This window comes from Beta vulgaris, chromosome 8, assembly GCF_026745355.1.
Source record: "Beta vulgaris subsp. vulgaris cultivar EL10 chromosome 8, EL10.2, whole genome shotgun sequence".
Classification (NCBI taxonomy): domain Eukaryota; kingdom Viridiplantae; phylum Streptophyta; class Magnoliopsida; order Caryophyllales; family Amaranthaceae; genus Beta; species Beta vulgaris.
In genome coordinates, this window is record NC_079209.1 from 7,696,403 (window position 1) to 7,816,936 (window position 120,534).

The following is a 120,534-nucleotide window of genomic DNA, read 5'->3' on the forward strand; positions in this document are numbered from 1 at the left end:
TTTTTGATTTTGGAATGATAATTGAAGAATTGGGTTGGTTTGCATGCCTTCTCTCTTTCCTAAGTCATCAAAGGTGAAGAATTCAAGTTTATGAAGGTTCAAGTCTTGTTTGCGTGATTAAAGATTTAGGTGAAAATTAAGTTTATTTTACTAAATTGGGGTAATTTTTTTCATTTTGAAAGATGTAATTCATAAAAGAGATCTGAATTGAGCCTATGAAGATGGCTTATTCTCTGTTTTTAGGCGTGTATGTGTATGATTCATTAACAAAGTTTAATTGCCATTTACTTTTTGCTTAATTGTTGTGAAGTACACTAGGTCCCACAATTTTCTTAGTATGTGTGAAAAAGCAAATTTAGCAACAATTTTAAGCCAGAGAGAGTAAATTTTAACTTCCTATATTAAACAACTAGCTTTTGGACCCGTGCAAAAATGCACGGGAATTTTTTTGTTTAATAAACATGTTTATATACCAACTACATTAAAAGCATATAAAATATTTTTTACGTCCACTCGACTTAATATACGTTTATGTACTACTCGAAACTCAAATGAGTTTAACCTCTAGACCATATTAAATTAATAAACTTTGAACGATGTATTGAAATACAGAATAATCCTATACATATTTAACTAAAAACAAAGCATCACTGATGTGCTTTACACAGAAAGACAAAACATGCTCCTTTATGTTAATTATGAAGTTTGTTTGCAAATACATGAGACTCTTAGGTTGTAGAAGACTTATTTATATATGTCATTAGCTATAATATTAGACATATATGTTATTTCTCACAAATCAGTATTATTATACACTTCTACCCGTGACTTTAGAAATGACCACATAAAATTGGTTATGGCTGAAAATCGAAATTGGAGATACAAACCCATATGTGATAGGGATATATTTGACTTTTATTTATAATCATTGCAAAACACAATTCAAGGGAATTTTGTTCTATTTGACAGAATGAGTGTCATATACGGGGTATAAATACCATACTACTCCCCTTTCCTTGACATACCCAGGCCCTCTTTAAATGATTCTCTAGAAAATACCAAATATATGTTTTCTACTATATATAGTTGATATAGGATCATTTCCCTTTCCTCGGCTAAAAAATTAACGTGATTGATTTTCTTGTTGCTGGCTCCTCCACCCCGTGTCCTTGCCATCACCTGATTGGTTGTTTTTCCATCTTTTTTTATTCTCATTTTAGTAGTGTAGTCTCCTTTTATTTGGAGCCCCTTAGCTTGAACATGTCTATGACCTCGAAGATGAATGTTTGATTGTCCATGTACCACAATTAACCAAATTTAGTAGAAGAAAATACGCTACCCATTGGTAGAAAATATGACTTCTTTTGTAGAAAATTAAATAATTCATAATTTATGTTTAATAAAAATGCACGGGATGAGATAGCCCGTAAAAAAAAAACCCTCAAACGGCATGGGATAAGTACATCACGTTGATGTCATTATTTGTATAATCCATGTTATTTTAAAGTCATTAATTTTACTCAAACAAAATTATGGTTTATTCCCATAGTCACCCCACTAATCATACAATTAACTTCAAAGTGAACAAAAATATTGACTTCAATTTATACTTGACATTCACATATCGCCTATCTCTAGAACAAAGGGGATTAAAGACATTTATTTAGTTCCACTATAAAAATCATGATCTGAATATATAGGTGTTAAATACATTTAACACGCCAAGTTTGAATTTGTCAATATTTAAACTTATAGTATGATTAATACGATTCGATAAGTGTTTCAATAAAATAACCAAGCCATAGCCTTATATGCACGCTATGCGTGCGAAATTCATTACTTCCTCCAGTTTTGTTTTTACTTGCAACACTTTTTTTTTCATCAACTCCAATGCAAAATTTGGGTAAGAGAGAGTTGGAGAGTAAAAAAAGTGAGGCCCCGTGTGATTAGAGGAAGATAGAGAGAAAGGAAAAGCAAAGGTATAAAGTGTCGCAAGTAATTAATTATTTCCCTTTTAGAAAAGTGTTGCAAGGAAAAAAATGGAAGAAGTATTAAAATTTAAATCAATTGCATTATATCTATTAAATTATTTACAAATTTTTGTTAAATAAAAGTATTTTCATAGTGCAAGAATGCTGTAATAATAAAACATAAATGATTACCCATATTTTTAAGACATTCAGTTTTATATTGACAAGTTTTTCAATTAAATTACCCATATTGTTGATTTTTCTAAATGATTATCAAGGTAGTGTCTAGCATATAAGGCTAGTGTGTTAATGTATTGGGCTTAGCTTTTAAAAAAATTCCAAATTTTTTCTGGCTTTCTGCCAGTCGAATTCATTACTTAAATTTTGAATTGAAGTTTTGCTTTAGCTAAAAGTTTTCAAGTTTTCTCTAGGTAGTAAGCTTGATCAAAATTACCATCGATTTCTCTATTATTGATGCTTATAAATGGAAAATGCTTATACATATCACAATTATCTCTAAAATCATGGCCTTTCTTCGTTCCACCACCACCATCTACGCTCCCTCTCTCTTCTCCAAACTCTCATCATCCGAAAAACAATCAACGATGTTGCATCATCCACTGCTAAAACCACCACTTAACCGGCACAAAGTTAGTCCCTAGCACTGCTGACCATCGCAAAACCTCATTTTCCCTTTCTCTCTCCTCTGTTTCGCACTCCTTTCATCACTCTTCCTCACTTCCACCACCATAACAACAACTTTCCACTGCCTATGTGCATCAACTCCACCAGTTTTTCTCTGCTTGCTGCCCTCAAGATGTCCAAAATTATTTTCCCGTTGAATCCCTATCAATGGCGTTAGCCTACTCTTTCGTTTCTCTCTCCTCCCTTCAAATACCACAACCACCACAAATCTCCCTCGTCACCATATTTCTCAATAAATTTTGCAAACTAATTTCATTTTGGTAGTTGATTTGCAAATTCGATCTCTAAGATAATAATATACAATAGTAATATAAATTTAGTTCTACCAATCATTTGTAGATACTAACTGAATAGATAATTGCTTATATGCATTTTTCAAGTACGATTAATCCATTTATGCAATGATAATTTTTCTATATGATCAACCTATCTAATTATGAATATAATTTATAAATTTTAATTAGTAACTTTACTCCTCGGCGTCTTGACAGTGATTAACATTGTTATCTTTTGCAGATACTAATATTTAAACTAAATTAATATCATTGTTATGGCGAATTTCAAAGTGCATATGAGTGTAAAAGAAAATATACACGCTCGTGACTGTTGGAACTGCGAGGGATGAAATCCCATTGCTATTGTCTATTGCCTGCAAGTTGTGTGCTTCTTCTTCCTATTCAAAGTACCTGAGCAAACCAAGCAATTGATTAATATATTGTACACCCTAACAAAAGATCAAGTCTCACGATTTAATATTCCAAAGCACACGTACAGAACTATTTCGTAAGTGAATAGGACTATAAGTAAGTTTGAAAATTTTAAATTACAAAGTTCAACATCTGATATTACACATAGAAAAACAATAAGCCATCAATGCAACATGATTTTTTCTTTCTCCTACCAAAATCAACTATGGCTGAAGATGTAGTCCTTTCTAAACCTAATTTTTCAAACTACTTTCCCTCTCATGATATATTATTTACAAAAGAAATGTTAAAATAAAAGTAATCTAGAAAAATCTTGAAATGTATAGAATAATGTAGAACAAATAGTTCTTGAGAAAAAAGAAAGAACAAAAAGGATAGTTAATGGAACTTGAAAGTATAGCCTAGGAGCTTCTAGAGAAATCAAAGAAAATATCATAACAATGTCGGTTCAAGTAAACCACCGACATTACTACTACTATATATATGGGTGATGAATACTTGTGGGAGATAGATGTAAGCAAAAACTTCACAAAGCAAATATAAGTCAACCCAATTCTACTTCCACATTAATTACAAAAACAAAACAAAACATAATACTATTCCCACTAACTTCCTTCCCAAATTACTAACATTTGGTATCAAGAGCCACTATAATCCAAAGCCTTCAACAATTACACAAAAAAATAATCCAACTCCCTTAACAAAAAAAAAATATACCAAACACCACATAAATTAAAATGACTTCCCCAAACACTTCAACCTCAAACACATTTAACTACCCCGAAGTTAATTGGGTACCCACATTTAGGGGAGAAAAATATCAACAATGGTCTATCCAAATGAAATCCATATTTATCTCACAAGATTTGTGGGAGTTAGTACAAAATGGTTATGAACAACCAAATGACTTTACCCAAGAAGCTACTTGGGATGAAGCACGCCGCAAGCAATATAAACAAAATCGGATAAGGAATAATTATGCCCTATCCTTGATCTATTGGGGAGTAGATGAAACTATTCTCCCTACCATCATGGCTGCTACAACGGCCAAGGAGGCTTGGAGTATCCTGGAGACAAAATATAGGGGCTCCGAGAAGGTAATACTCTTTAAACTCCAATCTTTATGGAGAGACTTTGATAATCTATTAATGACGGAAAATGAAACAATTCAAGAGTTTTTTAGTCGAGTAACAAATATTATAAATCAAATCCGAACTAATGGAGATAAAATAGAAGATGTTCAAGTTGTTCGGAAAATATTAAGAAGTCTCCCCAAAAATTATGATCACATAGTGGCTGCTATAGAGGAGTCTAATAAAGATTTATCTAAATTAAGTTTAACTGAATTAATGGGCTCCCTTCTAGCACATGAAGATAGAATGCGTAGATTTATAGAGCAGCCACTAGAACAAGCTTTTCAAGCAAAATTAAAATTCTCTAATAATGGAGAAAATAAAAGTAAAAATGGCTACGGTAAAGGAGGTACTTCATATAACCGTAACAGGGGGAGAGGAAATTATAAAAATCAAGGAACTCGAGAAAATAACCAATCTGGCTCCTATTGCAATTTATGTAAGAAAAATGGCCATAATACACAAGATTCGCGGTATAAGTGTAAAAGATGCAAAAAGCACACTTATTTTGAAAAAGATTGTTGGTTCCGGCAAAAGGAGGAGGCCAATTTTACGGAAAATAAGGAGCCTAGAGATCAATTATTTTATACATGTTTAAATGCTCACCAAGAGTCAAACGATATATTGGTATATTGATAGTGGTTGTTCAAACCAAATGACTGGCAACAAAAATTCATTTGTCAGTCTAGACGAAAACATAAAAACACAAATTACTCTTGGTGATGGAAGCAACCAAGAGGTTGCAGGAAGGGACAATAGCCGTTAGAACAAAAAACGGCTCGTCTAAATTTATTTCTGATGTTTTCTATGTCCCCGGACTTGCACAAAATTATTAAGTGTAGGCCAACTAATTCAAAGAGGCTATATGGTGAAATTTGATGCTAATAAATGCCTCATATTTGATAAGAAAAAAAGGCAATTAATTACCATTACTCAAATGGCTTCTAATAAAATATTTCCATTAAGAATGCAATTGGAGCATAATGTTGCCCTAAGTTCTATGGTGGATGAGTCCACATTGTGGCATTTGAGATTCGGGCATCTAAATTTTAACAGTTTAAAACTGTTAAAACAAAAAGAAATGGTGATTGGGCTTCCACCTATAACTAATGAAAGAAAAATATGTGAGGGTTGTATATATGACAAAATGCATAGATTGCCATTCCCTACTTCATCCTGGAGGGCCAGAGCTCTATTAGAGCTTGTTCATGCAGATATATGGCCCTACCAGAAATCCGTCTCTTGGCGGAAAAAGATATTTTCTATTATTTGTCGATGATTTCACTCGCATGATGTGGGTTTATATCTTGGAGAAAAAGTCGGAAGCATTTTCCCACTTCATGCAATTTAAAGCCCTCACAGAAAAACAAAGTGGGCATTCAATAAAAATTCTAAGAACGGATCGTGGGGGAGAATTTACAAGTAAAGAATTCAACAGCTTTTGTAAGGAGCATGGAATCAAAAGAGAATTAACTGTCAGACGCACACCTCAACAAAATGGTGTTGCGGAAAGGAAAAATCGGACCATTGCTGAGATGGCCCGAAGCATGATGCAAGGCAAAAACTTGCCGAAATGTTTTTGGGCCGAAGCCGTACATACGGCTATCTACATTCTCAATCGATCTCCCACGAAGGTCGTCAGGGTATGACACCCTATGAAGCTTGGCATAAAAGAAAGCCAAGAGTGGAGCACCTCAAAGTATTCGGGTGCATCGCATATGCCCACATCCCGAAAGAAAATCGGGAAAAACTCGATGGAAAAGGAAAAAATGTATCTTCATTGGATACAGTGACGAATCTAAAGGATATCGTCTCTATCAACCCGAATCTAAGAGCCTAATAATCTCAAGAGATGTCATATTCGATGAAGGAGCTCAATGGACGTGGATGGAGAATGAATCTCAGCCACGTGAAGGAGATTTTCTTCCACCAAGCCCAAGAGAGGATGAAGGCCCAAATCATCCAGAAACACAATCATCCTCCAGTCCATCATCACCGAGATCTCCAACTTCATCCTCGAGATCGGTGAGTCCAACATCAGGATCAAGCTCTCAAAGCTCAGCTCCAGTAGTGCGACGTTTGCAAAGAGATCGGCGACCACCAAGCTACTTGGAGGAGTTCCAATGCAATCAAGCTATCATGGCTCTCTTTACTAGCGAACCACAAAGCTTTCAAGAAGCAGCACGAGAAGAGAAATGGATCGAGGCCATGAATGAAGAAATCAAGATGATCGAGAAAAACAACACATGGGAGCTTGTTGAGAAACCTGGAGACAAAGAAGTCATCGGTCTCAAATGGGTCTACAAGGTCAAGTATAACGAAGATGGGTCCATTCAGAAATACAAGGCTCGTCTCGTCGCAAAAGGTTACTCCCAACAACCAGGGATTGACTTTAGCGAGACATATGCTCCGTTGTCCGCATGGAGACTATCAGGTCAGTCCTTGCTCTTGCTGCTCAACTTAAATTACCAGTCTTTCAATTAGATGTCAAGTCCGCATTTCTAAACGGTGAGCTCGAAGAAGAAGTATATGTTGAGCAACCGCAAGGATATCTCATCGAAGGCAAAGAAGACAAAGTATACCGCCTTCGTAAAGCTCTTTATGGACTTAAGCAAGCACCAGGGCCTGGAATAGCAAAATAGATGGCTACCTACTTCAAAATGGGTTTATAAAAAGCCCAAGTGAGCCATCACTATATATCAAGGCCCAAGGATCACAAGATTTTCTCATATTGTGTCTCTATGTAGATGATCTAATCTACAACGGACTAATCCAAAAAGATTAAAGAATTTAAGAAGAAATGATGTCGGAATATGAAATGACCGACCTTGGAGCCATGAAGTACTTCCTTGGCATGCAAGTCAAGCAAAGCCCAGGAAGAATATTCTCTCACAAGAGAAATATGCAGACGACCTACTTAAGAAATTCAACATGAGTGAATGCAAGCCATTGGCTACACCAATGGCACTTAATGAAAGGCTATCTAAGAACGATGGCAAAGAGAAGGCGATGCATCAATATATCGAAGTTTGGTCGGCTCTCTCATCTACCTCACACATACTAGGCCCGACATAGTACATGCTGTCAGCATCGTATCCAGGTTCATGAGTGAGCCAAGTAAATCTCACTTGGCAGCAGCAAAAAGGATTCTCAGGTATGTCAAGGGAACAAAAGGCTATGGAATTATGTACGAGACAGAGGAGAATCACAAGCTTACAGGATACACAGACAGCGATTGGGCCGGAAGCATTGATGATCGGAAGAGTACAAGTGGCTACGTCTTCCAGCTGGGAACCAAGACTATTTCTTGGTCATCAAAGAAACAAGCTACAGTAGCTCTGTCATCAGCAGAAGCAGAGTATGTAGCAGCAACAAGTGCAGCATGTGAGGCGATATGGCTTAAAAGAATTCTCGAAGATCTACAACATACATCAAAAGAACCAACAACAACTATATATTACGACAACATGTCAGCAATAGCCATGACAAAGAATCCAGTCTTTCACAACCGCACGAAACACATCGAAATACGACATCATTTCATCCGAGAGTTGGTCGACAAACAAGAGATCGAGCTACAATTCTGCAAGACGAGGGAGCAACTTGCCGACATATTCACAAAAGCAATTCCAACAGAGAAATTCATCTAGTTTCGAAGACAACTCAGAGTACAAGATTTTTCAGATTAAGGGGGAGTGTTAAAATAAAAGTAATCTAGAAAAATCTTGAAATGTATAGAATAATGTAGAACAAATAGTTCTTGAGAAAAAAGAAAGAACAAAAAGGATAGTTAATGGAACTTGAAAGTATAGCCTAGGAGCTTCTAGAGAAATCAAAGAAAATATCATAACAATGTCGGTTCAAGTAAACCACCGACATTACTACTACTATATATATGGGTGATGAATACTTGTGGGAGATAGATGTAAGCAAAAACATCACAAAGCAAATATAAGTCAACCCGTTTCTACTTCCACATTAATTACAAAAACAAAACAAAACATAATACTATTCCCACTAACTTCCTTCCCAAATTACTAACAAGAAATTGTAAGTTTCTAAATGACAACTAATTATACATCATATCAACTCATTCGAAGCATAAATTCATTCATAATCACGAAAATGGAAAAAAGTAAAATCATGTATATTTCTTCCACTTGCTTGTTCACTGCCACTGTTGGTCGTTGTCATGGCTTGTTGCAGCCATTGGTGTGCTGTTGTTATGGTTGGTGGTATAGTATGTAGTCGTTGTTGTTGATGGGTTTTGTAATCGCTCGAATATTGTTATTCTTCTGTTAATGTTGCTCTGTTGTAGCTATTGTTGTTGCTCAATGTGGGACTTTTTACCGCTATTTTATCGCAACGGTTATTGATGTTCCATATTGGTGTTGAAACAATGGTCGTGGACAGGGAGTGGATGAAGAATTACGAAGGAGAGAGAAAGAATGTTTGGGTATGCTGTGAGTAGTGGTAAGCTATGATATCATGTCTATTTATACTTGTAATTTTGTATATAACATAATTTTTATTAAACTCCCAAAAATAAGGTTGATTGACAATTCAAAATTCAAAAATAAAGGTTGATTGAGATTTTAAAATTCTTTCCATAAGTGACGTTTTTGGTATCAATCAAATGAATCTAATTTGGCAATGATTTAGTATTGATGATGTATATAAAGATTTGATGATAATGATGCCAAAATTATAGGCGTGATTAGGCAATTTAAGTGTATCAATTACATAGATTACGTGATTGACATAACTGTTTTCTTAATTATATAGATTACGTATCAATTAAAATCCGTAATTGACGTCAATTATATAGATTACTGAATCAATTATATGCGTGATTAAGGGAAGGGATATCCGTGATTATGGGAATTTCACACTCTTTGATTGCTTTGACACGTGGACACCCTCATTGAGTTTCGAGGAATATTGATCAAAGGAGCATGCCACGTCATGCCACGTGGGATTGAAATCGCTAACTGAACGACACGTGGCCTCAAGGATTTTACTTTAGATATATATATAGATGTCAACCAAACAAGCACTTGTAGTGGAGTGGAGAACATAAAAGGTGCGAGACCAATTTAGAAACATCTGAATATAGTAGATAGAGGATACGAATACCACAAAATCATATTTCTGCTATAAGTGCTGATATGCATGATTAATTTTAAAATAAAAGTGGAGCCACATCTAGTTATATCCTTAAAAATTAAGCTATCAACTTGGTTACAAACCGAAACATAGTCATGGCCAATAATGCTTGATCCTCGTCCATCGATCTTAGATTCTCACTGGCAATTGAGCACGCATCTACTCAAGTCGCTATGATGTATGATTTTGAAACTTAAAAAGATTTGCTTGGCTTACTTAATGGGTCATCTAACGTTATGGTGCCGGAAAAGTGGGTCATGGCTGTCGCAACTCACAAGTTTGTCATAATCACTAATTAGCCATCGATGTCTTAGCACTAATAGTCATTTTTGATGCGAGATTAAGAGCAAGATCGGTTCTTGGCCCATCAATTAGAGTGATGTAATAGGAGTATAGGACCCTTAGAATATAGGAGCCTCGAAATATAATTGTTTTTGTAGGAAAGTTAAAGGAAAAACATTTAGATTAATGATAACATTGTAATGGAACAACAGAGAACATGGATTCAACTTTTGGTAACCACAAAATGCATTAAAAGTTTATTGTTTTAACTGTTAGAAAGTATTCTCCATTTCCCTATCACAAATACGCGTTCCAAAATTCAGCATTTAATGAGATGTTATATCTTCATACTCCTCTTTTATTTACAATTAAATATTAATAAGATTATAATTATTTGAGATATAGAAATCATCCCTCTGGACATGAAAAAGGAAAAAAAAAAAGCAAAACCATTTATTTAATCTCAAATAAAGGGACCAATTTTAAGAAAATGTATAGGACCCCGATTACATTTGCCCCCATCCCCTGATTAGGAGGTTTGTGATTTGTGAGTTATCGTCTGAGCTACTTGAGATAGTCTTCATCAACTATTGAAAAATGAAGAAAGTTTACGTTAGGAACGATGAACAGGTTTAATCTGAATTCGAATGAACTAAGAATTTTTTAAAGTGGAAATGCACAGCTGGCACATAGAGACAAAAACCAATAGAGAACCTATTACTTCGTTTGGGAAACAACATAGAAGGATAATGAAGGGGAGGTGAAAGGTGGAGGTGCGCATGGAACTTCATTTTCCTCTAAATCTCTCCAATTTTGGTGAGATGAGTTTATTGAAGACGAGGGAGGGGGAAATTGATCCTTCCCTCCTTCCCCCTCCTTCCCCCAATCTCTTATCCAAATAAGGGAACTAGTTCTCACCCTTTTTCTTTCCTCAATTTCTCTTTGTTTTCTAATATTCAAATAAAATGTATATATGTACGCAATTAAAACATGATTATGGTGGAGAAAATGATGAAATAAGGATTTTTAGAGAGAAAACGGTAGGCATTAACAATGCATGAAGAAGAAAAACTAATTCCAAATTAAATATGAAACTTGGTTAGGAGCATATGAAAAAATATTGAGACAAAGGATACAAAAGCAATAAATTTGATGTTCCATTACAATGATATTTTATAAATCATCAACTAAAAATTGTAGTTTTTGTTTATCATCAATTTTGCAAGGTTCTATTCTTGTATGTGGTCAATTCAAATTCCAAATTTCTAAATAATAACATTCGTCTTTTTTAATGCCACTTCAACATCCATTCCATTGGGCATGTCTTTCATGAAGCTAACAAGGTAGCATATTATCTCTCAAAAAAAAGGTCCTTTCAAATTTGCTACCTTGTTAGATGTAACTATTGTTACTGGGCTTCATTGGACCACTCTATTCTTCTTAATTGGTTATATTTCTCCCTTGAGAGAAGGACGACCTAACTTTTCGATGTACCTCTTAATTTATTTATTTTTGGGTTCAAGTCATAGTTTTGATCTAACTTTTACGGCATATTTTCTAACTTTTGGGAGACATATGTGTTATACCTTGCTACCCCTTTTTTTACCAGTTCAACCATGATTTTATGTTATATAGTGTTAACCGATGTACTTTCTTTGTTGATCACCTAGTAAATGCCATCAAATTGTTTGTATTGGTTGTTTAATTTTTGCTAGCATAATTAGTTGTTAATTACAAAAGATATTGGCAAAAAAACGTAAACTTTTATTTCAAATTTGGACCAATATATAGGTTAATCTATATAAGCCAATCGATTCGTTTCTATATCAATTTTGATCATATATATCATTTAGGTTGAAAGATAACTTTTAAAAATTGTCACGCACCATGATTTCATCAAATTTTTTAATGATTTAGAACCAACACTATCTTAATAATTATTATATATAATACTTATACGTATTTCGTAGGAGTACACAACGCATGCTATCTCATAAAAGGCAACAACAAAAACTAATTCGTCAGAGTGAGAGTTCGAGAGATGCTTATGGCTTACGGTGTTACAAAAACTTATTTTTTTGTCGAAAATTTTCCATCCCGACTCTTTTTGGTTGGACAAAAAATCATTCTCTAAGAGCCCAAAGGTAGATTTTCAGTGTAAGGCAGAAAAATATTTCCTCTTATACAAAACTTATTTTTAGTCATTCGAAAAACTATATTCCAACCTTTATAAATCAAAACAAAGAAAAACGGATTAGTATTATGGAAAAACCTTTTCATTCCAATTACCAAACGAAGCTTAACTACTTCGCAAAATCGAAACATGAAAATCAAACACCCTAAACCCCAGACCCCAAATCCCAAAATTCACTCTCACTCAATGAGCCAACTTTCCTCCATAATTAGTACATGTATTACAAAATTCTAAATTACAAAAAATTCCAACAACTATGTCAGTACATGTATTACAAAATTCTAAATTACAAAAAATTCCAACAACTATATCAGTACATGTATTTCCTTTTCGGCTTTCCCCACATCAGTACATCACCCACTCTACCATTTCTTTCTCCATTTTCCTCCCATTCTCTCTCCTCCTACATTTTCTCTCTTTACAGAGCAAAACCAGAGCAATAATGTTGGGACTTATTGTTGAAGTGACAGAGTCACCAAATATTGATAATCACAAATTGATTATTAACGAAACCTAACTCATTAACAGTGGCAACATTAGTCGACGAGCTTGGTCGACACTGAAGTGATATGCCTGGGTTTGTATTGTGAAAAAAGAGGAATTAAAATTAAGTTTTTTTTTTGTATGGTGGTGCACGTGCACCAGGGTGGTATGAACTACATCCGTCCTTGTTCGTGATGCATATGTGAGTTATCCCATATTAGAAACAAGGAGAAAAAGTACCACTTTATAAGTTAGAGAAGTTACTCTTATTTTATCAAATGATTTAGTATGGAACCTTTTTTTTAAAGCTTGTAAGTAATTTAAACTTTGATGTAAGATTATGTAGTTTTTTGTGCTTCGTAACTTGTACATTGCAATCTGTAAGGATCTAAAATCTAATTGTCTTATGAGTATGTCTTGTAAAATACTGTCTATTTTTAAATTAAAAATAAGACAATGATAAGCTCAATATTAAGAAGAGAATTAGCCCAATAGCGACTAGATTACTTTCTTTCGGTGACTAATTTAATCCATTTAGTGACTAGGTCTACTTTTATATTAAAATTAGACCGTCTCTTTTAATAATCTTTGTTGTCTTATACTCTACGTGATGAAGCAAATAGGTAATCTCTGTGTGAAATCTAACTCTATGTATAAACAAGGTCCTAATGTTCTATACAAAGTAGACCCTCAAAATATTTTCGTATCAAGAGATGCGAAAGAGACGTGGAATAAGGTGACGCCATGGTTAAATACCAAACATGAACAGGGGAACATATACACTTATGCAGTCTTCCTACTTCATAGTGACAACTTAACTAAATAATTAGTCTTACTAATTAAGTACAGTTTAGTGTCCTCTAGCTCAGAAAGGTCTTCATGAGATCTAATAAAATAATAATTAAGTTTTTTCTCTGGCTTGGAATCTCATCATACAAGTGTATCATTATGTACCAAATCTAGGTCAAAAGGATGCATATCTTATGGAACAATTGCTATTTTTATTTTTGTCTCCATAAGAAGCGCGTTAAATTACTCTCTTAATATAATTTCTCGCTCTTTTTTCTTTGAAGATTATAATATTTTTAGGGCTAATAATAAAATATGATCATCACCATATATCAACTTTTTTCCTTAAAAAAGTGAAATTCTTTTGACTGCCAATCAAGTGCTTCCAACATTAAGGAATAAGGAGTACTGGGTCTAGAAAGATTCCTATGTATACCACTTTCTTAATTAATTAAATAGTTTTACTACTTTATCATGAAGTGATGAAACTATTAACCATGAGAGCTAGTTTATATTTTTTGGGGTGGACTGAAAGCTTGATTGTTACATACACAGATAAACATAATGTTTTTCTTTTTTATAATGTTTGATAAAAGTCATAGAAGGGCCTGTTCGGCAACGGCTTTTGCACTAGCTTTTAGTGTTTTGACGAAGTCAAAACACTAATTAAGTATTGGGCATAGTAGAGGTTGGAGTAGCTGTTGGAGTTTCAAATAGCTTTTGGATAGCTTTTCCCAAATGTTATATTTTATAGCGTTCAGTTTCCGTAAGTAGCGTCTACTTTTTTTTATTTTTTTTCAAAGGAAAAAAATCTCACTTTTTAAGGATAAAAATTTGGGATTAACATAATATCATATATTCAGGATAAAAAATTTGGGATTAACAGAAGAAAAAAAAATCCCACTTTCTCATTTTTATCAAAGATAATTTTTTTTATCAACTAGCTCTCTTGTTTTCATTTTGCTTATATTTTTCAATGTTGATTAGTATACTAATTATGATTAATATTATAATTAAAAATATGTTATTTTTATCATATATAAGCATAACAGCTACTTTCACAACTAAGAGCTAACAACTACTAGCCGGCAGCTATCAGCTACCCGAAAAGTTGACAGCTACTGCAACAGCCAACAGCTACCCAACAACTACTTTTGCCGAAGAGGCCCAAAGAGTAAGAGCTATGGTCGAACATGAAAATGCAACATTTATCCATTAAGCCGTTCAATTACTACAAAGAGATTTTTTTTAGTCGATTTCCATAATTACTATAATCAATATATATATATATATATATATATATATATATGGGCTAGATCACATGAGAATGCTCCTGATATGAGAAATGAGAATGAATCTCAACCATACTAGAGGATGAGTTACAATACTTGCTCAACAGTTATACCCCCCTAAAAAATTTTGAACCCAAAATTTTATTTTCGTTAAATTTTTTTCTAATATTATTTCTTTTTACATCACTTTTTCATTACAGTTACATCACTTATTCATAAGAGTTATAGCGTGTAAAATTCATTCTCATTTCTCATGTAAATATGCATTCTCATATGAACTCACTTCTATATATATATATATATATATGATTGTATCTTGGATTTTGAGAAGTATGGATTCCAAGATTGCCATGTCTATTCCTTTTCATGATGATGCTCGATCATTATGGCTCTACCTTGAGCGTCCTTTTTGTGTGGCCAACGACCCGCGCTTGCAGCAACTTCGAACCTCCATTATCGATTGTAAGCAATTGAATTTCATGACTATTGATGAATACTATAGCCGATTGGAGCAGGTGAACGTCGAGATGGACTCTACTTCTTCCAAAGCATTCCTACTATTCATATTGTGTCAGCACCTATTCTCTCCGAGTTTGAGTTGTGGCGTAATCGATTGGGGTATCCTTCTGACAAAGTAGTCAAGTTAGCTCCTGCTATTCGTGAGAGTAGTTTTGAGAAAAAGTTGAATAAAGTTTATGTAGTTTGTCCTCAAGCTAAACAGACACGTGATTGTTTTCTTGTTAGTAACAGTAAATCCGAACTTATATTTGCATTAATACACTGTGATTTGTGGGGGTCCTTATAAGACAACCTCTCCTTGTGATGCTATATATTTTTTTACTTTAGCAGATGATTATTCTTGTTCTATTTGGTTTTACTTGTTGCGTGATAAAACAAAGGTTCAGAAAGCTTTTTCTTCTTGCTTTGCTATGGTTGAACGTCAATTTCAGACTACTGTCAAAATTATGCGCAGTGATAATGGTACTGAATTCCTTTGTATGTTAGACTACTTTGATACATGTGGTATTTTGTTTCAAACATCTTGTGTTGGCACGCCACAACAAAATGGTAAGGTTAAGTGTAAAAACCAACAAATTACAATGTTGCTCGTGCTTTGATGTTCCAAGCTAACCTTATTGTTACCTTTTGGGGGGGGGGGGTGAATGTGTTCTTACTGCTGCCTATTTGATTAATCGCAATCCCTCTAGTGTGTTAGGAGGAAAAACTCCCTATGACGTGTTGTGTGGTAAAGTTCCTAGTTTTGATGTTATGAGAGTTTTTGGTTGTTTGTGTTTTGCTCATGACCAACTTGCCAAGGGAAATAAGTTTGCTCCGCGGAGTCGGATCGTATTTTTGTTGGTTATCCTAATGGAAAGAAAGGATGGATATTGTATGATCTTGCTACTAGGGATTTTTTTGTTTCGCGTGATGTTCAGTTTCACAAAAATGAGTTTTCCTTTGCTTTGGATTCGGATTCTACTCATGTTTCACATGATGATGCACATGTGTTGGTTGATGTGGGGTTTTTGGATGACCTTGAATCCGTTCATGATGCGGATGCTGCTGCTGGTTTGAAGGTTCCTTCTCCTCCCTCGTCATCAATTGGGCTCTCGGACAGCCCCTCCCCCTTCATCGCCAGCCGGGCTCTCGGACAACTCACACTACTCGTCGGATGGCCTTGACTATGTGGTTTCCCTGTATCCTCCACCCGAGGCACTTGGGAGTGTTTTACGTACCAACCAGACTTCAGTTCACCTTCAGGATTTTGTGATAAACTCGGTTCAAGCTTTGAGTCCATCTTCGCCTTCGCCTACTCCATCTTCTTCCCCAGGTATTTTGTATCCTTTAGCACACTTTGTGAATTATGATAAATTTTCTGCTCCACATCGCATCTTTCTTGTAGTTGTTACCGCTATTAGTGAACCTCGATCTTTTAATGAAGCAATGAAATATGGTTGGCATGTTGTCATGCAATCTGAAATTGCTGATTTGGAGAATAATGGTACTTGTTCTATGGTCGATTTACTGAAGACAAAAAAGCTCTTAGTCGCAAGTGGGTCTACAAAATCAAGCATAAATCTGACGGGACTATTGAACGTCTCAAGGCACGTTTGGTTATCTTTGGGAATCACCAGGATAAAGGTATTGGCTATAATGAGACATTTGCTTTGGTGGCTAAAATGGATATTGTTCGGGCCTTTCTTGCTATTGTCGCTGCCAAAAACTGGGAGTTTCATCAGATGGAAGTGCATAATGCCTTTCTTCATGGAGAACTCGACGAAGAAGTATATGTGAAACCACCTCATGGCTTCACTCCTTCCAAGCCAGGTATGGTGTGTTGTCTCAGAAAGTCTCTCAATGGGCTTCGTCAAGCTCCCCGTTGCTGGTTTGCCAAATTAGCTGCTGGTTTACTAAATAGTTGATTCCTTGATCTCGTATGGCTTCACTCAATCATATATATTCAGATTACTCTTTGTTCACTCTGTCTCCGGATGGTATCCAACTTTCTATTCTCATCTATGTTGATGACCTCATCATATCGGGTAATGATTCTTCAACTGTTACTTCTTTCAAGTCCTATTTGGGCACCTATTTTCATATGAAAGATTTAGTCCCTTTGAAGTATTTTTTGGGAACTGAGGTGGCGCATAGCTCTGATGGTTTGTTTTTGTGTCAACGTAAATATGCGTTGGATATTATCTCGAAAGTTGGTCTCCTTGGGGCTAAAACCAGTGGCTTTTCCTATTGAACAAAAACCATACTCTTAATCTAGCTTTGGGCCCTTTGCTCTCGGATCCAAAGTCTTATAGGCGGCTCGTTGGTCGTCTCATATATTTGTCCTTCACTAGCCCGGATTTGGCGTATGGTGTGCATATTTTGGTTCAATTTATGCAGCAACCTAGGTAGGAACATTGTGAGTGAGGCAGCTCTTCGAGTTGTTCGCTACTTAAAAGGTTGTCCAAGACAAGGTATATTGCTTAGTTCTGCATGTGATTTATCTTTGTCTGGTTGGTGTGACTCGGATTGGGCTAGTTATCTTCTCACTTGGCGCTCTCTGACTGGGTGGCTTGTCTTTCTTGGTGCCTCACCCATCTCGTGGAAAACTAAGAAACAACACACTGTTTCCCGCTCTTCTGCATAAGCTGAGTATCGTTCCTTAGCAGACATCACTTCCGAACTTAAGTGGCTCAAAGCTCTTCTTGAAACTCTTGGTGGCCATCATCCTCGGGCCATGTGCCTCTATTGTGACGGTAAGTTTTCCTTACATTGCTCAAAATTTGGTATTTCAGGAACGCACCAAGTACATTGAAGTAGATTGCCACTATGTTCGTGATGCTACTCAAGCTGGCCTTATTGATCCAAGTCATGTGTCCACAACGGAACAACTTGTGGATATTTTTACCAAGACTCTTGGTAAAAGTCAATTTCTCTACTTACTTGGCAAGTTGGGCATTTGTAATCCGCACTTGTATATATGGTTGCATATTTGTGTTGCATAGTTTTGGGACTAGGCCTTGTTATATTATTAGGATGTATATAAACTCTTATTTCTACAACAATACAACTTAACACAAATTATTGAACCCCTAAATAACTTGTCATTAATGGCACGTAAATTATTAATCATAGTTAGTTATGTTGGTTCGTAACTTTTTTTGTTATGTATGCTTGATCACTAATATTTACTTATTAAGATCGATCAAGTAAATACAAATTTTTCCAGTAAAAGTAAGTCTTATCTCTATTACATAAGGGAAGGGGGGAGGTGTGGTGTCCTTTTTTGAACTGACGAATTTGCCCCCCCTTCCCTTTCAATATTACAATTCAATATTACCTCAAACAAAGCCACGGGTATTAGAGGAGTAGCAAATAAAACTTTACAAAAATTAAGCAAATCACTTAAATCACTCACAAATCACTTATATCAGGAAATAAATGAGAAAATCACGTTAGAAGAAATTCACAAATCACTGAACTTTACAAAAAAAATAAAAATTAACATACAAATCACTATTCTAAAAAACTCACAAATCACTTACAGTAGTCTCAATACATAAAAAAAATTCACAATCAACCCTTACAATTGTTCTAAAAAACTCGCAAAATTCAATACCTATACACGATATACACAACAATCTGCAAAAAAAACATAAAATTTCACCGGGAATATCACACATTTGACCATCGACCATTTTCAATCTTCCAAAAAGGTACACAATTCTTTCAATCTTGCAATTTATTTCAAGTTAGTTGAAAAAACAATAGCAATTTTAGGCGTAATTATTACTAACAGTGAAATTACATTAACAGTGAAATTAAGCACCAAGATAAAAGGGTGATAATAAAAAAAATTCGCCAACGACTTTTGCAAAAATCAAATTTCGGATAAAAAATTACATTAACAGTGAACTTAAGCACCAAGATAAAAGTATAGATTTTTGTTATTTCAAAAACCAAAAAACATGTTAAATCACTGAAATTAACGATTTTTATTATTTCAAAAAAAAAATAACGATTTTTGTTATTTCAAAAAAAAATACACCGATTTTTGTCATTTCATGTTAAAAGTATAATTTTCTAGATTTAAAATATATTTATGAGTTTGATTTAATTTCTAGATTTCAGAAAATAAAATATTCATGATAAAAGTATAATTTTCATTATAAAAGTGTAATTTTTGAGTACATGATAAAAGTATAAAATTCTAGATTTTATACCATTTAACTCTAATTCATTTTCATTTTCATTTTAATTTCATTTTCAGAAAAAAATAGTGAAATTAAGTACAAAATTATAAAATTCTAGATTTTTAAAAAAAAATAGTGAAATTAAGCACCATTTTCAGAAAAAAAAAGTCTTTTATACAATTTAACTTTAATTCATTTTCATTTTAATTTCGAAAAAAATCCAATTTCAAACTCTGACAGAAAATTACAAATTTAAGTTTGTGAAATCATAATTTATATGTTAGGCAAGGGGGAAAATTTTATACTATTCGGATTATATTTTGGAAACATTGATTTATAATTTTCGGATTAAAACAAACATTACATTTTCTGGCGAATTACCTTTCCTTCAGTTTAAATCTACTGTTGCATGCTTAATACTTGAAATAGTTGATTTGATGAGCTGGGTAGTGGTGGTGGTGACGTCGAACATCTTGCCAAGTTCGCCGGATTTCTTGATGTCGCCACCAGTGTAGGGTACGGCACGAGCAACCATTGTTGGTGGGCATTCTTTGGGTTGGGAATCGGGCCGGCCCGTAACGTAGAGCCCATTGCTGAGCTTGTGAGATTGGGTACGACTTCCACATGAATTAAAAAGAAAGAGGAGAGAGAAAATGAGAGGTGAATGAAAATGGTGGAAAGTTACTAGAAGTGAGAGTGATGAGGGTGGGTAAGGTGAGGGTGAGGAAAGGAGAAGAAAGAAGAGTTCTTTTTTGTTGTTGTATTTGTTGAGTTGGGAGTCGGTGAATTGTGATAGAGATGGATGTATGTATGGTGTGGTAAGTTTTGGGTAAGCTAATAAATTAATAGAGATGTTTAGGCCTACCTAGAAGGAAAGCTAATAGTGGGTAAATTACTTTTTACGCCTACCTAGAAGGAAAGCTAATAGTGGGTAAGTTTTGGGTAAGCTAATAAATTCATGCTTACCAAAGGAATAAGACAGTGGAGGACAACCCTTAGCAACTTGCTGTCAGTGGAAGCCAAATGTACTTACCTAATATCAAAATAGAGATGTTTTAATACTGAGATAGTCTAACATAATAGGTGACTTTTTATATTTAGTTAGTCAAGCTTCCAAGTGATCCTGTGACCTTGAATGATATTCATAACTTATGTAGATTTTTTTGGCATATACATCACTTATGTAGAGAAGGATACTTATGTGCTTTCATTCAACTCTTTCTGAATGATCCCTTGATCAATCTAGATTTTTTTTTTATATAATAGTTAGTAGTACTTAATATATGTTAGCTGTTTTGCACGTACAAGATGAAATTAGTAGTATATAATAGTTAGTAGTACTAAATATATGTTAGTTGTTTTGCACATACAAGATAAAATTAGTAGTATATAATAGTTAGTAGTACTTAATTCAAAAATTCTAATGTACTTAATTTAATAATAATAATAATAATTGAAGACGAATAATAATAATAATAATAATAATAATAATAATAATAATAATAGTTATGCCTAAAAATGTTTGTTTACTACTTCATAATAATAGTTATGCCTAAAAATGAACTTACATACAAACTCAGGGGCGGTTCTTGGCCCATGCAATAACGGCGACTGCCTAGGGCCCCTAAAAAGCAGGGGCCCCAAATATATATTGTTGTATTGATTTTATTGACAAAAGGAAGCGTTTAGAGTAGTGGTAAGACCGCGTACATAATGAACATCAGGTAAGCGGTTCGAATCCGCTTAACCTACAGTAATAAATTTTTGCTTTTTGGAAAAATTAAAAAGCTGTCCATAACAACAATAAGCGTGTAGTTCTATTCTTTAATGAAAGTATTAAACCCATTAATTCCTCTTCTTATTCCTATAACAGAAGTCATCTACAAGAAGTCATCCAATTAATAGCTCCCATTCTCCCAAATTTTTAATGTTTAATTACTACATTAATGGCTCCAATTTATTTTAAGGCTTAACAAGTACTTAATCTGGTCGATGACCTTGAAGGAAAAAAGCAACGCTCGACCACAATAATGTTTTTGGTAATTTTCGTTCTATTTTTTCCAATTTATTATATAATAATAATAATAATAATAATAACAATAATAATAATAATAATAATAATAATAATATAATAATAATAATAATAATATAATAAATAATAAAATAAAATAATAATAATAATACTAATAATAATACTACTACTACTACTAATAATAATACTAATAATAATAATAGTTATGCCTAAAAATGTTTGTTTACTACTTCATAATAATAGTTATGCCTAAAAAAGAACTAAGATACAAACTTAATAATATTTAACAAAATGGTTATAAAATAATGGAGCTGAAGTGAACTGAACTGATTGGAGCTGAACTAAACTGAACTGAAAATAAGCTGGGGAGAACAGACCCTAAAGATAATGTCGGTTATGGACTTTGTCAATTAAGATTTAAAGGCTTGAATTTATTGAGGATGGAGGTTGATTAGAATTTAGGCTTTAATTTTGGGTTGTCTCTTTATGTAGATTTTAAGTTAGGATGAAGGACAAAGTGAAAGGAAAATGACAATAGAGATATTTTAAATTTTTTTATAGGGTAGTTTTTTTTTATAATTTCTAATATGGATGATAAATTGATAATAGTTGAAGAGAATTCAATCTCGATTTATGGGTTAACGTGTAATAATAGCTTACTTTCTGTTTGTTTCTAGGATGTGATCTTCTTCTAGCCATGAAAGATGGCAAATTAGTTCAAGTTAATCTCTTTTTTAAAAAGTAGTACTTCATGTCTACTCTTATGTTTAGACTATACTAAAAATATTACGTCTTATACGATATAGATTTTAGAATGGACGACTTCGAGTTGCAAATTACTCAAGAACGTAGGATTAGATGGATGGAAAATAAAAGGATACGAAGAAATTCAATGACCCCTGAACAAAGAGATTCTGAAAATGCAAGAAGGCGAGCTAGACGAGAAGATGATACGGTAACACCTTTGCACATTCAATTTGACTCACCCACCACTGAAAGACAATGTCAGACTGTGAATCAACGTGATGTACCTACCTCTTCAAATATAAGGATGCCTATGGTAGACATCACTAATCACCAAAGTCATGTCACACATGATCATGGAAGACATAATCGTATGTATCTAAACTAGACATAAACATTTGCCTAAACTTTCGTTACTCAATTAATTTATACGATCTCTTACGCAGTGCAATTATTGTTTGACATTAATGCCAACAATAATTCTGGGATTGCAACTGAAAGTAACATGCCGACTCGACACTTCTGTGTTGGTGAAAGTAGCACTTCCAATGTCAATAACACGCCAGGAGCGGCAACTTCTGGAATAAGGATTTGGAAGGTCGGGCGACGTGGATATCACAATTGTGCAAGGGATTACCAAGAGAGTAATGGGGTTCCCATATTCAGTCTACCTCCAATGACAACATGTCCACACTGTCAAGCACGACTTTTTAGTTGTGAATCATCAGAATTATGTTGCTTGAGCGGGAAGGTCAGATTACCTGAATTCCCTTTGTCATCTGCTCTACTAGGCCTCTATTCTGATCAAGGAGAGGATGGGGAACATTTCAGACTGAACATTCGAAAGTATAATCATGTTTTCGCATTTACTTCAATGGGAGTAGTTATAGATGATGAATTAGCCGACGCACGTCAAGGTGTGTACACATATCGTGCTCACGGTTCAATTTATCATCGTATTGGTGGATTATTACCTTTGAACTCAAATGATCGTCCTCGATTCCTTCAAATGTACATATATGATACCGAGCATGAAAATGAGCATCGAATGGCAGAAAATGCAACGTTAAGAGTGGATATCATTGATAGGATTAAAAATATTTTGAACGAGCATAATCCTTTTGTCCATACTCTCCGACATCTTGCTCAACGAGATGACATACAACAATGCAAGTTTGTCATAAAAGAGCAACCTCCTAACCAACATAATTATTCAATGCCTTCAGCCTCTCAAGTTGCAGCAGTTGTTGTCGGAGGTGATGATATTGCCAACCTGAAAGAAAGGGATGTCATGGTAGAGTCCGTCACTGGACGACTCATGTCTATTAAAGAGACGGCAGGCTATTACGATCCACTACAATATCCTCTATTATTTCCTTACGGCTCTTACGGTTGGGATTTAAACACCAGATCTTTAACTGGCAAGAAGATAACATGCCGAGAATTTTATTCGTATATGTTTCAGGTACATACAATATCACAACCATTCTCCATCCTCAATGTTAATCAGTATATTTATTCTAACTGCTTCACCAATTTATACTTGAAATAGATGAGAGAATGTTATGATTCTATAGTCTTAAGAGCTGGCCGGTTAACTCAACAATTTGCTGTGGACAACTGTGTAAAGATGCAAGCATCCAATTTGAGATGGGTTGCACTCAACCAAGACACAATTCGTGCAGATTTGTACAAGGGACTAGAGGATTCATACAATGCCGGAGAACACAATACAGGTATGATTTCACATCATATCGGTAATTATCTACTTTAATATAGACACCTACATTATTTGAACCTTATTTTATGCACTTTCTTACCTACATGTAGAAAATGTTGGACGAAGAACTATACTTCCATCATCATTTGTTGGGAGTCCGCGAGATATGCATCAACGATACCAAGATGCAATGGCTTTGGTGCACAAATTTGGCAAGCCAGACATATTCCTTACTATGACGTGCAATCCGTCGTGGTCAGAAATAGTAGCAGAATTACTACCTGGCCAACAACCTCATGATCGTCCAGACTTGCTAACAAGGGTATTTCATGCCAGACTCGAGGAGTTAAAAAAGGATGTGTTAGAAAGGAATGTTCTCGGGAAGGTAGTTGCTTATGTATATGTGATTGAATTCCAAAAACGAGGGCTTCCACATGTTCATATGTTACTAATTCTTGACCAAAGTGACAAGCTTGCCACTCCTGATGATTACGATAAAATAGTGAGAGCAGAAATTCCTGACCAACAACAAGAACCAGAGCTCCATAAAAGGATTCTTAAACACATGATTCACAACCCATGTGGTGTCCAGAATCCACGTTCACCATGCATGAAACAAGGGAGTTGTAAGAAGGGATTTCCTAAGTCATTCTCTAATTGTACAAAGCAAGGAAATGACTCATATCCCATCTACCGTCGGCGTCAAGATGCTCCACCTGTACCGTTACGTGAGAATTCACGAGTAACTGTAGATAATCGGTGGGTAGTTCCATATAACCCATGGTTGTTGAATAAGTATGATTGTCACATTAATGTAGAGATATGCAGCAGCATTAAGTGTGTCAAATATTTATACAAATACATCCATAAGGGTTCTGATAGAGTTTCCATGGAAGTTCATAAAGGGGATGAGATTGCACAGTTCGTTGATGCAAGATGGATTTGTGCACCTGAAGCTATGTGGAAATTTTACAAATTTCCAATGACTCGGATGAACCCGTCAGTAGACCGTCTGCAAGTTCACTTGCCAAACATGCACCAAGTTAGATTCGAAGGAAACCAGCCTATCGAAAGCATTTTGGCTGACCCAAGGAACTCCAAAACAATGTTGACTGAGTTTTTCAAGATGAATTCAGTAGATCCTGAAGCCAGAAATTACTTATATAGAGAATTTCCAGAAAAATATAGATGGATTAATTCCACGCGAGAGTGGCGCCGAAGGAAAACCATGCAGAGAGTAATTGGTCGATTGTATGTAGCTTCGCCTCTGGATGTTGAAAGGTTTTACCTAAGAATGTTACTAAACCATGTCAAAGGGCCCCAATCATATGATCATTTAAGGACTGTCAATGGGATACCCCACCCTACCTTTAGAGCTGCAGCTGAGTCCTTAGGTCTTATTGAGAATGATGAAAGCATACGTCAATGTCTTAGAGAAGCATGTCAGGTAAGAATGCCGTCGGCACTGAGACGATTATTTGCAACTATCTTAATATATTGTCAACCATCTGGGTTACGTGCACTATGGGATGAATTCTTCCCACACTTGGTTGAGGATTATCCGTCTTCGACAACGACAAACAACAATGAAATTCTAACTTACAAGCTTCTTAAAGACTTGGATCGCTTATTACGACCGCTCAGGAAAACAATATCAGACTACAATGAATTGCCAAATTTACCAGAATCTGTTGAAAATATTGACGAGTTATCTGAAGTGATGGAGGAGTATTTCTCAGTTCCAGTTCCTACTGAGGATACCGAGTGCATAGGTAAGTTGAATGCTGATCAACGACATGCATATGACACAGTGATGAATGCTATCACTTTAAAAAATGGTGGTGCTTTCTTTGTTGATGGTCCCGGTGGTACTGGAAAAACATATCTGTATCGAGCTATATTGGCTACTATAAAAGGTAGAGGTGAGATAGCTATCCCAACAGCAACTTCTGGAATTGCTGCCACATTGTTGCACCAAGGGAGAACTTCACACTCAACTTTTCAACTACCATTAAAACCAGATAGCTCATCGTCATGCACCTTTACAAAGGGTTCAAAAACCGGCATTCTTTTAAAACATTCTTCAGTTATTATATGGGATGAGGCAACCAATGACACATAGGTATCAGTTTGAAGCAGTTGATCGTTCACTTAAGGATTTAATGGGAAATGACTTGCCATTTGGGGGAAAAATAATTGTGTTTGGTGGGGATTTCAGGCAAGTTCTACCTGTTGTGAGAAATGGAACAAGAGCTCAAATGATTGATGCATCCTTGATAAGGTCTCCACTATGGAACCATATTTCGGTTCTGCAATTGAGAGAAAACATGAGATCTAGACATGACAATGGATTCGCTAATTTCTTACTCTCTATTGGAAATGGCGATGAACCTACCATTTCAGATGATATGATAAAATTGCCGAGTAACATGGTTATCCCTACTGTTGCTGATACCTCGATTGATGGGTTGATTGATCAAATTTTCCCCAATCTAAATGAACACATCGGTGATGGAAATTTTATGGTTGAAAGAGCAATCATCACTCCATTGAACGAAAATGCTGATAGAATCAATGACAAGGTTATCGAACGATTTCTCGGAGAAGGACGAACATACTACTCATTTGATTCAGTGCCTGATGATACAAGAAACCTGTATCAACAAGAGTTCCTAAATTCAATTGTCGCGTCAGGACTGCCTCCACATGTGCTCAAACTGAAACCTGGCGTTCCTCTAATGCTTCTCAGGAATATCGATCCTAAAAATGGTCTTTGTAATGGAACACGACTACTTTGCCATTCGCTAAAGGATCATTTCATCGATGCTGAGATTTTAACTGGACATGCAAGGGGAAACAGGGTCTTTTTGCCAAGAATTCCGTTGAAAACTGCTGAAGATATTAGGTTACCTTTTGAGATGGTCAGAAAGCAATTCCCTGTAAAGTTGAGTTTTGGTTTAACTATAAACAAGTCTCAAGGGCAAACCATCCCACATGTTGGGATATATCTTCCTGATCATGTATTTAGCCATGGGCAGTTGTATGTTGCACTTTCGCGTGGAATTTCCAAGAACACGACAAAGATTACTGTCGACAATGGAAAGATTAGAGGAAAGGAAGGAGTGTTCACAAAAAATATTGTGTACAAGGAAGTTTTGTTACTTCCTACATAGTGTATCTTACATTTATATATTACTTATTACCATATTTGAACGGAAATATAATAATGTTATGAATTATACTTTCTGATAGTATGCAGTTTACACATGGTTTTAATGCACGCGATGTTTTAGATTTAACAGTATCAATTGAAAGTGATGTTTTATATATATTTGTATGTAATTGTGGTAATTGTTAGGATGGAATATCATTGTACACCATTTGCTCATTTATTTCCTTGCGGAGTACGAAAATATGATGTGCGAGCACGATTGGTTCATAATTTTGACATCTTCACCTTCACACATCGTGGAGCTTGCAAACAAATTTGGAAAATGCTTTTTGTGGATAGTGAGGTAAATATTATAAATAACTCTTATTATATTGGGAAATTTTCTTTCCATTATTACACCCATAATAATTATTATCATTATTGCTTTTATAGGGTGATGGCATACAGTGTACTGTATTGTCCCCTCATATTGAGAGATTTCTTGGGAGATTTCAAGCAGGCTACATCTATGTGCTCCAATCTGTACAGATAGTGCCTGCTGACTACACAAATGACATTGTTGACGATTCCAGACAGATGTTATTGACTGATGCATCTTATGTCATTCTTGAAGATGAAGATGACCTTGCAATGCCCATTTTTTTTGCAAGAGAGTGCCGTTATCTCATATATGGCGTCATGTTGATTGCAGTGACAAATTATTCGGTAAAGTCTATTTATTTCCAACATATACATGTTGTCACTACGAAAACACATATTTAATGCATGGTGAACGTTTCTCAGATGTCGTTGGAATACTCCTTGATGTATCACCGATTCAACGGTTGGAAACAACTCTTTCAAAAGAGATGTTGCAATAATGGATAACACGTACGTGCACATTCTTTATTTAATATCACAATTTATTATTATAGTGCATTGTTTTTTTTAACTTTATTCTCTCCAGGTGGATCATTATCAAATTAACTGTTTGGAATGATTATGTTCATGTCTTCGGAGATGGACCATTTGACTATGGGAAACAACATTCAATTGTTGTCGCATGTGGGCTTCATCTGAAAAATTACCACGGTATGAATAACATCCCTTTTCATACAACAAAGATATTGCTTTTAAATTTGTATATGTATATGGTTGACCAAGATTAATTTTTGGAATCATTTATGTCAACAGGGGTATATCTTACGACCGGCTATTACAGCAGATATACTTAAATACAGAGAACAAATTTACCAGTTTATTATCTGCATGGTATGCAACATTCAGTTTCACACCAATCAACTAATCAAAAAAAATGTATACGCACCTTTATTATGTATATCAAATTGATTTTTCACATACTATAATTCAGGTATGACACCGAGAAACTGGCACAGAAACGGGTTGCGGCTTTCCGCTCATGTCCATTTGCAATGCATTCATCAATTGCAGTTTATAATGCCATTCGTACTCGGATATCTAAATTACCTACTATAACGAGTGTAAATAACTATAAACCTTTTCAATTTGTTTATTAGTGGAATTATCAATACAAAACAAAATAACGAATATTTGTTGTTTTCTATGATAGGTTCATTATTGTCGATTAGTCGCTCATGTGAGGCGTATTGAGTCACAACCTGATGAGATTATTTACGAAGCATGTAATCGTTGTCTAAGAAAAATTGTCATCACCCAAACGGCCTATAAATGTGTACGGTGCAATCTAACAAATGCTGCAACTATTCCAAGGTATAAACTTTATAACATTAATCTACATATATTACAAATATTCACAAATCTCTATTAATTGTGTTTTTCCGTTGACAGATTAATGCTTCGACTCATTATTTCTGACAAGAGTGGTAAAATGGGAGTAACATTGATGAACGACCTAACTCAACACATGTTGCGGTGTACTCCGACTGAAATCAAATCACTACTTCAACAGGTTTGTCAAGTACTCCAAACTTTTTTTTACGTATCGTTTTACAACTACAAAATAATATTCTATTAATTGCAGCCTAATGGAAGAGCAGCAGTTTTCAACAAAGTTATGAAAGTTTTCGGATTCAAAGAATACTCATGGTTTTTACATCCACCAAGTAACACCATGGATATTAATCAGTTCCACACCGTTGATTACATATTTGAAGTTGACTGGGCTGATGAGTGTGCGTGGATTTTCAAGAAAATTAGTTAATGTCAACAAAAAAGTAGTTACAAATGCAATTTCAATACTTATACTTATTTATTAAAGTGTTTTTAAATACTATTTGATTGTATTTCAAATAAGCTTATTCACAAAATGGAACTTAAATACTAAATTGCATTTGCTTTTTTGTTTACTACTCCCTCCGTTTCAAAATATAAGTCGTTTAAGGTTTTTGCACATAGATTAAGAATTTAGTTAATTTTAGTTAGATTTGTATGGGTAATAAGAATTGGCATTAAATATTGTATTGATAATACAAAATAACCTATAAGCTTATCCCGATAATATAAAGTTGCATTTAATCTTACATTGGTATTGTAGAATGCCTTATATTATGAAACAAATTCTTTTAGCTAAAATGCTTTATAATTTGAAACAGAGGGAGTACTTAGAAATAATTACGCCTAAAAATGTCATCGCACGCATCGCGTGCATAAAAAGCTAGTTGATAATAATTGTAAGAGGCCTTTTAGCTATTAAGTAAATCTTGTATGCAATTGCCTTACAATAAAGCTATTATAAGAATGGATAACATTTTACCTAAAAAGATCATTTTTAAAGTTAAGGAAGTTATTTTTCAAGTTAAAATGTCACTATTAAACAAATGGTTATTGTTTACTTTAAAGAGCTACTATATACATATAATTAATTTATTTAGGACAATAAGTTACCCTTGTTTTATTATAAATTATTGTAAAAAGATTTTATGTGAAATTATATATACTCCATTCGTTTTCTTTTACTTGTAACATTTTGACTTTCGCGTTTATTAATGCATAACTTTAACCCTTTATATCTCTAATATAGATATGTAAAACTTATAAAATTAGATATCGTGAAAATATATACATTGAGAATCTAATAAGATCCAACATGACTATATTTTACCTTACATGTATATCAACAAACGCAGTCAAATACAAGCAAGTGAATAACGTAAAATCTCAAAAGTTACAAGTAGAATAAAATAGAGGAAGTACAGAAATATTTGTAGGTCAAGATTATCAACAATGATCTGAAAATTTCTTCAGAGAGATGTTGATCTTTGAGTTTGGACTAAACATACTTGATACATGAACTTTCAGGTTTCAGCCAATAGAATGATAGCTCTTTTGTGGCTATCCTAGACTCTATTTTGATTCACTACCCTACTTTATTAGATATTTGGAAGATGATTGAGAAAAGAAAAGAGCAATTTGAGCAAATTGAAATTCATCATGATACTGCGTGAAGATGATAGGGAAGAGAATTGTACTAAAAGATGGTGAATTTCTATAGCAGGCGAGGGTCAAAATTGTAATCCAAAGATATACTAGTTCATTTTTATCTCAACCATTGCAACTTTACTTTTACAAACTTCCTCCATTTGAAAACACTTGACACATACTTTATCACTATTTTTTTTTCAATTTACAAGAACTCTATGAGCTTACTCCACTCTTCATTTGTTTTTTTTAGGTAAGAAGAAGGCATCCTAATCGGACCGAAATCTCGCACTGGTCAATGATAGGCGTGTCACGCATCTAACAAAAATAAATAACCTAACTAATCCTCCTAACTATGTAGTAGGGTAAGTCAGAGTCGAATCCACAGGGAGAAAGTTGTTCTATGATTAGCCTTAAATAATGGTAAGACTAGAGATTAATATCAAGAATAATGGTGGAATTAAACTATACTAATCAATATAAAATAAAAGACTCTACAGTTAAGTATCCCCACTAGCACGAAATAATACAAAATAATTTCTACCCCAAACTAATAAATTAAATGTTCACAAGGAAAAGTACACCCTATAAAGTACCATAAACCTCTCCCGAGTATCTATGGCTTCTCTAATATGCATTCAAGCCTACTCCCGTGGAATCATGCAAATTAAAGACATTAAACACGCACTTTAACTTCCTAACAATCCATTCTACCTACTCCCGTGGAGAACTTCATGTCCTTAATTGAAATACTCAAATCCGTCAAAATCCAACTCCCGTTGTGATCAAGACAATGGAATCATAACAATACTAGTTATCCCTAATCTAGTATTGGAATATGCACAATCAATTAAGCAAGAACAATTAATATGAGAATTTAAAGAAACAATCATGAATTAAATCATACTAGGGTTCACTTAACCATAGATAAAAGAAACTACTCTATCATGAAATAAATAATGAAATCTAAAACGATAAAAGAAAACATAATTAAAGAAATCAATGAAAGAAACTAATGAAACTCATGATTAATGAGAATGAAAGAATAAAAAAAACTAGGGTTTACACTAAAAACTAGAGAGAAAGAGAGAGAGAAAACTAAAACCTAAAAACTAAAAATAACGTGAGAGGGGGAGGAAAAGAAAGAATGAAAACCTATCTAAATAAATATTCAATAACCTAATATGACTTGGAAAGTAATTTACAAGATAAGGAAAGTCTTAAATAAATCATTAATAGGCGGATTAGTGATCCGCGCGTACACGTGGCAGATTCCAGCAGAAACAGTGCAATCTTCCGAAAGGCATAACTCCTTGACTAGAAGTCTCCTCGGGGCGTGCCACCTATCGTTGGAAAATCTTCAAGTCTAGTTTCCAAATCTGTTGAAATTACTCGATTCTAAGAATCACATCAAAAGTTATGATCAGAAGAGTAGACGTGACTCTTTTTCACATTTCTTCTAATGATTTTCTGCTTCGTTTTTGCTCAAACTCGTACTATGACATATCCATACTATCCTTATGCATTGTAACTCCTTTCCAAGTGCTCCTAATCCTCAAGTTTAGCTAATCATAATCCAAATACGTTCTCAATGCCTGAAATCATCAAAACAAGAAAACATACCGAATAGAAGTACAAAAGCATAACTTAAGAATATAATGCAATAATGAATCTAAATATGAAACTAAATGCTCTAAAATGCAACATAAATGCATCTAAAAACTATAAATAAAAGCGACTTATCAGTCAACTCGACCCGGGTTTGCAGGCAAGGCTCCTTGGGAGTAGGGGAATGGTAAGGAAAAATCCCGACCCCAAAGTGCTTCTAGTTAGGTTTGATCCCACAACCTCAAGGTTGTGAGATACAAACCAAACCACTAGACTAAATACTACTTGGTCCACCCTTCATTTGTTTGGTACCAAAGCATTACATGTCGCCCGGTGTGATTACACTTTATGTGTTGATGTGGCGTTGCTTTGTCTCCAACATGACCTTCATACTTTATATGCTAACATAACATTCATATGATAACATGAGCCCAAGTCATGTTTGTAGCTGAGACCTCATATGCAAAAATAATCTTAAATGTATAGTATATCCGAGTGTATGATACTGGCTTAGCATTTTGACCAATTTATTTACGATCCATCAAATCACGTTTTATTTTTGTTATAATCTTAGTATTACTTATTTACATCTACATCCATTTATATCTTTTTCCAAATTACAACTTTTCCAATAATTTATATTATTTTGAAATTTAGATGGAGCATTTTTAATTCAAAAGGCATTACATTTCACTCATAATGTCCAAAAGGAACATTAAATCAGTTTTGTACCTATCCTTTTCATCTATTTAAAAAATCCAGCTTATTTTTTGTGCGACACGTCACGCCCTCAAATAACAACACGACATTATGAATTTGCCTTGTAAGAGACCGCATACTTTTAAATTAAAATTAGGCAATGGCGAGCCTAATATTAAAAAGAGAATTAGCCCAACAGTGACTAGATTAATTTCTTTATGTGACTAGTTTAATTCATTTAGTTATTAGGTCTACTTTTATATTAAAATTAGACCATCTCTTTTAATATTTTTTACGATATTATAAGTAATCTAATAATTCCCATACATACACTCTCTCAATAAACCTATTTACATCTGTTAGTAACACATACTATATTATATTATATTATATTAGCTAAAAATGTTTATAAAACACAAATCTAAAATACAAAGATAAAAATGAGGAAAAAGAAACTTCGTAGTAGAATCCCACCCACCAAAAGGAGGGTCCCATTACCATATTTTGCTTTCATCGTCCCAAAAACACCCCCCCAGGCCCTAAGTAGACCACACTGCAAATGCAAACACATTCACACACACACTCTCACTCCAACTCACACCATACATCCATCTCTATCACCGACTCCCAACTCCTTTTTTGTAATTTTACTTCTATCTCCCACCCTCAGCCCTCAACAACATCAACAACAAAAAAAAAAGCACTCTTCTTTCTTCTCCTTTCCTCACCTCACCCACCCTCATCACTCTCACTTCTTTCCACTTCCCACCATTTTCATTCACCTCTCATTTTCTCTCTCCTAGTCTCCTCTTTCTTTCTAATTCATGGGAAGTCGTACCCAATCTCACAAGCTCAGCAATGGGCTCTACGTTTCGGGCCGGCCCGATTCCCAACCCAAAGAACGCCCACCAACAATGGCTGCTCGTGCCGTACCCTACACTGGTGGCGACATCAAGAAATCCGGCGAACTCGGCAAGATGTTCGACCTCACCACCACCACTACAAACACCACCGCTACTTCCTCCTCTTCACTTTCTCTCTCCTCTCCTAGACCCCCACCTTCTCGGGCCTCCTCACAGCCCAACTCCGGATCGGCCCGATCCGGGCCCAACTCGGGCCAGCTCCCACCCCGCCTCAGCAACTCCGGCTCCTTCACCAAGAAATCATCCGGCCCACTCTCACTCCCTCCCACCGGGCTCATCACTTCGGGCCCAATCCGAAAGTCGGGCCAGCTGGACGGGGTGGGCCAAATGGGTGGGCTGGCCCAGACGGGTGGTGGTGGGTCGGGGAAGATGGTTTATGGGTCGGCTGTTACGAACTTGGGGAGTGAAGGGGTGAAGTATGGGTTGAGGGTTTCAAGGGCGGCAATGTGGGTGTTTGGGATTGTTGTGTTGATGGCTTTGCTTGTTGGGGTTTTTCTAATGGTTGCCGTGAAGAAACCATTGATATTAGTCGTTGTCGTGGCGGTTTTGGTGCCGGCTTTCGTGGGATTAGGGTGGAATTATGCTTGGGGGAGGAGGGCAATTCTTGGGTTTGTTAAAAGCTTTCCTGATGCTGAGCTTAGAGGTGCTGTGGATGGACAGTTTGTCAAGGTTACTGGGGTAATTAATTTAACTTACACTTCTTTTCATATGCTATTTTTGATCATATATTGTTTGATTATGACATGAGTATTTTGGTTTTTTTGGTCATGTTGTCAATTTTTTATAATGTCATTAGCTTTGACTTGGTTAGTGTTGAATTCTATAGTTTGGTAGTTAGGTGTATTACAGTATCAGTCATTTCGTAGATAGACTTTGGACTAGTAGTAGTTAAGTAGTAAAAGGTGTTGAAAAAATTGTATGCTTTACTGGTAATCATGTTGGTGGTCAGTCCATTGATTCCAATTTTGGTCAGTTTATTGATTGGATTAGTAAGTTGTAAAAGATGGGATTAACCACTCCCTAAGGAAAGGAAAAAGGAATCTGGATTGTGGGATTGAGCTATATCAGCGAGCTATATTTGGCGTAAGTGGATAATTTGAAGGTTGTTGGATTCATGCTCCTTGAGCTATCTGGGGAAGCTTATCAGTATTACCTAGTTTGTGGTATGAGAAACGTAATTCGCTGGCTGGTTTTGTTAAAATAGACAAAAGTATACCAGTTGTATATAAAATTCCCAATTTTTGACCGCAGTTTGCAGAAGTTTTATGAATTAGGTGTAGGTGTGCTATTTAGACGTATTATTTTGCTTTGCACCTGGTGTTGCAGTATCTTCAATGTGTGCTTGTGCACATGGTAATTTGGGCTGGTCTAATACCGTGAATATGCACTTGCAAGTTGCAAGAATGGTTTTGAGGTGGCTGGGTCTATCCATGTGCTTACTGAAGTTGTTGCTAAGCAAAGTGGAGCAGGCCACTTGTAAATAAAACATGAATCTTGTGAATGAGGGGAGAGACTGATAGTTTCTTCTTCTTTGGTTAAAGGCAAGAAAATACTTTGTTGGTTTCTTTTAGTTATTATTAAAGCAAGTAACATGTGTTTGGCTCTAACCACTATCATCATGAGCTTAGTGTAAGTTGGGTAGCTTTATTCTGATAGATTTAGGTGCATTGGAGTTGTGTTAACTAAGTAGGACTTCAAGACTGGGAATCAACTATAACCAAGATAAATAAGTTTTAAGAATTAGGATATGGTAGACTAAGAAGTACTTGTTACTTGATGGAGTAAATGACAATCAAGAGGGAACCAAGTGAGCACTATGAGATAAATCGTCTGTCTTGAGATTGGAAGGAGGTGGGAGCACTCTCGAGTCTTTATCCTTGAATTCGTGAAATAAAATCCCTTTTTTTCAACTCCCCTCCTCCCTCTTCAGATGCAAGAATATCGACATAGATTGATAGATTACATTTATTAGGAAAAAATTAACACGAAAGGGATTAACATTTATACAAATCGAAATTCTCCAAAAATTCTTGGGTTTTGTATATTCTGTCTAGTTCAACAGGTGAGATTTCCTCTGTACTCTAAGGGAATGGGCTGTCTCACATCACATGCTTGAATATGTCTGACTTTTACGCGGATCACCGGTGTCTCGATTTTGCTTTGTCTTGGTAATGAGACGAGGGGCATTTGGCTTGGACATTTGCTTTCAATTATTCGACTACTTAGATAGATTAAGCATGATAAGGAGAATAAAAGCTACTTAATTTCTCACTTACAACAACCATCATTCCTTATAAGTTATAGCTAACCCATTTGGATCTTTTGAAGAAATCAGAAGAAGAAAGAGGAAACTTTCTAAATCTTCACCGTGGCCTTTTTAGCTCAGTCTTGTATATAACATGGTCCTTAAATCGTCTTTCTATAGAAGTCTCAGAGAAAACATTTTACAGGGACTCTGAAAATGGTAAATATCTTGCTGGCTATCTATAAGCTGTAAAGGAAAGAAAGAACGTACCCCACCTAACAACTAAGCTTATTTTGATTTGTCTGACAAAAACTAAGGGAAATACTTGCTTTACTTTGCTTGCGATTTGCTGAGTTGGCATCTGACTAAGCTTGCTTAGAATAATCAAAATACCACCTTAAGTTGGAGGGTGCCAAAAAGACGCTCTGCCAAATTGGTCAAATGGACACTCAGGCCGAGGTAAAGCTTTCACTAAGAGATCTGCTGCTCTGGAGCTATTACATGACCAGGAGTCCAGGAACAATAAGATTGCTTTAACTTTTATCCCTTACATAGTAGTGGCACTCGAGCTCTATGTGCTTGATCTTGTAGTGAAAAATCGGGTTCCTTGCAATACACGATGCATTTAAGTGGAATAGGAGTGATCGATGGAAACATGAGTTCTTGAAATAGTCGAAAAAGCTGTATCAATTCACTGGCGAGGCCTTGTCAAGTATTAATTGCTATATAGTTGAAATATGATCCAGAGCAAGACAACTCTTCTGTAATTGCTTCGTTACGTAGTGGCAATTGAACTCCATGTCTGGTCCTGTCATCAAGAGCGGGACTTTTGCAATATGGATTGTATTTGAGTGGAACGGGATTGACTGACAGAACAGTTAACTTATGTAGTGGTCTGAAAAGCCATGCCAATTTATGGGTGGCCCTTGGTTTAGGCCTGTCTTCGACTTACAGCTAAAGACAGAGGTATAGTTTGTATATTGTATTTTAGGTCTACAAGATATAGGACTTTGCTGCATATAGGATATCGAAGTCACTGGTTAATCTTAATTAATGAAGGTTAGCATAGGACTGTCCCCTGTCCTTATGGTTGACTATTTCTTGCTGTTTATGTCAAACATAATATTTTTTTAATATTTTCTGATGTAGAATATAGTCAAACCCTTTGCTCATGGTAATATTGTAGTGTTGTACTCATACGGTCATACACTCATACCATCTCACATAGTCACATCATCCTCTAGGAAGTATTTCATATTGACACAATTGCTTTGTGATGGAGGGTTTTTTGATGCACAATGGGAGCAGTGATAATTAGTGAATTAAGCAGCTTAGTTAATGTGTTAACAGTGCATTACTGTAGTTACATTATATCAGTTGTGAGCCTCCAGTTTTACTTAGGAGAGAAGTATCCTGAGCCCAGAATTGATTTGCTGCTAAAAGTTTCATTATGATCAATGTGATGCTATTATTACTAAAGTGGATGGACATGGGAAATGTAATATTCAGTATATTCAGTGATCCTACCATCTTTGAATCTGTTAGTAACATGGAAGTGAATATTTTATTTGATTTCGAGTAAACTAGACAGTTCTTCTTTGTTTCTAAAACTGCTAGAATACCGAAAATCATGATGAGCAAAAGAAAGGATAATCCTTTACTCACTTGCCAGTTGCCACAACCACCATCTGGTGCTGAACTGCTGATCCTGCTGTAATTGAGGTCTGGAAGGATCCAGTTATAGGCAAATCTTCTTTTCAACTAATCAGGGCGATCTCTGACCTTTCTCCATATATTTACCACATGTAATGAATGTCATCCATATAAAGCTGCCACATGTAACTTGTGATTATCTCTCAATATATTCATCCCTCGTTTCCTGCTATTCATGTGTATCTCAAATTTATTTTGCGATTTTCTCTTCCAAAAGTACCTGAATCCTTTCATCTTTAGTGTATCTTTTACTATAAGAATATCATCCTCTCTCCGGAAGTTTTAGACAAGATGAAACAGTGCGATTGCCTGTGATCCTTGATGAAAAAGCATGTAAATGAATGTGATCATTGTAGTAACACATCTTCAGCTGTAACCCTCTACTCACACTTTCGTACGAGAAGAATTTGAAATCTATGTGTTCATTGGGTATTTGCAATTGTAAAGTTTCATTATTATCAACATGATGTTAATATTATTGAAGTGAACTGACCAAACAACCTACATGTACTTACTTCGGTAGTCAGACTCTACTAAGCATATCATATTTGAATATATTGTTTAATAAGTGGCATTCTTCTACTGTTACATGTGTATGCTTCATTAGCTGAAGTAAAGGTTTTTTTTGTGTGGATGCAGGTTGTTACTTGTGGCAGTATACCTCTTGAATCGTCATTTCAGAGGGTACCAAGGTGTGTGTATGTCTCAACAGAGTTGTACGAATACAAAGGATGGGGCGGCAAATCTGCTAATACCAAACATCGTTGCTTATCATGGGGATGCAGGCATGCAGAGGTTGGTTAACTCCATTCTTTCTTTTGGCAGTTGCACTTTTTGTGAAACTTTTTTGCTTAAGAGTCAATAAGATCCAAAGTCGTGTTGACCCTATTGCAGTTGAATAGCTGATTAGTTGTGTCGTATAGCTGGTGATGATGACTGGTTATAGGGAGATTATAGGCGTAATTCTCTTGTTTTGGGCTTTTAGTTAATTGGTTGGGAAGAAAAGCATCAGAAATTTTTATTATTGACGATGTCTTCTTTTCCCTCAATTTTTTAGGAGCATGTTTCTGTCAGTTAACCATTACCATCAGTACTGTTATCGTTAGAATCTTACACCCTTCCCTCTTCATTTATGAAAATTGAATAACTGCAGAGTTGAATTACCCTTCAATTGTGGGACCCAGGTATCTTCGTTTTAGAAATAAATAGGATCAATTTACCTAACTTGCAGTAGCTTGTAAAATCTAAGAGAAAATGAACAACAACGCTCAAGCTGTAAGCAGCATATAGGATGTCTTCATTGTAGGAATAAGTAGGATTAAGGTACTGAACTTGCAGTAGCTTTTAACTACTTAGAGAAAATTAACAACCATGCTCAAGCTGTAAGCACCATCAGAGAGGGAGCTAGGTTATTTTTGAATGAACTACCAACGTTGAGAGCTAAGACAGTGAAAGCCAAATGTAATTTATTGGATGAGAGAAATGAAATAGAGAAGATAAAGTCACTGAAGATGAGTAGAGAAGAATGAGAGCAGGGTTATCTGTTGTGTTTCTGTAGATATGTAAGTCCAAATATTGAAGGTATTTGAATGAATTACCAACGTTGAGAGCTAAGACAGTGAAAGCCAAATGTAATGTATTGGATGAGAGAAATGAAATAGAGAAGATAAAGTCACTGAAGAAGATGAGTAGAATGAGAGCAGGGTTATCTGTTGTGTTTCTGTAGATATGTAAGTCCAAATATTGAAGGTATTCGAGTGGCCAAGATTTCTAGCAAATTAAAATGACAGTTACAATTTTTTGGATACCCAATTTTGCTCTCTACTTCCCTTTTGAGAGACATTACTTTTTCACAGCATTGTCATGGTAACTACTACTTCCACCTCCCACTTTCCCACCTTTTGCCAACTGAATTATGCTGCTTTTCCTTTTGTACCATTATTACCACATCTGGCATATGTCAGCATGATGGGCCAGGCCTAGCCTGGTCAATTGCACCAATAGCCTATCAAGTATCAAATTGTCTTCAATAGGAACTGTCTTGCTGTCCGCCTGCGCCAATAAACAGGCAACAACATAGTGCTGGCTACAGAAAAACAATCCATTACTTCTAATTGACTAAATGTATGCTCACCAAGATCTCATCCTGTGCGTTTGATTTTTAAGGTATGGGTTTCTTATCCATGAAACTTGTAACTTGTGTGTGGTTGATATAAGTTCAATCCCCAAACTCATACCTAAATCCCATTGTTATCTGATTCCTATATTCACCTAAACTGGTAAATCGGCCCCTCCCATGCGTTTGGCTGAAACCCATACCTCCTAACGAGAGACAAGAGAAGGAGTTTGCTAGTTCTGCTCACTGCTGCCAAGTGCCATCACAACAACCCGTCATCAACGGATAATCACACATTCAGACCATTACCAGAATAATGTCGTTAACATTTACAATTTACTGGCAGCTACGTATGAAGACCAATCCTACAAATAGAGCAAAGAGATACATATGCAAGTCTTTAGGTTTTATCACATCTTTATGCAGTAGCCTCTGTCAAATTGTATCGCAATTATTAATTTTACCAGATCCAGTTAGATACTATATCTATGAACGATCACCATACTATGCTCTATGAAAAATTAAGCAAGCATACAAAGTTTTACTTGCTATCACAGAACAGAAAGAAGGGGGACGGAGCAATAGAGGAGAGATCCCAAAGGGGTGAGAGGGGAGAAATCCAACCCAGGGAGAAGGGAGGGAAAGGAGATGAGAGCGTGAGGCTGATGAGGACGGGTTAATATTTTATATTTCGGTAACCAGCATTGGCTTTTTGGTAGAGGTTTGGCATCAAATATGATACGTGAAATCCAAGTTTTGAAACAAATACCCTTTCAGTATTGGATCTTGCTGAGTTTCATCGTCAACTTGTCTTTCTGCAGTGTCTGTATTAGATGGATAGAATTGTATTGCTTACTAGTGTGTCGTTTGTGTGATTTAATCTGCAATTGCGAATAGTTATATTAATGTTAAAGGTGTTCGTTCATCTATCCATCTGCTTTTGTAATCATGAATTTGATATTTGGTGTATCTGAGTCATCTGAACTGTACTGGCAGAAACATGTAGCTGATTTTTACGTATCAGATTTCCATTCTGGATTAAGAGCCCTGGTTAAAACTGGCTATGGAGCAAAGGCGGCACCTTTAGTGGAACCTGTAACTGTTGTTGACATAACTAAAGAAAAACGAGACTTGTCCCCAAACTTCTTGCAGTGGCTAGCTGACCGAAGCCTTTCCAGTGATGAACGCGTAATGCGCCTAAAAGAAGGGTAATATTCCTCTGCCTAGCATTACTTCTTTAAGGTTTTAAACTCCATGTGCCAAAGCAAATTTCCTTTAAAATAAGCATCATTTGGAAAATTGGTGACTGAGTCAGGCCGTATGTTTGTGGCTCCTTCGGGGACAAAATATTGAAAGTGTGACTCTGTTCAAAACTGTTCAGGGCCAATGCTGGGCTTTTTACTCCCAGCCTCCCCTGGTTGGGATGGGCTAAATTGTCCCACTGGCAAGTTCTAGGGAAGGATTTTTTTTTTTTTTGGGGGTGGGGGGTTGGGGGTTGGGGTGGTCATACTAAATACTAATGTGCGATCCTTTGGTAGTCATACCAACTATGAGTCTATGACCATGGAAATTGTTGATGTTCATAACGATATGGGACCGACTTAAACACTGAAATCAATCTCATTTCATTTCCAATGTTTATAGTTAGTATGGCCGCATAACAATTTTCCGAACCTAATGTCACTCGTTACACACTCCTGTTCAATTGTTCAGGTATATTAAAGAAGGTAGCACTGTCAGTGTAATGGGCATTGTTCGACGCCATGAAAACATCCTCATGATTGTACCACCTACGGATCCCATCTCTACAAGCTGTCAATGGTTACGGTGTCTCCTCCCAATGTATGTCGAAGGCTTGATATTGCATTGTGAGGATAATCAAAATTCTGAAGTGATTCCGGTCTAATTTTTGTTTAAGTTTTTTTCTTCTTCGAGTGGATTCCACGCGTACATATCTGGCATGCAAAACTACCAAAAAAAAGGCACGGTACGCTGCCTGCTCATCCCTCTTTGTCCATATCTTTTCTGCTCTCAAGTGTATGTAAATCGGCGTGAAGGAGACACATAACGGGATCAAGAGAGGATGCAGGTGTGTGTAATAAGTAAGGATTTACTTTATCGTGTTCTTGTAAACATTCCGTGTTTAATCGGGTCAAGCAAATAGAGGGAATGGAAGTTTCCCCATCAATACTATGAGAAAAGGAAGCTCAGGATTTTCCTGGTGAGCCACAGTATATTCTAAATCTTTAGCTTTGTTTGGTGTACATAAGCTACAACGATCTGAAGAGCCCCATTTTCTTCTTTTTCTCTTTTTGCATTTTTGTTTGGTAAGCAATTTGTTTCAAGGAAATTAGAGCACTTCAACACTAGTGTTTTATGTATTGATTATATATAATAATTAAAGATTAATCATGTAAGCATATAGTGTATGTTGTGTTCTGTGTTGTTTCAAGCTGAGTTTTGGTGATTAGATGCATAATTTTGACATGAGTTGGAACTCATTACACTCAAGTTTTCACCTCATCACATCTAGATTAAACCCAAACGATGAGATCAAATTTATTACACCATTTGAGGGGAAACTCAATATAGAACACCTTCGAAGATGCAACTCATGACGTATGTTTCACCGTCTTCAACCATGTTAACCCCTTCTGACTGGCATATGCCAAAAACGGACCCTTTTGTATACTTATAGCACACCGTTGAGCTTGAAGTTATTGCTTTTGGCAAACACCTCAACACCATATGGTAGTGTCGTCTGATTTGCTTAACTTGGCAAATTCCGTTCTGAAAAAAAGACAAACTGGTATATGCTTGTGGATTGTGGTATAATTGTGGGGGTTAGGCAATCAGAACTAGATGGTGAATTAGGTAATCGTCCCCAATTTTCCATCAACTCAACCCAACTCACCTCATCTCACCTCTTCTTTCACACTTCCATACTTTTCATTGTACACTTGCAAGTATAATTAATATCTCTAACTACTATTTCCTCTGTTATTTCATTGCACTATTTTTCATTTTAGGGTGTTTTCTTTTGATTGCAGCATTTTTATTTTTGGCGAAATTTCTAAGGCTATTTTACCTTTTTTTTTTTCTTCATTTCAACTACCAATTAACCTAATTAATTGACAAACAAGTGAGCAAAAAGGTCTAATTTTCTTCTCTCTTTTGTTTTCTTAAGCTTGTCCAAAAGCTAAATGGTGTAATTTTTTTAAAAAAGAGGAAGTGTTATATAAAAATTAAAATATTAAATATTTTAAGAAAGCATATTTAAATATATTTAACAATATTCTATGCATGGGCGAAACTACAAGGGTTTGGCACGAGACTAACCCTCGTAGCTCATCTTCACGGCCCATATTTTTTTAATATGGCCCTCGTAGTTTTTAGAATATATATATACTATTTATTAACCATTAATAACACAACTACTGCCTTAGTGGTAGAAACACATAACAAAACATTTACAATTTAAAAGTAAATGATGCTATCTGTTCCGTCAAAACTCCTCCTAGAAGTTTCTGATTATACTATGTTTATCTCTCCATTATGCATATCGTATATTAGACCCTTCGTCTTCTTGACTTCTTCCTTTTGTTTTTAATTTTTTTTACCGAATTGTTTAAACCTTTCTTCATATCCTCCATTATTTATTCATCTTCTTGAATCTTGGCTCCGGTAACTTTTAAATCCTAGCTTAGCCCCTCCATATAATTATTTTTGTTATTTTAACTTTTGAAGCTGAAAATATTTGTACAAGTAACATTCTCACCCATAGGCAAAGCTATCATATGACCAACGGTAGCCTGAATGCTCCTCCTTGGACTTTTTTTTTAAAAGTTCGGTGTACATACATGGCGATAATATATTTAAGGAAAAGTTTCAAAAAATTACCTTTTATAACCAATTTTTTTCAAAAAACTACCTTTTAAAAATTTTCTTTCAAAAAACTACCTTATATAACAAATTCCTTTCAAGATACTACCATTTGACGTTTATATTTAATACTAATCAATAAATAAAAGTCGTCGTAACTATTATTGTCGATGGGCTAGCGAGAAAAGAAGAGAGAAACGAGAGGGGAAGAAAGAAAAACAATTATCAATTATTAGTGATTAAACCCCATTTATGATGGTAATATATTGAAACAAATTTGTTAGATAAGGTAGTTTTTTGAAAGAAAAATTTTAAAAGGTAGTTTTTTGAAAATTTTTGATTATAAAAGGTAGTTTTCTGAAATTTTCCCTATATTTAAAGATGTCTGGATGTATGAAGATTATCCTAAGTCTCATATAGGACTGTCTTATCATGATTTATGGTAAGATGTAAGTAACTTGCTATCCTAAAAGGGTCACTTATGTTACAAGTGACCCCTTTAATATACGAGGTGACCCATTATCTAAAAGTGACCCTTTTAACTTACAAAGTGACCTTTTTAGTGAACAAAATGAAGCAAACTCAAACAAATATTATAACAAAACGATCTTACACAAGACTTACTATAAAGATTATTAATTAGTGCCTCAATTTTTCTAGCATCGCCTCAATAATAAATCTCACTCTACTAATAGTCGCCATCATTGTGACAACCCCGTGAATGGAAGGATGATAAGAATCTTTACGTGCTTTATCAGCTGTTAGCATCGTCCGCTAACATCATCGTTTTTTCAATAAATTAGTAAATTACTTGTACCTTTGTGTTGTGATCACTCGAATATAGAACATAGGATGTATAAGCTGTCAAGCCCAACGCTCACTCGAATTCTTAGAGAACTAATACTTAGCGCCAATCTATGAAAATCAGGACATATCGAGACAATAATACACGATTGTTTTTATGCATTTGCTAATTGCGAATCAAGTCCTTTATTTGGTCCATTATGTTACATTACATTACATGCTTATATACAACTAACAAGACATCAAATCCACACACACACAGTTACAAAATCAGACAATACTTGCTACATCTCAAAATAGTAAAGGGGACATCTAATACATTGGACTGAAAAGGACTAAATAGAGAATAATAATGAGGAAGCTGGGTGGAGGTGGTAGCTTAAAGTCGAGCGTTCATCCCTCCAGAAACAACCAGGGTTTCACCAGTTATGTAAGAGGCCTCATCCGAGGCTAAAAAGGCTGTGGCGTTCGCGATATCTTCTGTAGTCCCAAATCGTTTGAGTAGAGTTGCCTCCTCAAAGATATGCCTCTACAGTGTCAAAAGAAACATTAAACCAAATTATATTATGCTTTAGTAATTTGAAGAGCTCTAATATTTTTTAAAGGTAAGATGAAATCCTCTGGCTGCCCTCGCTCCCTAGAGGCCCATTACAAGCCAAACACCCCACAACCCCCTCCCTTCTGTTAAATCCCAAACAAATGCTTACTAGAGAAGATGAGAAAGCTCACTACTTGAACCAACCCCAATTCCTTAAAGAAATGTAATTGCTAAGTATTGTTGAAGGATAGTACAATGTACTTACAATTGGGTCGGACCTTGTGATGATTCCTGAGAAGTGGGTAGGTATATAGCCAGGAGCAACACAGTTTACGCGAGTTTTTGGTGCCATTTCTGTTGCTAATGCCTAACACATGAACACAAGAGAGTGTAAGCCAAATTACTCTGATCTTAGTATCATTACATTATGACTAGCCATCACTAGAACAACAATACTATTTGTCTCGTGCTACTTGCGTTGGTCATTAGAGCGCGATGCTACTCAAGATCCAAAGGTCTTGATTCACATTGCCATAAATTTAGTAGAAAACTGAAACTGGGACTGAATGGATAACGAAATGATGTACCTTAGTGAGACCATGAAGGGCAGTTTTGGTGACTCCATACATAGTCATCAAAGGCATAGGCTGATAAGCAGTAATTGAGGATATGAATATAATGGCAGAACCTATTGTTAAATGGGGTGCAGCTTCCTGTAAAAGAAAAATAAATCATTGGTATCCATGACATTGAGAATTTTGCACAGAATATAACAATTTATGGCATTTTTAAGAAAATGACTACAAATTACAATTTCATGAAAAGCGATACTTTCTAGTACATATATATCTAAAAATTCTTTCTGTTGCCCAAAATGCTTTTAGTGCTAGTCTAGTCCAAGAAATGATCGTCAAAGTTTATAAAGTTTGACCTTAAAAGTCGACAGATCAAAGACAATCTTGTTAAGGCGATACGAGTAACGAGTGTTTTGGAACTTGCCTGGAGAAGAAGTACAGGAGCCTTGACATTAACCTCCCATAACTTGTCAAGGGCAGATTCTTGGGTGTTCAAGATTGTGTCAGGAGTTGGGTTAACAGCTGCATTTGATACAATCACATCTATTTTTCCATATTCCTGTAATCATAATCAAGATTTTAACTGTTGCACCCATATTATTAACCATATTATCATCGATCAAATTGGTCATATACTCATATAATCTCACATAAATCAAACAGGCCGCAGTAACAAGACTACCAAATTTCAAAAAAAATCAAACAAACCTCTTACATACTCTGTTCTATCAAATTAAAATATAACCTGAATAGTTTGTTCTATCAAATTTTTCCTTTGTTCTTCATTGGAGACATGACAAACAACACCCAACACATTGATTCCTTTACTCTTTAGCTTCTCTACTGCGTCATCCACATTTTTCTGCAATCAATAAAACAAAATCAGCAATCTGATTATCTGTTTCGTTTTCGCGAAATCAAAATCTGCAGCAATAGATATAATAATACTTCCGTCTAGAATTAGTCCTATTTTCTTTAGCTAAAAAATCATTACCATTTTAGTCATTAAAAACATTGTTTCTTAAGTAATAGTACCTTTTTATCAGTCAAAATTAGTAATTACATTTCAACTATGAAAAACAACACAGAATGTACAAGTTATACAATCATCTTTAATTAGTAAATCAATAAAAACAATGAATCAACTGAAGATCAGGTGAAGAGAAGAGACACCTAATTGTGAAATTATCTTTTTTCAAAATTGAACTAGTGTAAGAATAATATGACCGTTAACCTTTGGTGTTGCAAAGATCCTCTAGAGTTTTAAAATAACTCTACACGGTGGAATTCGTTAAATATAAGTCGTTGATTAAGAAATCAAAGACTTGTATTTTCTCTCCCAACACTCTATATATAGGGTTTTCTAACCTATATCACACAAGGCATATGAGGACCATCAAAATTTCTATACAAAAATATAATTATACAAACAATTTTCATTTCAAAATATAATAACTAATAGAAGCATGATTATCTCTATCTTCAATGTATTTTCTTATTTTTATTATCCCCATATATATTTTGTATTATATTCGTTTTGACGAAATCTTGAAATTCTTAACCTACGTCTTGTGACATAGGTTATTACATACGATTTACATGATATTACAAAATTACCCTTTAAGTATCCACTAAGGCACTAACCTGCTTGCGAGAAGAGATGACAACAGAGGCTCCTTCTATCCCAAGTCGTTCAGCAATGCAAAAGCCAATACCTTGAGTTGATGCAGTGATCACAGCTATCTTTCCTGTGTATCTCTTTCTAATCTTTTCCATCTTTACTTGAAATAACTGATAAGTGGGACTATTTTCAGACTTCAGTTGTTTCTTATTCATTACTAAAAGGAGTGATACTTATGGCCACCGCCACTAGTCGTAGCAAAGCAATTTATAGTCGATTGTGAAGTGCAATGTTCTGGATTCGTGTCTTGAAACACAGATTTTTTATGGTTTAATGTCTCATTTAATTCTGTGGAGGAGGGAAGAGTATATGTAACAACATTACATTTGTTGGTCTTGAATTTTAGATGTATATATAAATAGGAAGTCTAAAAATTTATGAAACAAATTAATTTGCTAAAAGTTTTGTTTCTCAACTAATTTGCTGATAGTATACCCATACGACTTACTAGCATACCACTATATTGACACTCAATTAGCTAAAAGTTCTGTTTTTCAATTAGCCACAATCGCTCTATTTTTAAAAGGTAGAAGAAATCCTCTAAGTTGCCTTCGCACAAGAGATTCACCTATAGACCTATTGTCACTATCTTTTTGGGTTTTTATACTGTGAAAAAGGAAAAGATATATGGTACTAAAGATTGCATACAAAAAATTAAAAAAGAAAGTAGTAAGCAATAACTAAACGTTAATTACATAGATTGACACATGATTAATGATTATATCATGAATTTCTAAATTAAGATTATTTTTGCAAATATATCAAATGCTTATAAACAACTCAAAGAACTACATATATCAAAAACCGATTTTTTTTCAACAATCTCCAACGTTTACCTTGACTTGTTAAAATATAATAAATTTTGACACGAATTTAACAGAATAAGCGTTGGCTTACCTGAGTTGAACTTTAGAATTGTCTCTTATATTTTCCTTTGTGAGTCTCTTCTTCTTTTATTGTACTCTAATTAATAATCATATGATCATGTCAATTCACATTCCTCGTCCATGCTTTTTATACTAACACTAAAAGCGTTTGGCCTATGGGTCCCACCTTATTCCGTGCGCGCCCCATTTACGTACCCGCCTCTTTTTCTGATTGTTTGTTTTTCTTTTTTAAAAATTTGACCTATCAAATTTCTATTTCTCTTCATCAATGAGCTTATTTTTAGTGCGTTAATAACATATACTTGAACATAATGACATGACCTATATAAATATAGCATGAATCCTATATCATTTTGTTTTTTTTTATTTTATGTTATTATGAGTTTTTTTTTTACAAAAGAATCGGTGGTTTTATGGGTTGTCACATCATAAATTTTGATGTAACATGTTACACCCAAAAATTTATATTTTATTTATAAAAATTATATTAGCTTTGATATATGTGGTGAATGAGCTAAGAAAAAGAACGAACGGCCCGTTTGGTAGTCGTTAATAAATTGCGGTAATGGAAATGAATTTTAAGTGTAATTTTATTAGGGAAGCACCTCTAAAATCTCCATGGGGAGGTATTTTTTCTACATGGGCAAGCAATCTCACCCAAAAACTTGTGTTTTTGCCTCCAAGGGGAAGCAATTTTTATTACCACTCATTACCATATACAAGATGGTATTGGATGAGAATGAAATTTCAAGAAGGAAAGTGGGCACTTTAGGATAAATTAGCATTACCATGGGAATGGACAATGATATTTCTCACAAATTTACACACAAATTCATTCCCATTACCACCATTTATGACCAACTACCAAACGTCCCTTAAGTATACGACATTATTGTTTTCAAATATTTTAGGTAATTACTCCTCTTAGTATAATAACTAGAACTTACTCTACATAATTATGAAATATGTGGATATCTATGATAGGATAGAACTCATGAATAGGGATGGCAATTGGGCTGGGCGGGGCGGGTGCGGAGGATAGTACCCCCACACTCGCATTAAATTCTCATCCCCATCCCCGCCCCACCACCCATTGCGGGGGGAAATTCTAGACCCACCCCCGCACCCGCGTCATACCCACTTCATCCCCGCAAAAAATCCATCAAAAAATCTGCCATAAGCCCATTATAGTTGTCTACTTCACAAAATCACAATATAATAATATAGTAAAAGAAAAGTTAAAATACATTAACAAAGGCAAATGTTTTATTACATTTCAAAAGTGTCTTCAAATACATTAGTAATATATGTATATAAATAGAATTTTAATAATAAATATGCGGGGTGGGGGTGGGGCGGGCGGGGGTGGGGGTGGGGCGGGCGGGGATTGGGCGGGGCAGGCGGGGATGGGCGGGTATAACATAAAATCCACACCCGCTCCACCACCCATTGCGGGTACAATATTAATTCCCATCCCCGCCCTATCTCCGCCAAACTTAGACCCATCCCCGTCCCAATTGGTCGGGGATGGGGCGGATCTCCTACTTAACCCTCCCCACTGTCATCCCTACTCATGAACACGTTTATCAATATATCTTAGGTAATGAGATGCACTTGTGATAACTTATTTTTGAAAATCTTTAAGAGCTATCAAGATAAAAGTATAGGATCGAATGATCGATCACCTTTTGAAATAACAAAGTTATTCCAATTAAACAATACATTATTACAAATGCTGTCTCATATAAGATTTTATGTTGGCTATAATGAACTAGATGGCGTACAAATAATTATTTACTGAAGTCTATCCTAAAATTTATAGTTGATTTTGTTAATTTATGCTAAATGATGGTAGTCATTATTATTCAAACTCTAAATTCATCTTCCGGCATAGTTGGTACCACATCTTAGGTGGTGCAACTAAATTCGAAACTTCAAAAAAAAAGTTAATACGTCATTGGTAGTTTCACACTTGGCAATATATAAGTCTGTTTCATGTCCTTTTTTTTTTTTTGATAATTTGGGGATTTTATTTCATATGGCCATAGGCTCATTATCAAAGTACAGCTTACATCTTACAAAGCATTAACAATACCATGATGATGAGGAGTACATTACTGTTTGTCAGATCAAAGAAGCTATAACCAAGCTAAAAATTCTGCATTCCTCAGCAAACCTTGTTTGGCCAGACAGTCTGCCACCATGTTAGAACTTCTTCCTTTGTGAATGATGCTAACATCCATCCACTTCCCCTTTGCATTGCGTATGAAATTTAACTGGAAGCTTAAATTCCAAGGCCCACCCTGGCTTTCGTTGCACCATTTGACAGCATTTGATGAGTCCGATTCAATGATCACCCGTAATTTTCTCATATTTTCATAGGCCATGATGATTTTGATTGCTCTATAGATGGCCAAAACTTCAGCAGAATTGATTTCAATTGGTGGTATCGGGCTAGAGAACATACACATAAAATGACCTTTACTGTTTCGAAGAACTCCTCCTATAGCTGACATTGAGAAAGAGGGATTAACAGATGCGTCAACATTCCATTTGACGACATCTGGGGAAGGAGGCACCCAGTCTTTTTCTACCGGCGAATGCAGCATCGCTGTGGAGGCCCGAGGCTCGGACCATGAGAGGCACAAAGGGTTTCTTATAATTTCATCCCCCGAGTATGGGAATAGACTCCCCCACCCTTTAATCCACCAGCTTAATCGAATTAAAGAGAGGTCTTGGAGTTGGATAGATGAGCATGTGACATTTTTGAAGATTCGAGAGTTTCTCTCTTTCCATACTGTCCAGATAATAATTGAAAAAATTGCAATCCATACCTTCTTGAGGAACGGGGATGGCTTAGGGAGTTGCCATTGGTCAAAGGCTTCGATGAGAGTACCAGGAAAAACCCAATTCAATTTCCACAGATCTAACCACCAATACCATAAGCTCCGCGCGAAGGGGCAATGAAGAAGGAGATGATCAACATCTTCAGGGTGAGCCGAGCAAAAAACGCACAGGTCTTCGCTTATGGGAAGGATTTTTAGCCTTACCAGTTTGGATCTGGTATTTAATTTGCCTCTCAAGGCTAGCCAAGTGAAAACTTCAATCCTAGGGGGAATGAGGCCCATCCAGATTTTTTTCCATTTTACAAAAAGAGGGTGCAGCCCACTTTCTTCTTTTGCCATCACCAAACTAATCGATTTTACCGAGAGATCACCCGTTTTTGAGTGGGCCCATGAAAAAGAGTCATCTTCTGTTAATGATAAGTGAACATTCTTCAAAAGGATCTGAAGATTCCCCCATTCTAACCTGTCCCTGGGCCTTAGAGAGCGGCCCCATATGAAGTGCCAATTCCAAATATGACCTGCCCAATATCCACACGCTGAAATGGAGGCAAATGGGTCAGCTGCAATAGAGAACAATCGGGGAAATTGGGCTTTTAGAGGGATATGGCCAAGCCATTGGTCCAGCCAGAACAAGGCTTGAAGGCCATTCCCAACTCGCCTTTTGATGGCAGTTTTTAGGAGGTTGCTTGTGATCTGATTTTTAAGGACTGATGCGCATATATTTCTCCATGGACCGCCATTAGATGGGGCTTTGAGTTCATGGAGTAACAAATGGTGGTGATAACCATATTTCTCCGCTACTACCTTGCGCCAAAGAGCCTGTGATTCATGAAGAAACCTCCATAGCCACTTGAACAAGAGTGAGAGGTTTTGGTGAAGCAAATTCCCACAACCAAGGCCCCCAAATTGCTTGGGTAGCTCTAAAATCTTCCATGGTGCCGAGGCTAAATATGCTTTTGTTGATCCACCACTCCATAAAAATTGTCTTTGCAACTTATTGATCTTATCTAGGATTCCCATAGGGATAGGAAAAAGAGATAAGTGGTACATGGGTAAACTGGAAATGGAAGCCTTTATGAGGGTTAATCTTCCTGCCAAAGATAAAAAACTTCCTTTCCATGTAGCCAATTTTTTCTCCATACGCTTTATAACTGGTTCCCAAGAAGACAGTCTTGCCACATTACCCCCTATTGGTAGGCCCAAGTACTTGATCGGAAAACCTCCGACTTTACATAAGAGTACATCTGTCGTTGATGAAAGCCACACGTCGTCGATGTGAATACCATGGAGAGAACTTTTGTGAAAATTTACCTTCAATCCCGAAGCTAACTGAAAGAGAATGAGGGTTTTCTTTATGTTGAGGAGATATTCTATGTTGGGTGGGCAAAAAATTATTGTATCATCTGCAAATTGCAAATGAGTTAATTTTGTCCCCCCCCTAGATATTTCGACTCCTTCCCAGAGCCCAAGAGAAGTAGCTTTTTGTATTACCAGACTAAGAGTTTCCACTGCCAGATTAAAGAGGAAGGGTGAAAGAGGGTCACCTTGCCTCAACCCTTTATGAAGTTTAAATGGGGTAGTAGGCGAGCCATTAATCAGAATTGATGCCGCAGCACTTCTAACACAAGATAGAATCCAAGATATCCATTTTTGAGGGAAGTTCATTTGCTTCAAAGTCCATTCAAGAAAGTTCCAAGCCACACTATCAAATGCCTTATGAAAATCCAATTTGAGAATAGTCGATGGGATCTTCTTTCTTTTACAAGAGTCAATGAGCTCTCCTGCAATTAAGGCACCATCCAGAATCTGCCTCCCCGCAATGAAGGAAGATTGGTAGGGCCCAATGAGTGAGTCCATAACCTGCTGCAATCTTCTTGCAAGAACCTTTGCTATTGTTTTGTAAATACAGCCTACCATGCTAATAGGCCTGAAGTCTTTGAGTCCATCCGGTGATTCACATTTTGCTATAAGGGCTATGAAAGCTACGTTCGATCCTCTCGGCAGATGACTAGACTTCCAGAACTCGTCAAGGATACTGTAGACATCCCCTTTTATTACTTCCCACGCCTCTTTGATGAAGGCGAAATTATACCCGTCGGGGCCCGACGCTTTCTGTGGGTTGCAGGACCTAACTGCTTCATCAATTTCCAACCGGGTAAATGGGGCTATCAGATTTTCAGCTTGAAGAGGTGATAATTTTCTGAAGTTCAGTCCTTCAAAATATGGCCTTGAAGAGTATTCTTCATGAAATATGTTTGAGAAAAAGGATCTTGCCTCGTCTTGTATACCTGCAGGATTGTCAATAATAATACCGTTAGTAGACAATGATAAAATGGAGTTTTTTCTTTTGTGGATGGATGCTAGGGTGTGAAAGTATTTTGTGTTCCTATCCCCCTCCTTTAGCCACTTGGCCCTTGAGTTTTGGGCCCAAAAGACTTCTTTTCTTTTTAGCCACATCCACAGGTTCAATTGGGCGGATCTTCTATGAGAGAGTTCCTCATCTGTGAGAGACCGAGAGTTTGATAGTGAGTCAATTTCGTTAATTTCCTCCTCAAGAGCAGAGATATTCTGATCAATAAGACCAAATTCTTTCTGGTTCCATTCCTTTAGCTTCCCCTTGGCCATCTTCAGTTTGTCTATCATGGTGAGAGAGGCAGCATCATTCCATACTTCCTTGATAATGCGCATACAACCCGGATGGCTGAGCCAACAATTTTGAAACCTAAAAGGTTTCGGGCCCCAGTTAATGTCCTTTGAAGTGACTAGGAGTGGACAGTGGTCGGAAATGCTTCGCTTTTGGAGTGAAAGCTGTAGGGAAGGGAATGTCGCTATCCAATCTGGGTTAACTAGTAGTCGGTCCAGTTTACTTTTGGCTTGACCACGGAACCAAGTAAACCAACCGTTTTTGGCAGGTATTTCAGTGAGCTAAATCCTGCTAACAAATTCTTTGAACTCCATGACTCCAGATTGGGATACCAAATTGCTTCCCCGTTCAAGGGGGTCAAGCACCTCATTAAAGTCACCTATTAGAAGGCATGGGCGTTGGACATTTAGGCAGTATTCTGAGAGGGAACTCCATACCTGGGCTCTTTCATCTTTATCACACGGATTATAAATGTTTATAACACATCCTTTGAAGTTCAGGGATGGTATTTGGCCAGAAATTGCAATCCAGTTTTTTTCTATTAAGTGTGACTCAGCCTTGAAATAATTACTCCTCCAAAGAGATAATAATCCTCCTGAGTTTCCCGAAGATGGTGAAAATAAGAGTTCCCTATCCCTAACTTTCCAGAGGGATCTATTGAATCTTGGATTAAAGTCGTCCATTTTTGTTTCTTGTATAAACACAAAATGTGGATCATGTGTGGAGATTAATCTACGGAGAGCATTTTTCTTAATTCTGGAGTTAAGACCCCTTATATTCCATGAGATAATGATCATTTGTCAATATGTATGGTGAGAAAAATTGGGAACTTACTGTTGATGTTTAGCCCAGTCTTGCCTTTGGTCAAGCAAGATGCGTTGGATTCTCTCTCTTAGTTCTGCTTTATCACCATCAAAGGATAAACCCAGAAGATCAGCCATATCAATGATGTCATCCACTTTTATGGAATTCTTGTTGTTAAGTGATGAGCTATAGGGCTTGGAGTTATGGTCTGAGGATGACAAGGCTTTGAGTTTTCGTTTTTTCTCCAATCTTTTTTTTCTTTTCTGCATTTGGGCTAACTTGATTTGGACAGGGATATTACTTTCAAATCCAGGGGGGAAGAGTGGGCCAGAGTCTGATGAGGATCCATTTGTGATGGAGGAGGTTGAGTTTGGTTTGGGGTTTCTGATTAGTGGCCCAAATTTATTGAAAGTTGGGACCACTATCTTATTTTGAGATGCAGCAGAAGAGGGCTTAGGATTAGGGGATGGTTGGAAAGTGGTATTGGGCTTTTGGTGGGCTGAGGATGTTTTAGAGAACAATTTTTTCTGTGACCCATTCCTGTTTGAGGTGTGGCTAGTGACTTGAATAGCAGGTGATTGGGTACGAGAGTTTGAAGTGATGAGTTGGATATCATGGGAAAGAGGAGCTTTTTGGGGAGAGTTAATGTGAATGTCGGGGTTGACATTAAAGAAGGTTTTTTGGGGAGTGTTAAGGTCAGGAGAGGTTGGAAGTTGATTTTGGCTAGGGGGGATTATTGGGGGATTTTCAATGCAATCATTATTGAGACATATTGGAGCGTCATCACCAATAACAAGGTCTGGGCTTTTTGGATTTTTTTTGTTTGGGACTGGAAGTGGGGGATCAGGTTCAGGGACAAGGTTTGAGTTTTCTGAAAAGGTGATTTTGTTCGTATCTGGTTGGATAGGAGGTTTGACAGGTGATTCCTTGTGAGATAATATGTTGCCCCGTTGACCTTTGCATTCAGTTATAAGAACAGGACATTGTCTGCCATCTACTTCCAATGAGACCTTCCCATTTATCTCAAAGAGGCAATCTGTGATTACCAAAATCTGAGTAAATTCAAAGTTTTTACAGTTTACTGATTTGACTCGGCCAAAAATACAGCCAATGTTGTAAAAATTTTCGTAGCACCATGCCACCAAAGGAACTCCATATACACACAGCCAAGTTTCACGCCATAGGGTTGAGGAGTTATTTTTTACTTCACTGATAGATTCAAACCATTGATCCAGCCATTTGCTCTCTAACATGGCTTTTTTATCATCCATAGATTCAAACGTAATCAGGTGTTGCATACCACCCATAGGTGATATTGATAGGTTATTTACCCCCTGCGAGAGGATGATATTCATTAGCATTTCAGATGTTTGGGCTGACAAAGCAATAGCAATGGAGCTTCTTTGCAGCATTTCTTCCTTCTCATCACATTTCTTGGCCTTTAGGGCTGCGACAAAATCTCCTTCAATGTCAATTTCTCCAAGAGATTCCCTGACCATTTCTGTATCTTCCCCTAACGCTCTAGAGCTCATTATTCGCTGTTTTGTAGGTTTTGGTAAGGTTTTTTTACTGTGGCTTGGGTTTAATTCTTCTGTATGAGTGGCTTTGTGTTCAGTATTTTTTGGAGTGGGATAAGCAACTTCTTTGTATGATCTTGTGTCCCTTTTTGCTTCTTTGCTAATAGGATTCAGATATTTATGTATGGTTTTTGGATTTGGAGGAGGTGGGGGTAGGAAGGATAGGTTTGGTTTATGGGGGTAAGGGGTTTTGTCAGATTTTGCAGGGTGAACTGTGATACGGAGATGCTCGAGTTTTTGTCCATGAACATCACGTATCGCAGTGGGGAGTGATTGGGGATATCTGAATTGTACAAAGGCATATTTGTGGGTTTGATGTTCTCTCACCATAGGGATGTAAATGTATTCAATGTATCCATGGGATCTGAATATCTTTGCAATTTCTGAGTTGGTGGTGGAGATTGGGAGGAAATTAACAAAGCAGGTGCGTCGAGCTTGGAGGGTTTGGTGTCTGTGTTTGTGTTTTTTGTTGGTCACAATCTGCCATTGTGTTTGGGGAATTCTCTCACTAGGATTTTCTCTCATTCTCACTATTGCTCCTATTCTATATTAATTTATAATATAATTACAAACTAACTAATCTTTTTGACGAGTACATATGATTGGGATCACCAATCTTAGATACCATTCTATCCATAGACAGTCTGTTTCATGTCCTTAATACTTTAAATTGGATAAACACTAATAATAAGTGAATTCCAATTCCATAAATTTAATAATATTTTAATTGTTTAATTCTAGGTAGTTTTAGTTGGGAAAGACAACTTATTTTGTGTTATTTTATCTTACTTTTTAAAATGAGTCAAAATAAATTGAACATAACATCTTATATAGTTATTTATCTTATTTAATCTTATCTGATCTTTATCGTATAAAGATTTTGAACAAGTGAAAATAAATTGAAGAGACTTGACTACATGGAACATTTCCCATCCAGTGGGTAGACAGTAGATGTGTGATGTATCAATCTCAACAAACAAACTTCGGTGGTTTTACTCTATAAATTATTAAATCCTTCTTTGTTGCCCGTCGTTTCTGTTGTTTATTGTTTTAGAATTTAACTGGCAGAAGACCGCAAAAAATCTGACACTTGCACGAGAAAACAGGAGCCGTGAGGGTTTTTATGGACTTCCGTGGTATTCAAATTCAATAGAAAGGATTGTGCGTGTGCGGTGTTGTGTGCACTTGCTTGCCAAGTAATGCCAACATGCCAATAATAATCCCGGAACATCGTTACAATAATATGATGGCTCAAATGGGTTTTTACTTTTTCGCCATCAAGTGCCACACGCTCTAATTAAAAAGTTGCCAAAACTCAAAACCAATACGAAGTCAGCCATAGCCTTAGGGCTTAGAGTACATAAAAGTAACCCAACTATTACGAGAGAAGAAAAAATTCACTTCACAATATAAAGAAGGTTCTATTTTAAAACCATATCTATATCTTAGACCTTTTAAAAGTTTCTAAGACAACACTATTTATTTCAATAGTGTTATGAGTGGTAAAAGCATGAAATTCACTATTCATTTCCCTTAGCCAATCTCAGCCTTCCATTTCCCATCTCATCTAAACCGCACATTCTATCCATTTCCAACATCATGTGTTGCTCACATGATCTGCTTCACTTTGCTTCCACGCTCTCCTCACGTGATGCACTGCCTTCTTCTCTTTTTCATCTTCATCATCCTTCGTTTTGTCTATTCTTTCTCTTTCTCTTCAGCTCCATGAATCTTCTTTCTTCTTTCGATCATCAAGTCAAGCTCATCCAAGTCCTGCAGATCCAAATGTAAATTTGCACATTCAACTTCGTCTTCATCATTCCATATTCTTTTCTTTTTTTTTGATAATTTGGTTTTATTCATTTATAGATAAGGATAGAAAACCTCGACTCAGCCCAGGTATTCCTCCTCAGAAGGAGGAAACTTTCATAGTGAATACTCACACCCAAAGAAGAGGAGGATTTCCATCCTTAAAATGTTCATACACCATATTACAACTCTCTTATACTATGAAGCAAACTAGATAAAATGAAATACATGTAATTTTTAGAGCCAAGCAATAAATTCATCCCTTCTACTTAACCCTTGCTTAGCTAATGCGTCTGCCACCATATTTGATGCTCGACCTTTGTAGGTAATTGAAATTCCCGGGCTCTTCTTCGACTCCCCTCGAATGAAGTTGAGAATAAAATTTAGATTCCATGGACCACCCTTATCTTGCTTGCACCATTTCACTGCATTAGCGGAGTCCGACTCAATCATTATGGGCAGGCTCATGAATCTTTCACAAGATGCTGATATTTTAAGTGCACGATGGATAGCTAGTACTCCAGCGTTATTGATTTCCATAAACGGGATAGGCCTCGAAAACATGCAGATAAAGTTACCATTGTGATCCCGGAGCACACCCCCAATTGATGAGGATTCAAATATTGAGCTACATGATGCATCTACATTCCACTTCAACGACCCAAATGGAGGAGGAGACCACGATTCGACAGCAATAGCGCTAGGCAGGTGATTACTTGGGCATGGCTTGGAGTTCCATAGGAGACATTGCGGGTTTCGAAGGAGATCAGTAGAGCTATAGGGGAAGAAATCTCCCCAATTCTTTCACAGTTCAAATCCATCCAATCCAAATCCAATCGAAATGCATGGATTGTCCATATCCAAGTGCAAATTCAGCTTCGTCTTTATTTCAGCTTCAAATCCACTCCAATTCAAATCCAAATCTCCAAATTCAGATTCGAATTCAATCGAAATCCATGAAATTGCTTCATCTTGGTTCATTCCAGATCCAAAGGTTCCACAATGCAAATTCGAGTCCACGCATTACTCAAATCCGCAAGTCCATATCCATATGCATCCAATTTGACTCAATTCTGTTAGATTGTGTGTTCGTAACACAGGCAGGGGAAATAGAGCTTGGGTTGTGTTCAAAGGGTCAGTTTTCTAATCTAATTACTAACCGTTTAAGTACTGCATGTGAAATCATTGTTATTATAGTCATATCAGGGCCGGGGCTAGCATATTGGAGGCCCTGTGCATTTTATTGAAAATTGGCCCATATATAAGTGTGCATGTGTGTATCCGTATGTATATACACTTTTCTACTTAAAGTAAGTTGTAAAAAACTATCACTTTAAAAAATTATACTTGTGAAAAGTTCCAATATTATGTCTTCTACCTTTAAAAAAAATATATATTATGTCTTCTGAAACATTAAAGTTAATCACATTAATTATTATAAATTAATAGCTTCACTTAAGACTTTGTTTTGGAAGGTTAACAGTGTATTAATATCATCACCTTGCAATATGGAAAGTGAAGTAAAAATATTATGTCTGCTAAAAAATAAAAATGAATTAATTAGTGTAAATTAATGGTTTCACTTGAGTATTAATACCATTGTTTTAGAGAGCTAAGACTTTAATTGTTTTGGAGAGCTAAGTGAGTAATACCATTACCTTGGAATATGGAAAGGGAAGTAAATAATACTCCCTCCGTCCCATAATATAATGCTTCATTTCCATTTTGGGTGTCCCAAAATATAGTGCTTGGTTCTATATTTAATTTCATAATTTTTTGTGATTTGCCTAGAAAAATCGTGTCATCATTATTTGTTTGCTTCTTGAAAATAGTTTTTTTGCTTTGTTTATTCAACCCAAGGGTTGCATTTAATGCTCTTTCACCAATTATTCTTCATTCTCTCTCCTAAGATCACCTTTTCCACACAATATTTATTTTAATAATAAAAAGTTTTTACTTTCCTCTTAGATTCTATTTACCTTAATTCCCGTGAAAAAATAGAATCAAGCACTATATTATGGGACGGAGGGAGTAAGTAACAGCCGATTACCATGTGTTTGTAAGGTTCAAGTCTATGCCTAAGTAATATCTAAGAGGGTCTCTCCCCCTACATTTCTTCTTCCATATCCAAAATTTATGGACTCTCCCACTTCAAATCCATGAAAAAGTATCTTTGTTCTAATGCCACCTAGACACCGGGAGGGAGGAGATAATTTGAGGCCCTCTAACTTACGAGGCCCTGCACGGTCATGCACGTGGCGCCGGCCAAGCGCCGGCCATGAGCCATATTATCATCATTCATCATTCATCATCAAACATCATAATGGTCGTTTTAATGGTATTAACATTTAAGATATGGGCAAATATTAATTACTCATTTTCTGATGGCATGTTATTTTGAGATTAATAACATTTAATATATGGGCAAATATTAATTACTCATTTTCTTCCTTGTTGTTTTGTTTGATACGTCTACAATTAGCCCTGCTTTTGTCCAGTGATTCTGTTTGTTGTCGTAGTTGTTTTTTTCCTTGTTGTTTTGTTTGATACGTTTAAAATTATTAGTAACGGGCCAGTTTTTTGCCCATAATCTAGCCCGCCCCATGATCACCTCTAGATTAAACTCAAAAATTGTGGCCCAAAACTATGACCCAGACTTATTAGAAAACATGTGGTATAGTTTACTCTGTATAACGAAACACTACCAACCACAAAGTGAGCTGCAACCAAATTTAAAGCCAGTTAATCCCTTTGAAGCCTGCAACTCACTTGTTGTGTTACATCGTTTAGCAAGTTTCCTGTAAAACTGTCTTATACTCTCATGCATGAGATGACTTTAAATATTTTGTACTTTCCTTCAATTTAATTTTTTTAAAAAATTGGTAAAACGAATTTCTCTGAACTGCCCTCGCACATAGCTCTCATCCAGAGGCCCATTAAAAGCCAGACACCCCCAACCCCCCTCCCCCATTAAATCCTAAGCAAATGCTTTCCTTCAATTCCGTCATACCTCAATTCAAAATTTTGACCATTTCACACTTTCCTTTTAAACCCTAACTATTTTATATTTTCCTTTAACTATTTCATACAAAACTCTAACTATTAACAATCTTATCCATAAGACCATCTCATACAAGTTTTGTATACATTGGTCGAGGTATAGGGAAATTATCCATGAAAGTAGAGTTCTAGGAGCATGTACAATGAGTGTGTGGGTCTTTATATCCTTTCCGTTCTCTCTCCTTTCCTCCTTACACCTCACATCCCACTAACTTTCTACCAACTTATCTTTTTTTTCTCACAATGATTAGACTAGTCCTGCTTGACTTTTCTAATTCTCTCTCTTACTTTTGGTATACTCTATCATATACTCTTTTTCCTATCCAGAATGTTCTTATTCTTATATAGAGTAGATAATTTTGTTTCATGTTTTAATTAGTGATATATTAATTAATTTATATACATTTTAAATAATATTAGGTAGGAGAAAGTTATTAGAAAGAAAAGTAGATTGTGAAAAAATATGGTAAAACATATAAAATTTAGGCTCAATTTATAGATAATTTTTTTTTATATAATTGTAATGTAATTTTTTAAAATAAATTATAAGTTGGTTTTATTTACTTTAAAACAAAAAAAACAATCTTATAAAAAAAACAACAACAATAAAGCAATATTGATACATATGGCAACACCCCATTCGTTGCTATGCACACCATCCAAGGCATGGTTGGTCTAGCATTCCAGACCAACCAACTCCAAGGGCCAATTGCTCCAATGGTTCTGGCCAATGGGTCTGGGATTTTGGGAAAAAGATTTATACTAACAATTCCCCTGCAGCGAAACTTTTAGCAATTCCGGAAACTTGAACTTGCGGTGAAGTATAGCCTTCCTAAGGCTATTATTATATACTTCGATTGTAAGGACGCAACTGAACTCCTCACAAGGGGTCATTCTGACTTATATTCCGATTTGATCAACATGTGGAGGCTATGGCTCAACAAGAGGCCGGATCTTCACATTAAACATTGTAGCAGGCAGTTCAACCAAGTGGTGGATAATATGTCAAAATCGTGTAGGACCATGGATGTAGATAGCGTTGTAACTAGAATTTTCCCCCTTCCCCCCTAGTTATTGTTCGGAATAACTACTTTTGGATTGTAATATGTTTAACTGTAGGTAATAAATGAAATGCCATGTTTACCAAAAAAAAAACTAAGTAAAGCTAGCTTTACTTTTTCCTAGACCAACAAAAACCAACCCCATTGCTTATGCTCTAAGCCGAATGAGAACCTAAAAAACGTGCAATATCAAAATAGGCCACGCTATTTTGAAACATAGACGTCGTATGCTTTTATTAATGGTTCCTTATTCAGTATTAGGTGTGCTAAATGCCAATGTAAGAAGATAAAAGCTAGAGTGATTATAGTCGGGAAGGGATTCCTCCAGCTACCACCAATGTTTCTGCAGTGATATAAGAAGCATCATCAGAAGCCAAAAAGGCGGTTGCAGCTGCCATGTCTTCTGTGGTTCCAAGCCGATTAAGTAACGTCTTCTCCTCAATAGCTTTTTTCTGACATGACAAAATCCAACACAACTGAGTCCCCATTGAAAAAGTAGAACTTATAATTTAGGTGGAAAAACACTTACAACTGAATCATTGCTTGTGATGAATTCGGCAAAATGGGTTGGTACAAAACCTGGGGCAACACAATTGACACGAGTATTTGGGGCCATCTCAACTGCCAATGCCTACACAAGAATAGGAAAGTAAGATACGAATATGTACTTGACTTCATTTTTATTTCAAGTACCCATGTCGGATCCTCAACACTTCAGCATTGGTATGGACCTTTCGACACTTCATTTTGGATGAGAATCATGGAAAGTTTCATCAAATAGCCGAGTCGACACTTGTACACGTACCCATGTTCGACAAGTGTACCCAAGTCCCAATAACATAAAGATGCGATGCGCTTATTCTTTTAATATATTTTCCCATGTATATTAGTTGGTTTTCAGAACAGAAGACTTGAGATTAGTACCTTTGTAAGTCCAAGAAGAGCTGTCTTGGTCACTCCATACATAGCCATTGTAGCCTGAGGTTGGTAAGCAGCAATTGACGAGACAAAGACAACTGATGAGCCGGTCGTCAGATGCGGAGCAGCTTCCTAAAACAAAATATATCAATGACTATTCATGAAGTTCAAAGCAGTTAGAGCACAACTAAAGTAGAGTGGACATCGGTCAATCCCGGGAGCTCCAGCAGGGGACGAATCTTGAGCAAATACAGATTAATGGGAAATACTCCCTTCGTCCCTAACTGTATGTCCAAAACTAATTAAGGTCATACGGTCCCACCTATTTACCTATTTACTCTATGATAATCAATATATTGTCGCACCGGGCACCACTGTACCATCTTATATTCTACTGAACCAAATACAGAAACTATGCAGAACTGCAATTATCATACAGATAAGAACAGGAGTATTTCATTAGGACTCTTCTTCATTAACTTAATATTTACCCATATCATATGTTAAAAAATGAAGAGAGGGAGTACTTGAATGGCAGTCTGCTTATACGTTTAAACCAAGTGATTCATCTATAGAAATCTGAATCTGGGTTCATCCTCTGACCTGGTATGAGTTTGGTATTTCAATATGATAGGTTTGTTGTGCCATAACCTACAAGACGTCTCGCAAAAGGAGATTCAGTCTTTCTAAAACTACTATTTATTATGGTAACAAAATATAGTAATTCAAAGAGTATTGCAGTGGCGAGTTTTGATACCTCAATATTATTTTGTTGATACCTCTATATTTAGACAAACAGAAACAGTACCTCTCATATTCGGCCAATCACATACTTCATTTTGTAAAAAGATAAGCTAAATTTTCTATTCAAAGGTTGATAAGGGATTAACACTTCTCACATGTTTCACAGTTTGTTGCTGATCTTTCAAAAGCACCGTCTGGTAAAAAAAAAGCAGATTCATGAGTCTTCTTGGATCAACCGCATTTCAGGAGTATTACAAGGTCAAAGTGTTCATCTGCTGTTTTTAAAAAGCCTTAGGATCCCATTAGGTCATGTTGTATTTGATTTATTTTTATGTACATTATAAAGAATAAGGTCAAATAACTTTAGATGAGTTCTAATGAATCCTTCAAGTTCAATTCGCAACTATAGTAAGTGCCAATTAGTACAAACAAGTTGATATATTTCCAATTCAGTTCAATAGAGCACACCCTATAGTCTTCTACATAAGCCTATAAAAAGGTTGTGTATGGACTCCCAGTGGCACCAAACAGCTCAGAACAAAACTTTCCCTTCACTAGCTCAAAATAAGGGGTTCAAACCACATAAAGTAGGTTCTGTAGGGATTTAAAATTTTCTCCCAGTAGCTTTGAGGAGCAATATCTGAGAAGCACAACATACCACAGTGCTTCTGAAGAGGACCTATCTCTCTTAGTTCACTGCTAAGTGCTAAGTCTGCTAGCCATCAAATTGAAGGGCAAAACTCAAAAGAGTAGTTTATTTGTTTAAATTATGGCAGCTCACTCATATAAACGTGCTGAGATTCTCATGAGTCCTTGGACTGTGGTTGGGTACAGAAAGCACATTCAAACTAAGAAAAAAGGATACTTTCAAGGTTCATGGGCCAAGGCCAAGCATCGAATTGATGAGACGAGTCCTACTGACATCCAGATTTGGTATCACGCAGCGCTGTAACATCTCCAACACATCCCATGTTTTCTCAAAAGGTTGGAAGATATTACTGGGTAATTATATCTACTGATAAAGAAGGGTACAAGGAAACTCCTTCAGCTGGCTGGCCATTTCTTCCCATAATGTTTTTCGCTTGACCAGATCCTCCCATTCAAATCCTATTTGGAAGCGATCTGATCTGTTTTAAAGGAGAATGAAGCTAATTGGAGTAGCTGTAAAACATGAGACCACATTGAAAGAAGTGACGCAGAGAGCAAATGAAATGAGAACATTGATTTGTCTATCAGGGTAAGAACACATTTATCACATTATATATACAACAGACATGTCAATGATCCACTGAAATGCTCGATTGCAGTCTATTATTAATAAGGTTAAGCAGAGTCAAGCCCAGAGAAGATGCACAGCACTACAGAAGTTATGCGACAGCATGACAAACACAATCCCTTGTGATGCATACCACTCCACAAATTATGCAACATTGCAATCACTTGACAGAAATTACCTTAAGGAGAAGAATAGAAGCTTTCACATTTATTTCCCATAGCTTGTCTAGGACAGATTCTGTTGTTTCTAAAATCCCATCCACAGTGGGATTAGCTGCTGCATTAGAGATAACCACATCAATTTTACCGTATTTCTGCAAGCAAAACAGCTCTTTCTGTGAGCCTACAAGTATAGAATACGCAGCTAAAATGAGCTTTTCGCTGTGATATATAGAAAATCTTATGAAAATGTAGAAGAGGAAAGTTAGCATTTTAGATATAACAAAAGATAACAGCAACCAATGAGCCAATCAGTCCTTACAAGGTTGTACCGTTAGAGATTATGTTATGGTAAACTAATAACACAGATGAGAAGACATAAGAATAAGTTTTCTAGTTCATCTTCAAACCAAAGTCCCAAAATTTTCACTACTACAAAACACATTTCTCTATTATGTTCTACAGACGTGGTGAAATAGGCAAATTCTGAGATGACAAGTACACCTAGAAACTTCAACACCTACCAGCAATCAATCTTTTGCAAAATGTTTGAAACCAAACTTTGAACTTGTACAATGTTCATGAAACACAGTAACTGACACCCATTGTACCACCTAACATTATTTCCTTGCTAGGGCTAGTAATTGGCTACAAGGACAACTTTGATCAATCTGAATCAACAATTTTAGCAAGGAAATAGATGAAAATGGAAAATGGATGCATAAAATTAACTGAAAGAAGTAATTGAAAATCAGCCAAGCTTCCATGATCATTCATAATTCACACCTTCTGATAATATGAATTTAATCACAAAAACTCATAAATTAAGCTAACAAAAAATTGGCACCTTAACAGTCTGATCTATCAGATTCTTCCTCTGCTGAGCATTTGATACATGACAAACAACACCCAGAACTTCAATCCCTTTAACTTTGAGCTTCTCGACTGCTTCGTCCACATTTTTCTGCAACAACCCAGATCAAAATTAAATGAACCCACTTTTCAATTGCAACCCAAATAATAAAAAATTGTGGAAACAACCGATAATTCATCGAAATTCAACAGGTACATATGAAATTAAGAGTAAAATATTCACAAGAAAGCAGTAGAAAGAGTAAATTTCAGTACTTTTTTCTGAAAGAATCATCATAATTTGGAGGAAGAGAAGCATCAGATAAAAAAATTAACCTGCTTGCGAGAACAGATAACAACAGAAGCTCCTTCAAAACCAAGACGCTCAGCGATGCTAAATCCGATTCCTTGAGTGGAAGCGGTAACTATGGCCACCTTTTTTATGAATCTCTTACCAACTTTCTCCATATTACTCCTTAAGTTTTGGGTTTTTTAAAAATCAATTAATCAATTGCAGAATAGAGTAGTAGGTTCAATAAACAAGTACTGAGATAAAGAGAAAGTCGCAGCTCGCAATAAATAGCTGGTGCACAAGCTTAGGACTTAGCAATTAGTAGAGCATGGACCAAGCATCCTACACCAGCTTCAAAACGCAAGGCAATAAAAATGAAACACACCATTCAACATGCAAAAAAGTAATTGATTTGACAGCTAATGTACATTCCCATTACATCCGGTGTACATGTCAAAAATACAAAAAGTAACTGGTTTGACAGTTACTGTTCACCATTTAATAACTGATTTGATGTCCCCCATATACTGTTCACCACTTCTCTCTTTTCCACACTCAACCTCCTTGTACATTCTTGGCTTTTTGGTTGTTCATTAACAAAATCAAAATGTACAATGACAACCCCCCAGCTGAAACTAACCCAATTCCTGAAGCTGATGTCAAGTGAGTAATTTGCAATCTTTGTACATTAGGTGTGTTGATGTTTGTTCACTAATGAAATTCAATATGTACAATTACAGTCTCATACCGAAATTCACCACTTCTCTCTTTTCCACACTCAACCTCCTTGTACATCCTTGGCTTCGTGGTTGTTCATTAATAAAATCAAAATGTACAATGACAACCCCCAGCTGAAAGTAACCCGATTCATGAAGTTGATGTCAAGTGAGTAATTTGTAATCTTTGTACACTGAGTGTGTTGATGTTTGTTCAGTAATGAAATTCAATATGTACAATTACAGTCCCATACCGAAATATGTCAAGTGAGTAATTTCCATTCTTTGTACACTGGTGTGTTTGATGTTTGTTCACTAATGAAATTCAATATGTACAATTACAATCTCATACCAAAATTCAGTAAAATCACAATGTACATTGATGGTCATTGCTTTGATCACTGAAAATCCCCAAATGTACACTCGTAGATTATTGTACACCAAACCATATGCATTTGTACATTAAAAAAATGGTTCCACGTGATGAGAGAGAAAGAGCTGGCCATTCAAAAATATTGCCAAAAGTCAGCCACATGGGCAAGGTGTAGGATGCTCATCCTACACCTCGGTGTAGGATCTAATTTGCGAGGACTTAGGTGTGCACGACTGCACTGATCAAAAAAGTTTTATGTGTAATGTAACTATGACTATTAGCTACCTCAACCTCGAATTGAACAACCAATGATGCCTTGGCCTAGTGGTTAAGATTAAAGTGCTGTGAACGATAGGTCACATATTCGAATCTCTCTCCCATTCTTTATACTTTGTACTGCCTTCGTGACTCATATGGATCAAAAAAACCTCGAATTGAACATGTTATTGGCTAAGACTTCCAAAATCTAAATAAAATCTCTAGCTAAGAGTATTATACTATAAGTCAAGAGAACAATTGTGGTGTTTCCTATAAAATAATTAGAATATCCTGTAATAATTTATAATAAAGTTTTTTTTTATAAAAAATAAAAAATGAGAATCGATGTAACTTGTCATATATGATTAAGTCAAAAATAAAATCGTAATTTCACTAATAACTTGACAAAATGGTTCACACAATCAACTCACAAAATTTATTAGAATCCTCAATTTAAAAAATTAGTGGTATATCGTGGCAACATAATATTTACAAAGTTCAAATAATATGGTTTATTAACATTTATAATCGTTAAAAAACTATACTAAAGTCGCTGATAAAGAATTATTAAATCATCTTTAATTTAAAAACATAATAACATCTACAAACGAACCTCAATGATATAATTTACATCACTACCAAACTAATTTTAAATTAAAAAAACATATCAATTCGTATATAGCTACATAAGGTTGTTGGCGCACGCATCGCGAACTAGTATTATCTAATGAACCATGAACATTAAGTCAAAGAAAAAGAATGTCTTTATTTTTTAATACGATGATGTAATTCTACAATATTCTTTTACGTAAAATACAATATGTTCGTTTGTGTAAAAAATACGAATTTTTCACCATATACCCCCGACAAATTTTTTTATTCACCATATACCCTCGATGTTTTCAAAATTCACCATATACATCTCAATTTCTTGATAATTCACCATGTACCCTTAATGATTATTAGCTTATTTGATCATTAACTCATGAATTCGTTACTAAACCTTAATTAATTCTTATTTCACTCACTTACCCTAACAAATTAGTATTGAAAGAACACCAAAGGCCAAAGAAGAAGAAATAGAGTTATGTGAGGAAGAGTGATAAAATGAATCATTTGTGATGATTTAATGGTGGTCAATTAAGATTAACAATTCAAATAGGAGTTAATTAAGGTTGGTGACGGAATTTGGGGTTAATGATCAAAGAACTTGATAATAGTCGTTAACCGTTAAGGGCACATGGTGAATTATTAAGAAATTGAGGGATATCTGGTGAATTTTTGAAAACATAGAGAATATGTGGTGAATAAAAAAATTTGTCGGAGGTATATGCTGAAAAATCCGTCAAAAATAAGGTTCAAAACTAAGACCAAATATGTTCTATTATTTAACACTATAATAATCAGTATTGCATAACTTCATATATCTTCGATTGTATAATAAGTCTTTATTTAGATTCTTCTACTCTATCACACCCTCGTTTACCAGAAAAAAATCGGCATTGTAACGTATATTCTTTTACCTAATGACATGATATTTTTTTTCATGCAAATTAACATGATATTAATGAATAGACAAAATGTATTAATGAACTCGATGTTATATGGTTTAATTGGCTCCACTTTATTAACATTTAGTTTTTGATAATAGGGCCCAAATTTAATTTATGTTTAAGTTCTTCAAAATACTCTTTTGCGAAAGAGACAATGTTCTACATTAAAATCAAATATCAATTTATAATCTAACAATATAATAATTAGCGCTGCAACATTTGTTCTTTTACCTATGACACGATGTTCAAAAATTGAGGCCACGTGTACATTTTAATGAGCTTGATGTTCTTTTATTTTACGCCACTTTTACGTAAGTTTTGATGAAAGGAATCAAATTTAACGTTCTTTTAAATTCTGTAAAATGCTCCCATTTCCCTTATGTTCTATTTTTTACCATTACTTATTAGTCTCTCTACACCTTTTTACATGAGTTTTTGACACCATCATTTAATATTCTTTCAATTTTATTGGTTGGGTATAAAAACTTTTTACTTTCCCTCTCCTCTTTTCATGCCCACCCATTTAATGTTCTAATTTCTTTTTTCATTTTTTATTATAATAATTCCAAAAAACACAACAACTCCCAATGCAAGTACATAATACTCCCTCCGTCCCATAATATAGTGCTTATTTCATTTTTGGTGGGTCAAACTTTAAAATCTTTGACCGAATATTCTCATTTATATATATAAAAAAACATATTCATGTGGGATCTTGTTAGATTCGTCTCAATGTGTAGTTTCATAATACTAACTTTTTATATTTTTTATCAATACGAAATTGAAGAGATTAAAGGTCAAAGTTATGTCTTGAAGACTGTGTAAAAAAGAAACAAGCACTATATTATGGGACGGAGAGAGTAATAATTATTTCCTTAATTCCGTGCCAAACGTGAAACGGAAACTATAAAATGGGACGGAAAAAGTAGTAAATTACTTGAAATAAAATTACCCTTATCATCACGAATTCTGACCCCATTACTGGATATTGTACTTTGTTCTATCAATTTGAAGAATGTCATAATCAGGATATTATTAGGCCAATAAAGGCTTGAAAAATTCGGAACCCACATAGATATTTTTGAGCTTGTCTTGGCGTCCAACCGTTTGAGTCTCTTAGGGGACTCAAACGGGGGTAATTTGGTCATTTTATGCGTTGGAAGATTTCACGCGCGTGTGGTTGACATTTGCTTGGTACCAATGCTAGGTTATAATGGTACCATTCTCGAAAATATTGATACCTTGGTACCAGTCCTGATAACAATTTGATACCAATGTCAGGTTATAATGGTACCATTGTGTTTTTTTTAGGTGTTTGAGTCTTTTTTGGACTCAAACAGTTGGTTACCAAGCCTTTCTTGATATTTTCAGCCGATCATCTTCATAAAAAAATATGTCTACCTGTAATACCCATGAGCAAACTCTTGGAAGGATGTCCACGAAATCAATTTTTGGTACGATAGTACAATGTTAAAACAATTGACTGAGAGTAAATCTTATGATGAGTGACCTCTTAGCAAGTTGCCTAATATGTGCATTAGTGAGGACAAACTTCAGAAGAAATTTGTGTTGGTGTTTGAGGCCGGTTGTTAGTCCTAGACGCACATTTGGTAAAACGTCACTGTCTATAAAAAGTAGGGATTTGAGGAATTGGGGATGATTCAAGTGGTGAACTTTTCCATCTTTCCTAGTAAGGTCTAAAGTTCAATTCCTACCCCAAGCATTTGCTTGGAATTTAAGGGGAGAAGGGGGTCTGGGGGTGTCTGGATTGTAGCGGGTCTCTGGGTGGGGGCCCTGTGCGAGAGCAGTCTAGAGAAATTCTACTTATTTTTTTTTAAAAGTAGGGAGTCGTATTTACAATCTCTTTTGAAGTCTTAAAATAAACTATGTTGGTGACTGTTTATTTTGCTGAACAAGCAAAAAACAATTATGTATAGTTAATGAAGCAATACTTAGTCTAACCATAAATATCTCTATTACATAAGGGAAGGGGAGAGCAACGGTGTCCTCTTTTGAACTGACTATTTTGCCCCCCTCCCCTTTCTAAATTACAAAAGGAATCTCAATACCAAAATGGGGGGTCAAACAAAGTCACCGGAAATTAATTTTCAACAATCACTCAGAAATCACTTATATGAGGAAACTTTACAAATCACTCATAGAATTAAGAAAATCACGTTGTAAAAAGCACGCAAACCGCTCAAATGATCAGGAAACTTTACAAAAACTAAAACTTAACTTACAAACTATAACTAATATACTAGGACGTCAATACATACAAAAACATTCACAAAATTCACTTACAAATCATTATTCTTAATAACCATTCACAATTACATACTCACAAAAATTACCTATAAACACAAATTTGAGAAAAACATAAGATTTTGACAGTGATATCACACATTCGTCCATTGGCGATTTGCGAACTTTCAAATAGGTACATAATTCTTTTAATCTTCAAAGTTATTTCACATTAGTTGACTGTTATGTAGTTGAAAAAGTGGAGATAATAACAATTAGTTGAAAAGAGCTTTTATATAATTAGACTTAAATTTGATTCATTTTCATATAAAATCAGAAAATAAGATGTGTATGAAATTTGATTCATTTATGAAACTGATGAAAATGTTACAAATATAGTTCCTTTTTTTAAATTTCAATATAAAACTTTTCCCCAAAACTTTTGCAGAATATCCATGTTCAGAAATAAATTTTGAAAAACAAAACAATATCAAACCTTTTTGCGAACAACTTTTGCAAAAATCCATTTTCAGAAAAAAATTACATTAATTTGCGAAAACCATTTCACGCGAAATCAGATTGTGTATGAAAATTTTGAAATTTCATTTTACCTATAATTGAAACTCAAAGTGTTCAAATTTAGAAAAGGAAAAAAATTAAAAATGATTGTTTCATGCGTAATCAGATTGTGTATGAAAAACTTAAAATTCCTTTCAAATATAATTGAAACTCAAAGTGTGAACATTTAGAAAAGGAGAAAAATTAAAATGATGAAAATTCTTAAATATCAATTTGTGAAATCAGAATTTAGAAGTTAAACAAGGAAAAAAAACTGAAATTGTATTATAATTTTTGGTTACAATTTTGGGATCATAGAGAAATTACTGAAATCCATATCAAAAACTATTATAAATTACAAAAATGAATAAAACCAAAAAAAAAACATGACGATATTTAGTAAAGAACATCATAGTAGTACTGATTATAAAAGAACATGCACATATAAGACTTGAGAAACAAAAAATTATTCAAAATCACAAAAATGAATAACAACATAAAAAGAACATGGAAGAATCTTAATTATTCACAAAATGGAGGTGAACTTAAATACTAACTTGCATTTTCAGTTTGTTTACTACTTAGTATTAGGCCTAAAAATATCATCGCACGCATCGCGTGCATAAAAGGCTAGTTATATATATGATGGGAGTTAACATGGAGTATAACATATAGCACACCTTACATAAAACATATATAAACATAACATACTTCTGATCAATCTCACAAGTCAGAAGTGCCACAAAAAGCATAATAAGCTAACTCCTGGTCATATGTTGTTGCCCGGAGGCCGGAGCCTACACAGTTGCGACTTCAATTTCACAATCTGCAAGAACTTGGACAACTGATTCCATTGTCGACCTTTTATTCTTGTCATCGTCAACACATAGAAGTCCTATCTGTATCATCATAGCAGCTTGGTTCTTGTTATATTCTCCTTCCAATCTTAGATCCACGAAGTCCATTATCCATGAATCATCTCCTTCTTGCATCTTTACTTTTGCCAATCTTACATAGCTTGTGAATTCCACAATATATTCTTCACCACCACGCCTATCATCCAACGTGGAACTTGATAGTCGAACTCCTCTCACAACTCCATAGCTATAAACATCAACTTTTGAAGTAAGTGGAAGGTTTGTTGTCCACTCAGAAGCCATATACCCTTTTGTGCCTCTAATATTAGACATTTTCGCCAACCCATGACCACCTCGTTGGCATAACTTTGCTAATCCAAAGTCGGAGATTTTAGCCTCAAAATCGCAGTCCAAGAGTATGTTTTCCGGCTTCACATCACAATGGATAACCCATTCCAGGCACTCATGATGAAGGTAAGCCAAGCCTTTCGCGATTCCTAATGCAACTTTGAACCTCTTTCCGCATTCTAGAAGGGTGTTGTTTTCAAAGGATAAGAACAAGTGTTTGTCCAAAGATGCGTTCTCCACATATTCATAGACTAATAGCCTGTGTTTCCCTTCTGAGCAAAAACCCCAAATTCTTGCTAGATTCATATGATTAATCCTACCAAACGTGCTCACTTCTGCCCAAAATTCTTCCTCCCCTTGGACCATGTTTTCTAATTTCTTTACTGCTACCACTCGTTCATCCCCCAAAATACCCTTATAAACAGCTCCAAACCCCCCTCTTCCAAGAAGGTGCTTGAAATTACTTGTTGCTCTCTTGAGTTCACTATGACTAAAGCTCCTAAACTGGCTTGAAATCGATCGGTATCCCTCTTCCAAAGAAGCTGAAATTCCATGTTTCCTGAAAAGGAAAATCAAGCTTGCAACAAATATGATGAGTTCTGATAGAATATAATCCCTTGAATATTCTCTTGAACATAATTCAGTTATATACATCCTAGTAGGAGTCAATCTAGGAGCTTAACAAGGAAACTAATTTACAGTTACCTAATAACTAGGATTACACTATATTTACATAATAATATATAATATATGTACATATATTATTCTAACAAGTTCAATTGCTCCAACAGCCCCACCAAAACTGTATACATAAACCCACTTAAAGCTTCGACGTGATGCCTCATTATAGGTACGGTTCAATAGTACAATTTTCAACTCCCCGCCTTCATCACAAGCCAATTGTGATACATTAAGGATAGATTTGGGATCTAATGTTGTTGGAATTCTTAAAAATAAGTTCTCTTCATCTCTGCATCCATTAAAAAGATCCCCTTTTGTGTAACGTAACCATAAACCTGAATATATTACATGTTTAAAAGCTTGACAACGACTGTCCCCCAAGCAGAGTTTTCGGCAATCTTCAAAGGAAACATTTTGACTATAATTGAGATCAAAACCATAGTAATCGACATGGGGCAGCTCAACAAATTGAGAATCGTTGTCACTCCTTTTGAATCTAGGCTTGCATCCTTTGTTCCAATCATTTGAATTAGTGGGTTCATGGTAAGGAGGGTGTTGTGCATGTACATGTTATGTTTTATGCACATGTTATGTTTTGATGATGAAAATTAATATAATATGTTATAGCATGAAAGTATGTAACAGCTGCAACAGATGCATGAAGAAAGAAATTGATAAACGAAGACTTTGAAGAAAAGAAGAATCAAGAATGAAGTTCAAGTTTATAATTTCTTAGAATAGTAACTTTAGATTAAAATGTAATATGCTTAGTAATATGCAATGTGCTCAATATAGAAATATAAAGTTAATATAATTATTATCTTCTTTGAGTTAAGAAAGTAAATAATTATATTAAAATTATATTTCTATATAAAAAGGAAATAAGTTTTCAAAATCAGAAATCAAAAGGGATTAGGAAAACGAGTTTTTAAAGAAAAGATTTTCTAAAAGATTGCGTGTATAAAAGATTTTAATAAAAACAGTTTTATAAAAATTTTGATTAAAAACGTGTATTGAAAAGATTTTGATAAAAACAAGTTTTATAAAAGATTTTATAAAACGTGTATTAAGTTTATAAAACAATTTTATAAAGATTTTGATAAAACGTTATTAATTTGATAAAACAAGTTTTGAATAAAGATTTTATAAACGTGTTTTATATAAAAGATTTTTGAAAAAGATTTTATAAAAATCGTTTTGATAAAACGTTTTTAATAAAAGATTTTTATAAAACAGATTTTATAAAACATGTTTTCTGATTTTCAAAAAGGATTTGGAAAAATAATTTTTAGATATAAACAGAATTTGAGTTGAAAAAGAAAATCTAATGTAAAATTATCTTTTTTGTTTAAAAGATAAAGATAGAAAAAGATAAAGTTTTATCTTAAAAGATAAAGATATTTTTAAGTGATTTTCGTCCTAACCAAGCCTATAAAAGGGAATCAGAATTCACTTTTAAATCTCACGTTTTCAGAGAGAAAATCGAGTCTAATTAAAAGCTGAAAACTATTTCCTTGGCACTGAGCATAGCACTGAGCTAGTTAGGTTTAAGTTACTATTTCACAATTGTAATTGTCCTCTATTTGCTTGACTAAGAAGCACATCTTTGAGGATCGTTCTTTTCTGTAACTTTTACATTATAGAGAGTGTCAACACTTAGAGTTAAGTGTTGGGAGTCATTACTAGGGTTAGTAGTGAGGGGAATCGTATTGTATCAAGAGTTTGATATTATAGGATTCAAAGAAATAAAAGAGTTTTTGTTTCTTGTGGACGTAGATCTCAGAGGTGAGATTGAACCACGTTATATCTTGTGTCAAATCTAATATCTTTAAGTTTATTATTCGCAAAAACGCAAATTAGCAATTTTCGAGTGTTCAGCTCAGAGCCTGGCACTGAGCTGTGAAAGGATTTTTGCGAAAATCGATTAGATTTCACCACTCAATTCAACCCCCCCCTTCTTGAGTGTTCCTTTGGGTTACAACAAGTGGTATCAGAGCCAGGTTATTCTCGTAAGACTCACATCTAGAGAATAGAAACATGAACACACAAGACGACTTTCGCGACAAGTATTCCAAGTGTCCAATTTTCAACGGGAAAGATTATGGATGGTGGAAGACTAGGATGAGGATTACATTCAAGGTTCTGACTTTCAATGCTGGAGAATCATAAAGACTGGACCTCTTCCTATTCAAAACAAAGATGATGAAGGTAACCTGTTCGACAAAGAGGAAGAGAGAGTACAATTCTGTTGACTACGGAAAGGCAGAAAAGAATTTCAAAAGCTATGAGTATTCTCCAATCTGGAATTGGACCTGATGAATATTCAAGAATCTCTGCAGTGCACCATGCTAAGGAAATCTGGGACACACTGGAATTGGCACATGAAGGTACAAACGAGGTAAAACAGTCTAGGATAGATTTACTAGTCCAACAATATGAACTGTTCACAATGAATAAGGACGAATCTATTAAAGATATGTTTACCAGATTTACACTAATAACTAATGAACTAAGATCTTTAGGAAAAATCTATTCTTCTGAAGATTTAGTTAGAAAAGTGTTAAGAAGTTTGACTAATAAATGGCTTCCTAAAATAACTGCTATTCAAGAGGCTAAGGATTTATCAAAACTCTCACTAGAACAACTCATTGGTTCCTTAATGACTCACGAACTTGTTTTAGACTCTAAATCAAGTGAACCAAAGAATAAGGGGTTGGCCTTAAAAACTGAAGTAGAAACGGATGATAGTGATAGTGATGAAGAACTAGCTTTTCTAACTAGGAAATTTCAAAACTTTCTGAAAAAGAATAGGAATAACAACTTCAGGAGAGGTGGAAACTCCAAAGGTAAAGGCACTACTTTTAACCCTAAGAAAAGTGCTACTAACTCTGGTTGTTTCAAGTGTGGTGAGTATGATCACAGGATTAAAGAATGCCCTCTGTGGGATGAAGAAAAGCCTAGAGAAAAACGAGAGCAGTCTAAGAAGGAGTACAAGAAAGCCATGATCGCAGCAGTCTGGGGAGACTCGGATTCTGACGAAGATCAGTGCCACGCTCAGAGCCACGAAGCAAAATTATGTCTGAATGCTGTACAGACCACTCTGAAGACGGCACTGAGCCATGACGACTCACATCTATGCTTGATGGCTAAAAGTTCGAACCCTCTTGAAGAGGAAGAAGACAGTGAGGTAAGTCTAACTTCTTTAAAACCTTCAATTCATCTTCTTTCCAAAAGTAAGCTTGTCATATTGCTTGAAAACGTAATTGATGATTGTCAAAACATGAATGATAATTTTGATAACATGAAAAAGGAAATAAAAAATTTGACCAGGCTAAAAATTGGATTAGAAACAGAATATAAGGAATTGCTGAAAGAAAACAAAACTCTAATAAAAAGGATTGACGAGAAAGACTTAGAGATAAACACACTAAAACAAGAAAAGACTCTAGTTGATAATCTCGTAAACAACTCAGTGCCAGTCACTGAGTTCCAAGCTGAAAAGTCTAGTCTTGAGGAACAAATTGAAAATTTAAATCACGAGTTGAATGAACTTAAAAAATCAAGACAACAATCTGAAATTGTCCCACTTACGCTACCTAGTGATGAGAAAATAAAAGAAGAACTGGATAAGGTTAAAAAGGACTTAGAGATTTCCCGAAAAAGAAGTAGTGATTTGAACACCTCAGTTGAATATTTGGAATCACAACTTTCTATTGCTCGAAAGATGCACGAAAAATGGACCAATGGGAAGAATGCTCTAAATTACCTAACTTGCACCACAAACAACACGAACAAAACAGGATTAGGATATTCTGACCAGCGACTCAGTGCCAGGCTCAGTGCCAGACCCTTCGAAAGAGACTTTCGAAAAAGAAAATATGTTGGCCTTCCTGAATATCTTATTTGCAACTTTTGTGGAAATAATGGACACCTAATTGAGGACTGTAACAAAAAGAAAAATCGAATTGCAAAGAACATTAAACATGTCACTCAAATCTGGGTTAGAAAAGACATTCTAGATGCTCAACGTAAGAAAAAGGGACCCAAACAAGTATGGGTTCCTAAAACTAACAAGTGATTCTTGTGCAGGTAAACGTGAGAGGAAGCAACCTATGGTATCTCGACAGTGGTTGCTCAAGACATATGACTGGTGACAAAACACAATTCCTCTCACTAGTAGCCCACAATGGAGGGTGTGTTACATTTGGCGACAACAAAAAGGGAGAGATCATTGGAATAGGCAATGTCGGCAAGTCTCTAACACACTCCATCGAGAATGTTATGTTGGTAAATGGACTGAAACACAACTTGTTAAGTATATCACAACTGTGTGATAAAGGTAATGTTGTTGAATTTCAGGCAAATTTGTGCCAAATCTTGAATATGAAAACTAGGGAAGTAATTTTGGAAGGTAAAAGATTAAACAATGTCTATATAATCTGTCTAGATACCTTACCTAATGAGAAAATTTCATGCATGAGTGCCCTACAAGATAATCCACTACTTTGGCATAAAAGACTTGGACATGTTAGCTCTAGACTGCTTAACAAATTGAGAAAAATGGATTTAGTAGATGGTTTACCATCCATAAACTTTGATTGGGAAACAATTTGTAATGCATGTGCTAGATGCAAACATGTTCGATCATCTTTTAAGTCAAAGACATTTGTTAGCACCTCTAAACCCTTGGAACTAATTCACATGGATCTTTGTGGCCCAATGCGTGTAAGGAGTAGAGGTGGTAGCAAATATGTGTTGGTACTTGTTGATGATTTCTCTAGATTTGTTTGGACATTATTCATTGGTGGGAAAGATGAAACATTTGATGTTTTTCTTGTTCATATTCGAAAAGTTCAAAATCAAACAAATTGTAAATTGCTGTCTGTCCGTACTGATCATGGCACTGAGTTTGAAAATACAGATTTGAAAAATTCTGCAATGACAATGGAATTGATCATAATTTCTCTGCACCAAGAACACCACAACAGAATGGAGTTGTAGAAAGGATGAATCGTACTTTAGAAGACATGTCTCGAACCATGCTTCTACAAAGTGGCTTACCTAGAAATTTTTGGGCCGAGGCAGTAAGTACTGCATGCTATATATATAACAGAACTAAAGTACGATCCATCTTGAATAAAACTCCATATGAACTGATCAAAGGTAGGAAACCAAATATCTCTCACTTAAGATGTTTTGGATGTACTTGTTATGTTCACAACAATGGCAAGGATAATTTGGGTAAGTTTGATCCAAGAAGTGATGAAGCCGTGTTTATTGGATACTCTCCTCATAGCAAAGCATATAAAGTATACAACAAAAGAACAATGCGTATGGAGGAGAGTGTCCATGTCATATTTGATGAATCTGATAAAAGCTTACAAGATGTGCAGGTAGATGATGACGAAGACTTCTCTATTGGACTGATTAGAGAGTCACGAGACAAACAGCATGATGAGAATCAACCTGAAACAAGTTCTGAGGCTCAGAGCATGGCACAGTCTGAAGAACAAATCAACAACTGCGACGAGAATGAAAAAGATGCAGAAGAGATAACTGAAACTGTCGAAGAAGAAGGTCGGCAGAACCAACAGAAGCTGAAGAAAACGAAAACAACAGTGAACGCTCAGAGCATGGCACTGAGCCACAGAACGAAATTTTCACTCCGAAGAAGTGGAAACACCAAGGATCACATCCTACTGACCTAATACTCACAGACATATCAAAGGGAGTCCAAACTCGTTCATCTCTTCATAACTTTTGTGCTTTCAATGCTTTTATATCTGAAATTGAACCATCTAATTATAAAATTGCATTGACTGACCCTGATTGGATTTTGGCTATGCAGGATGAGTTAAATCAATTCAAAAGAAATGAAGTTTGGCATCTAGAACCTCGTCCCACTCATCAATCAGTAATTGGAACAAAATGGGTTTTTAGAAACAAACTGGATGATAGTGGGATGATTGTTCGAAATAAAGCCAGACTAGTGTGCCAAGGCTTTAACCAACAAGAGGGAATTGATTATGATGAGACCTTTGCCCCTGTAGCCCGTTTAGAAGCTATTCGAATTTTGATATCCTTTGCAGCTTTTAAAAATATTAAACTTTTTCAAATGGATGTCAAAACTGCATTCTTAAACGGGTACTTAAAAGAAACAGTGTATGTTGAACAACCTCCTGGCTTTATTGATCAAAATTTTCCTAAACATGTTTATAAACTAGATAAGGCTTTATGGTTTAAAGCAAGCTCCTAGAGCTTGGTATGAACGCCTATCTATCTTTTTAATGGAAAATGGCTTTAAAAGAGGTTCAGTAGATAGGACATTGTTTCTGAAAAGTAAGGGGGAAGAATTGCTAGTTGTTCAAATTTATGTTGATGATATTATTTTTGGAGCAACTACAGAATTATTATGTCATTATTTTGCTGAACTAATGAAGAGTGAATTTGAAATGTCTATGATGGGAGAATTAAGTTTCTTCCTAGGTTTACAAATCAAGCAACTGGATAATGGCATCATGATACATCAACAGAAATATGTGAAGGAACTATTGAAGAAGTATGGTATGGAAGATTCAAAGACTTATCCTACACCTGTACCTACTGCACTTAAATTAGATCTGGACGAAAATGGTAAGAAAGTAGATGAAACAATCTACCGAGGTATGATAGGTTCTCTTCTTTATTTAACTTCCAGTCGACCAGATATTCTTCACAGTGTATGTCTCTGCGCCAGATTTCAATCATGTCCAAAGGAGTCTCACTTCAAAGCTGTCAAACGAATCCTTAGATACTTAAGAGGCACTATAACTTATATCTATGGTATCCAAAGGAGGCAACTTTGACTTGATTGGTTTTTCTGACGCAGATTATGCAGGTTTTTAGTAGATAGAAAAAGTACCTCTGGAACAGCCACCTTCTTAGGTCCTTGCTTAATCTCATGGGCTTCCAAAAAGCAAAATTCGTGGCTCTTTCCACTGCAGAAGCTGAATAGTTGCAGCCGCATCTTGTTGTGCACAGGTATTATGGGTAAGACAACAACTTAGAGATTTTGGTGTTTTGATTGATAATGTGCCCATTATGTGTGATAATACAAGTGCCATAAATATCTCTAAAAATCCTGTTCAACATTCACGTACAAAGCATATAGAAATTAGATATCATTTCTTACGTGATCATGTCGAAAAAGGTAATATAGCCCTTGAATTTATTTGTACTGAAGACAAATAGCTGATATTTTCACTAAACACTTGCTCGTGAAAGATTTGAAAAGCTTAGATTAGCCTTGGGGTTGATTTCAGTGCCTAGTTGATTAATGTGCCCTTTGATTCCTTTGCAAACTTAAGAGTTCAAAAGATTATACCTACACTAAGTCAGATGTTTGATTTAATTCAAGACTCCTGAAAAGGCTAATGATGCTGTCCTGATAACTGACACCTAAGTTGCTTCAGAAAAATTCCATGAAAATTCCAACAAAAGTATCACCATTTTCGAAAATTTCCATTGATGTTGCTTTGATAAAACTAAAATCACTTCGAAAAATTGTGTTATAAAATTCTTTTTGAAAAAAATTCATGCAAGGCATTCAACATAAAGGAAAAGTGGACTACCCTACCTACCCCACCTAACCTGACTCACTTAAAAAAAATCCTAACCCTACACAAATAAACCCCCATCTTTCCTTTCTCTCTCCTCTACTCTTCCATCTACCACCATGGGACGGAAAATGGTGGCTCGGCGGTTTCTCAAGAAAAACGCCGTTTCCTCACCGACTCCGTCACCCCCGCCTTCTCCTCCGCGCATTCCGACACCCCCGCCATCACCACCACCCCAACCTTCACCTCCTCCGTCACCTGCTCCCCCGCCTCCCCAGCCGACACCTCCACCGTCTCCACCAAAACCCTCCACCACTACTAAACGTTGTTTTAAACCCTTTGTCTCTAAAAACTCCACTATAAAACGCCCTTCCACCACTGCTCCGAAACCGCGCAAACCCGTGACAAGATCTGATAAATCTCCGGCGCCCAAGTCTACTTCCGCTGCTACGACATCCACCGCATCTCCATCTCGAAAACGGAAGGCTTCAACTTCTGGTAAGTCTTCCTCTAAAAAGCCGAAAGGTTCTTCGGTCAAGATTCTGTCCGGACGTGTTTTCCCGACCACTTGGGTCTCACGGCCGGAGTTTAAATTCTTGTTGGATGCGTTACAATCTCAAGGCTGGGTGTCTTTACTGAATTTTAATGAAGGTTTTTATGAATCTGAGATACATCAATTTTATGTCAACCTATCAATTGATGAGAATTTGGTTCTTTCTACTGTTGTTAATGAAGTTGGGATTTCCTTGACTGTGATTGAACTCGGGACAATTTTAGGTGTTCCCACAAGTGGGTTTTCGGATTTACCCCATCAGTCGTGGCCCTCTTGTCTGGAATTGACAGTGCAACAATAAGCCGTACTTTATCGGGTCAACCTTCATACATGCTCAAATTTTTTCGGTTTCCCATCTTTCGCCCAACATAAACTTCTCCGCAACCTCATCACAAAATCTGTTCTCCCCCGTATTGAAAACCGAGGGAATGTCTAATTATGGACCAAGTCTTTTATGGCTGTTAATCCATGGCATCCTATTAGCCTTCCTCACCTCATGGTTCTTCATATGAAAAATCTGTCCACACCCTTTGTACTATCCTTACGGGTTGTGGCTCACAAAAATTTTTGATGCTTTTGATGTGTTGGCTCTGAATTCAAAGGGAGTCACTAGTAGTGATGCGATGCATGATGGTATCCTCAGTAAAATGGATCTGTGTGTGCTGGAAGGAGAATTACTGAAGAAAGATTTTCGGGGTTTTACACCAAAGGAGGCATGTCAAAACTGTTTGAAGATGATGGATGCTTGCGTGACATGCAAAAACAAATGCAGCAGCTTTGTGGCCCGACTACGAGCCAGTGATACCCTTGCCGCTCAACGTCACCGTCAACTTATGTCCAAACCATGACCATCTTCCTTTGTCCCCGTCCTACTTTGAACTCATGATGATGCTTTGTAGTTTTTTTGAAAAACTTGTGGTTTTGTGAAACTATTTTGGTACTTTTGGATACTTTTTGGATGTTTCTGATGATTGTGAATTGGTATTGGTTGTAGCACCAGCATCCCTAGCCCACTTGGTTGAGCTATTGGATTATTTTGGATCTATTCTGAGTATATGTGTGTTTTTTGTCTTTTTGATGCTTTTTGAGAATGACAAAAGGGGGAAAAGAAAAGCATATAATATTGACTAGAATCTTGATGATATCCTAGGTTGAGATAATGTGAATACAATATAAATGAGCATGTAGGGACAAGTGAATGATTGAAAGCTATTAATCTAAGGTACGGATAGCTTCTAAAAGGTAAAAGGGTAAATAATAATCCATGTATTGTTTGAGGGGGAACAAAAGTCAATATGCATACTTTAAGGGGGAACAAATGTTTTGTAACAATATTATATTCATGAGTTTGTCATCATCAAAAAGGGGGAATTTGTTGTGCATGTACATGTTATGTTTTATGCACATGTTATGTTTTGATGATGAAAATTAATATAATATGTTATAGCATGAAAGTATGTAACAGCTGCAACAGATGCATGAAGAAAGAAATTGATAAACGAAGACTTTGAAGAAAAGAAGAATCAAGAATGAAGTTCAAGTTTATAATTTCTTAGAATAGTAACTTTAGATTAAAATGTAATATGCTTAGTAATATGCAATGTGCTCAATATAGAAATATAAAGTTAATATAATTATTATCTTCTTTGAGTTAAGAAAGTAAATAATTATATTAAAATTATATTTCTATATAAAAAGGAAATAAGTTTTCAAAATCAGAAATCAAAAGGGATTAGGAAAACGAGTTTTTAAAGAAAAAGATTTTCTAAAAGATTGCGTGTATAAAAGATTTTAATAAAAACAAGTTTTATAAAAGATTTTGATTAAAACGTGTATTGAAAAGATTTTGATAAAAACAAGTTTTATAAAAGATTTTGATTAAAACGTGTATTGAAAAGATTTTGATAAAAACAAGTTTTATAAAAGATTTTGATTAAAACGTGTATTGAAAAGATTTTGATAAAAACAAGTTTTGATAAAAGATTTTGATAAAACCGTGTTTTTATATAAAACGATTTTTTGAAAAAGATTTTGATAAAAAATCGTTTTGAATAAAAAACCGTGTTTTTTAAAAAAAGATTTTTATAAAACAGAGTTTTAGTAAAACATGTTTTCTGATTTTCCAAAAAGGATTTGGAAAAATAATTTTTAGATATAAACAGAATTTGAGTTGAAAAGAAAATCTAATGTGGAAAACTTATCTTTTTAAGTTTAAAAGATAAAGATAGAAAAAGATAAAGTTTTATTCCTTAAAAGATAAAGATATTTTTAAGTGATTTTCGTCCTAACCAAGCCTATAAAAGGGAATCAGAATTCACTTTTAAATCTCAAGTTTTCACAGAGCAAAATCGAGTCTATTAAAAGCTGAAAACTATTTCCTCCGGCACTGAGCATAGCACTGAGCTAGATAGGTTTAAGTTACTATTTCACAATTGTAATCGTCCTCTATTTGCTTGACTAAGAAGCACATCTTTGAGGATTGTTCTTTTCTGTAACTTCTACATTATAGAGAGTGTCAACACTTAGAGTTAAGTGTTGGGAGTCATTACTAGGGTTAGTAGTGAGGGGAATCGTATTGTATCAAGAGTTTGATATTATAGGATTCAAAGAAATAAAAGAGTTTTTGTTTCTTGTGGACGTAGATCTCAGAGGTGAGGTTGAACCACGTTATATCTTGTGTCAAATCTAATATCCTTTAAGTTTATTATTCGCAAAAACGCAAATTAGCAATTTTCGAGTGTTCAGCTCAGAGAGCCTGGCACTGAGCTGTGAAAGGATTATTGCGAAAATCGATTAGATTTCACCACTCAATTCAACCCCCCTTTCTTGAGTGTTCCTTTGGGTTACAACATAGGGCATGAACATTTTGGCTCAGGTGTATAAATACAAATCCCATTTCTACCACAAAGCCCATGCACATGACATGGTTTGGACATAGCTTGCCATGTTATAGTCCATAACCTTGACAAATTATTCAAGCTATAAAGCCTCAAATTCCCATCATAATTCATTGTTAACCTTCTTTTAACCCCGAGATTACCCATGTCAGAAGCACTAAATTGTAGTCGGTCACTTGAAACAAAAGTGTCGTTCTCATCAAGAATGGTGATCCTAGTACTATTGTACGATGTCCTACCATCTTGGAACATTTAAACCAGGAGTAGGCCAATAGATGCTGGTAAATTCAGGACCATTATAAACCATTTTCAGCACATTATCATTATCGAAAAAGAACCTAAAATACCCAGGAGCAAGATCTTGGAGGGAAAGCTTGGAAATTAAATTGTGATTTTTAGTAAAAAACTGACTTGGTAACAAAGTATCTGTAGGAAAATCAAAGCTTTGCCAAAGGATGTTACCAGTTGTGTCCTTGAGAACAAGGTTCCCTGAGTTGAGAAGCTCGGCTCTATCGACTGCGGTTGATGAAGTATTTGTTTCCCACACGATTGAGCCACCAAAGTCAGTCAAGACTAAGACACCATCTTTCCTAAGGGTAGTGAGCCTCGAGCCTCGACTGTTGACGGGTTTTTCTCGGTTAGCCATCCAAACAAGTGTTCTTTCATTTGAGTTGGTGAACCAAATTGAGAAAAAATAGGCATGGGTGCTATGATTCAAAGTGTAGAAGCCGCAAGTGAAGGTTTTGTCTTGGTAAATAAGAAAGTTAGAAGAAGCATACTCAACAGATATGGAAGAGCCTTTAAGAAGATGATTTGAAGTTAATGGAGCTGCTAAAACAAACCAAAATGTGAAGAGAAAAGAGTAGGGTTTTGGTTGTCATGCTGAAATAAAATCTATAGTTAGCTTTCTTTTACGTTGCCTCACTAGTTAAGCTTGTGTTGGTGTCAGGGCCGTCTTAAACATTTTAGAGGCGCTGTTCTAATCTTAAAAATTGGGCCCCTAATATAAAAAATGCAATTTTCATAAAAAAAAAAGTATATATTAAGAATATTACTCTACATCTTACCATTATATTCTTACAAATTGAATCCCCAAAAACTTAAAATACTTTATTTAAGGGGTAAATAAAACCTCAATACAACTTGAAACTATTATTAGTCTTTTACTTGTGATAAATCTGTCCTTATTAGTCAGTTACTAACCAATCATTTCAACTTAAAAAATTAAAAAAGAAAATCTCATTAATATATAATAAATTCAATTGATGATGGAGATTATACACAATGCCACTAAAAACCTTAAAATATTACATTACAGTGTTACATGTTCAAGTTAGAGAGTACATCATGATGTCATTTTCTTCATCATATTGGAGCAATTAGGCACAGCCAACATTTCGACAATTCTCAACCAAAAAATTAAAGAAAAAACAAATTGATTAATTAATAGTCCAATTGAATAACCTGTAAATGATAGAATTTACCTTACTCTTTGCTTTCTTCAAACTTCACCTTCGTCACTCAAAATTTCAAATCCCCTGACTCCTGAGTGAATGAATGAGAATCAAGAAACAAAATACACACTGAGATGGACAACAAAGAAACAGAAGGAATTTTCAGTCTTCTGGTTTATTCTTCTTCCCCAATTCCCATAAACCAAAATATAACAAGAACTTGAAGGTATGAATCTTAATTTCTTTGTCACAGAATTAGTTGACAATTGATGGAAAAATTGAGATCGGGTAAAAATATTTAAAGAGTAAAAAGTAGTAGCCGTTATTTGAAGATTGAATGGAGAAATCATAATTTGATTTTTTCATATTATGCATAATTGTTGATAGGGAATGAGTGAGAGAATTTTGGAAAGTTGAGAAATTAAGAATATGGAACATCAACAAATTTGGGAAAACTGCCAATAATATGGACCGAAAAATTAGGAGAAGGTAGAGAGTTGATACTGAATTAGTGAATTACTGAACTGGACAACTGGTGCTCTAGGTTTCAGTTGGAAGAGAGGAGACGCTTCTTTTTTTTTTTTGTAAAAGGCTGGGTTTCAATATTGGGCCCTCAAAATTTTTGGGCCCTGTGCTGATGGTCTGTTTGCACAGGCTATTGGCCGGCCCTGGTTGGTGTTAGTATAAATAAGTGGGGAACGAACTGAAGTCCCCGAAAATTTACTACTATTTCCTGAACTTGCATTGTGGTCAAAACTCCATGCTGTCTCTTTCTTTGTATGGACTAGATCTTACTATGTTTGTTAATTAGTATATATTTGTTACTTGTTTTAATATGGTGATTTGGTCAAGAACCCCTAGTCACTGAGGGTTCCTTTTGTAGAAGACGACCAATTAACTCCCTCCCTACGAATGTTGTGTATGTGAATATGTGATGATGTTTGGTGACAATTAAAAGTTAAGTTTTCCCATAAAAACTCCAAAAATATATAAAGGGTGAATTTTGAAAATGTAATTTGATTAAAATTAGATTTTAGATTATTTTATAAAAGGTAATAGGTAATTAATTGTGCCACGTGGAATTTCTAGTAACATGTTTGCAAAGGTTTTTAGTAACGTGAGCAAAGTATATGTAGTGTAGTCAATATGTTACTCCCTCCACGGCCTCCATCCCATGATATAGTGCCCACTTTTCATTTTTTACAAGAATTAAGGAAAATGGAAGGAGTTTTAGGATTTTACAAAAATATATATTTAAGTAAATGTTTATTGGGTATTTTTATCTTGGAACTAGTTTTTTTTCTTTTTTTTCCTTTAAAATAAAATGAAAGAGCAATAAATATTCCTTGGAATGGTGTAAAACAATAAATAGGGCACATATTTTAAAACAAAATAGGGGTATTTTGGAAAGTTTTATGTAGAAATGAAGGATGATAATTTAGTCCAAACAAATTGATTAAAAAATAGGCACAACATTTTGGGACATCCAAAGAGGAATGCAAACACTATATTATGGGACGGAGGGAGTATTAAACTTATCACTAAGTATACTAACCAAAAGTTTGTCTTGTAAGAGACCGCATACCTTTAAATGAATTAAAAAGAGAATTAGCTCAATGATGACTAGTTTAATTCATTTAGTGACTAGGTCTACTTTTATATTAAAATTAGACCGTTTTTTTTTTAATAATTTTTGTCTAACCAAATAGAGAATATATTTTTTTTTTATTTTACTAAGTCGACTTTCACAATTCATTTATATTTTTGTCTAACCAAATAGAGAATATAGTTATTTTACTAAGTCGACTTTCACAATTCATTTATATTTTTATTCTTAATAGATAGATTACCTATTAGGAATACACAACCTAGAAGCGCAAAGTACCACGTGGTCTCAAATACTCTTTTGCGATGTCTACATGATGCATTTATGCTGTGTATGAGCCAATAGTAGCTAGAGGGACATGATTTAACCATAAGAACTAGTTATTAGGCCCGGGCTATGCCCCGGATAAGAAAAAATTTCATTTATTAGTATAATACTTTATCATAGTAACACTAAATACAACTTAGCCTAGTGGTTGAAACTTTAGTATATGTACTTGAGTTCTCGAGATCAAATCCTATACCATGCAATTTCTTAATTTTTTTATTGTACAAGGATTACATGAACTAAAACTCCCTAAGGAGAGCGTCACGTGGTACATTTTCTTGTTTTCACACGCCTTTTAATATATTTGTATAGATTAAACTTCTCCAAAAAATACCAAGGTAATATATTTGTATAGATTAAACTTCTCAAAAAAATACCAAGGGAAACAAGAATCAAACTTGATTTAACATTAATGTTGAAGAGTAATACCAAGTAGTACAGTACACTTGGTTTAGTTGTAACTTGTAAGCCATGTTCTTTATAACTTCAAAGTCATGACTCATGAGAAGCAAACTTCTTCCTTTCATGAGAATCAAAATATCATCACCCATTCTATATCCTCTATGAGTCAATATATATACAACTCCATAATCAATACTCAATAGCAGAGCGAAATGCTATAGTCCTATCAAGTATCAATGTATCACCACCCTAAAAGTAGAAAATTTTGAGTAGCCTTTGTTGTCCATGTGAAAGCCACTAATATACATTGTAAATCTTACAAAATTGGTTCTTTAAAGAAATTACACACTTGACGTGCAAGAGGCACAAATAATCTAACTAGTGGGGACTGTGGGGGTACTTCCTTAAGGACAATAATAATAGAACTGGGCCTTTTCATTGAATTTCCACCCACTCGGTAATTTATCTCGCAGTATTCACTTCCTGTTGACTGTTCACTGTTGTACCTTTTTCCACGTCCTGCAGCTCCATATCATCATTATGAGCTCTCGTTGATCTTTATGCAGCTTCCTGTGTAGGTTTGTTATGGATGGAATGGCATATTTGCATGTAATATTTTCAGAAAACAGGATGTTTTCTTTCTTTTTCTCATCCCCTCCTTTTACAAGTCATTAGCCAAAACGGGTAAAGGAATACTCCTAAGGTCTAATTTTCTCTGAACCTACGCATGCTTTGAAATTTAAGTATGGTGATATAGTTAAGCTAAATGGCTTGTTTTCTTTTTCTATTTTGACGAGGGACATTGCTAGTTACCAAACTGTCTCATACGTATTGGAGATCATGTACTAATAATTTAATTTAGGCTTTGAATAGACGTAACATGAAAATATTACCTTTTCCAATTATAATGTGATAAGTATAAGCGTGTTTTTATTGCCTACACGGGATGAACGTATATTTTACTACGTCATTGTAAAGGTTTTGTTTCGAATATGGTTTTGAATTGAAGAAATCGCCAACAAGTCTTTAAAGGAAGACTTATAAATCTAATTGGATATTGGAAAATCATATGGACAAATTAGGGATTTGTCCAGTATAGATTTCCGCCGTCATAACTCCATGAATGGGTATAAAACCAAAATTTGAGTTCAGGGATTGAGGCACTAGTGGAAAAATGAAGAAGGGCTGCGCTAAAAAAGGCATGTAGGGCTGCGCTTTTTGACAGCAGCCCTTTCAGTAGCAGCCCTTCACTTTTTAAGTAGGGCTGCGCTAGAAAAGCGCAGCCCTTAAGCTAGAAGGGCTGCGCTAGTTAGGAAAAAGCGCAGCCCTTCTAGCCCAGAAGGGCTGCGCTAGTTAGGAAAAAGCGCAGCCCTTCTGGGCTAGAAGGGCTGCGCTTTTTCCTAACTAGCGCAACCCTTCCTACCAAAAAAAAAATAAAAAAATTTTTGTCATTTTTTTACTCATAATCTCACATTTTCTGAAATTAAACAGAAAAGAAGAGAGACGAAACGAAAATACTAAACCCAAAACAATAAAAAGAATGAAATGAAAATGAAAAAAAGGAACAAAAACTAATATACAAAGAGAAGTATACAAGAACATTAATCAAAACAAAGATGAAAATACAAGAAATTATATACAAAGAGAAGTATACAAGAACATTAATCAAAATAAACAAAGAGAAGTATACAAGAATAACATTAATCAAATAAACAAAGAGAAGTATACAAGAATAACATTAATCAAAATAACAAAGAGAAGTATACAAGAACATTAATCAAAACAAAGAGAAGTATACAAGAAATAACATTAATCAAAACAAAGAGAAGTATACAAGAACATTAATCAAAATATATAAACAAAGAGAAGTATACAAGAACATCATAGATCTGAAAATACAAGAACTACAACCTTATAATGTTTAAATATATAAAACAAAACCCAAATACATAATTTAAGGGAAAAAAAAATTTCGAAAAAACTTAAAATGGGTATTTGGAGGCTTAAACGAACTCGGATGGCTTAAAAAGCCTAAACATCACGGCGTAGCGGTGAGTTTGACTCGTTGGCTCGTTCCGCTTCCGAAAAGGTATCACAATAGGCAATCGGACTCCATCGCCATGTTTAGTGCAAATCATTTCAAGGTTTTTGTCGCAAATGTTTATGGGAGTTTTTGAGAGAGAAGAGAGGATGAGAGAGAAGAGAGGATGAGAGAGAAGGAGGAAAGGAATAATGAGGGACGTGAGAGAGGAGAGAGAATGAGGGATAATATATTTGACGAATCCCGCTCAATATTTCAAAGCCCGCGATTCCGAAATTTCAAATTTTTTCAGGAAGGGCTGCGCTTTTTTAAAAAAGCGCAGCCCTACTAAGCAGAAGGGCTGCGCATTTTAAAAAAGCGCAGCCCTTCACATAGTAGGGCTGCGCTTTTTTAAAAGCGCAGCCCTTCTTACCTACAGAAGGGCTGCGCTTATTTTAAAAAGCGCAACCCTACTAGTGAAGGGCTGCGCTTTTTTTAAAAAGCGCAGCCCTTCTACTTAGTAGGGCTGCGCTTTTTTAAATAAGCGCAGCCCTTCACTAGTAGGGCTGCGCTTTTCGTAGGGCTGCGCTTTTTTAAATAAGCGCAGCCCTTCACTAGTAGGGCTGCGCTTTTACGAAAAGCGCAGCCCTTCCTGCGCATCCCTTTATGTTTTTTCCCCTAGTGAGGGTACAAATATGATTAGGAATCAAATTTGCCTATTAATAGCCTAGTACTTAATAACGATTCATGTTAAGATTTATCCAATTAAACAAACATATAATATGTTAATGCAAACCAAAAATTAATCTATGTTGATTTATGTAACACATAAAAGACTAATTTTTGGCAACATGTTATTAAACAATCAAATTACTGGTAATCTAATCTAATTGTCCAAATTATCTAAATTTAACGTTTGAACATTTATTTAGATCTTTGATTAACAATAATAAACATGTGAGGTGATGAAAACGTTAAATCATACAATCATGCATATGAATAATAATCATATATCGAGATAAAAAGAGAACGTTTAGAGAACGAAGAATGCACAAGAAAGCATTAATTCCTTTAACGATCTATATAATGACAAATAAATTGTTAGTACAAAAGGAATTAATCTGGAATTGATCCTTAGGAATAATACCTTTGTCGCCTGCTGGGTCTTGTATAACGATCTGCAGGAAGATCAATCTTATTGAAGCCTCAATGCAAATCAATAGAAACTTTATATAGTTTGAATATGTTTGAATGTGAGTTATGAAATGCATGTATGTGTGTTGTTAAGTGTTTGTGAAGTATTAAAGCTTAGGAAAAACGTTCGAAGAAACAAAACTATTTATAGGCAAAAGAAACCGTAAACGACGCGAAGAGAATAAGCAAAATATGTGCGCTAGGCACACGACCTGTGCGTTTCGAGCACTAACTTTGTGTTTTTCGTTTTTGTGTATGGTATTAACGTTGTGTCAATGCACCAGCGTGCGCTTGACGCAACACAAATCTGGCACGGTATAAGGTTCTTTCAATCTTTGATGAAATTTAATCTTTTGAAATTCAAAATCAGCTATCTTTAGGTGTAAAATTTGATTTTCAAAATGCATGTCCTTTAGAAAATAATTATCGAGAATAATTTTTAAAAATATTAAAAATATAATTAATTATCAGGAAAAGTTAATTATTGGGTCTTTAAAATTGGGCTTGGATTTAATAAATATATTTTATGTTTTCAGAACGCTTTTGGTCTTAGCTTGTTCGATTGCTCTTCCTAACGAATTAGGACGACAATATGTTTCATCATTGGGTACTCAATAGGGAGACGAATTTTTTTCTATAATAAGTTTCTTATCATAATAATATTATAATTGTTCTTTTTGCAACTATTTTCTTACTAGGAGAAAAATAAGATAAAGGCTAGGGGACCACTTTTCATACTTCCTTACGAAATTGGAGAGGATTAGACCACTACACGGAAAGAACAGACAGACAGATACGAATCCCGACCTCCGGGGATATTAAACGAACTGAAAAGGTAGTTGACTTGCTTACTTGTTAGAGTAAGGTAGTTTATTCACATAGAAGTATTGCGCTATTTTAAGGTCGAGAGAGAGCTGAGAAAGACACATAATGGTTATAGGAGATGAAGCAAAAGGAGAAGTAGTTTCATCAGGCTAGGTTCAAGCGTTGTTTTGATAGGGATTGGATGTTGAATCCATGCCTTTCGGCAAGAATATTCATTATATTAGTGGATACCCACTACTTTTTACTAGTTAGAGAGGCCTTGTTTAACACATTAGAAAAGATGTTCACAAGGTCCAGAAAGACTCGATCATATATAGGAACTTAGACCCATCCCCACACCTCCTTCCTCCTTCGCAGCTATTGTAGCTGCAGCCCAACCCAATCAAGAAAGGTCCATATCCATTCTCCCTCCCATTTCAACCCCATTTGCTACCACCCCCCTCCCTTGAGCCTCCTCAACATCCACTCCTTTCATACCCATTTCAAAAGAGCTCTATGAAGATATGTGCATTCCATGGAAACTGGGATTAATAGTCAAAGCCATAGGAAAATCCTTTGCAAGAGATTTCCTTGAAAAAGAGCTAGCCAAACTTTAGAATTGGTCTCAACAATCCTCATTAACAGCGCTAGAGCATGGGCTCTACTCTTTGAAATGTAAATCCATATAAGAGAGGGCTGACATTCTAGCAGAGGGCCCATGGTGCATTCAAAGCAATCTCATCTAGGTCCAAGCTTGGGAGCCGACCTTTAAATCGTCAAAAGCAAAATGCAATATGGGGGTTGTTTGCGTTAAGCTCCATGAATTACCTATTGAATTGTTCAGACAAGACATCTTGGTCCAAGTAGCGAAGAAGTTGGGGGCAGTCAGTGAAGATTGATAACAATACCCTCAAAGGGGAAGGAAAACGTTACGTGAACATCTGTGTGCTCGTTAATGTGGAGAGTAAACCCATGCAAGGAGTGTGGGTAGGGAATGTTTTCCAAGAGATGGAATACTTAAAAGGGTCTTGGTACTGCTCCAAATGCAATAAATTTGGCCATTTATAGCTCAAGAAGTTGCAGCATTAAGGATGTCGGGCCGCATATTAAAATAACCCATGAAGGAGAAAAACCTATCTCTCGACAAAAATCTGTAAGTCACGTTAGAGAGTAAGGGGCCCACCACCCTCAAAGTCTACAATCTCAGCGGTGGACCCCGGTTAAAAATATAAATAATCTGCAACCTAAAAACTCTATTGTCCCTCAAAATACAGCAAACCCTTTTATCCAAAAATCTATTCTCTCTCCCCGTCAAATCCTAGTTGAATCTACATTATCCCAAAAATCCTTTCACCTGCTGCAGATCATGGAAACCAAAAAAGAAGATTCAGAGGCAGAGCTCCCCCTATCATGGTGCGGAAATGGCATGTCAAATCACTCAACTCAAAATCTCACCAACCTCTCCCCTCTAAATATCTCATTTTCGGAAGAAAAGGATAACTCTCAACTATCCCCCATCAAAAAATCTCTTACCAACAATAATGCAAATGAGCCCCTCCCAACGCTCAACCTTACCACCCCCACCTTCCCCGGATTCACCCCCACCTTCACGGTCCCCATCTCCTCCACGACTCATTCTCAAGGAATGGAATTATCTAATGCATCTTCGACAAACCTCTACTCCCCCTCAAACCCGAAGTGAATCAAGCCCATGTTTTTTATCTGTAGAAAGAGGGAGACAACCTCATAGATATCTCACTCCAACAAACAAAAAGCAGCATCCTAAGTTCGATGCTAGTCCCGTCTTAGATGCTCAATCTCCTTATGTACAACGAAGAAGGGAAAATAGTGCCAGCCCACCTCCCCCAAGCCCAGGACTTGCACCACTTACCGCTAGTTCTCAAGCTTGTCATCATGCAATTGTTGTCGAGCAAGAATTTTTAGGGTGTCAAAGATTGTAAAATCATCGTAGAATGTTATAAACTATGAAATTGGTTTAACTTATGAATTTAAGCATGTTTAAGTATGTTTAAAGGGAGTTTTAATAATTTATAAGGTGCTGAAATTTCAGAAAGATTGTTATTAATGGAGTTTTATGGATTTTAATGACTGGTATAATAGTAATATGTTAGGGAATATAAGTAATTGAAGTTTTAATGATGAAAACAACTTTTAAATATTTTTAAAGGGAATTTAAAGTATTTTAAAGATGCTGGAATTTATTTGGAGTATTGATTATTATAAATTCTATTGGTTGTTTTAGGCGGAGATTTCTCTGTAGGCGACTTCTAAAGTTGTTAAAAATGGCCTATCAATTTGTCTACACAAGGTACGTACATACTTATATATTGTTTGATGTAGTATCATTATTTTAGGAAGAAAATTTTGTAGTATCATGTATAGGAACTTTGTGAGTTCATATATGATTGCTATGATGTTGAATTTTACATGTTTTACGCCTGTGTGCGAACATGTTAAGTATGAGAATTAATTATGAGATTAATATCATGTTTGTATGGAATATTGATGCAAGCATGTTGGTTGGGAACTTTAATTATTAATTCACATGGGGGATTAATATATTTATTAAGTGGATCATGATTGAATCATGTGTTCCCTTATATTATTATTATTTTCACTACTCTATGAGGATTGTGGGCCTTATTTGGTAAGTTGATAATTTTTACCTTTGGAAGGTAAGTTGGTTGTTGGCTAGGTTCAACAAATAAGAAGGATTGAAATAAAGAAGGAATTGATCTTGGGTTGTAAGTTGTATGATCACTTATTTAATCCTAAGATAAAAAGTAATAAAGTTGTGAATGTTTGATTATATATTATCTGTATTGCTTGTGTGTCATAACAAGTAATAATTGGTAAATCATGTAAAGTGAAACTTGGATAGTAATAAACTTTAGACCGGTGCACGTCTGAAGTTGGACAATCAGAAGTTGGGGTACATCGTGGTCGTGACATGGCTTTTTCTGGGAATTGGATTGATCACCGTTCCTATTTTTATTAAAAAGTTCCTCGATATCGTAGGTCATTATGGAATACAGAGTGGTGCCTGTATTTCGTCTTCCAAAGGGAAGACTGGTTTTTAGATGAGACAACTCGGTCCAATGACTATTCCATTAAAGTAATAAAAAGATTGTTAAAGTTTAGTTCAGTAAAAATTATCTACAAATTGTTAGATTGTTATGTTGTTATTTATCCCTGCTTATATTTGTTATTATCACGTTAGGAATTTTTATTTATTATTATGTAGTACTTAGCTTTGTTGACTACATGTTTTGTTTGTATGTGTTGATCATGGCTTTGCCTTATTGATAATATGATGACTCATTCTTGTTGAGCAGATTCTTTAGTGCATTGACATCTACAGGTGTGCAGATGTTGCATCATGGGGTTCTGGAAACGGAAAACTTGTGTAGCAAATTGCGTTTGTTTAATAATAATTTGATAGATTTAAAACCCATACCTAAAACCCATAAGGTATGGGGTTAAGAACCCCAAGGGGCCAGGGGAGGTGAGTTTGGCTCATACCAATACCTTTAGGCATTAAATAGAAGAAAAAATTTCATTCCCAAATAAAACCAAACACATGGTATTAGGTATCAAGTTCCAAACCTATACTACCATGATTTCATTCCTGATTCCAAACCCATACCACTATATGAACCAAACGCCCCCTTAGAGAAATTAAGCTAAGGAAGTAAGGTACATAAGAACTCTTGATCCTATAGAAGTTATTTGGTTTTTCTTTTGTAAATTATGCTATTTATGAATTGTGTGAATAAATAATAAGATCCTTGTGGATGAATGAGTTATATGTAATGTTGTAGTAACTGAAATACAAGGAGATATGGTTGCATGCATGTTTAATCAATATAGACATAGTTAAATGATGAGGTGAGTTAGAAATTTTGTTATGATCTTTACATATAAAATGGGTGATGGTTGTGTGGATGTAACACCCCAATAGGTCTCTTTTTTCCAAAATACCTTTTGAATATAAAATTTAGAGAATCATCAAAAGCGTTATCGCCCGTGTGATAACGTATCGGTTTATTCAGAATTTTGCAGCGGAAAACATATAGTTGAACTTTAGAATTGAAATATAATAAATAACGAGATAATTTTAAAACCAAACAACATTATTAACTTTAACTTCAAACCAAACTTAAATATAAATGTTACCTATTATAAAACAATAAATAGATCAATTAACACTAGGTATGGGTTTTGCTCATTCTAAACCCATACCTCGTACAAAAATCATATGAACCAAACACTCCCTAAGTTTCTTCAACAATTTTGTCCTTAGCTATCTATCTCGTCCCCTTACAATATATAAACAACCATCATCAATAATAAGAAGTAATTTCCTCAAAACAAAGCTTGACAAACAACCTAAAAATATGTTTTTTATTTTCCATCTTACCGTAGTGTATCTTTCCTCCTTAACTTCTCCAAGCTCCCCTTCGTTTTTTTCCCGAAATTCTTGGCCACCCAATATGCACCTACAAGTTTGGAGTATCCTAGTTAGTTTGCATGCAAAAGAAATGAAGTTGAAGCTGAAGAGAAATGGAGAAGAGGCCAATAGGTGTTGGTCGCTACCCCCTGGCGTGAATATGGCGAGAGAGAAGAGTGTATCTGGGTGAGGTGGTTTTATGTGAGTTTGAGTGTGAAATTTGGTGTGGGGTTCCTCTTATAAGTCTACTAGGCTGGTATAATGATAGTTTGAACGTATCTCCCTTAGAATGATCTGGATGGCCCCCTCTTCTTGGGTTACTCCCATCAGAATTTCTGAGCAACTTGTTCTTATTCATCTTTCCCTTTTTTTCTTTCTTTGGCACTTAATTTTGCTTGTTTTTTTTTTCCCATTATAACCCACCTAACTTGGGTACTTATCTCCCTTTAGTAATATAATAATAATACTTCTCACAAATAAATTGAGAAAAGAGTAGGAATGTTTGCAACATATTTAAGAAGTTTCTCAACTTAACCCTCCCTTATTACCATTACTATTCTCACTAATCTACTTATTATTATATTTGTGTTATTATTATAATCATTGTTATTACTATTTTATTTTTTTACTAGCTATTACAAATTAACTGATCCGGTTAGGAGGAAAACAGGATCAAATTTATTAAATGATTCGGTTCCTCTAACCGGATCATATACGTCCCAACATGGCAGGCCTAAACGAGCCGGTGATACAGAGTAAGAATCCTGATAACACGTTTATATACTCATTTTTATGTGATATATTTGTGTGTTTCCATCATATTTTTCCCATATATTTAATCTCTTAGAGCTATTATTCTTTACTTTTCGCTATTGCTCTCCTCGGGTGTATTTGTTTTGTTTTTGTAGGATTATGGCGTTTATTGGAGTTGATTGGGATTTGCACGAAAGCTTGGATGATTGCGGAGCATTAAGATGGATTGATAGCTTTATTCGGCGATGATTTTGAAGATATATTGCGATATGGTGTTGGTAACCATTAATTACCATGCCTAAGGAGCTACAAAATGGAATTTTGATAGCAAGAGAACAAAAAAACAGCATAAACCGCCACCCTTTGGCGGTCCTTTCAAGCTTACCGCAAGGCCATGGCGGTCTCCAATTTCAATATTACGTAATCTTAGTTTTAGAGTGTTTTAGGGGTCCAAATCCTAGTCAAACTCCTTGTATTTGGATAGATATAAATAGGTTTTGGATAGAATTTGAAAAGGAGATTTTTGGAGCGAGAAAATCACGTTACTTCTTCCTCTTGGACGCTTCACGTTATTTTTGCACGCCATTCTCCTTATTTTCCTCAAGTTCTTGTTTTCGACATTCAAGTTTGCAATTTCATCAATTAAATCAAGTATTATTTTCTCTTCTCTATTCTATTATTATTATTGTTAATCATGCTTTCTTTTAATCTTTATTTTGTTTGTTCAATCATCATGTGTGAGTAGTTTTCTATTCTAGGGTTAGGTTGAACCCTAACATGAATTGATGCTTGTTTAATTCCCAATTCCCAAACTTTGATTAATTTATGATTCATTTATTTTAGGGTTGGTTTTAATTATCAATTTATGACTAGAAATAGTATATTTGAATGTGATTATTTTTGCAACGAAAGTTGAATCTTAATCGAATCAAGAACCCTAATTTAAGATAAAGGAAATCATCACGAAAGTAGTTGATGGAATTTATTAGGATGTTAGGATGCTATGTCTAAAGTCCTTAATTTGCATGACTCCATGAAAATAGGCATGATTGCATTGTTAGGGAAGCTATTGATTGATCGAAAGAAATCCTTAGTATTATTAGGGCGCGTCTATCCTATGAGTTATTTATTAGTTAATTAAGGGAAAAGGGATTGTTTGGTGGCATTAATTCGTGTTAGTGGGGATACTTAAACCTAGATGTCTTTAGTCTTTGATTCACTCTTGATAATTCATTTGCTTTAGTTATTTAGATTAGTTCATCATCACTTTTATTGATTACTTGCTTAGTATTAATTAGAGTCAATTTAACTACTTTGAATCAGTTAGTCTCTTGGGATTCGATCCTTACTTGCCCACTACATTAGTTAGGAGGAATAGTTAGGTTATTTTTGTTAGGTACGCGATAAGCCTTTCAAATTTTGGCGCCGTTGCCGGGGACTAACGGTATTTAAATTAGTTATTTTTGATTTTATTTTTGCTAAGTTTTTTTTTCTTTTAGTTTGCTGCTTCGGCTATCATTTCTTGTTTATTTGATCTTTTGTTTTTAGTTCTTTCTTTGTTGCATGCAAACTCGACGTAGAGGTCCACAGAATTTGATTCCTCTAGATCTTGAAATCGAAGCCACTGCACGCAAGCAAGGAAGTACAAAAAAACGAATTAAGAATAAGAAGAAAGCAATGGGTGAAGAAGCAACTAAAACTCTTTGGGAGTATGGTGTACCAGATACTACAACTGGTGCATTATCGAGCATTGTTCGACCAGCCGTCAATGCTGCAAATTTTGAACTTAAGCCTCAATTCATCCAGTTCATCTCCAACGATTCATTTGCAGGGTTACCCAATGAATGCCCTGTGAGTCACATTGCTAGTTTCTTGGAGAAATGCGACACAGTGAAAATCAACAACGTGAGTGAGGATGCTATTCGACTACGCCTTTTTCCTTTCTCTCTTCGAGATAGGGCAAAAGAGTGGTTGAGAGATGAAGGTGTCGGAACGTTTGATACATGGGGAAAACTTGCCAAAGCATTCTTGGTGAAGTTTTTGGGGCAAGAAAAGACTGCGAAGCTGAGGAACGAGTTAGCAACCTTTGAGCAACATGACGACGAATCATTGTATGAAGCATGGAGAAGGTTTCTACGTTTGCAAAGACAATGTCCTCATCACGGGATTCCTGAATGGATGTTGATACAGACTTTCTACAATGGTTTGACACATGAGTTTCGTATCTACATTGATGCTGCTTCAGGCGGTTCCCTTATGACTAAGAACCCAGCGAAGCAAAGGAGTTGATTGAGAAGATGGCGGCCAATGACAACTACCATCCAAATGGTCGCAATCGTGCTAAGAAGGGAGGTAAATATGATGTTGATGCACTAACCACTTTGACTAATACTGTGCAGGCACTATCTCACAAGTTTGATCGCTCCAAGCTGGTTCATCTATGATGGTCTCATGTCAGATGTGTGGAGTACAAGGACATGCTGCTACTGAATGTAAAATCAACAAAGATGGGATGACAATTGAGCAAGCCAATGCTCTTTATAATTCCAATCCAAAGCGGCCATATGATCCTTATTCTAACACATACAATGAGGGATGGAAGCACAATCCTGCATTCTCATACAAGAACACTCAAGCACAACTCAATCCACCTCCTCCACCTCGCAACAATTTTAATGCACCACCAGGTTTTCAAGCTAGAGCACCATTCAATCATCATGTCAATCAGGGTGTTAATCAGCAACCTCCTCCAATTCACCAGAAGAGCAACTTGGAGATTATGATGGAGAACCTTTTAGCCCAACAAACTAACTTTATGGCTCAACAAGGTAAGCAAAATGAGAAGACTGATAACGCAATTCAACAGATTCAAGCTCAGAATAAGCTCTTGGAAAGTCAAATAAGCTAACTTGCACATCAGGTGGGCCAATAATCAAAAGCTCCTGGTCATTTTCTAGGTAATAGTGAACAACCACCTAAGGGTCATATCAATGCTGTGATTTTGAGGAACGGAAAAGAGCTACAAGATCATCCTTTGGAGACGGTTCAAACTGAGAAAGTGGTAGGGAATGAGATTGTCGAAGAAGAGAAGAAGGCACCTACTCCTACCCCTATTCGGCCTTACACGCCACCAGTTCCATTCCCACAAAGGTTGGCCCGTGCAAAATTAGAGAAGAAATATGGGAAGTTCCTTGATATACTGAAGAAGCTGCACATAAACATACCATTCTTGGAGGCTATCTCTGAGATGCCATCTTATGCAAAATTTCTGAAAGACATGCTCTCAAACAAGCGGAAGATCGATGAAAATGCAACTGTTTCACTTACAGCAGAATGTAGTGCTATTTTGCAGAATAAGCTTCCCAAGAAGCTAAGAGATCCGGGTAGCTACTCTATTCCTGTGAAGCTAGGAGATATCGAAATAAAGAAGGCACTTTGTGATCTTGGGGCAAGTGTTAGTCTAATGCCTTTGTCTATTTGCAAGAAGCTTCAATTGGGTGAACCAAAACCTACACGTATTTCCCTACAATTAGCAGATAGAACTGTAAAGTATCCATTTGGTATCCTTGAAGATGTTCCCCTCCGTGTTGGGAAGTTTTTCATTCCATGTGACTTTGTAGTAATGGAAATGGAGGAAGATGCGCAGGTCCCTATCATTCTTGGGAGACCTTTCCTAGCCACTGCTGGAGCCATCATTGACATGAAGAATGGAAAGATTACCTTTGAGGTGGGTATTGAGAAGATGGAGTACAATCTCACAAACTCCATGGAAGCTCCCTCTATGCGAGAGACTATCTATAGAGTGGATGCTCTAGATGAGACGATAAAGGTAAAAGCTGCTAGTCTACAACTTAATGATTCACTGCAAACTGTCCTCATGGGAAATGCTGATGAAGAGGATTGGGAAACTAGGGAGTACAAAAGGCTCTTAGAGGAACCACATTCATCACCTAGTGTTGAGCCTATCAAGGAGGTGACACATGAAGAATCTAAGGGGCGGGCTATGCTTCCTGAGGTAGAGTTAAAAGCTTATGAAAAGTCAAGGTTGTACAAAGAACGAAGGAAAAGGTGGCCTAACAAGCATATTGTGTGGCGAGGAATTCATGAAGGAGAGTTAGTTTTACTATTCAACTTTCGATTGAAGCTATTTCCTGGTAAGTTTCGCTCAAGGAGGTCTGGTCCATTCAAAATCCTTCAGGTTTTTTCGTATGGCTCGGTTGAGATTTGGAGTGAAGCAACTGGCTCTTTCAAGATAAATGGACAACGTCTTAAGCACTACCAAGAAGGTGAACCTATTGAAGGGAAGGCGGTTTACACCCTTTCTGACCCCTATTCAGAGTGACGTGAAAAGGTGGTCAAGCTAGATGACTTTTAACTAGCGCTTCTTGGGAGGCAACCCAAGCTTTCTCTTTCACTTTTTCCTATTACTTATTTTCCTTTTTTCTGTTTTTGTAGAGGTTCCTTAGTCTATATTCTTAGTTAGTTTAATATTATAGTTGTCTTATATGATTAGTTAGTCTAAGTATTAGGTTTGAAGTTAGAAACTTAGCATCTTATTTTTCTTTTTAGAGTTTAATTCTCATAGTTTTTGGTGTGTTTTTGTACAGGTGAAAAAAAAAAAAGAAAAAAAAGAAGGGGAGAACGTCCCATGCAGGCAGTAGGAACTGCCAGACCATCGCAGTGTGCTCCCACAACCGCCAACCCATCGCGGTTCGGCCTGTAATGCAATCAAACCCATCGAAAAAAAAAATCAAACTGCCAACACATTGCAGTTCATCTCCAACAAATGCCAACCCATCGCGGTTCGGCTTGTACTCAATGAAGCCCAACGAAAAAAAAAGAAAGAACGCAGCCCCTCTGCAATTCGTCCCTACCAACGAACAACACAAATCGAAAACCAACCCACCAGTTCAACGGCGTTCGACCCTCACACAGCACACAACAACCACAAAACCGCAACGAAAAAAAAATCAAAGAGCGAGAATCTTACTGCACCAAGACTCGACGGTGGGATTCGTCCTCCATTGTTCCTGCCTCTTGCTCCTCGAATCTGGTTCGGTTTTCATCACTGTTTGGTTGTAATAGCGGTAATTCTTGATTACATTCACTGCTTTTCAATCCTCTCTTACATTGGCTTCTTGAAATTTGAATAATTGCTGCGAGTTTGCCTTGGTTTTCATCAATATATTGACTCGCCACTTCGAGGAATTTCACGAACCACTTGCTGCGAGTGATTATGGGGACTTTCGAACCCTCAATTTGCATAATGTGGGGTTTTGTTTTATTGCTGGACTACTTGGCGAAAAACAATTTGGCGTGATTTCAGAATATTTCGAGAATATTTGTGACTGAATTGTTCGAGTGTATTGATCTTGATCGAAGATAGTGTGTGTGAGGACTGTTTTATTCAGTGATCTACGCCACACTGAGACTCGGTCCTGCCTTCGTTATGTTTTAATGCGCGCACTCTAAATGCTCGATAAAAGAACGTGCCTAAAAACTCTACTTCTAAGGCCAAATCCGTTCTTATGAAAAGGGGTCCTACTTATAAGAGTCAACGAGCCGAAGGACATGATTAAGCTCTTGGACAATTTTCGCACTTGGATGCACTATGGAGGTTCCCCAATCCTCCACCTCTCCTTCCTTAGTGAGATCTTGTGAGTACCTCTCCCCTTTCTTTTTGTGCCTTACTATTGCACTGTGGACATTGCAACATTTAAGTGTGGGGGAGGGATTCATTGTATATAGTCGTTTTGCTTCTTTTTGGTAGTTTTTTTTAGGTTAGTTTGATATTTCCAAGTTGAATGGCAATTCAAGTGCGAATTTTGAAACACATTGCTTTGAATGTTTTGTTATGAATCACTTGCACTGAATTGATGATCTATTGCATGAAAGATAGCATAAATCCCTCTGTGATTGGTTTGTGGCTAGAATGGTCTCCTTTGATATTGACTCGACCGACAATAATAGCTTGAGTACCTTGGTGAGGAATTTAAGCCATATTCGACTGTTGCACATTATTCAGTCGTGTTCTTTTCATGTGTGTTAGTTATCCTTCATGTAACTTGAATCTTGGATTTGCTCTGTGACTATTTGAGACTTTGCGATGCAATATGGAAGAATGATTGATGTTCTATCTAGATGATTAGAGCTTCAACATCTTAGGGCCACAATAAATTTTTTTCCTTTTTACATTTACCCCTAGGATGAACCAATTTGAGCCTCATAATTGCCTTTTTGATAGCCTTACATCATATGCCTTAGAGCCTTTTTTTTTAGGTTTTGTCTTGAAGGTGGATCAATTGGTATGCCCTATGAGTAATTCGAAACTTGAAAAGAAAAGAAAAAAAAGAGACATCGATTCTTGAAAACAAAAGGAATTTGAAGAAAAAAAGAAAGGAGATGAATTTGAGAAAAAGAAACAAAATGGGGAAGAATGAAGAGAATATATCTATATATATATAATCCCCAAGTATGTGCATTATCTCCTCAATGTAAGTTTCAATGTTCATACAAGTTCCTTGGTTGTTGTTTGAAAGAAATTATCTGTGAGAGAAGAAAAGGGCAAGCATATATGGAGTTTGGTGGATATAAGGACGGATTGAACCCCGACATTTGGAATCTGTAGTGGGATTAAGTTTTCTTTTATTTTTGAGCACCACATTCCCAAATAACGTATCCAACCCCTTTAACCAAGCCTACCCTTTTTATAGAACTCATGACTTCCGTGTTGCATCCTAACAGTATAAGTGGAGAAAGTCAATTTGCAAATCTAAAGAAGACAGTTACGTGAAGTTGATGTGCTTTATTGCATTTAGGATGAGTGATTCTTATTCTAACCTCTTAAACACATGAGTGGCTTCTTTGTTTTGTTTTGCACAACTAGAGTGAGAAGCTGTTATTGTACAACTGAGTCAAGTTTGGGGGAGATGTGTGGTAAGACTGGTTGATCACTGAGGGTGCTAAGTCTTGTTTGCATGGAAAATTGATTTGTGCTTGTTGGTTTGTAATGCATAAATGATTTCGAAAGAAAATGAATTTTGTTTCTCATGACTATCTTGTTTTGCTATTCGGTTTGGGAATTCATCATTTGGCTTTGTAGGTATGCCTTCTGAAAACCTTCACGAGACCTTACTCGTCCACTAGGGTAGCCTAGGGGTTTAAAGGGCTTGTTGCACGTGCTAAGTGCAATCGTGATTCCTACGACAGTGAGTATAGGTTTTATTGCTTCCTTAGAATAGTTTTCTTTTTTTTTAGTTTCTTTCCTCGAGGACGAGCAAAGGTTAAGTGTGGGGGAATTTGATAACACGTTTATATACTCATTTTTATGTGATATATTTGTGTGTTTCCATCATATTTTTCCCATATATTTAATCTCTTAGAGCTATTATTCTTTACTTTTCGCTATTGCTCTCCTCGGGTGTATTTGTTTTGTTTTTGTAGGATTATGGCGTTTATTGGAGTTGATTGGGATTTGCACGAAAGCTTGGATGATTGCGGAGCATTCAGATGGATTGATAGCTTTATTCGGCGATGATTTTGAAGATATATTGCGATATGGTGTTGGTAACCATTAATTACCATGCCTAAGGAGCTACAAAATGGAATTTTGATAGCAAGAGAACAAAAAAACAGCATAAACCGCCACCCTTTGGCGGTCCTTTCAAGCTTACCGCAAGGCCATGGCGGTCTCCAATTTCAATATTACGTAATCTTAGTTTTAGAGTGTTTTAGGAGTCCAAATCCTAGTCAAACTCCTTGTATTTGGATAGATATAAATAGGTTTTGGATAGAATTTGAAAGGAGATTTTTGGAGGAGAAAATCACGTTATTTTCCTCTTGGACGCTTCACGTTATTTTTCACGCATTCCTTATTTTCCTCAAGTTCTTGTTTTCGACATTCAAGTTTGCAATTTCATCAATTAATTCAAGTATTATTTTCTCTTCTCTATTCTATTATTATTATTGTTAATCATGCTTTCTTTTAATCTTTATTTTGTTTTTCAATCATCATGTGTGAGTAGTTTTCTATTCTAGGGTTAGGTTGAACCCTAAATGAATTGATGCTTGTTTAATTCCCAATTCCCAAACTTTGATTAATTTATGATTCATTTATTTTAGGGTTGGTTTTAATTATCAATTTATGACTAGAAATAGTATATTTTGAATGTGATTATTTTTGCAACGAAAGTTGAATCTTAATCGAATCTAGAACCCTAATTTAAGATAAAGGAAATCATCACGAAAGTAGTTGATGGAATTTATTAGGATGTTAGGATGCTATGTCTAAAGTCCTTAATTTGCATGACTCCATGAAAATAGGCATGATTGCATTGTTAGGGAAGCTATTGATTGATCGAAAGAAATCCTTAGTATATTAGGGGCGTCTATCCTATGAGTTATTTATTAGTTAATTAAGGGAAAAGGGATTGTTTGTGGCATTAATTCGTGTTAGTGGGGATACTTAAACCTAGATGTCTTTAGTCTTTGATTCACTCTTGATAATTCATTTGCTTTTAGTTATTTAGATTAGTTCATCATCACTTTTATTGATTACTTGCTTAGTATTAATTAGAGTCAATTTAACTACTTTGAATCAGTTAGTCTCTTGGGATTCGATCCTTACTTGCCCGACTACATTAGTTAGGAGGAATAGTTAGGTTATTTTTGTTAGGTACGCGATAAGCCTTTCAAATCCCAATAGCCCATATGTCTTCTCCTTTTCACCCCACCTCCTCTCATTCTCTCTACTCAACAAAACCCTAACTCCCTATAGAAAATAGAAAAGAAACAGAACCACCAAACTTTCATTTTTCCTCAAATCTTTCTCTCTCCTCAATGTTGAATTGTTGATGGCATCCTCAACAACTCACCCCTCTTCTCTCTCAATCCTTCGTCTAACAAACCATCCATTTTCAAATTAACCCCTCCTTCCATACTCTCTCTACTCATCTTCTCGTTCTACCAAAACCCTACACTTTCTCTCTTCTCCACGCCACCTTCTTCTCCACCGTATTTCTCAGCTCGAGCTGATTCTTCTTTATCCGACAATGGCGTACACTTCGATTTTGACCTCTTCACCATTGGTGCTGGAAGTTGTGGTGTTAGAGCGTCGCATTTTGCTTCGAATTTCACCGTAATTTTAGTTGATTGAGATTTAATTTGTTTTCATTGAGAAATTAAAGTTGATTATTGATGTTTTTTGTAGTTGTTTTGGTGATTGTGGTGTAGCTAGTAGTGTTTGGTGTTTTCAGATGATCGAGGATGATGGAGGTAGAATCAAGGGTCGAGGTGAGGGGAGAGAAAAGGATGATGATGAAGATGGTGGTGGTGGTATGGCATAAGAAGTAACCCTAATTTTAATAAAAATAACCCCTTATAATTACAAAAGTAACCCCTTATAATTATAAAAAGTTATTTACTGTAGAAGTAACTCTTTATAATTACAAAATGTAACCCATACTTTTAGTAAAAGTAACCCCTTCTCATTACAAAAAGTAATCCCCAATTTCAGTAAAGTAACCGCTTAGCATTCGAAAAAGTAACCCTTAGTTTCACTAAAAGTAACACCTAAAAATTAGAAGAAGAAAAAAACATAGATTCAACAAAAGTAACTCTTGTTATGAAAAGTAACCTTTCTGAAAACGGATTCAAAAGTAATTCCTGTTACGAAAAGTAACTCCTCTGAAAACGAATTACGCTTGGGCTTTTTTAGGGGACGCGGGCTTTATTATAAAGCGTAGCTTGGGTCCTTTATTAGCTGGACACACCATTTGTTCAAGGTATGGCCTGCCTTATACAAAAGTTTGTGTTAACGAAAATATATTTCTATTAGCTATGTACTTATCGTTGTTGACTTGTATAGGAAAACATGGAATTTTGATGCAATGGAGAATTGGGGCAGTCTTGTATTAAAATTGGACCTTAATCTACTAAAAAAATGCAAAAGGTAATTTTTCCATCTACAAATGATCAATTGCAAATTACGGTTAAAACTTAAAATGATCATCTAACTCACTCGTTAGTCACCAAGGTGTCGAAATCTTGTTTGGATATTGGACCAAAATTCATTTCTATGTGCTAATAACAATTTTTCTGGACTCCTGTTTATACTGTGGTCCTGTTTGTGACCCAATACAAGGGCTACTCTATTTTCAAGTAGTATATATTTGAATGGAACGGTACAGAGTGCACGACACTCTCTGCAAGAGCTGAAAAAGGACTTTGAAAAGTCTATATTCAGTTACTCACTAGTAATTACATGCCCATAAGGAACAAAAAAGACTCTGAATTGTCCAATACAAAACGTATAGAAAACGGCTCTCGCTCCCGTCAATTAAGCCATGCTTTTAGAGATTGATAAGTCGCTAATAGTTATTGTCATTTTAACAATTTATATATATAAATAGGGATTAATTTAACAAAAGGGTAATTCTCATTAGTAGCCATGTATTTTTGAAAATTCTCATTGGTAGCCATGAACTTATTAAATTATGAAAAATAATCATTACCTTGGTTAACTTTTGCTTTAAGTTATTGTTTGCCACGCAAAACGAGTCATTTTCAGTTATTTTTTCCAATTTATACTAATATATTAAAAGGCGTTCCTAAGAACGTATATGTGCCACGTGTCACCCTTCCTCATCCAATAACATTATATCCACGTCTTTTTCATATAGTAAAAAAAAAAGAATTGTTTACGTAAAGATTCGAACCCATAACCTCAAGAATGAAAGTAAGAAATTCAACCATTACTCCACCATACCATTATTGATTTTGTAATCAAAATTAATGATGACATATGAATGGAAAACGTTTGAAATACATATAATGAATAAGATGACTTTTTTTAAATGAGTATGAGAATACTTATTTAACTACTAATAAATTATAGCAAAGAGAAAATCCGGGGCATCGCCCAGGCCTAAATACTAGTTTAGACCTCAAAATATGTCCCATAAGGGTCAAAGTGATCCTCAAACCTCAATTGAACAATTTTATCGACACACAAATAGAGACATGTAAATTGAGGCATTTTGGTTCTTTTTTGCGAGTTACGACTTCAAAATTGTCTTTTAAGAGTCAGAATAACCCCCAAAACCTTAGTCGAGCGCATTATTAGCACGAAAGCCGAGACACGCAAATCAAGGCACATTTTGGTTTTTTTTTGCCAGTTTCGACTTCAAAATTGTCCTTTAAGAGCCAAAATGTTCCCCAAAACCCTAACCTAGTCATTTTTTCGGCACAAATGGCGACAAAATTTTCGAACACGAGGCATTATTTAACGGAAAGTTAATAGAAGAATGATTCATAAGGTTACATTTGCACCATACGCAATAGTTTAGGGCCATTTTTGATAATTTAAAAAACTCATGGCTACCAATGAGAATTTTTAAAAAGTACATGGCTATCAATGAGAATTTCCCCCAACAAAGATATGGGTTTAAAACACACAAATATGGGTTGATTTAACAATAATTAGGATTTCAAACACACAAACAGGGGTTCTTATCAAAACCAATTGTACTTTTTTGGAGACAAATTGAACGGGACACGCAAATAAATGTGACTTTTTACTTTATGGCATGTGTACTTTTTGACAAAAAGTAGATTTCGACCTTTTTTTACATACATAAACAGGAATTAGTTTAACAAAAACACGAGTTTCAAACACACACAGGGGTTGATACAACAATAACATGGGTTTCAAATGCACAAACAAGGGTTCTTATCAATAACCAATTGTACTTTTTAAGAAAAAAGCTAAATGAGGCATGTAAATCAATACAACTTTTTGGTTTATAAAAGAGATCACATCTTACTTTTTGACAAAAAAATAGCTTTTTTTATACTTTTGTTTGAACAAAAAGATAACTTTTTTTATATTAAAGAATTTGTTAGTGAGCAAGATGCTCACTAACTATTAGTGTTTTATCATAACTCAAACTTTTAAGCGGATATACTCATATTTCTGTCTTATAATTAGTTTTACACCGTTTGTCTTATTCATCCATGACCTTCCTATCATGTTGACTCTAATTAGCAGCTTGGCAAAGTCTCAAAGAACCAACTTTAACTAAAACTTAACCTAATGATTGATCCCCAAAATTACTTTATATTCTATCAGTAATATTACCTTTTGTGATAATGGTTTCTCGATCTAACTTCTACTCCTCTTCATTTCCTAATCAAATGGCTCTCTTTTTCTTACCTCTCATCTCCTCCTTAAGAAATGTGCATCTCTTCTCCTCCTTAAGAAAGGTGCACTAACACAATTTTGAGTGCAGATATCCACGTGCAAGACAAACTCTGTTGTTTGGATCATTCACTCAAGCAAGACATCACAAAAGTACAACTTACGAGCCAGAAGACAAGAAGCTCAGTTGAAAGGCGACGAGGATCAATTGGACAAGTTGTTCTCCCTGACCAAACCTATTTTTGGAAGAAAGTTTCGGAAAAAGATCAATAAAGGTGCCATCTCTCATGTTGGATCCAAACGAAAAAGCGATGCTCCAATCTCATCGGACCTCCCTTATCATGTTAGGAAAAAACATGTTCTTTTTGTATAATCTTGTTGTAGTGTTTGTACTTGTCAGTGTCTCGGACAAGTCACGGGATCTCAAGCTCTAGCAAATGTTGCTAGCAAAGCTGCAATGATCCCCTTATTGTCCTTAGGTTGTATTTCGAAATTTTAAGTAATATACATTTTCTCGATGTCAAAAAAAGAAAAGAAAAGTGCACTACTACTCTACCATGTTGTATTATGTATGAAACAATATATAATTCATTTTTATTTAATTTGTTGTAGAAAAGAAATCCACATTTTTTTTATAAATTAAAGAGAAAAAGAATGAGACTGCAAAAGGTATGGTTAAATTTTATTGTAAACCCAAAAAAATATAACCCTCATCACATACTTTAATTGTGGATGAAGCTAGATTTCTAGTTTTTACTTTTAAGTGTCCAAAAGTGAATAATGTGACATTTTTATTTTAGGAAAGTTTAGCTATGGCCGACAATGGGTCGAACTGGCCGGTTGGGTTCAGATTTTACCCATTCACTTAAACGAGTTGAGATTTTCAATCCAACCTAACTTGTTTAGTTAAATGGGTTGGATTCTCAATCCAACCCAACTTGATAAAATAAATAGGTTGACTTGGATCGATTCACTAACCCATTTAATAGCATTTTTAAATTTTTGTTAACGACAATCTGATTAGTAATTACTCGAGTACCTCACATTCTAAGAACGAACTTCGAAGTACAAAAAGTCCATACATAACAAGAAAACAAGTACAAATACAGATTACCTTTTTTATTCTTCATTTAACTTGGAATTTTATTTGTTAGATGGAAAGATAACGGGTGAGTGGGTCTATCGAACCCAAACTTCACCAATATAAATAAACGGGTTAGATGGGTTGAATTCAGTTGAAAATTTCAACCTGACCCAACCCATTTGATTAAACGAATTAGATTGAATCGACCCATTCATTTAAATGGGTTGAAAATTTTGGCACAGCCCATTATTATTGTGTTGGGTTCGAATTGGATTGAAAGATTGAGTCGATTTTTGCCAGCTTTAAGTTTAGCGCATATTTTTGAGACGCATGAAGTATACATTTACTAGTTTAGCTCAACAGGAAAACTGATGTGCTAGCTATTATTGAGTACCAAAACATAACTTACAAATATGATTAATGATTGCTTTTCGTATTATGTATTTTATACTCTTTATGTCCCATATCTATTGATACAATTTGACCATATGTTCTATTCACACAACCTACTTTGACCATATTTCTCTTCAGATATGTATACTCCCTCCGTCCCTAAATAATAGAGTTCTCATTTCTTTTGGGCACAAGTATAATTAAGAAGAAATAATAAGTGAAACCTTAGTTGTATTCATGAATTGTTTATTGAGAAGAAATAATGTGGAGAAGTGGGTGATATAATAAAGTGCTAAATAAAATTTTAATTGGTGGATCCATATCAAAGAAGAAAATGAAAAATCTATTTCGGACGAACATAAATGGAAAATGGGAAGCCTATTTAGGGACGAAGTGAATATATATATATATATATATATAATATTATATATATATATATAATATATATATATAATTTATATATATATATATATATAAATGGAAATTTTTAAGTATATAGGATATGGTTGGATTTATCTCGATATAATTTTTGATGATATCAATGTTTTATAATATATTGAAAGAGATATTAATTAAATTATATTATTGGTCAAAGTAATGCGTTGACATATATGATAGTTAAATTATATTGATTAATATTGGATGCAAGGAGTATGTAAGAAAAAATTACTTCATCATATGAAATTTTATTAAATCATTGTTGATGCATGTTTTCATATTATTAAATTTTAAAAAACCAAGTAATAATAAGTCATTAACGATATATGTGGTCAAATAGTGCATCTGAGATTACGCAGAGTGCAGTGAGACTAGTGAAATACTCACTCTGTTTTTTATCATTCTCACTTTTCTGTGCGCGTCTTTCAATGCATGTTTTTAAACTTAAACTTGTGTTTGGGCTCGGGCGATTTTCCGAACTTGATATGCATTTTTTTTCCATTCTCATTAAAATATATTAAGGAAAACTCAACAATTAAAAGGTACACATATAATAACGTGGACACTTAAAGAATGATTAAAAGTTGGTTGAGATGGTAACTATGTCATGTATAAAATCAAGAGGTCATGAGTTCATATCTTGTTGCAAGCTAATTTTACTTTTGTTAATTGACATGACTTATGTATACAATGGACAATTCTAGTGGAGTAACAAAGGTGCCACAAACAAGGCCTCACATGATTATGTTTTTTCTTATAAATTGAGAACATTTGAGGAAGATTCTTTCTAAGCATAACTAGTGTCAAAATTTCAAGTGAAAAAGATAAAAAAAGAAACAGAGGGAGTAATATTTGAAAACTTACTCCTTTTGGTATTTCTGTTATTTGTAATTGTTTTTTCACAATTTTCAATGCATATGTATTTGATTAACTTTTTTTTCTTCTAAACTAGATAGAATTCAGTGGGAAAATTTTGGCTCTACCATAGATAAATTTCCAAGTTGAATTGACTATTCCAATATATCAATCAATAGTCCAACAAATATTGAACAACAAAATAAACCAACGAAGTACGGTATAAAAAAGGGCCCAATGACTTTTACGTGGAAGTTCGACAATCTAAAGAAAAACTAACAATCTATGATGGAAATCAAAGATGTTTAATAATGATGTATAAAACTATTCAAAGATCTCTTAAAATTTTCACTTTATTTTATCTTAACCTGGGATATATTTTAGAGGTAAGATGAAAATCTCTTTTAAATGGGGGAGAGGGAGGGGGGAGGGGTTTGGAGATTCGTCTTTACAAGAAGAATAAGGATCAAACCCATGTCATAAGAGTAGAAGAAGTGTTTTCAACTAATTAAATCAATCTTGATATCTACCATAATAGTATACTAGTAGATTTTTTTTTTGATCCATATGAGCCACGAAGGCGGTACAAAGTACAAAGAAGGGGAGGGGGGATTCGAACCTGTGACCTATCGTTCACAGCACCTCAATCTTAACCACTAGGCCAAGACATCCTTGGTAGTAGTATACTTGTAGATGATAAGGCAACGTGCACTAGCAAGTAGCCTAATTCAATTACCAAGGACCTTTGGGTCTAATGGTACGACTTCCTATCTCTCACACGGAAGACCAATGTTCAAACCTTGGTGGAAGCAAAAATTTCAAATATTGTTGGGGAGGGGGTTTGGGGCTTGTTGGGCCTCTGGATGAGTGGCCTTGTGCAAGGGCAGCCTAGAAAAAATTCATCTTACCACAAGTTTCCAAAAGAGGAAAAAAATAGCAAAATTTCATTTGAAGTGTGCATGCCTATTATGACCCCAACCCTTAGAAATGTGCAGTGAAAGAATTAGGATTTTTTTTGTTAAGGAGGTCATGTCTGTATTTTAACTTTAAACACTATTTACACATTGTACTTAATCTTAATGTATATTTTTAAAAAATAAAAATAATCATATATAATTAAAGATATTAATAGTCACATATATGGATCGACAAATATGCCCAATCAATATGTACGTTTAATAATATACTCCCTATTCATAAAGAAAAATATTATTATGTGTGATCTTGTTATATTTGTTTCAATTTTTTTTTTTCAAAATATAAACTTTTATTTATTTTTACCTATACCTTAAATAATTTTAATGTTCTAAATTTTGTGTTAGCAAACATGTAAAGAGAAAATGGTAGAACTAAAAAAAGTGGAGAAAGTGTATCATAGCATTTTAACATACACAATGATTATTAATGTATTCACTTTAAACGACTCCATCTGTTTCATCATATTAATCGATAAACTTTGACTTACACATAAGTTTTAGAAGTATTTTTGATTTCTTATTTTATTTTAGATGATTGGTAGTGGGATATTGTAGTTAGCGGATTGTAGAGTTTTAAGTTTTTAAACAATGAATATCAGCCAATAAAAGTGTGTTTTTAATTATTGTTTACAAATTACACCCTTCATATAGAGAGAAATAAATTAGTGAGACCTTTCTATTTTAGAAAGGAGGTTTGATAAATCTCTAAAATTAAATGTATCTAACATAAATTTTCATGTAAATATATTGTTTGTGTATTTAATAAATATTGTTTGTATATGTAAAATATTGTTTGTGTTTCGTATAACATATAAAGGAAAACAACACAAATAATATTTTTACATACACAAACAATATTTTACATATACAAAATAATATTTATTACATAAAAGCTTGTATCTAACACATCTGTTTGTTATATGTTTATCATCTCTTCTTAAAAAGTGTATCAAATGAATGTGAAAGGACAAATATCAAATACTCAAAATGATCGGAGAGGCCATGGCCCACACTTGGTTTAGTGACTAGGGTGCACAATTCCGTAATGACGTGCACTGGACGGCCAACTGCATGGGCATGAGGTGAGGGCAAGCGCACTGACGTGTGACCTGGGGCACAACTAACCATGTTTGCCTTTGACAGTGGGCAGTATTAGCTCTCCCTTACCTGCTTCTTCATTTCTTCATCACAAACTTCATTCCCAGTTTCATATATTATTAGTTGTTATATGCGCACTTACTACTCCAAAGTCCAAATCAAGTATCATAGGAGTATACAATATCCCTATTATACCCAATGCCACATTAATATCAAAAGCAAGTGATAGTTTAGTGATATTGGCATTACTTTCGATCACATATATCCTAGGATCGAGTCTCACACCATGCAGGGAGGAATCCCCCATACTTGTATGAGACTTTATCTTACCTTATAATAAAAATATCACATTAATATACAAAGTCAAACGAGCTACATAAACGACCCATTTAATAGGTGGTATAAAAGGGCAGACACTAAAAATAATGAATTTGTTGTAGTATGGTTTTGTATTAAAAACCTGATGGGATAGTCAGTGTAACTGATAGGTAATTTTCCTTACAAATTACATATTTCTTATGTTTTGAAATAATTGATAAACTTTTTCGACTATAATTCACTTATTTAGTATTTCAATTATTTCAGAATAGAGGAAGTATAATTTTATCAGTAGTGTGTTTATCCCTCAAATTCTCTTCTAGTTTAGACAATATGCCGTATCAGTTATTCACTAACTTTTAATTGTTCAGATTTACACAAGTTTTGCTCTAGTTTTGTAGTTGATCCCTCAGACTTGTGAAAAACAAGTTGGATACCATTAATACTTACGTGTCACAATTTAATTAAACAAGAAAAATAATTGTTAGTTTTGGACACATTATTACTTTTTTTTAAAAGTAAGATGGACTCACTTGAGCGGGACAAGAGGAATGACTCAAATGAGTCCCACAAAGTATGATCCCCAGACCTCATGAAACAAGGTGTGAAAGTGTTACTGCTACTCCACAACCTCAACCTGGACACATTGTTGCATAAGACGCGCAAATCTGAACAAAATCTCTTGCTATAACGGCCTCTTCTATTATTCGGCATAAAAGAACTGAACTAAACTGAACTAATTGCCACTGAACTAGACTGAATTGAACTGAATTGAATTAAATTATAACCAATAATAATGATACTAATTTTGCTATCATTAATTAATAAATATAAATTAATAAATAATATAATATAATATAATATAATATAATATAATATAATATAATATAATATAATATAATATAATATAATATAATATAATATAATATATATATAATATAATAATATATAAATATATAATATAATATAATATATAATAAATATAATATAATATAATATAATATAATATAATATAATATAATATAATATAATATAATATAATATAATATAATATAATATAGGGTTTTTTCACAAGGTACCCATGTACTTTATCAAAATTCATGGGGTACCCCTAATTTTTAAAAAAGGCACTAGGTACTCGTAAGGTTTGTAAACAATGTACAAAATGCCATGAATGAGGAACGACGTCAGAGGATCGTTAACCCTGATCTTTAATGCACGCAATACCCCTGAGGTTTTACTAATATGTTTAAAATTTGATAACAGCTAGTTTTTTTTTTAATTGAATTACTTTTTTTGGTCGTTGCAATACTTGGGATTGCTATAAAAGCAGTCCTACTCCAGGTATCTTGCTCTCTCCTCATCCAAATTAAAGTTTGAATCCTACTCCAATTATGCTAATGAGCTCGCAATCTCACACTTCTAGTTACTTAGAATCCTCAAACATTAGAGTTTCTAATAGAACTTGCAAATGTAGGGAAAAATCCGCAATTTGGAGCTTGAATTCCTCAACGAATCCACAAAGATTGTACTACAAGTACGATGATTGCAACACGTTTAGGTGGTGTGTTGGAATGATTGACCATAACTCCAATGTGAGACAAGAAGAGGAAGATGAGGCAAGTAATGTGAACTTGAAGGAGGAAATGAAGCTACTCAAGAAGAGAATCAAACAACAACAAAAAATGATACAAGGAGCAATAAAAATAGGTGTATTTATGTTTGTTTTACTTTTTTTTTTGTAATGAACAAATGAAGCAAGAATTGTAATGTAGCACCAAATTTGTAACAAATAGCATTCCATATACAATAATATTAGCAGCTTTATAAAAACGACCCCAATAATTAAGCTTATAAGTAACTTCACAAAAAAGATGACCATATTGTTTGCACTTTATCATGTTTCATCCAAAAAATATTGTTTATCCTAATTTGTGCCCAAAAAAAAAGTTTGCTTCTGTACCAAAAAAAAAATTAGTTCCCTAGTTTCTCAAACTGCATTCTTGCCTTTCTTCTGTTTTTTTGTTGCACCCTTGGAAGTAGATGGACCAGCAACACTCTTTCTTTTCTTCCCCTGCTGAGCAGTCCCATCAGATGGTTGTGGTTGGGATGTTGATGCAGCAGAGTCCTTTCTTTGCTTCTGTGTTGCCCCTTCGTTGCATATCCTTGAATTGTGGCCAACTTCTTTGCACTTGCCACACTTAATAGTTGTTCCTCTTTCCTTTTTTCTTCTCATTTGGGCCTCTCTTCCTCTTTTTAGCAGGCCTACTTTCAACACTTCTTTTAAATGGGGGAAGGTGAATTATAGGGAGTCAAACTCAAGCCATTGAGATGAATCAGGCATGGGGTGTATGTGGCTTGCATAGGTGTCTTTGTATGCATCCCCCTTGTAGTAGGCAGATATATAGTCATGTGGATCAAGCCTCTGATCAAAAATAACCCTCAAGCCATGTTTGCAGGGTATACTAGTGCCCTGCCATTTGCCACAACCACACATCCTAATTTCTAATCTAATAGGGAAGTGCACATGATCATCTAACACCTCAAACTCCCCTCCATTAGCTTCAAACAACATGGCAAAACCTGCTTTCATCAGCCCTCACCTCCAACAACTTAGTGGCATAGTCAGTGAGGTCATTAGGTTCCATATCAACAACTCTATCAAATCTAGCTCCCATCTTTTTCATACACCAACCCCTAATAGCTGTAATTGAACCCATATCAATCATAAGCAAGCATACAAATAATAGGCAAATGTAGAAGGAAAAATTGACATGAATAATCCCAACTTTAAACTGTCTTTTCAAAATAATCCCTACTTTGGATTATTCCAAAATAATCCTAACTTTGAGGGAACATTCTCAAAATAAACCAAAATATCACTTTTCTTACCTACACTAATCCGTTTTAGGTCTATAAGATATAGAAAATTAATAGTTCGGATTATTTTGAGAAGGTACTCTCTAAAGTTGGGATTATTCTAAAATAATCCAAAGTTGAGATTATTTTTAGAAGATTGGTGAAAGTTGGGATTATTTATATCAATTTTTCTAATGTAGAATAACAAAACAGCACAAAATACTTACCTTCCAACAAAGTAATGATAGGGAGATCTTTGAAAGGCTTTGTGCATGCATTGAAAGACTCAACAAAATTAGTTGTGTTGTAATCACATCACATAACAAGGTCAAATACATGCCTAGACCACTACTCTTCTGCTTTGTCTAGATATTCTGTAGCTTTAGGATCAACCTTGGTTATCTTCTCCATGGCTTGTTTGTACACATACAACTTATATGCATTAGCAGCAATCCAGAAGGATTTGTGGAAAGCAGGGGCCAGTGAATCCAACATTCTTGCAATTAGAATAAAGGTGTTGACAGCATATTCTCCTAGTAGCTCCGGGGAACACCTCCAATAGTGCTCCCTATACACCCTACATGGAGGAGAAAAAAAATTAGCAGTTAGTTAGGAAGTAATTACGATGTAAATATAGAAGTTAAATTATAAAAGTAAAGAAAATTTGCCCTCATCCTTGTTCACACCTTGTGACTGGAAAATCAACTTCAAGTTTCCGAAAAAATAGGTCCAACTATATTTACTCTCTGTGTCAACTATCCCATAAGCAATTAGAAATTAAATATCTCATTATTTCCATCAATACCCACAACAGTCAATAAGATTACCTTGTAGAAGCCACTTAAATGTGTCCCATCAAACCTAGTAATAGGTCTGCAGCCTCTTAGGAACCCCTTGAAATGAGCAGCAAAGGAGAAGAAACAAGCCTTGAACTTTGGTATGTGCTGTTTGAAGAGTTGGTTATCCAAGTAACTCAAGACATAACTACCAGTGTTAGTCTTCTTAACCATATCATCTCAGCATATGCTGGTAACAAACCATAGGATTCAGAAAAAACCTCATACATATCTACTCCTTTGTCAAGCACTTGACCTTGTACAACAGCCTTTCCTTGACCTTCATCCTATACCTCTCCAAACACATTTTCTGTAATGAGTGCACATATACATCAGGGTTTGCACTAATTACATCACCTAAATGGATGAACATAAAAAACACACCCATTCATCTTTAACAACTAAATAATGCAAAAAACTGAAAAATAGGAGTTACAAAACCTTACCTTTGTCAATCCACGTCTTTGACCTTAAATATCTTTCATTGTGTATTAGTAAAAATAATAATGATTAAATATGAATGAAAATAGATGAAACAAACAAGACTCCGTATGACTATTATATATATATATATATATATATAATATATATATATATATATATATATATTAAAATATATATATATATAATATAATATATATATTTTAATATATATATATATATATATATATATATATATAATATATATATATATATATATAGAAAGAGTGGATCTTGTGAAAACCACTCTTAGGCTGAAAACTGAAAACATCCAATCTTGACTGTCCGATTTCGCTTGGTTTTATTAACCGTCAGATCTTTCATTCTCCTTAGCTGGGTCATTGGCGATTTGTACCTCTCACCCTCATTTCTACCTCTATTCAAATCTTACCTCTCCATGCAAATCCTTTCTCTCTCTTACCCCATCCAATCTCACCGGCGATTTTCTCTCTCCATCCAATCTCACCGGCAATTTTCTCTCTCCTCATCTCAACTTCCATATCTGACCTCTCCATTCAAATCCTTTCTCACAAATATAACTCAATGGCGTCAACAATGGTGTCGGATCAGGAGCTTCTAATGAAATTCTCTCTCATCTCCTCTCGCTTCAGTTTGACGAGCTTGAGCTTCCATATTCGCAACTAATTTGCTGCTTTTAATTTCTCTCCTCAATTTGAAGCTTAATTTCTCTCTCCTATCTTGGAATGCTGCCAAAGACAAAGGAGGCAATGTCAAATGTTTTTCGAATGTTTACTTCAATTCACAAATTCTTGTTTTTCGAACCCGATTTACTTCAATTCATAAATTTTATGTCAAATGTTTACTGTATTTGTATGTGCATATTTTCGACATTGATGTTTTTGTTGATTTTTTTTACGAGGGCTTCATTTCCTACTTTTTGCTTGATTTCAACTTTAATGGCCACAAATTAGGTTTGATTTTACTAATCTACAAAATTAGGGTTTCCATGTATAATAATTAGGTTTGATTTTACTAACTCCGTACTCTTCTCAAACGAAGAATTATCTCTGTTTTGATTAAATTTCTCTGGTTTGAGAGTTATGTGTTTTGACGAGTAATTGCTAATTTTATGATAATATTGAGCTCATTTTGATCATCATTATCAAAACTTCAACTGAATTTTTGAA

General features: G+C 35.2%; 6 protein-coding genes, 1 long non-coding RNA gene, 1 other non-coding gene and 1 pseudogene across 10 annotated transcripts; 4 read left to right on the forward strand and 5 right to left on the reverse strand.

Moving 5' to 3' along the window:
* Positions 1-18,641: 18,641 nt before the first annotated feature.
* LOC130589673 (uncharacterized) lies at positions 18,642-20,424 on the reverse strand. The gene is made up of 2 exons (XR_008967271.1): positions 19,791-20,424; positions 18,642-18,858 (listed from the first exon to the last, which is right to left on the reverse strand). It is a non-coding gene; the product is annotated as an uncharacterized LOC130589673 (long non-coding RNA).
* Positions 20,425-23,908: 3,484 nt separating this feature from the next.
* On the forward strand, positions 23,909-26,027 carry LOC104908819 (uncharacterized). The gene has a single exon (XM_057391410.1). It carries the CDS (start codon positions 24,072-24,074, stop codon positions 26,025-26,027), a length of 1,956 nt encoding a protein of 651 aa, XP_057247393.1. The 5' UTR covers positions 23,909-24,071.
* Positions 26,028-26,099: 72 nt separating this feature from the next.
* On the forward strand, positions 26,100-27,078 carry LOC130589817 (uncharacterized). The gene has a single exon (XM_057391411.1). It carries the CDS (start codon positions 26,164-26,166, stop codon positions 27,076-27,078), a length of 915 nt encoding a protein of 304 aa, XP_057247394.1. The 5' UTR covers positions 26,100-26,163.
* A 6,244-nt stretch (positions 27,079-33,322) lies between these two features.
* LOC104883005 (hypothetical protein) lies at positions 33,323-42,197 on the forward strand. Its single transcript, XM_010667445.4, has 4 exons — positions 33,323-34,384; positions 38,304-38,459; positions 40,777-40,988; positions 41,494-42,197. The coding sequence occupies exons 1-4, from the start codon at positions 33,608-33,610 to the stop codon at positions 41,684-41,686; spliced, it is 1,338 nt and encodes a 445-aa protein (XP_010665747.1). The 5' UTR covers positions 33,323-33,607; the 3' UTR covers positions 41,687-42,197.
* Positions 42,198-44,636: 2,439 nt separating this feature from the next.
* On the reverse strand, positions 44,637-48,256 carry LOC104883006 (tropinone reductase-like 3). Of its 3 annotated transcripts, none has more exons than XM_010667446.3 (7): positions 48,158-48,256; positions 47,224-47,370; positions 46,325-46,441; positions 46,004-46,138; positions 45,592-45,717; positions 45,270-45,371; positions 44,637-44,995 (listed from the first exon to the last, which is right to left on the reverse strand). In XM_010667446.3, the coding sequence occupies exons 2-7, from the start codon at positions 47,353-47,355 to the stop codon at positions 44,846-44,848; spliced, it is 762 nt and encodes a 253-aa protein (XP_010665748.1). In that variant the 5' UTR covers positions 47,356-47,370; positions 48,158-48,256; the 3' UTR covers positions 44,637-44,845. The 3 variants fall into 3 exon arrangements, with proteins under 3 accessions (XP_010665748.1, XP_057247304.1, XP_019102797.1); XM_057391321.1 differs by having other exon boundaries at positions 45,592-45,713; positions 46,000-46,138; XM_019247252.3 differs by having other exon boundaries at positions 47,224-47,383; positions 48,158-48,216.
* A 13,634-nt stretch (positions 48,257-61,890) lies between these two features.
* LOC104883007 (tropinone reductase-like 3) lies at positions 61,891-66,458 on the reverse strand. Its single transcript, XM_010667447.4, has 6 exons — positions 66,233-66,458; positions 65,892-66,008; positions 65,065-65,199; positions 62,873-62,998; positions 62,478-62,579; positions 61,891-62,400 (listed from the first exon to the last, which is right to left on the reverse strand). Exons 1-6 carry the CDS (start codon positions 66,362-66,364, stop codon positions 62,251-62,253), a joined length of 762 nt encoding a protein of 253 aa, XP_010665749.1. The 5' UTR covers positions 66,365-66,458; the 3' UTR covers positions 61,891-62,250.
* A 6,034-nt stretch (positions 66,459-72,492) lies between these two features.
* LOC104883008 (putative receptor protein kinase ZmPK1) lies at positions 72,493-86,908 on the reverse strand (annotated as a pseudogene).
* Positions 86,909-99,913: 13,005 nt separating this feature from the next.
* On the reverse strand, positions 99,914-100,020 carry LOC125492966 (small nucleolar RNA R71). Its single transcript, XR_007269353.1, has one exon. It is a non-coding gene; the product is annotated as a small nucleolar RNA R71 (small nucleolar RNA).
* Positions 100,021-100,295: 275 nt separating this feature from the next.
* On the forward strand, positions 100,296-102,194 carry LOC104883015 (uncharacterized). The gene is made up of 2 exons (XM_048635656.2): positions 100,296-100,680; positions 100,810-102,194. The coding sequence occupies exons 1-2, from the start codon at positions 100,296-100,298 to the stop codon at positions 102,192-102,194; spliced, it is 1,770 nt and encodes a 589-aa protein (XP_048491613.2).
* The last annotated feature ends 18,340 nt before the right edge of the window (positions 102,195-120,534 follow it).

Coding starts and splice junctions, on each gene's coding strand:
- LOC104908819 (XM_057391410.1), top strand. CDS start 24,072: ATGCATCAACGATACCAAGATGCAATGGCTTTGGTGCACAAATTTGGC.
- LOC130589817 (XM_057391411.1), top strand. CDS start 26,164: ATGATTGATGCATCCTTGATAAGGTCTCCACTATGGAACCATATTTCG.
- LOC104883005 (XM_010667445.4), top strand. CDS start 33,608: ATGGGAAGTCGTACCCAATCTCACAAGCTCAGCAATGGGCTCTACGTT. Junction 38,460..40,776: donor GGGGATGCAGGCATGCAGAG/GTTGGTTAACTC, acceptor CTGTACTGGCAG/AAACATGTAGCTGATTTTTA. Junction 40,989..41,493: donor GTAATGCGCCTAAAAGAAGG/GTAATATTCCTC, acceptor TCAATTGTTCAG/GTATATTAAAGAAGGTAGCA.
- LOC104883006 (XM_010667446.3), bottom strand. CDS start 47,355: ATGGAAAAGATTAGAAAGAGATACACAGGAAAGATAGCTGTGATCACT. Junction 45,372..45,591: donor CCCTTCATGGTCTCACTAAG/GTACATCATTTC, acceptor TTCATGTGTTAG/GCATTAGCAACAGAAATGGC. Junction 44,996..45,269: donor TCACAAGGTCCGACCCAATT/GTAAGTACATTG, acceptor TTGACACTGTAG/AGGCATATCTTTGAGGAGGC.
- LOC104883007 (XM_010667447.4), bottom strand. CDS start 66,364: ATGGAGAAAGTTGGTAAGAGATTCATAAAAAAGGTGGCCATAGTTACC. Junction 66,009..66,232: donor TTATCTGTTCTCGCAAGCAG/GTTAATTTTTTT, acceptor GGGTTGTTGCAG/AAAAATGTGGACGAAGCAGT. Junction 62,401..62,477: donor TCACAAGCAATGATTCAGTT/GTAAGTGTTTTT, acceptor TTGTCATGTCAG/AAAAAAGCTATTGAGGAGAA.
- LOC104883015 (XM_048635656.2), top strand. CDS start 100,296: ATGGTCTCATGTCAGATGTGTGGAGTACAAGGACATGCTGCTACTGAA. Junction 100,681..100,809: donor TAACTTTATGGCTCAACAAG/GTAAGCAAAATG, acceptor GTCATTTTCTAG/GTAATAGTGAACAACCACCT.